The sequence below is a fragment of the Callospermophilus lateralis genome (genome assembly GCF_048772815.1).
Source record: "Callospermophilus lateralis isolate mCalLat2 chromosome 11 unlocalized genomic scaffold, mCalLat2.hap1 SUPER_11_unloc_3, whole genome shotgun sequence".
NCBI classification, from domain to species: Eukaryota; Metazoa; Chordata; class Mammalia; order Rodentia; family Sciuridae; genus Callospermophilus; species Callospermophilus lateralis.
Window position 1 is genome coordinate 2,902,414 of NW_027510155.1, and position 144,179 is coordinate 3,046,592.

At 37.5% G+C, this 144,179-nt stretch overlaps 1 non-coding gene and 1 pseudogene across 1 annotated transcript in view; both read right to left on the reverse strand.

The window, feature by feature from the left end:
* Nucleotides 1–29,998: 29,998 nt before the first annotated feature.
* On the reverse strand, nt 29,999–120,581 carry LOC143385824 (heparan sulfate glucosamine 3-O-sulfotransferase 3A1-like; annotated as a pseudogene).
* Nucleotides 120,582–144,140: 23,559 nt separating this feature from the next.
* Nucleotides 144,141–144,179, reverse strand: part of LOC143385845 (U6 spliceosomal RNA) — a 110-nt gene continuing 71 nt past the window's right edge. The window contains exon 1 of the small nuclear RNA XR_013089526.1: nt 144,141–144,179. This exon is cut by the window's right edge and continues 71 nt beyond it. This is a non-coding gene — a small nuclear RNA (U6 spliceosomal RNA).

The window sequence follows — 144,179 nt, forward strand, 5'->3', positions numbered from 1 at the left end:
AAATGTAAGAGGGCCGGGAATTTAGTTCATTGGTAGAGTGCTTGCTTAGCAAATGTGAGATCATTGGTTCCTTACCCAGCAAAAGAATAATGGCCACAAAATAATGACAATGATGATGATGCAGGAACAATATCAGAATGGATGGGAAATTAAAATCCCTTTTTTGGATATACTGAGATTAAGTTGTCTATTAAGTATTTACAAGGAATTTTAGAGTAGGAAGTCAGATACATGACCCTGGATTTTAGGTAGGGGTGCCAGGCCAAAATATATATATATATTTGAGACTCATCAGTGTAAGGATCATATTTAATGTTGTGGATTAGATGATCTCACAAAAGAAATAATTGAATCCAGACAGAAATACTTTAGTTATTAGTGAGAGAACAGTAAGATGAGGATTGAGAATTACATTTTGAGTTAGGTTTCTAATCTGTTTTCATTGTGGATATAATACAACATATGTGTGATAAGAAGACAAGACAGAATGGGAGAAATTTTAGACAGAAATATAAACAAATCTTAGGAGCTGTTTTACTGTATGTAACAAGGACAAGGCAGAGGCATGAGCTGCAAATAATTTGAGTGTCTTTTTTTTTCTTTTTATAATAAATTCTACCACAGGAGTCTGGTGATAGTCAAGGATTCACATGAAGAGAGGCAATTGCTGAAAGTAAAGAAGAGAAATACAGAGTAAAGCCCTTTCTTAGGAAGAAGAGCACAACACACAGGATTTGAACTTTATCTTGATAAAAGGAAATTACATTTTTTTTAAAAATAACCAGACCAAGAACAAGTTTCATGGATCCAAATGCAGGTAAGTGGTTAGATTTAGAAGTACAACAGTAAAATTCTCTTCTTACTTTTAAAATTTTCTTAGAAGCAAAGACCAGCTAAAGTTAGGAGGGGGATATATTTTGGGTCAATAATAATAAAGGAAAGAGAAACTTGAATGATCTTCTTAGCGAGTGTGTGAGTTAATGATCTATGAAAACAGAATGGAATTTTGTTATATAACTGAAAGCATACTTGAAGTAGTAAGGAATTTAAAGTATGAAAAACATTATGTATTTGTTCATGTTTGAAATCAGAGAATGCAGAAAGTTGAATATATTAAGCTTGGGGCTTTTAACAATTTCACTGGGAGGAAAGGTGAGGAGACCAAGAATTTAATTAAAAATCTGACTTAATAATGAATTCTAAGTCAGATAAAATGACATTTTCATATATGTAGTATAAATTAGACCTCACAAGGTATAGATTTCAGCAGATTTATATTGACCCTTTTTTTTTTTAAATTGAGGGAATCGGGGTTCTAGAAAATTGTACTGAAAAGATAGCAGGTGCTCATGAAAGAAATTACTTGAAATTTTGATTTTGTGAGGTGGTATAGTTATAGTTAACATTTAGGTACAGCTATGACTGTAGGGATGTGGCAGAGGAGACAAGAGAAGAAGCTCTTTGGTCATCAGGAGGTCAAATAACTGAGAAGGTAGAGTGTGTCAGGATTTAAGACAGGAAAGAATGTGATAAATCCAGTTCAAAGTTAAAATTTTTCTCCACTTAAATATATATTTTACAAATAATAAGTGCCATGGATAGAAAATAGTGATTGAGTAAAAATGCTCCCTTGTGATCCCCTAATCTTCAAATAATGGTCTGAAATTAGTAGTTATGATGCCTGACAGTTCAGATGAACTTGGAGCTCTGTCTCTTATACACATATAATGAGGACTAGCCCTGCTAATGCTTGAGAACATTTCTCCACCAAAGAATGATCCCTTAATGCACTCTATATCCAAATACACATGCATGTTTTATGATCACAAATCACTTGTGCATTAGCCTAATGGACTGGATCTGTGTGAACACGGAAACAGAAAAACATGGAGCATTAATTAGGAGAAGAGTATTAGAGAAGTGGTAATTTGGCTGATGACAAAATATTCATTTCTACCAAGGAATTTGAGATGACTGGGGAAGGAGAAGAGATTGAGTCAAATCAGTGTATTTACAGAGTGCTATGGGAATGAGGTAATGATACTGAGAAATAATCTTTAGGGTGAGCCTATGCAATACATCAGGTAATTCCAGGCTAATTTGAAGCCAGGGATAATCAAAGAATAATAAAAGCAAAACCAATTAAAATTCCAACTGAACTCACACTGAAGGCAGGAATGCTGGTTTCCAACATAAAAACTACTCATCCCAAATTCTGCTGCTCTACACATTAGATCTAACAATCAATCAAAACGTATAAGACACACAAAAAATTCAAAAAATATAGCATACTGCCAAAAGACTAATCAATAATATCAAAGTCCAATGTGACTCAAAGGTCAAAACTATAAGAAAGGGATTTTAAAATTACTGACTTATGTTAAATGCTCTAGTTAAAAAAATGGACAACATATGCTAACAGGTAAGGATTTTAGCAGAGATGGAAACTAAAAGAAATTGCTGTATAGAGAATAAAAATGTTCACAGAGATGAAAAATGATTTTGATGGTCTCATCAGTAATCAAAAGCAGCGGATGACTTGAAGAGCAGTCAACAGAAATGACCCAGATCAAAAACAAAAATAGAGGAAAAGCAGAATGTAGCATCCAACACTTCAGAAGGTTTAACCTCTCTCTGAATAAAATCTGAAAAGGGGGAGACAGAGATAGACAGTACAAATATTTGAAGCAGTAATGGCCAAGAATTTTTGAAAAATAAAGCAGACGCCACACAGTGATACAAGAAACTCAGAGAACACTAAGAAGAAACAACACATCCCCCCAGCCTTCCCTGAACCCAATTATTTCAACTAATGAAAACCAAAGATAAACAAAATCTTGAAGGCAGTCAAAGAGGGGGAAAGCATCATAATTAAAGAATCAATTTTAAGAACCATCAATTGTATTTTCTCAGAAATATTTTGAGAGTTCTGAAAAAACAAAACCATAAGTATAATACAGAATTCTATACTGGTGAAATATTTTTAAAAAGTGAAAGAAAAATAAACATTTTTTAAACAATAAATGAGAAGTTTCATTACCAGCAAATATGAACTACAGTGAAATTTCCAGCAAGTTCTTTGAATAGAAAGAATATGATACGAAATAAATATAAATATCAATATGCATACTGATATACCCATAAAATGTTTATCAACAAATATACCCAGACCTACAAAAAGCAATAATATCACCATTAATAATTAAAATGAAGATAAATATAGAACATTTTGGCTTATTTTTTAATATCTCTAATAGAAAATTGAATATAGATTTAAAAAAAAACCGTTGCAATATGTGGGCTTCTAAAATATAAAAATAAAAATGTATTTTAGAAGTAGCCAGAAACATGGAAAGAGGAATTAAGAATATTTGATTGTAAAGTTCTTACAACACATGTGAGACAGTACAATATTTTTGAAGACAGACAATTATTAAAGAATGATGGCACACGCCTGTAATCCCAGCAGTATAGGAGGCTGAGGCAGAAGGATCGAAAGTTCAAAGCCAGCCTCAGCAACTTAGTGAGGCACTTAACAACTCAATGAGACCCTGTCTCTAAGTAAAATATAAACAAGGGCTGGGATGTTGCTCAGTGGTCAAGCCCCCCTGGGTTCAATCCTCAGTACAAAAAACATGTGTGCGTGTGTGTGTGTGCGTGTGTGTGTGTGTGTGTGTGTGTGTGTGTGTGTGTATTATAAGCACTACACAGTTACTGAAAGTATTCATAAAAAGGATAAAAATAACCACTCAATATTAGAGCTATAAAATATTATTAGTCCTTGTGGGAAGAAATTTTTTAAAAATCATAAAAAAACACTAACAAAGCAAATTAAAAAATACCAACAATATAGTAGATTGTGACTCAACCAAACCAGTTAACTATAGTGAATATAAATTAGCTAAATATTTGCATGTAGATAATCAGGTTTGATGAAAAAAGACCAACTATATATATTGTCTTCACGTTGAACATTTAACATACAAAGATACGTAGATTAAAAGATAAAAATGGGAGATGGTATAAATTAAACCTAAAGCAAAGCTAGAGTAATCACATAAACAAAAGGAGACTTCAAAACTTGAAATATTACTCTGGTAAAGAGGATCCTTATGTGGTGATAAAAGAGATAATTCAACAAGAAGAAATCACAATCTTAAAAAGTTTTTTGTCCTAACAACAGAGCTCCAAGTAACATGGATAAAACATTATAGAAAACATGAAGAAGTCGATTAATTTATAATTTTTACTCAATAATTAAGTTTAAGTAAATAGATTAACAAAATAGTAAGAATATAAAATGCTGAAAGGACATTACCAACTATGTCAACCTAATGGATGTTTATAGAACTTTTGAACCAACAAAAAATCAGAATACACACACTTTCCATGCACACATGAAGCATTTGACAAAGTAGGTGGTCTATAAAATAATTCATAAGAACTTTTAAAGGACTGAAGCAATACAAAGCATGTTTCTACTATAATTCTAATATAGAATTATATTATAAATCTATAAAAGAAAGATATTAAAAATGCCTAAACATTCAGACATTAAACATCATACTTCTAAAAATATATGTATCTGAGGAAATCAAAAGAAATTAGAAATTGATTTAAAATAAACTGCCAGGAAGGTAAATTTGTGAGATGTAAATAAATTAGTATTTTGTGGCAAATATATTACTATCAGTGAGAATATTATTTAAAAAGTTCCAAAGTTATCTACACTTTTACAAAAGAAAAATAAAGTAAGTTAAGTCCTTTAAAGCACGCAGAGAGGAGAAAGTTATAAAGATAAAATAAAAATCAATCAAGCAGCAAAGAGATAAACAATAGAGAAAAATCAATGAAACCAGTTCTTATTCTTTGAAAAGATTAATAAGATAGAGTAAGAAATAAATGATAGAAAACAAATAAACAATCTGAGGAGTGAAAAAGGAGCTCACAGGCAATCTGAAAATCACTACAAATAATAATAATAACAATAACAACTTTATGGATCTCATGAACAACTTCATGTTCAACTTTTAATCTTAAATAGATGAATTCCTGGAAAGGCTCAAACAAAGCTCACTCAAAAGCAGTTAGATAACAGTAATAGCTCTTTATCTATTAAAGAAAGTGCATCTGTTGTTTACCATCTCCCAAGCCAAAAATCTTCCAACAACGAAAATCTCCTTGGGTCTCTCTATTCCAGATTCAGTTCACTTTCTGTTTCTGAAATATGGTTAGTATACATCTCCCAACCTCGCTCCTTTGCTTTACTTGTGCCTTTTCCTTGAAATGTCCTTCTTTCAGGTATCTGGCTAATGATTCCTTTCCACCATGTCTTTGCCCAAATTATATCTTCTGAAACAGTAGAGCATGACCACTCAATATAATGTTGCATCTTTCCCCACCTTTTCCTTAATACCCCTAGTTCCCTTTCTTATTCTCTATTTTTTTTTCTATACCACATATAATCTTCTAACATCCTGCAAAATCACATATTAATTGTGTTTGTTCAATGCTTATCTCTCTTGCTCTAGAAAACCTACAATGCAAAGGGGTAATACTGTCCAGGCCTTGTGGCACACAACCATAATCCTAGCAGCTCAGGAGACTGAAATAGGAGGATTGCAAATTTGTGGACAGCCTCAGCAACTTGGTGAGGACCTGTCTCAAAACTAAGAAATTAAAAGTGAGAATGTAGCTCAGCAGAAGAGCACTCCTGTATTTCCTAGTACAACAACAACAAAATAAATTTTTTTAAAGGGACAAATAAAAATAAATGATTCCCTGGCATTATGATTTAGGCTGTTTCTATCTTATCAATTTGTATTGCTTTGATTAAAATAATATAAAATAATTTATATGACCTGAACCACTAAAGAGTCTAATATATTTTGACTGAAATATATTGTTGCTTATATTAGTTTAGTAGTTCAAGTTTCCATTGTCCTTATTCCCTCCATCACAGTTGCAAAATAATGCTTTAAGTAAAAACTGTGAGCTTCTTTTTTTTTTTTTAACTCTAATTGCTTTTTGTCACCTTTAAGCCCACTCGAAGTCATCTGAATGATGAATCACGTGGAAGGAATCTGAATTTATGTGGCAGTGTTTTTGTATACTGGAAGAAAATAAATTCTCCACTACTATTTTATAAATGGCCTGACAACTAAGTGATATATTACCCAAGAAACAAAAAGAATGCAACTAAATTTGCTGTATTTCTATTAATTATTTCATTTTTTTCAAGATATAAACTAATGAAAAGAGAACATTTTATTTTGGATACATACATGATAAAATGATAAGCTAATATTTTGATTCATTTGTGAAATGTAGATAGATTTGTGTTTATGTGAAAGCCCAAGGTAATATTGATCCACATAAACCATTTCTGATCAGTTACATTTTTGAAAGGATAATATTCTTAAATGGAAAACAAGTATTTTCTTCAACCTCTTTTAAAGATCCCTCCAAGGGAATAAGCACATTCTACTAAGGTTACCCAGTGCCTTTACTTCTGAAGTTTTTATTTTTAATGATAATTTATTTTATTGTATAATTTAATTTATTGTATGGAAATACAATTTAATTTAATTTAATTTAATTTAATTTATTGTATGGAAAAGGTAAAATTTTAATAAAAGTAAAATTTTAATAAAAGTAAAATCATCAGACACTTTCATATTGATTTTCAAGTTAGTTACCTCACCTGTTTATGGAAACTGTTATCCAAAATAGACATATACAAAATAGAATAAACAATCTCATAAAATTCTAAGTTTTAAATAAAGGTTTAAGCATTATTCACTGATTTTGACAGCATTTTTATTCCTGTTTTTATTAAACTTGTTTGGAAGAGTAATTATTCATTTTAAAAGGTAACCACAGAATGCAATACAAATATGAAATAGTGGCATGCTCAGGAATATTCCCAACACTCTGTGTGCAATGTCTTTGCTGGTGAGCATGTTTGTTTGTTTGTTTGTTTGTCTATTTGTCTATTTATTTATTTATTAAAAGGGAAAAACAAAGTTTTATTGCTTTGCTACCAAAGAAGAAACACAGGGGACTCCCTCTCCCAGAGTGATTCTCCCCATCAAGGGGAACAGAGGATTTTTAAAGAGTTTATCCAAACATTCCTGTTTCCCATGAGATTAAGAAGGGTAAGTTTATGTAGGAGAGATTAGGGAGAAAAATCAGGGAGGAGAAGACCAGAGAGAAGATCAGGAAGGAAAAATGAAGGATGAGAGGGGGAAAAAAGTCCATTTTACAGCAGCAATGGCTATATTCAAAGCGTAAAGTGGACTGATGTTACAGATCTCCACTGTCAATTTTTACATTATTCCTATAAAATAAAGGAGGGGGATACAACATCTCCCAGCTGCTTCCTGCTGAGAAAGGGCAAAGTTGGGGGGAAGTGACTTGATGCCCTTGTTCTCCATCAGGTGGGGCATGGACAGTTAAGGGTATTCAGCATCATGGAAGTTCCAAGGTATATGGTGGGAATTAGCAGGTGACTGGGCAAGGAATGCACAGGGCAGGGATTGTGCTAGGACAACAGTAAACAAGACTGAAAAGCATTACATTTTTGTAAACTATTAGCCCAAAAGCAATTATTATTTCAAACAGTTTATGATACTCAGGACAAAACTGTGATCCTAGAGATCTTTGTAATAGTTGTTATCAGGCACTTCCACACAAGAATCCTTCCTTTGTAGCCTCCACCTTTCTTTACTGACACAATTGTACATTTTAAGTTGCATTTTTTTAAAATTAACTTTCCATTTAAATGTCTATGAATGACTGTGCTTTGGATATATAATATATGCTTCTATATTTAACTGACATTTGGGGCAAGGGACAAAATGTGGGCTAGTTTCCTTAGATCTTTTACTTTCTTGACTTTTGTCTTTGAGTTTTGGGTTTAAACATGCAGCAGGCCTGTTTAATCAGTCTTAAAGTGGAAGTAATGGGTTATAACTTCAATGTCTATAATTTTATAGTTACCCCTTTCATTTAATTAGGATCACTATTAGTACTGGAAATCAGCATTATATCCTATCTGTCCTGAAGGTCTTAAATTAACTCAACACTGTTCTGTTAGAAGAACTACTTCTTCAAAACACTAACACGCAACATTTATAAAGGTTACAAGGAAAATGCAAAATGAACAGTAATATATCTTTAGTAGCAGTTCAGCCTCTACAAAGACATATTTACCAACTCAATTACATACAGGTTTTACTTTTTAAAAACTCTTTTATAAACCTAAATACCTTTTACAATTTACCTAAACCTTTGCTTAATTTTTGTATTTTTATCTCCTTTTATTTTGAGATCATGGCAATCTTTACAACAACAACAAAATATATCTTTTGAACACAACTTTAAGTAAGCTTAATTATAGCCTATTTTGGAGCAATTCTAACATGGAGAAGAATGGGAGGCAGAGCCTTAACTCAGGTGAGGGTGGCATGTTGAAAATCTTGAATCATTTTATTTCTTGAAGCCGATCTTCGCCTCTTTTCAAAAGTATTTTTTCTGTAAAGTTCTCATGCATTATTCTGTGAGTCTATCTGAATATCAGTTAACACAATACAACATTTAATCCAAAACACAGTCAAATAGAAAAGCTAAAAGAACTCTTAAATTCCTTTTTATGGAAAACATGGCAAAATATTTCAATGGTACACATTGTCAACCTTTGAACAAATCAGACTTTCCTTACTATCTTCTAAAAATTCATTTACATTTCTATCCTACTGAAAAGAGTAATACAAAATTTTATATATAACTTATTGATAACAGGTTAACTTCTTTCCAGTTATAAAACATAAAATGGCATAAATAAACATAAACCCAATTTATTATTTCTAAATAAATCTGAAGGAGACTGTTGCTACAGAAAAGTTTAGTTTGGAGAACATCAATTTGATAATGTTTCCTCCTGAGCTTTACATTTTAAAAGGCTTATGTACTTGACAACCATGAGTACATCCAATGTACAAAGAAGCCAGTAATGTTTAGTATCTCAGTTACACAGATATCCATACATTAACTACTTTTAACTTTCGAAGTAAAATTTAGAATTCATAGTGTATGGTACTATAATCATGTTTGCATATATATGTACTAGCAAAAATCAAAGGATAGCTTTGAATCTCTTATACATTTAAGAAACAATGTTAATGATCAGAAATAGACTTAGTCTGTTGAACCCCAATGCAATGAAAAGACCACCAACTCCAATTTTAAATCAAATTAAAGCAAGCTTGTATTGTGTACACAAAAAAGAGGTGATCAGCAGCTGTCTCTCCCTGTGCAGGCTGGAGGTCAGCCCTAGTTTTCCAGGAACAAGGTTTTATAGCACAAAGGGTTACAAAGGGGAGGGGTGCGTGTCTTGAGAACTTACAGCTAACAGGAGTTTGACAAACATAATACAAAGGCTAATAGTAGGTTAATGATCTATATAGCATGATACTTAAAGGTAGGGGGTAAATGCAGATCCCAACATCAGAATTTATGAAGTACCACTGAGGTTTCAGAGAGGGTTGTTATCTGATCAGGGGGAGCCAGGATTTATTAGGAGCCACTAAGGTTTTAGAAAGAGTTGTTATCTAGTCAGGGAAAGCCAGGTGTGGAATTCCAGGCAGAAATTCCAAACAAGTTCAGAAATCACAGTAATTTATAGTAAAACAGAAATTAACTTTTCATGACTTTGTGATGAGATGGCTCCCAATCTTAAAATGGAATTAGGCTGGGTCCAAGTCAAAACAAACAGATATAAGCCAAGTCTTCAAATAGCTGTTTGGCCCTTCTAAGATACAATGTATTAAAAAGGGCATTTATTGGTTACCTTTTGCATGACAAAGCTCAGACAAATATAGTTCTCAGTTGCATACATCTAGTAACATATATTTAGGGGGTTGACTCGTTGTAATAACCCAAAATAACAGTTCTTAATTTAACCAGTTACAAAGTAATAATTTAAAAGACTTTAAAACACATACAAGGGTAGGGGTTGTAGCTCAGTGGTAGAGTACTGTCTTGAACATATGAGGCGCTGGGTTCAATCCCCAGCATCACATAAAAATAAACAAATAAAACTAAAGATATTAAAAAAACACATGAATTCTAATTCCTTTACATCTTAATTTCTTTAATAAAACCTAACAGATATAAAAGATTATTTTGATAGATAATAGCAGATTAATTTTTTAAGATGTGGATTTGTTTCAGTACATTAAAATCTGACCTTAGAAAAACTCTTATTAAATAATTTTTACTGACTATGCTAATTATAGCCAACTTAATCATATAACCAGACTACTGAGATTTAACTTCCACATTGTGTAACTTACTTAGACATTCTACAACTTGTGTACATCCCTAGCTTTGTCCTTCCTTTCTTAGACTTGAGCACAAGAATATTATTTGACCATATAAAATACTTTCTAATTTGGAAACATTTATTTTTCTTTCTAATTTTGCATAATAAAAATATTTCCATTTTTATAACATTTTTATGTTTCTTTTCTAGTTTCAGACCCTTTCTTAAATTCATATCTAAAACAATCCTTCTGAACATTAACTGTTTAATTTACATGACAAATTTCATCCCAGGAGAGGAATTAGACAATGTGACACATACAAAAAATTGTGCCTCAATCTTTTTTTTTCCAATGTTGCATCCAAAAGGTTAAAACACAGGATATTGTACAGCCTGACCAGTCTCCCTTATCGTGAGTTTCCCACTGTCAATTGTACTCTGAGTCTTTATTCAGGCCTTTTTTTCTTATAGTGGCATTTAATGGAGGAGACTCTTCTCAAGTGTTTCTTTAGGTTTCCTTAAAGATCCTTCTACATGGGAAGATAGCCAAAGGTATCCTGACTTTACTATACTGTTTCATTTTTCTCAAAGCAGAACAATTGATGGAGTAAGGCACACAGTTCAGGCAAAGAAGGCAAGAGTTCCCCAAAGCAAAAAAGAGCTTCCACAGCTACTGGGATGGTCCCTTAGTTCCTCCCTTTATGGGAAACAGCTCCCCTGGTTCATCTCCAGGAAAACTCACCCTATCTCCTAATTCTCCAGCAGTCAGCTCTCAGCAAGCTCACAAGTTCACCTTGACTTTTCTGCATAGAAGGGGGGGGTGGCCTAGAGAACCAGATTTGACCAAGAAAACGAGAGTAGGGGTTGCTCTTGTGTCTCCATTCGGTCACCATCCCCATGCCAATCCAATAATGAAGACAAGGTTTTGAGGAAAAGGAAAAAGAAGTTTTACTGCTTTTCTAGTAAAGGAGAAATACATGGGATACCTGTCCCAGAGTCTGTGATTCATAAGCATGCTTCATTCTTCGTGTTTCAGAAGTATTAATAATTAAAGAGTGCTCGCTACGAGCCTGCATAAATTTCACTGAGCAAGACATCCCAAGCCAATTGTTACTATCTAGGGGTGCTGGTTTCATTGTCTCTACTCATCAAAGAATTGAAGAACAGGACACAAAGATAGTAAGCAAGCAACAGGTTTATTGTAAAAGTGACAGAAACAGACTTCTCTGAAGAGAAGGGGTCCCAAGCTCAGAATCCAGTGGGGAGGTTTGGGCTTGTTCTTTTTATGGTCTCTGGAATTTCCTCTTTCCCTTATCTCCTCGCTGCCTACACGCTCCTCACTATTATTGATTGGTGTCCCCTCTGTTCATGCATCTGTTTTGGTTTTTCTATTGGATCCCTCACTTTGGAGCAGGAATAGGGAAGTGTCTGATTGGGTCTCCTGCTTGTGTCCAAGAGCACTTTTGTCATGCAGGAAGTTGACCCCATCAGAAAACCCTCTCCATGCTCCTTTTTGTGGTCCTGTCCCCAGCCTCCTCACTGGCCATCTTGCCTTGCTTTCCTATGCCCCTATATGACTCCTCACAATCACACATTTATTGGATAGATGTATTACATGTGGAAATGAGGTAGGCACAATGTCTAATCCATTCTGCCGGCTATGATAAAATCTCATCAACTTGGGTAGTGTATAAAAAAATAGCAGAAATTTACTTCTAAGAGTTTTGGAGGCTGGGAGTTTAAGATCTGGGAGCCAGCATGGTTGGTATCTGGTGAGGGTCAACTTTGTAGCTGCAGACCACCAACCTCTTGCTGTGTCCTCATGTAGGAGAAAAGGGGCTTGAGCGAGTTGCAGGGTCTCTTTTATAAGAGGTTAATGCCATTGGCTAACTGCTCCAAAAGGCCTCAATCATACTATTACTTTGGGGCTAGGATTTCAACACATGAATTTAGGGATGAAAATCAAATATTTAGTTCATTGCACACAGTATCTGTAAATTTTAACAACAATGCTTTTAAATTACTGTATCCTGTATTCAAGAATCCAATAGTGGATATAAAGTAAAATAACTATAGGCATATCATATTTAGCTATACTGCTAGAAAAGCTAAACTAATTTTACAGCATTTCTCCTTATGTCCAAATCATAACTAGAATAAAAAAGGAAAAGAGATGGTTGAATACCGTATAGCTATAAAACATACAAAACACATTGGTTTTCAGACTAACATCAGTTTGTTGGCAGTTCTAATAAACATTAAAGTACATTTCATTTTCAGATGCTATGACTCTGAAAAAGAATTCATTCATTGTATTTGGTCAACTATGATTATGAATATTATGATAATTTATAGTCTTTAGATTTATAAAATCCAAATGGAATGAAAACCAACTTGTAAATAATTGACCATAAATTGTACAGATAATGTAACAGAAACTTGAGGCTAAGCAATTCACTGCTCTCTGTAATAACTAAAATCAGTAATTTCTGTTCAATCTGCATATGTTAAGTAAAAGGACATCAATTAATATATTCTAGCCCAGTTACCTAAGATGCTGAAAAATCTGGAGAGCAAACTGTGAGAAAATAAATGGCTAAGGAAAACTTTAAGGCCTTCTAGACTCAGGAAAGGATAAAGTTCTATGGAAAAACAAACTTCACTTTGAATAATTTCTCATATTTGGAAAATGAATTCTATAAGTTCTACATTGTACAGAAGACCCATAAAAACATACTGGTTCAAAGAGGTTTTCCATGATCTACCAAACAATTCTTAATTTTGTATCCTGAAAATTGTTTCTTTTCCTCACAGAGCTTATGATGATTTGTAATTATGTCTTATAAATGGATATGGGAGTTAAAATTCATTTTTTTGACAGGCAGCTCTAATATTAGCTGAGAGAACAGTTTGGCTTGGTTTTGTAAGGTAGGAACAGAGATCTAAGCCATTAATGGATGATTCTTAGGGTCTTCCTGGAAGAAATCTTTAATGATGACTGACATGCCATTCTTAATTAGTCAAGGGAAGATTTTTTTGGCAACTAAGAGAGAGATGATGAGCAAAATGATTAAGATGATCGAAAGATGACGGTGATAGGGTATGACCTGTGGTATGAAGGGTCAGTCAGAAAAACATGTAACAGTAGTCAAAATAATTTGAAGATGCTAAATTTTGAATTTTATTGCTTAAAAAATTTTGAGCCATATAGTGAGAGTAACCTAGCACAGAATACATTAATACAAATTAATCATTAATATAATTTTTTAAAATTTATTTTTAAAAGCATGGCTGAGATGACAGCAAAGCCAAAGAAATTATACAGAGTTTTGATAAGACCAGATAGCAAAAATTGGTGAAGGTAAATTAGAGGTAAAGATTCTCTCTGGTATTATATACCATTATGTGGTCCCAAGAGGGGGCTAAGGATTAAAGACCATCAGAGTAGGATACCAAGGGCCTCAGTTGGCTGTGAGAATGGGCAAAATTCTCTCAATAAATACAAACATTTCAGGAGCTGAAACAGGCAAAACAGAAACATAAACAACCATCCTGATTATAAGACAATGTTTTACCTTTCATCTTAGTGAAGTAAAACAACATAAAACAAAAATGTCTTCCATGGATCCTTAGCTATAAGTTAACAGTTTAGGCTAAGGGTATGAATTTATATTACCTGTGTATTCCAAGTAAACTTAAACAAAAATTTAGTTAAATTTTCCTAGACTGGGGGTTGGGGATATAGCTCCATGGTGAGTATTCACCTAGCACTTGCAAGGCCCTAAGTTAGGCTCTGCTTTGGCCAGTTTTCTACTATTGTGACTAAATGATATGATAAGAACAATTTTAGAAGAGTAAAGCTTATTTAGAGCTCACGGTTTCAGATGTCTCAGTCCATACAGGGCAGGCTCCATACTTGGGGATTAAGGTGAAGCAGAACATCATGGCGGAAGGGCATGGTGAAGAAAAGCAGCTCACATGATGATCTAGAAGCAGAGAGAGAGAGAGAGAGAGAGAGAGAGAGAGAGAGAGAGAGAGAGAGAGAGAAAGAGACTCTATTCACTAGATACAAAATATACACTCCAAAGGCATGTCCCCAATGCCCACCTCCTCCAGCCATACCCTACATGCCTTTAGTTATCACTCAGTCAATCTCAATCAAGGGATTGATTTGATTTACTCATTGGCTCGCTGAAGCCAATCATTTCACCTATGAATTTTCTTGTATTTCTCACACACAAGCCTTTGGGAGATACCACATATCTAAACCACAACAGATTCCCCTCACTACTAAAAAAAAAAAATCAGAGAATGATCATATCCTTTATAAAGGTTTCAAAACACAAGAACACAAGAAAAAACTATACTTGCCTTCTGATAATGGCTTAGTGCCTAGACATGTGACTAAATCAGTCAAGGTCACTCCAGGAAAACTGGGCTGGCATGAAATACTGACACACAGACAAATGCCTTTTTCTTTGGGTTCAGTGATGTGACCTCTGACCCAGATCCCACAAAGGGGTCAAGGCAGGCAAGAAAGAGAGGGAGTCTGCCTCAAACCCACGTTTTATTGGGGAAGGCTGTTTGAAAGAACATTTCATCCATATAAGGCAGAGGAGTAATATTACAAGGGGCAGCCCACTCCCACTGGGTAATGCCCACTCACAAAGCTGGGCTCCTCTGCTGAGCAGAGATGGGGATCCACCTGCCTCCTACTCAGCAGAGCCAGTCTCCACATTCCCATTATTCAAAACTAGGGGCACTCAGCCCCTATGTGGCAGCTCCAGACAGCCTAGCATAAAAGGTGTAAAGCAAATATTGATAGAAACACAAGGAGGAATTTATAGAATCATTATTTTTAAATAAAATTTTGATACTTTATTATTCCACAAATTTGTATATAAAAAGATATCTTCTTTGTATGTACATTATTTTGAATCACATTTCAATGATAAATAACAAAAAAGCCTATAAAGTTTAGACCAGGTCACACAGAACACACACACTGCAGAGCCAGGGTGGCTTCAATAACCCCCAGTTCCACCATACTTATCTCTGAAACTTTTGAATCTTAAAACTTCATGAGATAAATCTCTGAATCATCTTTGCTTTGAAGCATACTTCAAAGGGTAGTGGGACATTCTTCCTTTGCCTTTTCTTGAATGTTTTCTTCAGAATCTTTCTCAAATACAGAGGTATTTTTTCATATATTTTCTGTTTCCCCTTATAAATTAACTAAGGGAATGTATTGTCCCTCTGTGTTATTTACTGCAGAAGAGAATAGATAGAAAGCCAGGCACAGTGGTGCACGCCATAATTCCAGTGACTAGGGAAGCTGAGGCAGGAAGATTGCAAGTTCAAGGCCACCCTTAGCAATTTAGTGAGACCCTAAGCAACTTAGTGAGCTATTCCCTCAAAATTAAAACTAAAGAGAGCTGAGGATGTGGCTCACTGGTAAAGCATACCTGGGTTTAATCTTCAGTAGCTCCCCTCCAAAAAAAATACCCCCAGAGAAAGTAGGAGCTCAATTTAGGGGGTAATCAATGCCACAAAGTTTTCAACAATGTATAACCATGTAGGAGAAAATTATGGACACATCACTGTGTGGCACAGAATGAATTCAATCTCAGCTATCTCAGAAGACATGCAGACGCCAGTCAACATTCACGGCTACCGTTATTTCTCTGACTGCTCTATTTAGGACCTTATTCTTCTTTTAAATTTTAACCACTTAGAAAGCAGTAACTATGTTGAATTTGTTCACACCAGCAACACAGTATTTTACCGTCTTCAAAGAATTTGGGATGCTTAATAAAATGTCGAAGACCAGTAGGTAGAAGAAGATAAAGGAAGACAATTTCTAGCATTTAGAACCTGCTTAAAAATATAGCAAGCAACTTATTAGGATTCCTGAGAAAAACTTGTATAAATATTTATCAGGAATATGACAATAGGAGTTATTGAATATATACAATAGAGATTGATTCTTGTTCTTTTCAAATAAACATTATAAGAAAGAGCCTTATAAGAAATTATATAAGAAAATCTTTAAGAGCTAGAAACTTTTCTGAATGATCTACCTTGCATTTCTGGCTAAGGGAGAAGAAGCAGTCAGTAGAAAACTGCCATAAAAGGAGGCACATTTGTGGGGAGCAGGTTGCAAAGGGAACAGCATCAGAGACAGAGGGAGAGATTAGACAAGCATGATTGCCAGGTCAGGAGTTCTCTTGAGAAAAAATGCCTTAAAACTCCCACCAACATCCCAATTCTGACTACAACAAGAAATCTTTTTTTTTTTTTAATATAAGGAAGTAATATTTATTTTTTTCATCATGGATCTGTTTTCTCAATTCATCTTACCTTAAAAAAATCCACTTTAGAAGGAAGGTGAGGAACCCTGACTAAAAATAACAGAAACTATTCTAATCATTTATTTTTTTCACTACTCAACAGGGGTCTCTATCACAAACACCACCAAAGATTGGCTGCCTGGTTTTATGTTTAAAAGTGTTTTAGTAGAGATGTTTTGAGTTGAGCAGTCAATCATAAATATTGCTTCCATAAGTAGCTCCTATTTCTTATCGGATTTTCATGCTCTACCCATATCTGCCATTTCTCTCTCCATTTCTGCATCTCTGGGGACTTCATTATATGGGCTGTATTGATGACCCTTTCCCCTGCCTTGCCTCTGAGTCCACTCCAGGCGTTTCTAGGTATATTCCTTTATATTATATTTTGTTTGAAATTACCAAGGTCACGTCTTTGATAACAGTCGCCTCAGACTTCAGTGCTTTGCCCTTTCTGATGCTGTTTGGGGCCTTTGCTCCTTCATCACATTTAACCTTGCTCGCCCAAGCTAGTAACCCTCCGTCTTTTGCTTCTGTTCTCCCTCCTTGATTTATTTTCCATTTCTTGACATTTCAGAACGTGCACTTTTGCTTTTACAACAATAGGAGCTGATGACATATGATGCAAATGTAGTTTCTTTTCATCACTTATAAGGGCATTTCTCTTTTCTTTTTTTTCCCTGGTTTCTGGATTTCCCCAATATATTTCAGTATAACACTCCTGCGTGCAAAAGTCTTTTCTTCTACCATGCAATAAAGTTAAAACTACTATCACATTAAAAGTAGATTTTATAGATTCATTAAGATAGTTCTAGATTTTCTTTAGTTACCCATTAAAAAAATCAAAATACCATTTTATACTACTCAATTCTTAGAAAAATTTTACTTCTCATGTTTTATTTGGTGATTTGGAAGTAAAAACATTTTTAATGAATTAATACTACCATATCTGCCTTTATTACATGCATAGATACACATATGTTTATGTGTGTGTTTATGTATATGTATAATGTTTATGGATAATCATACATATAATCATAAAGAAGCCTTGGGAGACAATTCTAACAATATTTTTTAAAAATATTAAAATAAAGAACACTCAATTAGAGAGATGATTGTGTAACATCTTAATCAACCTTTCTAAGCAGAATAACAAATCAACTTTTAAGAATTTGCCATGGTTTTATACGGAGACTTGTACATTAATTACAAAATAATTTTCCAGTTATTATAAATTGAAATATGACAAAACATGAGTTAAATTCAGGGGACAATATTGCTAAACTTAACACCTGTTCTTTAACAGATTTTACTGTAATGATGATTATGGGAATAGGAATGATATAAAATTTACAACTATTAACAACTTATGTAAATTTTCCTCTAATAAGATTCAATTCATTCTCAAGTCAACTAAAGGCAATGAGCAAAAGTTATTATCATCACAAATATATTTCACTATAATTCACAAATGTAAAAATGATAGTCAATATTCATAATTTTGAAAATAAAAGCACAATATAAATATTAATTAGGTTAACACATTTTAGATTTTAGATGTAAAATACAAATTTAAATAATATATACCTAAGCAGTCTGCACAGCATCTGAATTTCAACAGTTGAAGTATAATGATATGATTTTTGTAATTAAAATAATAGTCCATTAATGAATGGTTTATATCCAAATACCATTTACATGCTTTTTCATCTATTAGTACTATAAAAACATATGGGTATTACTTTGCATAAAGACTAAGCACACACTGGATGTGGTGGCACACGCTTGTACTCCCAACAGCTTGGGAGGCTGAGGCAGGAGTATTGTGAGTTCAAAGCCAGCCTCAGCAACAACAAGGCACTAAGTAACTTAGTGAGACCCTGTCTATAAATAAAATACAAAAAAGGGCCAGGGATGTGGCTCCATGATCAAGTGCCCTGAGTTCAATCCCTAGTGCCCCCCAACCAAAAAAAAAGAAGTAAACTGAAATAAAATGAATAAATCTTGTATTAAAATGTATAGAATTGAGATTACAGCATTTTATCTTTATATTTTCTTGTCAAAATCCATGTAGTACAGTAGAATACACTGATATAGTAAGTACAAGATTCCTCTTTAGTATAAATAGAAAACCTTTACCTATTTGAATTTTAAACATTTAATTGCTTTTCAATTACTTTTAAAACTAGACATTTTAATAAAAGTCATGAATAATGTACCAGATCTTGTATTCTAGATTAAGATAGGTTTTTAAATGATGTCCTAAAAGGTAACACAAAGTTGAATTCTGCATAGGCAGTCTAACTTCACATCCAAGGACAGAAAGGACACATAATTCTTTGCAGTGAACTCTGTACACCCTGGTAACAATCTATTACTGTCAATATGAGGTTGAGTGAATGTCAGACAATGTTAGTGAAAACTGCATCTTTCACTTCTAAAGCTATCCTTCTGTTGATTTGAGCTGCATCAAAGATTACAATAGGAATTGAAGCACTCATAAGTAATTCCTCTCTAGACAGGAATATGTGAACTGTCCTTCTGGGAATATTTAATGTCAAATATAATACAATGATTCTCCCCTGTGCTTTCACGATGACTAAGCCTACACTGCTTAGTGGACTGACCACTTGTTATTATACCTGCTTTAAAATATAGCTCATTCATTAAAATAAAAGAAAAGAAAAGATAAGAAAAAAAAACAAGCCACAGAAAATAAGTGATTTAAAAATTCTCTTAGTAGTTAAATTCATTTCAAGGTTAAAGGTTTTATTTTAAAAAGAGAGTTGTGACCTCACTGCTATAGGGTGAGGCAGGCAAATGTTAAGATAAACACAATTGGCAGTTTTGATAGGAAGCGTATTTTCATATCTCTTCCAAAACACTTGTGAACCAAGAAAAAACAAAACAAAAACTACTTTCGGAAATCATTAACTGCCACAGACAATAAGAGATAAATAAAATAAAGTGATCCTATCTTCTCGTCTGTGAAGACACTATCTTCTAGTGTATTGTGTTCTTGGCACCAGCCCAGATCTTTAAGAACAGATTTTTTTTAAAGAGAGAGAGAAAGAGAAGAGAGAGAAAGAATTTTTTAATATTTATTTTTCAGTTTTCAGTGGACACAACATCATTATTTTATCTGTATGTGGTGCTGAGGATCGAACCCAGCGCCCTACGCATGCCAGACGAGTGTATTACCACTTGAGACACATCCCCAGCCCAAGAACAGATTTTAAAAGTCACAGATACCAAGGATTATTCATAATTGAGCCTAGGAAAAAAGTAGGAAACAAACTATTTCCCATAGAAGCAGCAGTTGGGGTATATGTGTGCCAGGAGTACCTATAATAAAAGCTAATTATTCACCTATTTCTCAAATCCACTGTATCATGAAGACTTCAGCAATGACAAGATCAGAGTTTTTCATGGTTTCATTATTTAAATATATAATATAAAGCTTAAGAAGTCAAAGAAAACAGAATGAGTTTTTTTTTTATATTTTAGACATGAAGGTAGAAATATTATTTTACAAGTTTAGATTTAGTCTTTTGTGAGACTGTATTAGTGTCAGTTTCTGACATTGTATTAGTAGTAGTATTAGTGAGGCTTGGTAGCATTCTTAGTAAAACTTATTCTAACTCTCCCACTTACAGGTGTGTGTGACACTGAAAAATACTGTGTGTGCTTAATTATTTTCTAGTTAAAAGAAAACTCAGGGTTGCAATGTATAATCTACATAGTTTCCTTCCTGGATAAGAATATATAATTTTGTATCCATTTGGAGTTATCCTAAATGCCAAAAGAAGAGAAGCTACCATATGAGAGGACAAGCACTAGTGAGAATGTGGTGCAAAGACAACTTCTGCATATAGTTGGTGGGAATGTAAATTAGTACAGTCATTATGGAAAAGAATATGGAGGTTTCTGAAAACATTAAAAAATAGTACTACCCTAAGATCCACAGATCCCACTACTGGGTAGACAGTCAAATAGCTGCATGACCATGTTCATTGCTGCTCTTTTTACAACACCCAAGAAATGGAAACACTCTCAGTGTCCATCAACTAATGAATGCATAAAGAAAATATGGTGCAAATAAACAGTGTTCTCCATAACATGGATAGAACATTAGATCATTAAGTTAAGTGACCTAAGTCAAACATATAAAGGTAAGTACCACTTTTATGTATATCCATCCAGAAGGCACTAATTAATATATATATTTTTTCTAATATCTATATATCTATCTATATACTTATATATATTACATATATATACCACATTTATGATGTATATCCTTCTAGAAGGCACTAATTTTATATATATATATATACACACACACACAAAGATCAGTAGAGTAGAGGAAAAAGAAACAGTGGGGGGAAGAAGGGAGAGAAAGGGGGAAGTTCTGGAAACTGAATTAGACCAAATTATATTGCATGCTTGCATAATTTTGTCAAAATGAATCTTAATGTTAGGTATAACTAAAATGAACTATTAAAACAAAAGAAAAAAAGTTAATCTCGTAGAAGTGGTGAATAGAATGGTGATTGCTAGAGACTTGGGAGACTAGAGGGGAAACATTGAACAATAGGCGCTAAGTTACAGTATATAGAAGCAATCAGTTCTGCTCTGTTGTTTTACAGTAGAATGACTATGAATTATAATAACATAACTGTACATTTCAAAAACCTGGAAGAAATTCCTTTTAATTTTTTTCTTATAAAGAGACAATAGATTAGTTAGAGGTGTTTGACTTGACTTAAACACTTTACAATATCTAAATGTATTGAAACATCACATGTTACCCCCTTTAACCTGTACAAGTCTTATATATTTATACATCAGTTAATAGGTAGGGGGTTACAGGGAGGTAATGGGGAGTAAAATTGATCAAATTATGTTTTATGCATATATGAATTTTCCACAATGAAACCTACTATGCTGTAATATTAATATGTACCAAGACAAATAAATAAATTTAATTTTTAAAAAGGAGGCCTTTACCTTTTTTCAGATATTAGAGTTCCTTGTTCCAGTTTTCTATAATCCTGGATTATAGAGCTGAGAGAGCAAATACACACCTTTCCAGACCTACTTGTCAGTACGGCTCAATCTGTGATGCAAGTTCCACAAACAGGAACTTTAGTCTTAAAGTAAGGCTCCCATAAATGTAGGAGGAATGTGAGGCAGTAACTGAGAGATGGAAGTCTGATCCTTCTGAAAGCATGATGGTAAAAACATTTGCATCTTCTAAAACCACTATGATTGAGCTACTCCCACCAGTTTTCAAGTACTACTGAGGATGCTTGGTAAATTTTCACCACAATGGGTCCTTAGTATAGTGGGTAATCTTCCTGGGTAAATATCCTCAACCATTCTCCGCTCCTGAAGGCTATTCCTGACACCTTTTTATACTCAGTCTTTCTGTTGAAACCATGGTTTCTGCTGTCTTTAGCAAATGACCTCAACAAAATTCTGAAAGATAAGAGGTTGTTCACTTCCTCACTGTATAGTAGATATGATGCATTATGTTTGCTTCCAAATAAGTTTTTCTCTCCATGGGCTTTTGATTTTCCTATTTGTTGCTATGCCTGGTTTTATGTGGAGGTCCATAGAGATTAAAATCTCCCTGTGGCTGTCAGTCTCCCATAATTCCCAAGAGTTATTTAAAGTTATAACAAGACATAACATGATATTGTAGCTGGGAAAGATAAACAGAAAAAAGCATGGATGTATTAGTAAGCCCAGGAACTGATGCATATCTACATGCATCATTGATATATGACAGTTGCAGAAATTGCTACTTGCCTTACACCTCGCAACAAGTAAAAATCTTGCATTCTTCAATAATTCATTTTTTATATAGCTTATAGAAAATCTGCAAAATTTGGACATAGAACTTCCATATAACATTAACTCAAGCTTGCAAGTGTGTTAATGTTTTACACATTCATTCTCTTCCTCTTTTTCCCTATTACTTCCCATTTCCTCTCCCTTCATTTTTAAATGTATATATACACGCACACATACATGTTCATATGGATATGTGTGTTTATGTGTGTTATATGGCTCTTTGTGATCTTTGAAATGTTGATATTAAGCTGAAATGCGATATCCTATTACTCTTAAACGATTTAGTGATGGCTTAAAAGTACCCCCCCACACACACACACACACACTCTGGTCCAGGATCTGGTTTAGGTTCACTGCTACACTTGCATGCTATTTTTGTTTAATCCGCTTTAGTCTGAAACACTATTACTGAAATAATGCCTCGGTTTTCTTTCCATTTAAGGATCCTGAATTTATTTTAGGAATATATATCAGTTATTTTATAGTGTGCACTCAATGTGGATTTTTCTGGTGTTTCCTCATAATGATATTCAGGTTATAAATTTTTGGCCACGCTACCACATGAGTGAGGCCCTGGGTTTCTCAATGTGCTGCATCAAGAGGCACATAATGTGCTTATCTCTTGGCTGCTGTTACCTGCCTATCTATCTTTCTTTCTTCCAGAGTGCTGGGGATCAAAATCAGGGCTTCATGTATACTAGGCAAATGCTCTACCACTGAGCTGCACCTGCAGCCTGCTGTTAGTTTTAATCATGTGTTTAAGGTGGTTTCTCACTGAGTTCTCCATTATAAATGCAATGTATCTCCTCTTGTAATTAATAAGTAGTTTGTGGGTGATAATTCCACCCACTAGTATTAACATCCCCTGATGATTCTTACTGATTGTTGCTATGATGGCTATTACCAAATGGTGATTTTCTAATTTCCCCATTCATTTTAATTTGGCATTCCTTGGCATTTCACTGTAAGGAAAAGTGTTTACCCTCTTTTCATTAATTTTCTGTTCATTTATTTGATTAGTGTGTATACATAAACATACGTACCCATATCTATATCAATACATCTGTTAATTTATGTACCTATTCATCTAACTATCTAGGATAGTGTATTTACGTACGAATTTCTAATCCCAATTGTATTTGAGGTTTATTCAAGTCTCTTCCCTTCTTTCGATTATATCTCCTTTCCTTAGCAGTGAGGATCCTTGAAACCATTACCTTCTCTATATATGCTTCATTGCTTCTATTTCCTTATGTAACCAAACAACTGATCACAACAAGCTGCATCCCAAATTCCTAAAACACTGTTGTCCTCCTGTCTGCTGTCTACAGATACCTGAGCCTCCTCACCCCAAGCTCCTCATCAACTTTTGCTCCATCCGTATGATTTTCTGACCTCCTAGGCCTCATCTGCTTTCTTGCTTATGATCACTTGAACCTCCAAGGTCTACAGCTCCTCAGGCTTTGCCTGCCTTTGTGGTCCAAGGGGGGCTTTCTCACCATCTTGACCATATTCCTTGCCCTACCCCATATGTTCTACCAATTTTTTTTTCAAGGGAAAGGAAGGAAGAGTAAAATGAAGAAAAATAAATGAAGGTCTCAGATGTTTAAAGAATCAAATTTACACTCAGATAATATTTATATTTATATACACATTCATAAATACATATATGTGTATGTGTGTGTGTGTGTGTGTGTGTGTGTGTGTGTGTGTCATTTGAATCTTCCTAAAATGTCATTTGGAACTTCCTAAAATGGTGCTATAAAAATACTCAGAATTTCTTCCAATGGCCCATTCCAATCCATTTCTACTTCATCTGTTCTGTGGTCCATTCAGAAAGTGGACTGGTGGACTACCCCAATGGGCTAATTTTCTTTTTTCCTTTTTTTTAGTTTCATTTGATCATAATAAGCCCTGGAATAAGACTACAGAGAATGAGGGCACTGATGCTATTATTTTTATTCTCTCAGCATCTTCTCTATGCCCCAGCCTCTAGTTGGCTGTGCCTCTTAACTGTAGGTCACAGCTCTCCAAGCTTTCTCCATACATCTCTCTCCTCCATTTTGGGAACTTTCCTTTCCATTATTCCTTCAGGCTTAGGCATACTCACTACTTTGTTTTAATCCATTAAGTCTCAAATTTTCAATTCTAAAAGGGCATAAGGGGCTAAATGCCTGGGAATGGTAGACTTTAGTTTGTATTTTACCTAAGCCCTTAGTATACACTCTTTAAAATCCTTTTAATACATCTACTTATAATTGAGCACACCATGTGTTGCTCCTTGGACCCTTTAACTGATACTTTAATTGGTATCAGAGTAACCAGAAGCAGACCATCACAACAGGATTACAGAATTGGGTTTCTTATGTGTTGGAGGAGCACAAGGATAATCTATTTGCTGAGAGAATTCAGCTAATCCATATAATCAGGTAGCATCATATTTTCTGAAATTATCACAAGGTTATACATAGGGTGCAGAACTATTCCATGACTGCTATGCCAGCAATAGTGGTAATAAAGATGATGTAGTCATTTTGTTTCTTTTCAGAGATAGTCTATAAATTAAATTATAAATTAATATATACAAACAAACAATTAAATTAATATATACAAACAAACAATTAATAACATGTGTTTATAATTCAAGGGCACATGATATCTTTGTAGTCACAGGGCAGTTAGGTTAAGGTCCAAGCCTAAGACATGATGGTTTGTTCAATAGTAAAAATATTCCCATTGGATACCTAAATCAGCCTACCATTTAAGCTAAAGTGAATGAAGAAATGAGATTCAAGAATAGGGGATTGTAATATTTGAGTAGACATAGACAATATGCAGAATTTGTTCCTCCAATTTCCTTCAAATTCTTTTGTTAGCACTAACAGCTCTTTTACTCTGCTAGAGTCTGAATCATCATCATTAGCATAAAACATTCTAGTCATGACCCTTTGGATCACTCACCTCAAAAGTCGATCTCATTTCTCCTCAGGTATTATCCTCAACACATCTTATTATTGATTTTCAGGCCCACAATTAAATGTAGACACTAATGGAACCTGGAGATCATGGTTCAGGGTCTTCCTAAACATGAAATTAGATTATATATTTATAGAGTTATGAGATAATATCAATCAACACTCAGTTATGTAGTGAGGAGTATATGTAGGAGTTAAATTTAAGGCTCAGATCAGATAGATTTATCGGCAAGGGTGCATTCACCCAGAGTAAATGATTTACTGTGTTGTGCTCAGTCTTTTAGGAGTAGCATCACAATCTAGTAGTTTGGCTAATTAAATCCTTGACTTAATGATGGATATAATAAATATGGTGAAATTAATGAAGCTTCCTTGGTATTTTATAGAAAAAGGCATGAAGATTCAGGAAGATGAAAATATCAGAAAGTGCCTATTAGTTCAGACTTGCTCACCCATCTAACTAACTGTATTTTAACAGTTTGGGAGATAAGATTTCAGAAGTTTTATAGTGGTAAGGGAGAATATTAGAACCTTTGAAGGGTTTTATAATAGCTCCCCTCGGACGACTTAAAAAGAAAGAAAGGATTTCTGTAATATAAATAGGTTTTCTGATTTCAGTGGAAATAAAGGATGTCCGAATGGTAAAGAACTGGTGGAAAGAGTCAAGGAGAAGCCCCTAGAATTGCTCTGATTTCAGCAAAATAGTATTCCTAAAGAAATATCTCATTTTTCTAGAGAAATGGCCAAAGGAAGTGCCACCATTCAAGGTATGAAAGGTAAATGGACGTGGATTCTTTTTACATCTCCATTTAATGTTCCTGTCTGCCAGGTGCCAAAGGTCATAGATAGAACACAAATTCATAAAATCTTAATTATTAGGTTATAGTAACTTTATTTCCCAAATCAGAGTAAATAATTCCAGCATTGTTACTTTTTTTTGTCTCCACTTACAATTAGAAACAAGACAAAGCCTGATGTGCATCCAACACCAGTGCTAATCAGTTAGCTCACCTCCAACATGACCATGCCAAGCACCTCCAATCAAAACATATCCAATGACTTCCTTTTCTCTTGCTATACAAGGCTTTCTACCCATCCTAGCGGCATAAAATCTTATAATGGCAGCTTACTCTTTTGCTGTAGCAAACTGTTCTTATTGTGACTTCTGAAAGAAACATTAAAATGGCAAATACCAGAATCACTATTAATTAGAAAGTGGCTTTTAGATCTAGTTCGCGTACACACTAGCTGTGCGACTTCCTTGTTTTAAACCAGGAAAACCTCAGCATGACTAGCATTTTGATTGAGATGATTCTCTGTCATGGGGCTTGGTGTGTGCATTAAAGCAGGTTTAGGAGCACTCCTGGCCTCTCTTCCCATGAGATGTCAATAACATCCTATATCCCACTTTTGACACAACCAAAATGTCCCCAGACCTTGCCGTGGGATGCAAAGCTTCTTTTGTTAACCACAGTCTTCAGCCTGACTTTCCCTCTTCTGTAAAGTGACCCTAATGAAAGTGGAGAGAGGCTGTTTTTTAAAGGTGAAATGATGCATCTGTTACATAAATATTAGGTGTTACTGTTTTAGAGGCACATTTGTTTATTCACATTGCCTTTAAGAAATCTTCACTGGTAACAGGTCTCAGATGGCAGAACATGATGAGGGTGTTCAGGAGAAATGTATCCCCTTTTTAACTGCAAAATCAATAGTTAAGAATTTACAGACACATCTATGATTTGAGTGTGAAATGGATATTTGATCCAAATTACCACTGAGGTTTATTCTAGCTTTGCAGATCCTGTGGGAGGGAAATAAAAATAGTGTGGGATTATTCTTTCCAGAATAGTAAATACCCATTCTCTAGAAGCTTATTGATACCCGGTTGTTAGAACAAAATTGACTTGCTTTAAAACTTTGTGCTGTCCATGTCTATACGTGGTCTCACAAGCAATCTGTTCAGCTTGAAGCTGTAGATGTTTTCTGGATATTCTCCTGCAAAGATATTCCACCTTTAAGAAAACTGAAGGAAGTTGGTAGTCATGATTTTGGAGAAGATGACTTGGAGAAAGTATGGCTAAAATGGTCCATTGAAGACCAGACACTTAATTATTTGATGCAGCTAAATAGACCCCCAAAAAATGGAGACCAACTCCATGCACAGCAGGAGTAACAACCATATTGAAGGCAGAAAATGGAACAGTCCTATTGTGGGTAAATCTTAAAGGATAGTGAGTCTGGATCATTTTACATTTTTCTGAGACCTATAACTTCAAACACTCCTCCTGGAAATCTTAAAAGTTTGACAGTTTTCCTGCAGTGTTCTTTTTAAAAATAACAGGAACAAAAACATCTATGGGTAAGAAGAGATGTTAGGCACTCAATTTTTGTTCTTTTATTATTTCTTCCACACAAAAAGAGGAAGGTTACTGAATTCAATTGTTAGATGCAATTGTCTCTTTGTGCAAGTCATTTTTTGCATAAGGTCAAGCAAACAAACACAAAAGATTCAGAAGCACAGACAAAATGAGTTAAAAGATGAGGAGAGTTTAAAATAAATATCTTCTTGTTGCTAGCGACATTCAAGTAGTACACAAACAGGCTTTAAATGTTGGAAAACTGAGGTCCCAGAAGTGAAGGACATCAACTGAGAAAAGGTGACCTGGCTTTGGGGTTTACTTAACTCCCATAAATGAAATATGAACAAATAAACCCACAGATTTGGAGCAATGACAAAATATCTGGAAAATTAAAACATTTTTTTCCCTTCATTTTAATCCTGTGTTAGGTTTCTCAAGAAATATTTACATCCCCGGATATAGCATTTATGATAAATGCACAATTGCACAACATATTTAAAAAGAAAAAAAAAACAACTAAATTTTGTTGTTTTTGATGGACAACATTGGAGAAGAAACAATAGTTTTTCATACTAGAGTATCTGGTCCTTTAAATCTTGGCAGATAAAGGAAACTTCCATGAAAAAGAGACATTTTTCCTCTTGGGTTTAAATATAAAACGTTGCTGACAGGCTAATTATAAATGTCTTATATATTTCATGCATATGTGCCTCCTCTCTAGACCAATTTAATTCCCATTAATGCTAATCTTGTTAATACCACTCAGAGACCAAAGGAATACTCTTAATAAACTCTTGATTTATTTGAGTGATTTTAATGCAGGAAGGTGAAGAACAGACGGGAGAAGAGGAAAGTCACTATTTTACCCAGAACTGCATGTCTTAGAATATTTTCCAAATGTGAATGAGCAGTAGGTGATAATTGGTAGAAAGAGGAAATGGAGAAAGAAAGAATAAAGGGACCAAGTATCAGTCCTCCACCCATGAAAAATAAGAGAATTGTAAATGAGCTGTTAATTGATCATTTCTTTAGTACTAGCTCCAATGTTTAACAGTGTGATATTACAAAGAAAGGTAGATTTTCTTTCTTCAAAGAGAGAGAAGGAAAAGTGAGATTGGTACTTGTAGTTTCTAATTGAAGTAGGTCTCTCTTAAAAAAAAAGGATAGCCAAAAATACAAGAATCCAGTGATTTCTGGCAAACTCAAGTCAAGTATTGGTCAGTTAAATTTTTGTGTCTCAAGGTATTTTGATCAGGCAATAGCTAAGACAGGCTCTCCAAAGAGGTTGTGTCCAGGTCTTAGTGGTTTTCTGGAGTACAAGTATGTAATGATACTGGATGCCATAAGGCTAGCCTGGAACTTAGAAAGCAATAAGAAATCTCTGTCTGTCCCTTTTCAGATCATCCTAAAACTAACTTCTAAACTGGAAAGCTTAGTTCTCATTCTCCCTAGAAAAAAGTGGCATAGAATAGAAAACAAATGGAAGATGGGATTTTGTCCAGGATTCATCATCTGGCCTTACATCATTTAACCTCCCTGAGACTCAGTTTCCCTTATCTGTAAAATCTGAGATTATGATCTCCATGTACTATGTTCTTGTACCAACCACTTAGTTCTATAAGGATCAAAACATGTATCTGAAAGCACTATAAAAACCTTGAAGTGATGCGCAAACATATAGTATTATTAAATGATAAATGACTTATGGGGAAAAATGTGGCAGAAGAAGAAGGGAGAAAAACACAAGGATGGATATTAATTTTATCAGGGTCTTGTATTAAAGAGAGAGAGAAAAGGGATGGTGGTGTGGGGGAGATTACCCTCATGATTTTCTTCAATTTTTTTAATGGAAATTAAAATGCATATACTTGATGATTGGGTATGTAGAACATAAAATAAAATTGAACGTATTTATGTGAGAGAAGGAAGGTTTCCTTTTCTGTTTATCCAAATGCATGACGTCGATTGTACATTAAGATGGGGCGGAGTAAACAATCATTCATTGCAAAAAAAAATACTGAAACAAATATTGTCAGCACAAATATTAAACTGCCTTTTCTCTACCGATTGGTAAAAAAAATATATTATATTTCCATACTTTTTTTTTCTTTTTTTCTTTTTAAATTATTTTTGTTATCCATCCCAGCCAAAGTCGTGCCCGGTCATCTGGTAGAACTTCAAGTTGAAGGGCCGGTAGAACTCGCGCAGCCTCTGCACCACCTCCAGGGCGATCTCAGGGTGGGTCCTGCCCTTGGTCTTGCCCAGGCAGTGGGGTTTGCTGCTGCCCTCGGCCTTCTTCAGGCAGGGGAAGCCCTTGGTCTTGTTGAAGTAGAAGTGCTTGTCCGTGATGATGCGCTTGAGGCCCAGGAAGTCCTGCTCGCGGCCCAGCTCGCCGGCTGGGTCACTGATGAGCCGCTCGCCGCTCACGAAGAGCATCTGGCCGATGGGGAAGTGGCGCAGCCAGTGCTCCAGGTGCTTGGCGTAGATGCCGATCTGGATGGCGCTCCACGAGGAGTCGATGAGGCCCGTGCTCCTGTTTTTGAACGTCAAGCTCTCGAAGGTGGGGATGTCGGGCCGCTTGGAGAGCGTCTGCGTGTAGTCCGAGATGGCCCGGGTCACCGGGTCGCGCACCACCACGATGAGCTTGGTGTCCTTGGACATGGCCGAGATGCGTGCGGGCGCCTCCCGCGTGACAAAGTAGCTGGGCGTCTTCTCCATGGTGATCTGCCCGTCCAGGGTCCTGGGCATCAGGTCCCTGAGGAAAGCAGAGAAGTATCTAAGTTAGTAATGGAAGAGCTTTACCTTTACGTACAGAGGTGGTTCCAAGGACATGCAGCTCCACCTGCAATCTGATCCAGACTTCCTGGGTTCCAACTGCACCTCCCATTTACTAACTGTGGAGAAGTCACCTAATCACTCTGACCTCTAGGTGCCGAATGCATAGAGTGGAGAATAATGTCGCCTTTTTCATGCAGTTGTTGAGATGATTCATTGAGTAAATATACCTCAATAGCTTAGAAACATGCCCCAGGCACAGAATAAGTACTCTGTTAAGGTTTTTATTTTATTTATCTTAATATTTATTTTTTTTTAGTTATAGATGGACACAATATCTTTATTTTATTTTTATGTGGTGCTGAGGATGGAACCCAGTGACTCATGCATGCTAGGCAGCCCTCTACCTCTGAGCCACAGCCTCAGCCCAAGTTTTCATTTTTTATTATGGATCTACAATGCTGGGAGAAAAATAACCTTGGTCAAATTCTTTAGGTGAATCAGAATACTCTGCTATTTAACATGATCATGATGATTTTTGTCTTGTTAATTATTCCTGAAGAATAATATTACCAGTTAGTCATGTTTGAATAGAAATCCCACCAGAGTCTGGATGGAGCAGTAATAAACCCAATTACACTGCTATGAGATGATATTTACTATCCATGCTCTTCCTATCTACATTTTACTCTATTCCTGATAACTGTCCATCTTGCCCTTGACACAAGAACCCAGTAATTTCTCTCAGGGTATTACTATGGACAAAGCCATGATATTTAACATTGTATCATAACAGAGTTGCCCTCCCTTATCCACCATTTTTCTTTCTTTGGTTTCAGTTACCTGCCCTTGACTGTGGTCCAAAAATATTAAGTGGGAAGTTCCAGAACTAAGCAATTAAAAAACTGTAAATCATATGCCATTCAGAGTAGCATGATGAAATCTCACCATGTCCCACTCTGACTTGCCCAGGATATAAATTGTTCCTTGGCCCAGTGTAGCCATGATGTTTGCATTCCTATCCATTAGTCACTTGGTAACAAATTTAGTTAACAACTTGACTGTCACATTTGGCAGTGCTTTTGTTCAAGTAACCCCTATTTTATGAAATAAGAGCCCCAAAGTGCAAGAGCATCAGGTGATACAAATGAAAGTACAGATTAACTCTGGTACTAGTAACAGAGCTGCAGGGCATATAGGGAAAAAAAACATGAGCAGGAGAGAGAAAACCTACTTGCTCTTCCAATTTAAGTATGGTTCCATTAAAAGCATTATTTATTTGAAAAATGTGCTGTGTATTTTTTTCTAACATTAAAGCATTGTCTTTCTAATTCCAAGTTTTCTAAGAAATAGATGTTGCTCCAATCAGTATTAGATAAGATGAATTTGGGAAATTTATTAGAATGACTCAATGTGTTTTGTCCTTTGACCTACTGATAAAAAGAATCCCACTTATAAATATCCTTATATTGCATTTACATTTATTCCTGGAATAAACTCTGTTGTTGATGTGTGTTGTTAGTTGCATATCATTTTGGATTTGACTTGTCATTATTTTGTTTTGAAGTTTTCATCCACATTCATTAATGAAATATTCCTAACATTTTTCTTCTGTTAATAGCTTAATAAATTGTTAGACTATAAATTATTCTACATTATTCTACATATAAAATGGGTTGAAACCATTCCATATTTTTCTTTAAAAAATTTAACAAAATAATTTTCTATAAATATTTCTTGGCAGTCATCTATGAAGCTATTTCATATTCCTATTCTGGGGAATGAAAGTAGCAAAGATAATATGATCTTTAAATATTTTCTCACTTTCTTGTATACGTATTAGCCTTTTGCAATGCTCTGCCTTGTGTTTTGTTGATTTGGGAAATCATTTTTTCTAAAAGTCATTCACTAAGTAGCTAGAGTTATGTCCCCACTCTCAACCATGTTTTTGTATTTTTTTTCCTTTTCTTCTACCTTCTTGGTTCAATTATCTTTTCTAATTCACTGATTTTCATTTTTATTTTTCTAATGTCTCTCTTTAGTTTTTAAAGTTATATTTTTTATGGTTCTTCAAATTTACTTTATGGATACTTACCTCATTGATTCCAATTTATCTTTTGAGTAATAAAAGCATTTTCAGGCTATATTTTTCTCTTTAGGTACAGTCTTGGTCAAAAATCCCCAAAGCTTTGACTTACATTCTTATTATTATGGTAACTAAGTCAATATTTAGTGATTACATTTCACAGTTTTGATTTCCCTCTTGATTCAGGCAAGCATTATCCAGGGGTGTGCTTATTTTTAAATCTGTTGATTCATCATGTTATTAATTTTGTAATCAGTGTCTGCTATGCATTTGCAATGAAAGGACATATATTGTGTTGTGAGTTTGGCTTTGTAACTGCCTCAAATTTTGTCCCACTTACACACTTATGTCCCGTTTACACCCTTTATTGAGCATCCATTGTAGAAAATGTCAAACATAAATGTAGAGAAAATTGTAAACTGAATTACAGGTACCTTACATTCAGCTTCAAAAATTAAAAACTATCCTTCAAAAATTAAAAACTATGGCTTTTTTCATTTATCAATCCCTTCATTTCCATAGCCCCACCATGTCAACTGGATTATGTTGACAACACAGGTTAGCATATCACTTGGTTTGTAAATACTCCATCTGTATGATTATCTGACACAAATCCTGCAACTTTTATGATGACCTGTCACTGATAATCCTTTCCTCTTAATGACACAGTTTTTCTGCTACTTTCATTTTCTTCGGTAATTTTAATGAGGTTAATTTTATCTTTTGGGGGAGAGGGTAGAGAGATAATTAGATATTTGATTTCTCTTGCTTTTTTTAATGGTCAAAATAAATTTGCAATTTCTTTTGTTAACATAACGGTGATGTTCCTCAACTAGCCACATATGAAATATACCTTAAAGTTTGGGTATATTAAACAAAGAACAGGGAGTTTGAGAGGGGACACACATTGTCCTTTGTCACCTATGCATGCCTATTCCCTTGTATGACTCTGGTCCTAGAACTGAGAAGTTGGTCAGAGTAATCTTCTTTGTATTGTAATATCCTTTTTTTTAATTTTTAGATTATCTTCTTATTGCAGTTTGGATTTTAGTATCCAATTTTGTCTCTCACACAAAGACAAAATGCAATTCTAGCCATGCAGAGATGGCTGAAATTCTCTGAAATTTGTCCAAATGCATGGAAAAATTTCAGGCTATAAAAAAAGCAAACATCGAATACATGAAGTGATAAGAAAGAAAATTGTTGATTAAAAAAATATAATAAGTCAGCATTCCTTCTTCTTTCCTATAATCTTTGATTTTGACTACTTTATTTCAAGTCTTGGCCAAAATCTAAAGTCCTGATAGCTGATTTCACTCCGGATCTCCTGGATGGCTTCCCTTGCAGGGTGGAGGGGGAGAAGTACACTTACTACTACTCTCAGAGATTGAAGCTATAGATTATGCTGCCCACCTGCCCCCCCCCCCAAAATACTAAGATCTCTGAAAAAAAAAGCCATACTTTAAATTATTTTAATAGAATAGGGAAAAGAGCTAACCCAAATAGGAGTTTGAAGAGGAAGCAGCTAAAATAGAATTTTAAAAGGAAAACACATGAACTATATACTCTCATCTGCAGGAGAAGGAGAACCAACTGGTTAGCATGGGGTGGGGGGAGAGTTGGGCTGAACTACAAGCTGCCTACAGGTTACTTTTTTCAAAAAGGATAAAGTGATAGTCTAAATAAATCCTAAACAAAGTTTAGATTGTAAAGAAAAGTTGCTTTTTTTTAATGGCCACACTGCAGGATTCTTTACATTGTAATATCCTTTTTCAATTTTTAGATCATTTCCTTATTGCAGTTTGGATTTTAGTATGCCCCCAAAGTACTCATCTTTCACAAAAAGACAAAATGCACGTGTAAATTGCAATACTGCATTTCAGGTGTTTAGGAAAACTTGGAAATTGTCCTTTTTTTTTTAATCTGAGTAAGGCCCATGTTTTGACTTGACTCTGTGTAAGCACATGGCCCAGGATGGGCAATGAAGAGTCTGTTTCAGTAGAGAAAGAGGTTTGAAGAAATATCAGACAGGCTATGGGAGAACAAGGTGTGAGAGAAGACACATAATGTTTTCATGAAGGTAAAGCAGGTGAGAATTAAAAGGTGGGAAGATGAGGCCTGAGGAGGACTTTATTTCCAGACTATATAGTATAGATTATTCCAACTTCAGTTCTAAATTATGAAGAATTCTATAATAGGTATGGGGATGGAGAATTCTATAATAGGTATAGGGATAGAGGAATATTGTACAGAACAAAATTACCAAAAGAAATTAGAAAGGAATAGTTGATTTTCTTAAAGAAGTGAAATGTAAGAAGAGCTTTCACATGCAAATTAAGGATTATTACAAGATGAGTTATATATATTTGTTCTTTGTCTCCAAAGGGCTCAATGAGAATTCACCATAGCCCCAATTGGAAAGCAGGCTAAGGGTCCACCAACAGATGAATCATAGGCAGAAGGTGGTAAATCCATTCAAAATGAAATATTATTCATCCATAAAGAGAAAGGAAATTCTATCATATGCTATAAAATGGATGAACCTTGAGGATATCACACTAAGAGAAATAAGCCAGTCTCAAAAGACCAAATACTGCCTGGTTCCACTTATATGAGGTAGCTAGTCAAAACTATGGAGTCAGAAAGAATGATGGCAACCAGGGGCTGGGAATGGGGAATTGTTTAATGAGTACAAGAGCTTTTAGTTTGTTAAGACCAAAAGTTTCAGAGATTGACTGAGTAACAATGTGCACGTATTTAATGCTACTGAACCTAAAAATAAATTTAGCATAGTGAATTTTATGTTATATATAAATATATAATATAAAATATATATTAATATATAATATTATATATAAATATTTTAAATATATATAAAATATATATAAAATATATATAAAAAAAAATATATATATATATATATATATATATATTTATCTAAAGTTTTGTTAAATAACAAAAAAGAACTCAAGAAAGGAAAAAGGCTTTAATGGCATTATAAGATTTAGTTACACAAAGGGTCATTTGGCCTTCCAGATAATTAAACATGAGAACAAGCACTAGAGGAAGCTGTGGTTTTTTTCTTTCCTCTTCCTAGACCAAAGAAAAATAAAATAATTCATGACATTTTGTGAAGTTGATCTGAAATCAAAAAATGCGGTCTGGGGCCTATCTCTTCCCACTGCTTCTTGGGTGACCACGAGCTAGTAATTTAATGTCACTAAATTCCGTTTATTCTTCTCCGCAAAAAAAACCAAGCCAAATGTCCAGGAAATCAGGATCTTAATGGAGAGCCATACCTGCGTGACCGTGGCTACAGAGAATACACCAAGCATTGTTTTTAAGAAAATGAAGTCCAGTGCTGTGATCTCCCCACTGCGGGGAGAACCCCATTCAGCACAGATAAGAAGGGTCCAGAGGAAGTCAGAGATAGACCTGGGGCATTCACACATCTGCCCATTTGATGTTTAGACAATGAAGCAGTCTGGTTTGAAGGCCATGAGTTGGCCGCTTTCTTTGGAAGGACAGAGACTAGCTTGTTACGGTGTGAGAGACAGGAGCTTAGTTTCTAAGGGGATACTATTTCCTTCCGTACACATCCATCAGATGCAAACGCCGTGCCACCCTGCTATGCTGCAGATTTCATTTTTGATCTGATCCACCACCCTGGGTAATCTCTGTGGGCCTCGAGTTGTTTGTGCAGCTGTCCATCTCTGGTGTGGGAAATGTTAGGACCAAGGAGGAACTATGATAGACAGGCTAAATAGACCATTCTTTTCTATTCAAGCCCTAGACCAAGTCAGTAGTTTAAGGTTGGAGTACTAAAATGAGGCTTTTCCTCTGACATGCTGCTCATAGGATGGACCTGCCTCACTGACGGTCTAAGAGTCCCATCCTTCCTTTGGATAAAATAGCCAATACATTAGTGCTGGCCACACCATGACACTTCTCTGATTAGGAGCACCATCCAGAGGAGCCTTCAGTAGATGCGACAAATATTTGTTATTTATCTAATATGTGCAATAAGTATTAAAAAAGAACCCACCATTGCTTCACCCTTCTTGAAATCCATTTGGGCCATTTCCACTAAATTCTCACTACCCCCATGTTTTCTTCTCCTTTCTCTACCCTCTCTCTAGAATTGCTATTGGACCTTTCTGTAAGTAGCCCCTCCTAAATAAATAAACAAATAAATATTTTTCCCTTATTGCATTTTTTAATAAATAGTGTTCTGTTGATGGGTCCTTCCCAAGGAAGAATAAAGATTGACCTCTGCCTCTTACTATTCATAAAAATCATTTTATATTGTTTGCCTATGTAAATATGAATGATAAATCAATGAAATGTTTGGAAGAAAATCTAGAATAACACGACGATTTTGGAAAAAAGCAGATTTTTAAGTTTTATTAAAGGAGTGACTATAATAAAAGTGACAAATTAGACTAAATTAAAAATAAGGACTTTTGTTTTATCAAATGGTACTACTAACTGACCAATAGGAAAAATTCAGAATGGGTAAAACTATTTAAAATACATTTTTCTGATAAAAGTCATCCATAGTGTGCAGGGATCCTATAAATTAGTCATAGAAATTTAGTCACAGAAACACTAAACAGCACAAGAAAAAAATTGAACAAGAACCTTGAATAACAACTTCATAGAAGGGACAATAATCAAGTGTTCAGTGAGCTCATGAAAAGGTGGGGAGTTACATAGCTGTCCTAGAGATCAGGTAAGTATTATGATCCCCCAATTTTTCTGATGAGGACGCTGAGATTCAGAGCAGCTCAGAGCATGTTGAATTTCTCATAGTCAGAACATGGAAGATGATGGGGATCCTCCTAATGCTGCTACAACATTATTTCTGCTACAGCAGATAAGAGGTAGTCATCAGTCAAAGGGGCTCAGACAAAGAGTAAGCAGACAATGATCAGATGGAATAAATTCAACAGATGGAGAACAAGAGAGTCTGAGTTATCCAGAACATAGCTGAGAAGATCCTGAAAGACCAAAATTCTTAACACAATAAAAATGAGGTGAAGGAATTTACGTGTTTGGACTGGGGAGTCGTATGAAATAAGACTGAAGAAATGATGTATAATTATCGTCAGGGATGCATCAAATCTGAGGCAGGGTTCAAGTTAGAGTGGAGCAGGAAAAGAAGGCAGGTGGCCTTGCTAAATTGCTGAGGCTGGCTTTGAACACTTGATCCTCCTGCCTCAGCCTCCCCAGCCACTGGGATTACAGGTGTGCCAATGTGCCCCACCTAAACCTTGTAATATTGAAGAAGTTACTTTCAGTTTCTTCATAAGCAAAACAAAGCTATTGTCCTCAATGTATCTAGAAGTGTTCAACTCTAAGATCCCACGTGGGGCTTGGGACTTTAATCCATTGTTAATTTCTCAAATTTAAAGTTCTGCACAGCTTTGTAGAGTTTTGTGTTCTCCAGTGCAATTCCACCAATCAAATTAAGAGATTTGTATAAATAATTATGCAGGGCAATTCCACATCGACAGAATTGATTTCAAAAATCAATGAAGCCTGAAAGAATGTAGTTCAGATAATTGATGCCAAGAGAAAAAGCGCTGAGGTTAGTTCAAGTGAAGTCTAACTCGGCACTTCCCACGTGCTTGGGGGCAGGAGAAAAACCAGGAAGTCCATCAGCTTCGTGGTCTTAGTATATCTGATAAGGCAAGTTTGTGACAAAGGAGACCTGTGTCTGTATCATGCTTCCCCCATGCCTGGAACATCAAATAAGATGTCACTCTTGGAAGATGAAGTTCATGGATTGGGCTACAATAAAAATAACAGATGCAAGGCAGCCAGGAATTCAAGTTCAAAGGCTTTAGGAAGACTGTGATAAAGACAACAGCAAATGCATATTTAGTAAGCCTTTACCGTGGACCAAAGACCTGGTGTCATATTCCCTGAGTCTCCCAGCCACAGTGAAAAACTGGAATTATTTTCCTAATTTCACTGATGAGGACCTAGGCTCGGGAAGATAAAATGGCTTGTCCAAAGGTAAGTGGTCATGAATAAGAGAGAGAGAGTGAAAATGTAGGTCTGTTTAGTCTTAAAGTGCATGTTCTTTCAATATCCCCCAAAAGCCAGGCAACATGACCGTGACTCCCACCGACTTTGTCACTGACCGACTTTGACACTCTGAAAGAACACATTTGAGGACTAAGTACATGGCTTTCCTAATCGTTGTAGAATGCAAATCACCCTTCCCTGAATCTCACAAGCAACTAATACACATAACATGTTTTTCAAAAGCTGTCTTCTGTCTGTGAAGAATGTACTGCCAGAGGAACTCCCGAGTTGTAATGCAAAAGCAATTTACCTTGAGGAATAAATAAATCGGGCCCCATGTACACATACTTTTTTTTTCTTTTTTAGTCTGCACAGTTCAACAAGAACTTGTGTCTGTTTTTGTAAGCCTCCAACAGCAGCAAATGCTAGAAAGAGCATGCTCTTTTCATGGCCACTGCATGAATGCAGATCCAGGGGGTCCCTGATGGCATGTGCCTGGGAGGGGAGGAAACTGTTGCAAACACAGGGCTGTCAGCCCACTGTCCCTGGAGCCAAGCCCCACTCACATTCATATTTCTTTTCCTGCTGTTGCTATGTGAGACCTCACTCAAAACGTGACTTGTGAGGCTGGAAAGAAAACTCCCATTAGGTGATGTTTGAGTTGGCTTCTGTAGGAGAGGAAGATTGAGGTTTCTGACCGGCTCCCACACTGGCCAGCCTGGATGTGCAAGTCCAAGAATCAAACTGTCATCAAGCTAAACATCCGATTTAGAGGCTAGACCCTTTGCAGTGCTACGGATAGTAGATTCCTTCCAGAACTCTGAAGGATCGAGTAACGAAAAGAGAGAAAAAAAATGGTTCTGACTCTCACCAGGATTTAAGATATAATATGCCGATTTTAGGAAAGCAATACAACGTTCCTTAAACTCCAGAGGAGGAGAGACAAGCTGAGAATTCTTGATTGCTAATATTGGGAGGTTGCAAAAAAAAAAAAAATAAAGGACAGAGAATGAATACATCTGTGGTCAGCTCAGGTCAAAAAGCTATCTTGAGAGGGAAGGAGTAAGAGTTACCTTGATGATCAGTTCAAGGAAAAAAATCGTTCATGTTGATTTTTGGAGTTTCCCAAGTGAGTCCACTCATTATCTCATTCATTGGGGAGAAATTTTATAAATAGAACCATATCTTACAAAGCTTATTGCTTCACCAGCATCATCTCTTCTATGATTACTTCATTGGAAAATTCATGTATCCCTAAGATTTAAATTATCGTTTATAACATTGTATGCACTGTCCCAAACTTTGTTTCAAGTGTGCTTAGGAACCAATGTGTTCCTTTTAGTCTACAGAGCCTAAGAAGCCCCTTGGAGAAGGGGCCTCTCCATAGTGGGGGCCTGTCTGTCTTAAGACACTAGTTATATTCGGAGCAAAAAGTAATGATTGTTCTTCAACTTACTTGCATTTTCTAAGCAAAGTGCCTTCTTATATTTTTAAAATCTGAGTGTATATCTTGCCTTATCCCTGTCCTGCTCCTGGTATTTTGAAAAATACTAGAATTCTTTTTTTTTCAGAGTTTATGATTAAAGAATTTCTTAAGTACTCATAGACAAATGGAAACAAAGAAACCACAACACAGATAATGACAAATGAAGAGGTTGGGGAGTGTACCTTGAACTTCAGTGGGAGTGCCCAAAGATAGTAAAACTTAAAAGGAGAAAAAGATCTTTATACTCGGCTGAGTGTCATTCATTGGAAGTAATATCAAAACAACATTTTCAGATATGCAAAGATTCAAAAACTTAACACCTGTGTAAACTTTGGAAAAAAACAAATTTACAAGTTCATGTTAACTGAACAGCAGAGGGCTGGGGATGTAGCTCAGGGGTAATGAACTTGCCTAGTCTGCATACAGTCCTTGCTTCAAAAGCAAACAACAAACTGAACAACAAAAAGAGCAAAATTAAAAACCCCAGAATGAGGAAGTTGGAAGTCTGAGTACAAAAAAAAAAAAAAAAAACAAAAAAACAAAATCTAAAAATCATGTAGAATAAAAATAGGCCCTTAGGAATTATTATTAATGCAGCTATAAAAATGAGTACAAATATCAGGAATGAAATAGAACTGTACTAGTTAGATCTAGAATCTAAAGTCTGGTATTAACAAGCCCTTAGAAGAGCGTGTGTGTAAGAGAGAGAGAGACAGAGAGAAATGGGAAGAGGATAAAGAGAGGGATAAATGAAGACATTACAAGCAGAAAGAGAAGAAGAAATCAAGAAGGTGTTTGTGTGTGTGTGTGTGTGTGTGAGAGAGAGAGAGAGAGAGAGAGAGAGAGAGAGAGAGAGAGAGAGAGAGAGAGAGAAATCATCCAGAGACAGGAAAGTTCAAAGCCTGCTGTTTCCTAAAAGGCTCCAATGAACATTAGAACTAGGAGGAGTCTCAGAAATTCCCTAAAATTCAGCTCCTTAATTTCACAGATTTGCAAAGATCTGAGAACTGCCTCTTTTACTTTCTGTAGACAAATGGACTTGAAGCTGGCCTTAGATTCTGTCTCCTGACACTTAGGTCACTGTTCTATCTACATGTTGTCATTCTGCCTTAATTCTGGAAATATAATGTTCCCAGGGCTCCACCACCCTGAAGTTTCAAGTCCCTGAAATATAAAATATTTAATTCATCCACGGAGGTAAAATTCCCTGTCATGTTTTGAACCAGAAAAGTCATATTAAATGTGTGTCCTCACTTTAAAGGGAGAGACGGGTTTTTTTACACTTATCTCGTACTTTTAACCACAATATAAGGTCAACAACTTAGAAGAGGGAAATGGAATTCTAAGGGGAGGCACTCTCTCGAGTCCTTGGTCACTGCCACAGCAAACCCTCCCCACGTAGGCTCATCTTGGCTCCTGACAGGAGTTTTATAAATGATTAGTTCAAGAGCTGCGCTATCTGCTTTTGTGCTACTAGGGACAGCTGCTTCAGAATAGCGTCTTTTCATCAGCCTGGAATTATCAGGTCTCTGCATTTGTGCAGCTGAAGATAAAGGGGGCAAAAAAACGTGCTTTCCTTGTTTGGAAATCAACAATCAAAGGACAGTGGAGAAGCTAAGAGAGGACCATGATAAAGATAAATCTGAAATTTTAAAAAGGATCTTTGTTATATTTTGGCCAAGATGGGTATTTCTTTTTCTTTATTTTTTTCCTTTTTTTTCTGTTTGTTTTATTCTGTTCATTAAGATCTAGACACAACATAGGTGCTAAGTCAGAAGGTCTTTTAACTTTGAAATAGGAAAAAGTATCTTATAGGCATGATTTTAGTAGGGGTGTGGGTGGTGTGGGACTTGGACTACCTGGTTATTCTTTCTAAAATCTGCTGTGAGCACTCTAGTGAATATTTCAGCTTCCTTGAAAAAGAAAAATGATATACTTTGTGTCTAAGATCCAAACAGAACTTCTGGAATAATTTCACTCTTATGATAAAAAAAAAATCTCCAGAATAAAAAAGTCATTCTGAAATGAGGCACACAGGCAAGACAACCTTCAGGAAAGTAACCGATGAGTTGCATCAACACAAAGGGGTAAAGCCACCTAGCCATAAAAAGTCAGACAAGGTGGAGTCTAGTTTAAGTCCACAATTTAGAAAGAACCACAAATCACATACTCACATGCACAAATTCATTACAGGAATCATCACTCAAACATTAGCACCGTGCAACTTGCAGCCCTAAACAACCAATCTTGTGGCTAATACTGATCAGACCCCAGGGAAATGCTTCTCCAAATACCTTGCCTTGTAACCTTCAAACCGAAAGTTCTGAATGCTGAAAATGTGCACAGGTTTTGTTGCTACTAACACTGAAGAGGAACCATGCTTCCAGAATGCACAAGGATGTAAGTAAGGTAAGTGAGTTAAGAAGAAAAACAAATTTAGCAACTTACCAAGTGTTTTACATCAGGTAGCATGAAACCACTTCTCAGTATTCACTTCTCAGTATCATTTCCTAGTATGAATGAGTGTTCACTTCTTTGCTTCACCTCCTATTCTAGTTAATTGTCCTAGAGGAACCCACCCATTACCCCAGTACTCACAACATTTGCACATGGAGGCAGAAGGGCATTTCATATGGTGAAATGAATGGGGCTACCCGGACACTCATACATATCTGGGTCTTGGTGAAACAGGTCAAGCATGACACTAATTCTTTCTATGGGCAGCTAGATGGATTTCAAAACCTGAAACTAAGAACAGTTCTCATTTCACAAAAATAATTAGTAAGAATCACAATTTTTAAAAAATGTCATAAAAAGTCCATTTTAAATATTTGTGTTTCAAAATTTTATACAGATTAATTATACTTTGTATTTAGTCTTTGGATTTTGATAGTTAACTTGGAATGTTTTTGAAAAAAAACAACTTTTGAAGACATGAACAAAATTTCTTTTATTTATTTATCTACTTTCGGTACTAGGGATTAAACTCAGGGGCACTCGGCCAATGAAGCACCTCCCCAGCCCTATTTTATATTTTATTTAGCAATAGGGTCTCACTGAATTGCTTACCACCTCACTTTTGCTGAGGCTGGCTTTGAACTCATGATCCTCCTGCCTCAGCCTCCCAAACTGCTGGGATTACAGGCATGCACTACTGTGCCTGGCAACAAAATTTCTGAAGTTTTACATTTATTTTAATTTAAAATTTTAATCAGAATATATTCCAGTTCATACACTTGCCCTTCAAAAAAAAAATCTTTTTGATCAAGGGTCAATGAGCTATGACCCACAAGCTAAATCTAGATATTTTTTTCTATTATTGGATGACTTCATTTATATGAAACATCAAGATAATTGAGCCCAGAGTGAAAAAAAAAAAGCAGATTAGATGTTGCCAGAGACTGAAGGGAGGAGGTCATGAAGATGTTCTGGAATTAGGTAGTGTTGGTGATCAGCTATTTCCATAAATTATATTGAAACAAAGCCATACCCAATTGCTTATGTATTGTCTAAGGAGTTTTGAACAGGATTGAGTAGTTGTGACAGAGAACATATGGCCTGCAGAGTCTATAATATTTATTGCCTGAACCTTTTCAGAAAACATTTCTCCACCCGTGATTTAGACCATTACCGTCAATAGAATAAAATTAATATAAAAATCATGATTGTAACATAATTAGTATTTTGCCGAAATTGAGGGATGAAAAATAAATCGTGCTGTGTAAGTATATCATAGGTCATGATTTGTGTATGTCTTTATTTTATTACTCACCCAAACATTGCTGGCCATCAATGGAATACCCAAATGAGCAATAATAATTAAATTGAGTCATCTTTGGTATTTTGCCAACTTTCTGACATAAAAAAGAAACAATAGATTGAAGCCTGTTTTTTTTTTCTATTTTGTTGTTATGAAGAAATATTTGTCAAAATAGGAGAATAGACCGTATTTCGTTTAATCGTATATTAGCTTGATTTATGACTTTTTAAATGTTTAGACATATGGTATGTGAGCCTTCATCTACACTTTTGTCCAGGGACTTGAAAATGTTAAGGGTGGGCCTGAAGAAAATCCAACAGGACTCAGAGAAGCCATTATAATGAAAAGCAAGGCAGACAGATAGGGCTTTTGGTTCCAAATAAGCCTGAGGGCTGTCAGCAAATGAACTTCTCAAACAAAGCACTCCACTTACGCTCTGAGGTTCCACCACAGTGGAGATGTCACCCACATCTTACATCTGACTGACTAAACAGGGATCCCCCTCTCAGCACAGGAAAACAAAACACCACAAATTCTAGGATGAGACCAGAGAGAACACAGTTGCCTTCCAAATGAGTTTTCTCTTACTTAATTAAACATTTTTTTTTAAATCACACAAGTGAAAAAGGTCCATTAGAGGAAAAATTTTAGAAAATTCAGAGGGGCACAAAATTGTCCATAATAAAATAACTCACCCATCCATCTGGTGTAGCATTTTAAAATACACCCATCCAAATTTTGATCTATTGTAGATCTTTATAATTTATTTACTAAATAAAATGATATTATCTATATATTTATTCTAAATTGCTTTTGACCTTAGGAATAAATAGAAAACATCACTCCTACTATTAAATACATTTCTACCTCATTTCAAATGATTGTGCAGTATTCTATATACTAAGTGCCAATAAAGTGTTTAATGAATCCTATATTGTTGAATACATAGCTTGTTTTTGAAACCTATATTTTCATTCACATGTTTATTTCCTTGAAGTAGAAATAAAAGCATGCCTATTTTAAAGGCTCTTGAATCATATTGCCATGTAACTTTCTATAAAATTTTGTCTTCTAATGTTCCCATGTTATTTTAAATATTTTAGTTCTGTTTCAGTATATGTGTTTTCTTGTGTACTCATTAATACTGTGTTATATTGCATGATTGCTACCAGTAAAGATAAGGGAAACTTTTTTCAATATTTAATACTTATTTTTAATGCATGAACATTTTCCCAGATTACTTATGAAGAATATGCTTTTTAAGAGCTATTTCCTGGTTATGTTTTGGTTTCGTTCAGCTTAGTGTTTTACCTATTATTTTCCATTGGCATGATTTTTTTCCCCTAGATTTTAAACATTTTCTTTATATTAATGTCATTTACCCCTTATTCTGGTTTCTCATTTCTTATTTCTCTTTTGTTCATGGTGTTTTCAATTTTCTATGAATTGAAATTTATCCATCTTTTTCCTGTGTCTTTTGGTCTACCTCTATTATGTTTTCTGAGTGAGGGCTTCCTTAACTTAATATTAAGTAAATAAATATCTGTGTTTGATTTTATTTTTACTCATTTGGATATTCACTTTAAATTACGGTTGTGGTTGAATTCAAAGTATTTTTTTTTTCTTTTGGAATACAAACCAGGTATGTACCCTTCATCCAGTATGCCACTGTGTCAGAAACTAAATTCTCTTATAACCCTCATTTTGTGCATGAACTTTTTATATTCTGTTCTATGTTCATTTTGGCACTAGTAGAACCCTCATTTAATGCAATTTTATACATCTCAAATCTAACAAGAAATTTTCTATTTATTCTACTTTCGCATGTAATTTACTGGATATATTCTCTTCCAAATGGACTGCAGAATTACAATTTTTTTCCCTTTCTCTTCTTCACTTCCACTGAAATCTGAATTTCATAAAATGTCAGGACTAATTTGGAAAGAAAAGACATTTTTACTATACCAAGCCCCATCAATCTAAGAAAATGATATATTTCATTTATACAAATGTTCAGTTGAACTCTTATTTTAAATTTAAATTAGCATGTAGTAAAACTGACTTTTTTTGGAGTACAACTCTGAAATGCAAAATATGTGTAGATTTGTGTAACTTCTGCTACAATCAGAATATGAGAATTCCATCACTTATATCGTGCAATTGCTTGGTAGTCTTACCCTCCCCTCAACTCTTACCTCTGGCAAATACTGATGTGTTTTCTGTCACTATAGGTTCATCTTTTTGAGAATGTCAAATGAGTGGAATTTAATAACTTTTTGAGATTGGCTTCTTTTACTCAGGATAAAGTTTTGAAAATTTATTCAGGTGGCTGCATGAATCAATAGCTTGTTCTTTTTTTGTGGCTAAGAAGCATTTCATTGTGGAGATGCATTACAATCTGCTTATCTATTTGCTGTTAGAGAAAATTTGGGTTGGTTCCAGTTTCCAACAGTTATGTATAGAATTATTATAAACTTTCAGAACGGATTTTATAAGTAAACAATTTTTTTCTAAAGGCAGAAAAATAGCATAGAAAGGAGTTGTTGGGTCATCTGATAGTTATATGATTAACTTTATAACAAACTGCCAAACTGTTTTAAAGAATGGTTGTACCCTTTAGTATTTCTCAAAGCAATGTATGAGAATTTCATTTTTCCCACATCCTTGTCGGCACTTTACATTGTCAGGTACTTTTTGATTTTTTTTTTTATCTTAGCCACTTAATAGTCATGTAGTGATATCACATCATGGTTTTCATTATAGTTTCCTAATAGCTAATGATACAGAACATTTTTTCATGTGCTTATTTGCCTCTGTTGAATGTTTATACATGACACACACACACATGTGTGACCACTATATATTTCATATATAATTCATATATAATTTAGAAGTATTTTATTTGATAAGGGATTTGGAAATTTTTTTTTTTAGTTTGCAATTTTCTCTTTATTATTTGAACAGAGTCTTTGGGTGAGTAGAATATTTTATTTTAATGAAGTCCAGTGTATCATTTTATTTTGTGGATTATGCTTTAGTACTTATATAAGAGTTCTTTGCTTATGCTCAGGTTTGAAACCTAGGATGGCTCTGTATAAGCAAGTCACCCACCCTCTTATTGTGATTATTCCAAAATATTTTCTATTTTTTGCATCTTTTTTGATTGAGATATTGATGTTTCATTTATCTAGAACCTTAAAAATTACATTTTTTAAAGACAAAGACATTATATTTCCTATCCAGTGATCTTTTTGACACTCTTTGTCTTCCAATAAATCAAAGAGATGTATATATTGACAGAATTATTGTTAGTAATGTCACATGAGCCATGAGACATCTTTGGGGTAAATCTTTCTATCGGTATATAATTCATCATCAGTAGCCTAAACTAACATGTGAATCTTAAAAATGGGATAGGCAAGATATCTAAAATGTAGATGAAGATATGGATATGACACAATCTGTATTTAGGCCACCTGTTATGAAGTAAGAATAAAAGAATGAAAAATCATACTGAGGGTGTCATGACAGATGGTCTAAACTTAGTCCCCCATATCTGTCCTTAGATCTAAGTCTGACACTGGGACAAGTTCCGATCAATTTAAGTTATAAGTTCTTAACTTGAGTGCCAAGAATGAGTATCAAGAATCAGTGACCTTTCTTTCAATAAGTATATTTAAACATGTGACAATGAGCATGTGAGAAATTCCATCAGATCCTCTAAAAAGACCATCACATTTCAATAGAGCACATTTGCATTCTCTCCTCTATCTCCTCTCAAATAAAGATGCTCCTTAACTTATGATAGGAGATGTTCTGATAAGACCGCTGCAAGCTGGCAGGAAATGTCATCATCTGGAAATGTAACACTTAACCTATGCACCACCCTGGTACAGCAACACAGTACCGGTTGTTCACCTTCTCAATCTTGGGGCTGGCTGAGAACTGTGGCTTGCTACAGATGCCCAGCATTATTTAGAGGGTAACCTACTACATACACCTAGACCAGGAGAAGATCAAAATTCAAAATTTGAATTATGGTTTCTACTGAATGTGCATCACTTTTGCACAAAAGTCAAGAAATCATAAATAGAGCCACTGTAAGTTAGGGACCATCTGTATAATTCACTGCTCATGCCCATTAAATATTTATTAAGTGAATGAATAAATAAGTACTTATCAAATTGCTAGTATGTTGCTAATGACAGGCTTGATATTAAGTGCAAGATCTTGATTTAGCAAACATTTACTAAGTGTCTACTTTGGCCATTTATCCCCATAGAAGATGTAAATATATGGGGAAAAGAAATAAAAGACAATGCTCCTACCTTCAAAGAGCTTACACATCTAGTTGGGAGACTGACATAATAACAAATGTACCTCATTGGAGAGCTAATGTAATGGGGATGTTTATTATATTCACAGAAGGAGTACAGAATATGCCTAATGGATTTAGAGAAGGCTTCATGAATAAAGAAGTGTTTGATGCTAACAGATAATGAGAGTGGGCCTGTGAGTGGCCTTCAAAGAATCTGATTGCATAGACCATAAATTTGAGAAAATACAGAGTGAATCAGATATGGAAGATGGGAGCTAATCACCAATCATGATGTATGTAAATTCATCTTATCACAAATTTTCATTACAGTTTCTCAGGGCAACTTGGGACAGGGAAGAGTTTATATTTTGAAGATATAGCAGTGTTAAGGAATTGTGGCATATTCAGGGAACTATAAGTGACTCAGTCTTGCTGGACAGTAAATAATTTATAGAAAAAACAGTGCACGTATTATGTAAAAGACTGTCTGTCCATTGTAGTCCTATTTATAAAGTTCCCAACACAGGAAATATCTTAGTCATTATTCACCTAATCCATCTTTAGAAAAAAAAAGTTAAAAAGAAAAGAAAAACCTTCTGGAATATTCATATAATGTACAATTTTATAGTATTAAAAAGATGGAACTTTGTCTGGTTGTAATGACTTAAAAAGATCTGTAAAATAGTAGTAGGTCACAAAATAAGCCATGGGATAATAGGGTATTATCTTACATTTGTGAAAACAGGCAATAAGGAAACAATGTGTGTTAGAACACGATTCCGTGAGTCCCAAGTCTTCATCCTGCTTTTTATTCTTGCCCTTTCCCATGAACTTTGCAGCTTTTTCAACATGGGGGGATTTTTTTTTCATACCTTGATCTATAATTCATTTGTGTGACTTGCTTTGGCCAATGAAACATTAGTAATTATAATCTAGGATGAGGCTTGGAAAACCTCTTACATAGTCGGCTCTTACCCTTGTGCCTTGCCATCACAGTGAGGATATGTCTGGAACAGACTTCTGGAGGATGAAATACAAAGTTGAGTCACCCCTGTTATCCCAGCAAAAGCCTCCTTAGATCAGCCTTCAGCAGCTGAGTCCCCAGCCATGATCAGCAGAGCCATCTGGTTGACCCATAGCTGACTACATGAGAAACACCAGCTGAGATCCCAAGCGAGCCTGGATCAGCTAAGCCCTGCAGACTTGTACAATAAATAACTCTTGTGTGTCTCTAAGGTTTTGTGGTAATGTTATGGAACATAATTTAGTTATAGATAACTGATCTGCTGTATTTATATACAATGTAAGCTTACCAGAAGCATAGACAGATGCACACCAAGCTACTAACAATGGTTACCTCTAGGGAATGAAACCGTTAACCACTGTTGTGTTTCCAAGCAGTGAATGTATTGATACATCCTCAGACATAGAATTGCTAGTACTTTTGGTTTTATCCATTTTATTTCCTTAACTTATTCTTAAAATGCCAAAAGAAAAAAAAACTAGAAGAGAAAAACAAGTCAATCCTGGTAACTGCCTAGAACCCAAAGATAATGTTTGAGTAGAGGTAGTTTTGAGATTGTTTGTTGAGTGTTTTAGAATACATAGTTTTCATTCTTGTCTATAATACCTATAGTGAAAGTGTCCCTTCATCTCTATATTGCCCATTTTTTCTTTTGCAAAAATGCAAGTCACCCCTCTATTGTGGGCGGGGAGTCACCAAGTTCATGATTATGTCTATTATGACTAGAGAAGGCCCTAGTAAGAGAGTGTTTAAAATACCTGAAATGCTGTGCAAAAGTCTTACAACTGAGAGTGCTTAGGATAGTGATGATGACGATGATGGTGATGATGGCAATTATTATGTTGATGAAGGTAACAATGATTTTAGCCAATGAATAGCAGATCACCATAAGATCTATCAAACTCCTCTAGGTGGTTCTAGTTTGGCCTTCCAGATTATTAAAATAGTTCAGTTACTTTACAAATAACTGAGGTGTATGGTTATTTCTTTCATTCATGCCAACGGTCTGAGAGAAGATATGGTTACTGTTCAAACTTCACCAAGTTCAGGAAAAAAATGTAATTGCAAATTATTATTGATTAAATTGGTTCAGTCACCCTACGTTAAATTTCAACAAATACTTTTAACTGCCTGCAAGGCACTTAAAATAATGGTAGGCATCTAAAATATCAGAGAATTATCTTCTGGCATGAGGCACAGATTTGTTAGAGAGAGTAGAATGGAAAAATTACAAGCAAATCGGTCAGATTTGAAGACCAGGAGGATCTAGTTTCATCTTCTGATAACTGTGTGACCTATAGTGTCTTAATTTCTCCATATCTAACCCTCAAAAGCCATTGAATGGAAATAATGAAGGTACTTTTGCTATAGAAGTCAAGTTTGTTTATTTGCTACCAGCTCCCTATCTTTACCCTGAAATTATTAAAATGCCTGTAAAAGAAACATGGAGACTTAGTAGGCTGGTGGAATTGACACTCTATATTTTTTAACCAGAAAATTTTGACTTACTACTAGCTTTCTTTTCTCCAGTATGTTTTTATTTTCTGTCTGCTTGAGTAATAATATAAACAAGATCAGATATACTTTATTTTGAACCATTCCATTATCAGCCAATCCTCTTAAATTTATGGTATGTTGGAGAGGAAACAGATCTGTAGAAGTTATGTCACACATTCACATATTGGGAGACGCTGGTGAGGAAACATAAAGTAACTTGTCAATGTTATACCGACCAAATAGAAACAAAAATCTTGGACACTAACTTTCAGGCCAGGGCAAGCTCTAAAATATTTCCCATCCATGTATGTCAATCAAATCAATTCATTCTGATTCCAGTTGACAATGCTGATGAATATGCAAATGTTTCCATTGAGAGTTTTTAGAAGATTGCTTACTTATAAGACAACCAGTAACTACATCCCTATGTATCCAGTTTGATTAGCGTTTGCTGTCACGACCTCAAACTTTCCAACCTCAAACACTTCATGTGCATCATTCCAAATTCTTCATCATTCGTGAAGATTCTATTGGGCTTTCCTGGTCCCTCAGTCATCCCTACGTGGTGACAGCTGTCCAAGGTGTTAGACCTCCCGGACTCCTGCTTCTTAATTTTAGCTCAAAACTTGCCTCTTGGCTGAGTGGGTCAAGACTACATTGGAAGTTTCTCCATTTTGTGTTCTGCTTTCAGATGCTTTGCTAATAGCCTCTTTCTTTAGAGGGGCACAAAAACTGCCTGAGATTCTCTGCCCCAGTAAGCAGGATGTTCTCTGCTTTCAGATGTCTCAGCCCTTCCCAAATATAGTCTTGATCTTGGGAAAAGAGGTAATTAGCCTGATGGGGAATAAACAGCCATTTCAGCAGTTTTCTCCCTACTGGGTATTGAAGTAATAAAGGCCCAGGCAGGTCAGAAAGAAGTTGAGTGCTGTTGAGTCTCAATGCCCCACTAAGCTCAAACATCAGCTCCTGGCACCCGAAGCTCATTAGTTCTAACCCAACACAGCTAATCGCCCAGAGTGATGAATCAGCTTTCATGGACACTTTAGTGAGGCATTCATTAATGTTTTAACCTCAAAGTGCTCTGTGTGGCCTTGAAGACCTGAGTTCCACAAGTTGACATAAACTTGAAGAAAGAGTAGGTCATCAAGCATTATAAATAAGGGAAAATGGGGCTCACTTTTTGAGGTCCTCATAAGGATGTAAATTGCTCTTACATATTTCTGTTGGAAGAACTGAGCATTATCATTACAGGTGATGTTTCTCCCTTCTTGGTAACCCCAGAACTGGGAGAAACATTTTGAGATCTGTGCACACCCCTGTCCAGGTTTCTCAACTTTGGTACTGTTGACATTAGTTGTGGGACTGTCTTCGTGCATGGTGGGATTTGAGAACATCCCTGCAAGGAGAATGCCAAAAGCATCCTCCCTTCCCCGACTTCCCTTTCAGAATGTTACAAGAACCAAAAATATCTCCAGATATTGCTAAACATCTCCTGCCCCCTGGTTGAGAACCACTGCTTTAGAAGATTGCAACCAATATTAAAAACAAAAAAAGACGAAGAATAAAATAAGATATAAAATATCAGATAACACACTATAAGAGTAAATATTGTTCCATAAACATGGGTTTTGTATGTATTTGTGTATTCATATAAATAATGTGGATGATGTAAAAAAATCTAACTTAAAGCACTGATAAGAGTATCTTGATTCTCAAAAAAAAAAAAAAAAAAAAAAAACCCAAACTATTATTTACCTATGCTAAGAGATGGATTTTGTTTTCCACTTAGAAACTTTCTTTGTCATCAGTAATATATTGCATGCATTATGTTGTTTTTTTTAAATTTAATATGGATTTCATCTAAGTCTATGAGTAATTATTATTATTATTTTTTACCTTACTGAGACAAGTTTGAAAATAGTTTTTAAGATGTACTGATCTCACTGAACACTATGGCACATATCTGTAATCCCAGTCACACTTGCCCCAGGAAGATTGAAGTGGGAAGATCAAACTTTAAGGCCTGCTTGGGAAATGTAGCAAGACCCTGTCTAAAAATAAAGATGAAAAGGGATGGGACTGTGCTCAATGGTAACTGCCCCTGGGTTCAATCCCCAGTACCACCCTTCCCCAGCAAAAGTATTAATTTTATGAATTTTATTTTTCCTTTATTATTACTTTTTACTTGTGGTCAGAGTTTAAGCTTAATACTATTTGAATTTTCAGGAAAATCTTTTACATTTTCCTGTGACTAAATATATAAGTGTTTTATAAATATTCCACAGACATTTGAAAAGATGGCTAGTTAAAATTGGAAGCTTTCTAATAGCTACTTATTAAAATCTAGTATGTTTTTAGAGTTCCATATGTTTATTCACACTGTTTCAGTTACTCTGGCAAAGATTCAAATGGGTGTATTAGAATTATCCACCAGAACTCTATTTTCAAAAATCTCTGCCTGCTATATGTATTATATGCATATCAGTTTCCTGGTTTTGATGTTTTACTATAGTTACACTAGATGGTGACATTGTGGGAGGCTAGGTGAAAGGCAGACAGGACTATTTTTACATTTATTTGCAATAATGTAAATCTGCAGTTATGTCAAATAAATAAGTAAAAAAAACCCCATAAAATAAAAAACTGCATTTCTGACAGCATCAAAACTTCACATATTTTGAGGTTCAATGATCATATCATCTAGCACATTCAGGTTCATGAATATTAAGCTACAAACTCTGTGCTAGATTGATAAAAACGACTCTATTTCATTTAAAGTATTTTACCTTAAATTAAAAGTAGTCTGATGTTAATTGGACCCATCTTGCTTAATTTTTATTTTCTTTCTTTTATCTATTTGAGTGTGTACGCACACACAAATCTGGTAAGTCAGTTTTAGCCATCCTCACATTTTTAGATTTTACTGTATAGTGTTTTAATATGTCTGATATAAAATAATTCTCACATCTGTTTAATTCCTTTTGTGTTATATAATTTTAGTTCATTCCTCTTTATTTGGATGGCTTCATGTTCTTTACACTAACCATTTGGATAGCTAAAATTGTTAAGCCATAAATATTTTTCCCTTTAAAACTACAAATCTTAGGCTAATGTTTTCGGAAATAATATTTTGGGAGAGGCATCCAGTGCCCATTTCCTGCTTCTTCTTTGAGGCAACCCATTTTTCTCATCTAATTGATCATAAGGGTTTTCCTGTGTGTTTGTTGTCCCCTTTATAACCTTAAATTGCTCTTTTTGGAATCAAGATACTTTGGGGCCATTTTCATTATTTTCATATGGTATTCAGTTAATCTTTCACAATTGCAGGCTGTAAAATTGCTTGAAAGCACAAATTGGCTATTTTCTCAACATTTCTCCCACTTTACAATGAAACTCTATAACACAGAGGAACAGAAAAGACGGACACTCACTCTGCTTCCACCAATTGGTTCTGTTCTTTCAAATGACGGATTCTTATGTTTGATCACGTTTCTCCTCGCCAACCACAAAGGGCACCAGAGGTGAATCTATATTTATACATATTTAGGGCCGAAAGGTACTGTGCTTTTCTGAGTTCCTCGGGAAATCTGTCAGGGGAGAGGGAGGGAGAAGAGAATGGCTACCTTTTGTCTGTGATTTCCGTTGTCCAATTAAAAGTCCAATATCCCAGAAGGAGGAGTTAGAGTGTGAGTGAGAGCAGGACCTAAGGTAGGCTGCACTAAGCATCCAACTGTCCCTGACATGATCTCCCAGGAGGGTCCAAGATCAGTGCTACACCCCCAAACTGGCCATCTATAGGTCTGGGTGATGCTTCTTCATCCTGGACACTTGGTATATTATAGTTCGGTGGAAACTTTAAGAAGTAGGCCCCAGGGGCTCAAGTGGTAGTGCGCTCACCTAGCATGCGTGAGGCATTGGGTTTGATTCTCAGCACCACATAAAAATAAAATAAAGATATTGTGTCCACCTAAAACTAAAAAATAAATATTAAAAAAAAAAGAAGTGGGTCCCAGTGAAAGGTATAGAGATCACGTGGGCTCCATCCTCCTGACTGGATTAGCGTGTGTGAGAGTGGTTGGTTCTTACAGGAGTGAGTTGTTAAAAGCAAGGCCATGCCACACACTTGACTTCTGCAACTTCTGCCTGGGGCTATTTTTCTTTGTGTTTCTCTGCCATGTTGTGAAGCAACCAGAGAGCCCTAGCCAGGATGACAGCCCTGCTATTTGAACCCTCTACCATCAGAATTGTGAGCCAAATCAGCCTCTTTGTTCTGATTCATCCTTGGGTATTTTGTTACAGCCACACAACCAGACTAAGACCGTGCATGACTGATTTTTCGTTTCCTTGAGAAAGAAAAGAAAAACAAAATCTCTGTACCTGAGGGTACCAGACAGATGGATGAAGCAAGTGACAGGTACTTGCGAAGGTTGTTTCCTAGGGTGACTTTCAGGGCTGCTTGCTGCACACTGTGTTTCCGCCTCAGCAGTATTCCAAGGACAGGGGACCTTACTGCCAGAGATCTCCTGCAAAACTGTAGTGCCAATCCCAAATAACCTACCCTGTTTCCACTCCTGCAGCCATAAGAGCTGAGGCTGTTTGATGGTTAAGACGCAGCAAGCCCAGGGCAGAAACCAGATAGGCTGGGTCTGTGCCTACCTTCGGCTCCTCACGTTCATCCTTATAAATTGATTATTTTTTCCTCTCTCCTGTCTGGGCTTTAAAGACCCAGAACAGAGGCTTGCTGCCTCCACAAAAGGATACTTTAGAGAAAGAAGGGGGAGGGAATGGAGTTGAAGTAGAAAAAAAAAAAGAGATAAAATGCTCAAGGGACATAGAGTTGATTCTGTCTAATTATACTTTTTAAATTCCCCTAATTGCTCTGTTTAATTATTGATGTGGAAAGAGTTTCCTTTGAGGGAGGAAGCTAATCAAGAGCCCTCAGGACCCAGCAGACAGACATCACCTGCTTTGGGTTTGGTAATTAAGACATTATCAGTCACTCCCGGGAGTGGGGCAGAGCCCTGGTGAGGAGTGGTGCTCCCCGCTCCAACTGCCACCAGCAAAGAGTCGGCTCACCACACAGTGCCAAAGAGTGCAGGCGGAGTTTTTGAAAATGCATCTAAAATAAGTGTGCAGCCGAGCCGTCTCTATGAAGGGTGACTGACCAGCAGAAATGGAAACAAACTCTGCTGCAATGGATTCCCATTCTGCTCACTGATTTTTCTTCCTTTCATGAACAAAGGTTTGTTCATGAACTCCCCACTCTTCTGTAGCGGATCTGGTTTTGCAGGTTACAGCTCCCTCTCATTATCTGTAATGGTTTGAGAACTTCAAGTCACAAAAGCCTAATGATTTGTGTCAATAAATGCTGTTAAAAAAATGTGTCATTGAACTACAACGCATGGTGCAAATAGCACTAATCATTTTCTCATTTTCTTACCTGACATCTATCAGCACTCCTTCCTCTTGGCCCCCTGGAAAAGGCAGTGCCTCCTGGGGTGACCTGAGAAAAGCAGATACCATGAAGCATGTGATCGGGATAGGACATAGCAATGGGAATGACTAGACTGACTTACTAGATTCTGATGTAGGATTCAGTTCAGTAGGGAATCACACAATCAAGGAAATCATAATCCAACATGAGCAACAAATTGTCTATCTGCAAAATGTGGAGGCGGGATGCATGATGTCCAAAGTCCCTTCTACATCCATATAACAGTCTAGGTTTATAGTCAAGAAATAAAAATTCTGATAGACAATAAAAGATGGGAAATATGGCAGACACAGAGGTGCACCAGCTACTCAGATGCCATCCAACTTTGGAACTAGAGTTAGCTGAAAGGTCTCAGCTCTTACAGCCATTAGGCTCCAACTCAGCACATGCTCTCCTCCAGGTAGATCTTGATCAATGACAGAACAAAGTGGTGGTACCCAGACTTTAGCATAGTACTGGGACTCCTGGCATGAGCCATCTTTACTCCAGAGTGCCTCACCAGGCAGGAAGAGACTGTTAAGAATCCAAGAGTTTTGCCCAAAGCACCATGCTTCCCTTCTCCTTTATAGATGTGCCTCCCCCCAAACACCTTCTGTACCTCTAGCTCCATCTCAGATCTACTTCCCAGAAAACTCAAATAGTGGTATACCGGTGAGTTGCAAACCAAGAGAAATACAACCCAGAAAGGGTGTCCTGAATCTCATACTGGGGGGACTGGAGAATGCAAAGTCATGAAGGGAGTGGCATTTGAATTTACCTTTGAAGAATCAGTGGGAAGTTTAAGAGGTAGAAAAAGAGAAATTGGGGCTTTTCATCAGATGGGTGAACATATGCACCAAGGAACAAAGATATAAAATTGCAGGATGTGAGGCCATGGGTAGAGAATGGAAAAAAGAGTGTGGACATATGCAGTGGTGGGGGTGGAGCAGGGAGTAAAGCTTGGAAATATGGGATCCAATATAAACAGCTGTCATAAATGCCTCATATATATGCTCCTATTGGCTTGTAGACTCTGATAAAGGAAAATGGTAGCCCTGGGAGAATAATGAGCTACCCAAAGCAATAAAATATGGAGAATTCCATAGGATAGTACTTTTGACAGCCCTCAAAAAAAGATATTTTACTTCTATGTAGGTGGTTTCCTTGAACGAATAGCACCTGCTATTTGTTAGGGAAGAGAATGAATTGCTTGTCCCATGGTACAGTAAAATCAATCATATTATAACATCAATCTATCATGTAAAATTCACTCTCCAGGCTCACATTTTCAGGAAAGAAATTCAAAGTCTACTTCTCCAGGACAGAAAAAAGACCCGCTCATGGGGTCCTGGAATAATTTCCTTAACACCAGATCCTAACAATAAGGAAGATTTCTTTTTATAAATAAAGATTTGCATTGATTACAAAAACAAACAAAAAATAATGCCTTCCCCAAACTGTGCCAAGAACAGAGTCCTATGAGGTTTATGTGATAAATGTCACCCAATCGTTTTCATATGGGAAAAACTGTATGACAAATCCCATTTGACTTCTCACTGTGAACCCTGGAAACACCCCTTAAAAGTCAACTTTGTTGAATCAATTTCCCATTCATATTTAATCATGCAATCCTCCTATTTTTGAAACTTCTATGAGCACTATGGAAATAACACATGGAATATCTTTTGTGGGTTGACTTTGAGGAATTCAATGGCCTTTTGTAACAAAATTTGATAGTAGTAAAAACACAAACAAAAAAAATAATTGCCTTCTAGTTTCACAAAGCTTCATCTCTTATTTTTAAACTTCCTACCTCTAGACCCAAGAATAAAGGTAGGACTTTTTTCCCAATCAGGTATTGGGATGGTTCTTCCAAGCGTCAATCAGTGGCGATTCCTGTTAACAGCAGGACCTGAGAGTATTCAATTGGCTGTTTCTGAGAAGAAAAACTCACAATTGGCAACACACTTTTGAATGTATGAATAAGATATTCAGGTCTTAGGGTTTGCTGAACTGCCAAACCATTATCTGTGGAAAGAGCTTCTAGAGTGCAAAATTCAGGCACATTTTATATAAAGTCATCTTCTAGTTTGTGACTACAATGCAATAATATTCATGTGTTCATTTTTAAGTTTTAGTGATGGAATTACAATTGTCCATTACTAAAATGATTACTAAACCATTCAAACCTATTCCACATAGCTAGAGAAAAAAATGCAAGCCAATGAGTTTTGCATTCAAAGTAAACTAAACACAACCCTAGAAGTTCCATGAAAAAGTCTGAGACTCACCTGATGGGGTAAGAGGGTGGTTAAAAAGATGGGTGCTAAATACTTTCCCCATTCAGTCAGTAGTAGTTCTATTATATGTTCAGAGTTGGCCACAGATTGTTCTTTAAAGAATGAGCTCTACAATTGAAACCACAACTGTAATTGACCTAGGGGTCTCTCTATCTAGTTAGGTACACACTACACATACACAGAGAAACAAATCAGCCAAGTCATCAGAAAAAAAAGGGGTATGCCTACAGGCTGGATATCTGCAAGAAATGTTTTATTTTTCATTTATCTGAACAAATACAACAGAGTTCCCCAAATACTCTCCTGCTCAGACATACACAATCCCATCTGAAATCTAGTTCTTATTTTTAGCTTTGAATAAACAGGAAATTGCATGGCTCAGTGCCTCCAATCATTTTTAAATATAAAGGATGTCTATAAATAAGTCCAAAAAAGGCGGCTACATAAGATCATGGGTTGAATGATAAAAAATCACAACAGAAATGACAACAAGGTAGCTCACACACACTACCTCTAATCCTGACAAAAGCTGAATGAGACAGGAATTATTATCTCCACTTTCCAGATGATGAAACTAAAGTAACTTGGGCACAGTTACCCAGATGACAAGGGGAGGTGGCAGAACCTGAAATCAAGACAGGCCGACTTCAAAGACAGCACAGTGACCAAGGCAGAGGATCACACCAAATTTTAAAAATTATGCATAAAAAATCTGTTAGAGATAGGACAAAATAGATTTTTCTCAATGCTTTTCAAGGATAAGCTCCCTTTGTGGGATTTGAGAGAATGTGCTACCATGCAAACTTTAAATTTAATTATATTCCTGAATCAGTCATAGCATTTCTCTGCTTAGTCCTCCCACTGGCCACAGTCAACATGATCCAGTTGGTCAAAGTGTAACAACTCAATCTCTCTGTGTATGTGGCTTTTCATTCTGTTGAGTGTGACACATGAGTACAAGGCAGGCACTGCCCCTCTTCTGTGTAGTGGTTTTAGGTCATTGACTCAATTCCCTTCTCTTTCCTTTTGAGATCATTTCAGGATGCGCCAGGGAGGGTCTTGATTGCTCTGCTATGTCTAAAAACAAACCCAATGGCTTTGACATCCTGATAAACACAATCGAGATGCTCTTGGGTGTTTCCATGTGGTCAGGTTTCCATGTGGTCAAAGAATCCACCTAGTGCAAAAAAATAGCTTACCAAAAAAAAAAAAAAAAAAAGAAAGAAAAAAAGAAAAAGAAAGAAAACGAAAAAGGAAAGAAGAAAATCACAACTTCTCCTACAAGAATTTTAAGCAAAGCATGAATTGAGTGTGTTCAAAGAGTCAGTGACCAGTCATTAGACATGCTCAACAGAGTCAAGCACTTGCTCTTCAAGATCAAGAACCCAGGGTGAGATTTTTCATCAATGTTGCTTGTAGAGACAATTCCTATGTTTATTACCTCCCCTTCCATCCAAACAAAAGTTTGCAAATGGCGGCTATATTTGGGGTGGGAGGGAAGCCTACAGGGTGACGATCCTAATCATATTCCAAATATCTGATGGAGAATAAATAGGTTGTGTCTCCTTTAAAATTGGTTCAGACAGGAAAGACCTCCTTGAACGTTATAAACTTGAATAGGAAAAATGTCCATTCTCCATCCCCACCCCCACCTCGTTCCCAGCATCTTTGTTTGAACTGAGTCTCAAAAAAAAAAAAAAAACATGTAAATCTTGGCCCAGACTTAGCAAATCACCTTAAAAAGGAAGGTTAGAGAACTGTTTATTATTTGAAATGTCTCTCTCCAGACCTTATTTTTGATAAATTGGCTTCAGCTTCACTACTTCATGATATATCTCCCTTGACATTTAATTATACTTACTCCAAACACATTAAGCGAATCAGTCTGAACAGCTTCTTATTAATATGCAAATTTCTCCTTTGAAAACCCATGAATCTGTGAAAAATCTCTTTAGGCTCCCATTAAACCCACTCAGGAAGTTGTATACCTCACACAGACACTTGCTTCATTCATGGACTCAATGATTCAGCATTTACTAATTGTCCGAGTTATCTATTCTGGCCACATCAAGGGGAGGTGGTAGGAAACAGAGGGAGGACAGGGAACCAAATGGGATTCAGAAGCTGAACACTTAAAAGATGAATGACCAGAAGGCCAAGCTTGAATTAGTGGCTGGTAATTAGAGTTGAAAACCAAGCCTCTCTGCAAGCACAATCAGCCAGATGAGTTGAAGCAGCCCACTCGGAGTTGGAAAAGCCACAGACCCCTCACCAGTGATTCCTCCCAGTAATTGCTGTTCAGGATGGAGAGGGGGCCCCCGCTAAACTTGGACATGGGGTCTCCCCGTGCTCATAAAGATCTTCCATGCTCTATGCCCTTGCAAGGGCTGGCTGCACCCAGGTTCCTTTACAATTGCACTTGCAAACAGACTGATGGTCATCGAACAACATGAGAGAACACAAATAGCATTACCTTAGTTAGCAAAGGAACACAGGGAAGACCTGGAGTTAGTCAAGAGGAAGCTCAGAGCTCAATTCCACCAAAAACATTTTTAGGTTGACAAAGAGGGAGAAAGAAGCAAGTTCTAAAGAGGAAGTCAAAGTCACAAAAATCAGAAAAAAAAAAACAGCATTGCAGGAACAAGCTGAAGACCTGGTGACAAGGAGAGGAGTTTTCCAAGAGAATCCAAGGGCTGAAGAAGCCTCAGGATGAAAGTGAAACATGGTAGAAATCAATGCAGCAAAGGAAAGTGGGTATTAGGAATTTACAAGAGAGTGAAGTATTCTTCAGTATCTGTTGACAGGACACAAAAGATGAGGGAAGACAACCATTCTCCATAATCCTATCAGATAGAAGTCTGAAACTGGGGACTTCTGGGCAGAGAAGATAAAAGCATAAAAGCAGCATGTAGGAGTCAGATTTTTTTTCTTAATAATCTCTGTTGAATATTTCTATGAAATATTTGCAACTAAACAAAATGGTATTTCATACACATGACATGCATATGCTAAAATGTAAAGCATATGTGTTACTAGGTCACTGAAAATAACTTGTTATATTTCCACTATTTCCATCAAGACTCATCATTTCCACCTGCTATAGTATAAAGCATATATATATTTTTTTATGTGTGCTCTACATAAAGCATGAGAGAATCCATCTCATACATGCACATGATTTCTTGGTTAATCCTTAAATAGTCTTCTTGCCTTCTCTAGATATCAATTTCATTATTTCATTATTTTACCAAAAGAAAAGAAAGAAAGAAAGAAAAGATAGAAGAAAGAAAGAAAAGATCAATATTGCCTACTCTATACTTTTCATAAGGATTAAATTGAATAGGATGGAGTTTGGTGGGGGTGGGGGTGGGGTCCTTTGTGAACTGTAAAAAGAATTCCATTATTATACAGAGTAACATCTATACAAGTTGGGCTTTCTCATTTACACAGTAGCTTTATAAATTACCCCAAGTGCTGAACAGAAGTTTAACTGCTGAGAAAGGAAGAAAGGAACTAATATTTAACAGGTATATGCTACAATCTAGATAAGGTGAGTTGTGGAAGTTACCTCACTTTATCCTTACAACAACCCTGAAGGAGCAAGAGAATTTAAAAATAAATAAATAAATAAATTTTAAAAGCCACTGTCCTGAGTTCTGTCTGGAAGAAAAATGTCTGGAACACAGATCCTGCTTTAAAATAATCCCCAAACCTTTGAAGTGAAAACAAGAAAAAAATAAATAAAAATTCTAATAAACTGAAAAGCTATTTTTAAGGCATAAATATATATATATATATATATATATATATATATATATATATATATATACACACACACACACACACACACACACACACACATATATAGTATATACATATATGTACATACATACACACAAACATATACTTTGTGTGTGTTTGTATGTGTGTGTGTGTAAGACATTTAATATGAGCTACATCACTGGTAATGAGTTTAAAACACATTATAAATCTAAAAAATATGATAGATGTAAACATAATATAAGAGAAATCTGATTGTATAAGGATAGAAAATTGTTATTTTCATGGAAACAAATTCCTAAAGCTTTGGGTGGGGTGTACATATTGTTCAAATAAATATGAATGAAAATGAATGAAATAGAAGACCAAAGCAAAAACAAACAACCAAAAACACCATAAAGTGACATTTATTATGGTATAGGATCATGCACAAAGTTCTTTTCTTGTTTGCTTAAAACTTCTGCCTTATATTTAATGACATAAATTGGAAAATCATGGACTGAACATATTAAGCAAGGACTGTAAATTCCAGAGCTTCTCTGAAAACATTTTAATGATGTATTGAAGCAAGGAAGAGAAAGAAATTAGGGTGAACTCAAGAAAAGTAGCCAGAAAATATACATTTTAGTAGTTTCTTTTTTTCTCAACTCAATAGATCCTGGAGCCATCACAGTATTAGTTTTTTGTTGTTGTTGTTTTTGTTTTATACAATAGCAACCTGCAAGGTTTCTGTTTCAGGGCTGCACAGACAGAAGAGCACAAGAGAATGGGTGAATGCACAGATGTGGAAAGTCAGTGATTCAAGTTCAAATCCCGTCTGTGTCACTGAGTAGCTGTGCTAACCTGAGTCTTGTTTCTACACATGAAGTTAAAGTTACAGTATTGCTGATAGAATTAGAGTAGATACTACACTTAAAGTGCTTGAAATAAGGACTACAAAATGCCTACTACTGTTATTAAACACTCTTGGAGGATAGGATACCTTGTGTTACACTTTGCAATCCTTGGGTCTTTGAATGGACTCACCCATACAGTCAGTTCTGATTATTCTAAATAGTTATGTGCGTGGACTTTCTCTCATCCAGTAAGGAGGTCCATGGAACAGGGTAGAGGAGACTGTGGCTGCAGGGTCACTAATCACGACCTCTGGAGACCAAGCAGGAAGCAGATCTGATTTTATTGCGCAGCTAACATGTATATATACTCAGGTAGTAACTAAGCAGGTTACAGGCAGCCAGCAATGCAATTTCTGGCCAATTGTCCCTGCAGCGACCAATCCAGGAGTGGGCTGTGGAGCAAGTGCAGAGATTGCAACACGCGGCTGCACACCCAGGACTGTGCCGCTCACATGCCTAGCACAGGGGAGTGGTTTGCCACTCAGACTCCCTTAACAAATGCCATGTATACAGTACTCCATGCACTTGTCCCCACACTTATGTTCTACAAAGCTACTGTGAACAACTAATATTGAACTAAATATTGAACAATTGATCCTAGAGAAAACACAGGCCTAGGTTCTTAAGAGCTTCTACTTTTTTGTCAACTGTTGAATTAATAACCTTCATAACCTTGCTTTATGTGTATATACTAAAAGAAATCTTATTTAGTATACATTATCGATTCATTAACACTGAGCCACTGCCAAAAGCACTACAACACATGCCTTCAGGATGATTATCTAACACACGCATTTTCTCTTCTAGTGTTTAAAGAGATTCAAGGCTGCACTAGAATATTCTGCTTAGGGGTCAGTTTAACCTACTTAGTCTCAAGTTTTCAATTCTGAGGATATTTCAATGAAAAGGACAGAGATACATTAAAATAGATTGTAAATAATAATCTAGAGTTTATTAGGTATATCATTATAATAGATTATAGTATAATTTTCTTCCTACTATCATTTAACTGTTATATAATTATGTCATATATTATAAACACTATTTAAAGTTTTTATAGGTGTTCCTCATCTGGGATAAAAGAACAAAATGGATTAAGCAGGAAAATTACCAACCAAAAGCATAAAAATATGAAAAACATGTCACTAAGTAATTTTTTAAAATAAGAAAAACAATTTATGGCATTAAAGTTGAGCAAAAAAGCAGACTGTCACCTCTCCTGCAAACCTCAAGCAATTTACTTTTTCAACTCCAAGTATATTCTCAAATGACTGTGAAAGTGCTGCAAATATTGATCCTGGAATTGCAAATCTATTTTAATTGAGTAGGCAAATTTGAAAATGCAAATCTGGGAATAATTGAGGATAGACTATGTTTGTTAGGTGGAGGAATAAAAGAAAATGTAAAATTTAAAACTTGAAAATTGACCAAAGTTATTATGGTAGGTTTCTCCTCCCAAATCAGTTTTCCCCTCTTATAAAAATGTGTGTAGGCTATAAACACACTCAATTCAATGACAAATAGCAAGTTGATATCATATGTCTTTTTTTTTTTTTTTTGCTAATGAATGGCTTCTGAACTTTTCCTAACTCACGGGCTACACTTTTGCCATGAAAACAGGAAAAAAGAACAAATCCACACAATTAGACTAGATTCTCTCATTAAGCCCACAAACTGAAATATCAGCAAATTTTTTTGTGTGACTCCAGAACCTTCACAGAATGTTTTAGGGAACCTCAGAGTAATGTATTTTGCAGCTGCTAGGCAGAGAAGGATATTTTTCAGAACTCACAAGTCAAAGTCATACACTTGGATTTGGCGATACTTCTATGGTTCAAGCAAGAAAAGTTATACTTCCAACCATTCTCATTTTTTTTCCCAGAAGTTCAAATTCGGAGCCCAAACTATATAGGAAGATTTTAGGTTTGAATTTCTCTTTTCACATAGATAAACCTGCCAACTTTACCTATAATGTCAGTTCCAAAATAAATAAGCTCATACTACTTTGTAATATTTCCCTTTGGAGACAAAAAGAGGTATATAAGTTGTTTTAAAAGAAAGGCTAGAACTAATTTTTAATGTACTGAAAGAACTTGATTTTCTTTTATACACGGGGAAATACGATTTTTCTTTGTTAATGTAAATCTTTTTTTACGTGTGTGTGCGCGCGCTCCATGAGACCAATGGCCACCAGATTTCTGTACCCTGCCACCTAGGTAACAAAGAGGATGCATGGACCCTCTGCATGATTCTTAAAACAGGAAGAGAAGTCCTTGGAAACTAAAACACATATTCCATAACATAAAGCAGGTCGAACTTGACCAATAACGTTGCTGACTGTCCCCACCAGTGCTCCACACCCCAGAGTAAAAGAACTGGTCACTTGCTATTGGCTTATCTGAATACACAAGAAATTTCTTGTCATACAATCATGAAGCCATGATAGATTTTCAGGGTTTGCAACCTGTGCCATTGTACAGACGCCACACTCAGACAGGCCCCATATTAAAAAGGGCTCTGTCTTTAATTTAATGCTCTGACACTGCATTCTTAAATTTATCAATCTTTTTTTAAAGGAGCCCTACATTCGCATATTGTGCTGGGCCACTCAAATTATTACCTGGGTTCTACAAGGAGCTCATGAATGTCTGAGAAAGAGTTACATGAATTTGTGATCCTATGCTTCACCCACCTGCACTAACTGATCTGATCCCATCTGTGAGGGACAGGACCTCCCCTGGATCCAGGATAGCTCTCATACACAGACATGTGTGCTGTCAATTTTGTGCCTCTGGATCCATCCCTCTGCCCAGGTGGGTTGTGATCCAATCTCTCACGCACTACCAGAATCAAACGCACTGGAATCACAACTTCAGCTCCCCTATGCACAGGCTGAGTTTATCTTTATTTAAAGAATGAGTTAACAGACAGGCAGGTTAGGAATACAACCTTTTCCTGTATAAACAGAGTGGCTTTCGCTCGCTCGAGCCGCATCACGCGGCATATTTTATGCATATGTATTTTTATAAAGCAGCTAGAGAAATAAAGTGATCTTATATCATCTAAGAACAACAATCTAACTCTGTGTTTGGCAGGCTGCCCTGAAATCCTTCCCTTCACAGTTCTTCCATCTATCTCTCTCAGACTCCCGGGGCAGCCTCCTGCCTGTACCCATTACTTTGCACAAAGGTGAATAAATCAATGGGAAGCTCTTATTATCTTATTTTCTCTCTGTTCCTTCCTATTCTGTCCTCCCCATCTCAAATGGTTTGAGAGAAATTAATGTCTTTGTCTCTGGCAAATGTATTGCAACTATAATTCAGATTTAAAACACGCATACTAGCTGTGGCCAAACCTTGGGTAGAAGGTTCATTTTTCACATGAGTAATTGAATCCTTCCATTCAATTTTCTTCCAAGTATTAAAGGCAACTGATGCCTCACTGCAAACTCTTATAAAATTTCTACCAGACACCAATCAACGGAGGATAGAACTACCTCTGATACAGGGGAGGGGACAAGGGAGAACAGATGACAGTGGTAAAGCATTTTTCTATAGTTCACAGGTATGAGATTATTCCAAGGCACTGAATGTAATAAGAATTCTTGATGTCATCAGCCTTTATGTCATCATTATTTCTGTAAATTTAAAATCTGGGATTAGGTGACAACACACTGAATTTAACTGAATACAGAGAACAATATTTAGCAGACTGTTTTATCCTGCCAAGATTTTAGAAGGTGTTTTCTATCAAGAAATCTCTATCTGGTCTACAGTTGTGTATTTTAAAGGGCACATCACATTTATAGTATTTCTTCCATCCAAAAGAAGTAGTTCTTACTATTTAATGGTGATGGTTACATCCTACAACTGTGTTTCAGGGAACAAGGTTTACTGTGGTACTAGAAGGATAAGATACTCTAGGTTTCTACATAGTGATTCAACTTTTTCTTTTTTCCCCAGACAATTTTATTTTACAAATGATTGAAAAGACAGATTACTGTCTGGCTCCAAAATTCATCCAAATTCACTACGGAAGTAGACTCACCATTCTGTAAGTCATTGAAGTTGCCTCTTGTTATTTTATTAATGGTAACATCAGATTTCCCTGGAAGTTCATTCTGCTAACCCTGCTTACTCCTTAATTGTCCCTTTTTCCTATTTCTGGTCTTTATATGCCACCTTGGTAATGGGTCTTGAAAACCAACCACCAGTAAAATAAAATGGAGTGTGAAATTTAAGAAACCAGGATCTACATCAGTGACCACTCCTACAGAGCTAAGCACCACATCAAGGGATTCCAAAAGGCAAACTCCCCCAGCTCCATCATCTGAGCAGAAGGGAAGTTCATCCAAGGTCCACCACTGAGAAAGACCTTGGGGTTTGATTTTGGTTTTCATTTCTTCACAGTGATTCTGGGCAACATCAGAGGATGTCCAAGCAGAAGGCCCTATCTGAAGAGGATCAGGGAAGAGTCTACGAAGCAAAATCTGTCAGCATTCCTGTGGTTGAATGTTAGTTGCAGCTATAGAACAAAGCACCCCAAAACTCCATGCTTAATATATTATGTGACATTTATGTGCTGGTGATTCTGAAGCATAGGAAGGGTTGGCTAAGTGCTGCCCTGCTCCCTGTGATTGACATCACACACAAACACAGATAGGAGAGATTGCTCGTCGACCTGGGGAGACAATCAACCAAAGCAACCCTCAATGTTCTTCTGAACCCAGACTCTAGCACAGATGAGGATACTGAAGGTCACTTGGCAGAGTTAATGGTCGTGATCCATAATTTCACTCCACAGGTAAGAGGCGTTTGCCAGAGAACACCTTTTTCCTTAAACATCACTGTGTCTTTGTTACTATATCCTCATTTCAAATTGATTTGAGTTTCAAGTCTGTGCTATCACCAATCATCAATGTGTGAATCGAACAGTTAAACTTGTATAGGAATCTGATCATATGTAAATCCTCAGCATAGTTAAACAGTCAAGCTGAAAGAGAACAAAATTCCCCTTCATTTATCTTACCTTTCTCAATTCAAAAGAGACCTTGACTTCCAATATCACAGGAAAAGGAACACGTAAGCCAAATTTCCGTGGACAAAATAATATATGATTTTTCACTGAGATTCTAAAAGTCCAAAGGATTCTCAGAATATTATTATTTTGCACAGCCTTTACCTTCTTCCCTGACTTTAAAAACTCACTACCAAACATGTAAGATGAGATTCCACTCTATAAGTTTCCCAACTTGCAATTGTATAATGCTTTGGACCTTACTTAGTAAATAAAGTTAAGGTCTCTCCATAAAACATGGTTTATACTTGCAGGTCTAGACAGATTTATCCTTTGGAGTTCCAATGAAAAGGTTAAGTATAAATGAAACATGTTTTTGTACAAGACAAAGTAAATTATTCCTTTTTAATTTCCAATTGACCTCTGATTATCAGGTTTTTATGACAGATCACAATGTCCTCAAGCAATGATCTATTATGTTCTAGTGTTATATGTGTCAGTAACTAACTGCAGGACATCGGGCAAGATAATTTTCCTTTTTCTGAATTTCCATTAAGGGGTTTAGGGTTGAATGTTAAAGGCACATTATGGCTTTAGTTAAAAGAAGGAGTAGAATATCATCTTCATCAACATTTATTATTGCAAAATATGCTGTAGGTCAAAAGTACTTTCATGTAATTATCTCCCTTGATTTAAATTTATAGGGTCTCCTTACATCTTCAACATTGCAAGCCTTAGCAAATTCAAAATGCATGCTTAATTGATAAAAGATACTTTTTTAAAAAAATAGTTTGCCTTCAACAACGAGTTTTAAAATGCTCCTACAGTGGAGGAAATGTATTTCCTCTAATATCTGCATTATGTAGGAAGACCACACTTCATTTTCAAAATATTTTTCTAAACTTAATAAGTGTGACTTCCTACTGAACAGTCAGCTTTCCTGCACACATTTTTGCAGTTCACTGAGAGAAATTTCAATGTAGAAGAGATCAGATTTCTACACAAAAGGCATTCAATCTTTCTTCTTAGAAGATTATTCAAAAGTATGAAATGGAAAGGGATGGAGGTCTAGGGACCCCTACATTCTTATTGAAGCAGTGCAACTTCTTGTCAGTTTAGTTCATTTTTATTTTAGTGTAAAGTTTCCTTTGAACTTAGAGTTCTAAGGTCATTGAAAGTTTGAAAAACTTCTGCTTCAGGGAGCGCATGTGGATTTGTAAATCCTGCTGTATCTATTTACATATTGCGATCTCCCTCCTGATACTCTATAAAAGAATTTTTTTTTCAAATGAAAACTATGATATAAGCCATCAGATTGACCTCGTCTATCCCCAACGGCCTCCTTTAAGGTTCTACCCTGTGGTTTGAATGAGTTTTGAATGGATGCCAAAGATTTCCTATCTCCTCTGCTAAAGAGGCTAAGAAGCTAAGCCAGGGGGAGGGGAGAAATCCCAGCCATAACGTTTCAAAGGATTCTCAGATGTTAATTCTGACCCAAGTGCCAGAGTGATTCACTGGCGGGTGATGCAGAGTAATCTTACTTTGGACTTCTTAATCCATGTTCTATTAATGGATTTTAGCCACAGCGCCAAAGGTTAGAAATTAAAGACCCCATTTCCACCTCTTTTTATTAAATTATTCGAACCACATCCTGGGTAATTCATCACTGTCTCACTGGCTCTTGGTATGCATGTTGGAGAATGGAAGGACCAGTTTATATAATCACCGTCTCCAACTTCCAAACCTATTCTAAGAAAACAATCCCCCGAGTCCAGTTTCTTTGAGATTTGAAAGGGTGATTCTTCCAAATCTACATCCTGAGCTGCAGGACAGTCAGTTCCAAGACGCTCATGCCCCTTGAGAACTCTCTTTCTTTAGTAGAATCATATTCCTTGCCTTCGCCTTGACAAGTTTCAATGTTGTTTGAGGTTGAGCCTTTGAACATCTTGGCCAGAGGAGCATCTGTTGGCTGTTTACACAGTGTTCATTCAGTGGACACAAATCCTGACTGGCCACTTGAAGTAAGGAAATGGAAGTCAAATAGTTCACACAGACCCAAAACCCTCCTGCACCTGTGAATGGTGTAGGCTTTCTCTGGTTTCTGTATATTTAATAAAGTACACCGAAGAAATGGATGCCTTGACTTCACTGGTAACTGTCATGAACTCAACTGTGTCCACTGAAAATTGACACATCTAGGTCCTAACCCTCAATGTGACTGTATTTCATAGAGGGACTTAAAGGAGATAAGTAGGTTAGATGCAGACATAAAACTGGGGTCCTAATCTATTGGAATTTATGTCCTCATAAGAAAAGGAAGAGACAACAGGAGCATGCCCACATAAGGGAAAGGTCATCTGATGACACAGTAGGAAGATGGCCATCTGCAAATCAAGACAAGAATGCAGGAAAGACCAATCTGCCAATACCTTGACCTTGAACTTCCTGCCTTCAGACCTGTGATAAAATAAATTTCTTTTAAGCCAATCCATCTATGGTACTTGTTATTAAGATACATATTTGGTTTTCCTCCTGTATCACTGCTCCAAAAACCCTTGAATCTCTGAAGTGGTCAGTGTCTTTTGCATGCTAATGAGATAACTCCTGACTGGGATTCCTAGACAGCCTTAGTTTGGAGACTGGTTGACAGGGCAACCAATAAGATCCCAGGGCTGAACCTTTCTACACCCCCAAAACACACTCTCCAGCCCTGAGGGGAGAGGGACTGAAAGTTCAGTTGATCACCACTGGTCAATGATGTGATCAATCATAATGAAGACTATTAGAAAGAAAGAAAGAAAGGAAAAAAGGAAGGAAGGAAGGAAGGAAGGAAGGAAGGAAGGAAGGAAGGAAGGAAGGAAGGAGAAAGGAAGGAAAGAAGGAAGGAAGGAAGGAAGGAAGGAAGGAAGGAAGGAAGAAAGAAAGAAAGAAAGAAAGAAAGAAAGAAAGAAAGAAAGAAAGAAAGAAAGAAAGAAAGAATTGATTCAGGGAGCTTTAGTTAGCTCAAAACATGGAGGTGCTTGGAGAAAGCATGGAAACTTTCTATCCCTGTCATGAACTCAACTGTGTTCCCTGAAAATTGACACATCTAGGTCTGTGAATCTCTTCCATTTAGCTGTTCATTTATATCCTTTGTAACACCTTTTATAATACAGTAAATAATAAGCAAGTGAAATGCTTTTATAAAAAACAAGTAGAATGTTTCCAAGAGACAATGAATTGAATCCCTGAACCTTCATCACAGTTCAGGCCCTGTGCTGCCTGGTACAGCCCAGCCTCTTTGTGTGCTCAGTCTAGTTCACATTACTGTGGAGAAGTGATGTCAGAAGGCTGTGACTCAGGTGAGCCATAAGGAGCAGATGGCACCTCCAAAATAAAGAAGTAGAAAACCTCAATATACAGCCAGCCATTTTTTGGTCAGAAGTAGAGGTAACAACCTACTAATTAAGACTGGAATCTGAATGGGTGACAGTCTTGTGGGACTGAGTTCTTAGCCTGTGGAATCTGATGGTATGAGTATGTACAGGTAGAAGAGTGTAAAACCTGAATAGGGTAGGAGGACACTCAGCTGGGGTCTCCTGGAGGATCTAGTGTTTGGAGTGTTGTGCTGAGTGGACTGCGGGAATAGGAAAAGAACCGTTTTCCTGTCTAACACAGCCCAATAGTGCGTAACTGCACAGCTTAGATACCTGAAATTGCTTGAAAGGGAAGTTTATAGGAGACATTAGGGCTGCTTTTTAAGTATCTGAAGATGGGGGCTCCTATAGGGAGAATCAGATTTGTTCTCTGTGCACCTAAAAAGAAATGCAGAACTGCTTGGAAAATGTAAATAGAAAGAGTCTGGCACAATTATAAAATAAAATTTCCAACTGTTAAAGCTACTCAAAGAAGAAGATGAATGGAGTATATACCCAAAGGAAATAAGAACTCCTCACATAAGTATCGGTTTCTCAGGATTTTGAAGCATCACATAGAATATCAGTCTACAATAGTAGGTGATTTTAAGGTAATAAGAGTAAGAAAACTTCTCATCAAGGACTATCTTTAAGTAGTTCCTGATCTTGGGAAAATTGTATAAAAGTCTCTTAATCTCAGTTTACAAAAAATCTTTTGAAGCCCATGTAATTTTGTGAAAATCAAAAAAAAAGAATGTTTTAGTGAATCACTATGAATAGAAAGCATCATCATCATCATCACTATCACCACAATCACCATCATCACCACCACTATCACCACCACCATCATCATCATCATCACACTGTAATTGGCATCCAATGACAATACCCCCAGAAGTGAAAAAATGATATATTTCCATACATATTAGACCTTACATGCATAAAATAAAAAAATATAGAAGTAATATCTTTTTCTTAGTTTGGGTTTGCTGGAAATATATAAATATGTGACCATTAAAAAGGGAATCATATAGAATCACTAAAAACCCAACTCTGGAAGTTTGTGCTATCTCAGGAGAATAACCAAAAGCCCAAGGAAAATTAGACAGAATTCTCTTTTCCAGAATGGGTGAGATGGCACTCGAACCAGTGGTAAGTGCAGAAAAGCACAGGTAGCACAAATTAGTCCTTCAGTTTTAAAGGTCTGGACACATGACTCCTTTCCTGTGAGTCACCCTTTGAAGAAAGAGCCCTCTTTCCGGGAGCAGTTTTCTCTGTCTCTAATTTCTTTCCTTCATCACGATTCAGGCCCTGTGCTGCCTGGTACAGCCCAGCCTCTTTGTGTGCTCAGTCTAGTTCACATTACTGTGGAGAAGTGATGTCAAAAGGCTGTGACTCAGGTGAGCCATAAGGAGCAGATGGCACCTCCACAAATGCAGTGTCTCTCTCACATCCTGCTCCTCAGCACAAGAGTTAATTATTATAAATGAGATGGATAATAGGATGAGCAGAGATCCAGGTTTTCCAAGGGGATCTGCAAAGCAGCATCCTCCAGAAAGAAATGCATCCACAACTCCAAACAACACAAAGGCACCCTGATTGGTTATTGTTTGTGAACATGGCACTCCCTCCGTGGGTGATTGTCTTAATCTGATTAATGAAACAATGATGCTAACAGGGGTGTTCAGCTTGCTGCATCCTGTGGCTGACCCAAGTGGGACAATTCCCCGTAGAGCATCAATTCTCAGTGCCCTTGTCAGATAATTGGTTATGAAAAGACGGATGCATGTGGCAATCTCGGGTGAAGGAGGCTGATGTATGTGCTGTTAATGATTGAAATAATCAGTTTGGTCATAACTGGTATGTGTGTTTGTCAAGTGGCAAGCTGGAGGAGAGCATTAGCATTCCTCAGGCACTCTGCATTTATCACCAGGCTGGTGTCTGACAACTACCAAAGATCACCCATGAATAAATACAGAGTCTTACCCAGACATAATTAAACTGCCAATGCAGATACACCTAAATAAAATTGATATCTTAATGACACCAGATAGTGCCTGAATAATGAAAGTCGTGCCAGAGGGACTCGGCACAATGAATGGAGAGATCAGCGCTCACTCCACATGGAAGCGCTTCCCTGAACAACTCATGGCAGCATTTGCTGGTTATCAAAGTAGAAAATTTATTTCTGGCTTTTTCTCTTCCCTTAGGATGCCCTCACCATCTGAGAAGCTTCCCCCAGTCCTTCCAAGCTGTACTTGGGAGCTAAGTGTCTCTATGCTTAGGAGAGGAATTTTTGTGAATTGTCACATTGAACTGGGCTCCTGGGTTTGTGGTCCTGTGTGTCCTGTGACCTCCGAAGTAACACAATGGAGCTTGGGATATGAATGAGTATAGGCCTTGAGCCAAGACTGCAATACCTCTTCCAATGCATCCGTGGAAGAAACTGCTGTTGCTCATGTCCCTGTCTAGATAGAGCATCCAGCATAATACTCAAAAACTAGCAGGTGAGTGTGTAACTCCAGTCTCACTGTCGTGGGGACTGCTAGAGGGTGGAAGTACCTATGTGCATTCCTCTGCTTCTTACCACCAGGCATGCCTCTCCACTTTCATATGATTACCAGGCAGATGCTCTCCTCACCAAGATGTTGTGTGTTCTCATTTTCTGGTCCTTTATCTTTATATGTCACCCTTAGAAAAAAACAAATCTGTCTCCTGGACTTCATGACTGTCCGCTCTGATTTCCAAGGTCCTGCTGTAGATTTTCCCTGCTGAATTTTCTATGGAAAGTACACCCCCCCAGTCCTTTTCAACCTTTCACCTGCTCCCTTTACCCAAATCTGATCATTTATAGACTTCAGTTTTTAACACAGACAAGGAGGAACTTGGACAAGGTCACCATTTCTCAAACCATGTTTTCTAGAACACCAGGCTTCCCTCTACAGAGAAAGTAATAGATGCTTAATAAGTATGAAGAAATACATGAGCCATGAGCCTCTGATTTTTTTAATCATCCGTATGAAACCCCAAGACTATATTGTATGCAACAAGAAACAGGCTCATTTAATCATCATTTAACCACGGGATTTGTGTTTTGCATGTTGCCTAGGCACCCCTCTCAAAACACGTATTAGACTTAGTGACTACCACATTTCCTTCTGGTTATTAAGTTTTGTGACCACATCTCTTATACAGACACCAAACTCTCACTCCCATCCATCTCAGGGGAAGAAAAGGAGTCTTCAGCTTGGTCCTTGCCCAACCCTAGCATCGAACACTCTGTCTTTTTAAGTCCTATGACCATAAAAAGTATCTATTTGGTCTTTATAAGACCCTGTTCTTGGCATTCAGTCCCTAGAACCGAGATTTTCTGGAGGGATAAAAGTGCCTTTTGTATGCACTGCTTTGTGGCTAAGTACTCTTGAACAGCTTCAGAGTGGGGTCTGATTGCCAGGAAGACCAACTCATGTATTCTGGTTTGGATATGAAGGATCCCCCAAAGACTTGTGGGTTGAAGGGCTGGTCCCCAGTGCAGCAGTGTTCAGAGGTGAGGGTGTTTGGGAAATGACTGGATTGTGAGTACTCTGACTTCACTAGTGGATTAACCTATTGAAGGCTTTGTAGCAGATGGCATTACTGGGAGGTGGTGGACACCACAGAAAGTGGGACCTCGCTAAAGGATGTGGGTCCTTGGAAGTCTGCCCTTGGAGACTGTATTTTTGTCCTTGGTCTTTTTTCTCCCTCATTTTTTCTTGAAACCAGTCAACCAGGGGCCAAAACCCTGAGCAAAAATAAATCTTTCCTCTTTTAAGTTGTTTAATGCCAGATATTTTGGTCACAGTGATGAAAAGCAGTTTAACACAGCATGATTGGAGAACTGGATTTTTGAGCACCACCTCCAATCCATACAGAGGAGAGAGGGGCTAGAGATTGAGTTAAACATCAAAAGCCAAAGATTCCGTAAATCATTCCTACATAATGAAACCTCCATTTATGAAAACCCTAAGCTAAGGTTCAGAGATCTTCTGTATGGGTGGACATCAAGGTCCACCTTGGAGGATGGTGTACTCCTAGAATTTGTAGAAGCTTCCCTTCCACTAGGCCTTATTCTAAGCATCTCTTCCATTTGGCTGGTTCTGTGTTGTATCCTTTAAAAAAAGCCAGCACTGGGGAGTAACTTGATTTCCTGAATTTTGTGAGTTCTTCTAGTGTACTGTTGAATCTAAGAAGGCAGCCACAGAAACCCCAATTTATAGTGAGTCCGTCAGGAGGCCAGGAGAACTGTGGTTGACATATGAAGAAGAAACATTCTTATAGGACTGAGACTTTAACTCCTGGGATCGAACACGACCCTTAGATAAAAAATGTCAAGATTGAATTCAATTGTCAGACACCCAGCAAGTGTCCAGAGTTGGGGAATTGGTGGGTGGTTAGGAAAAGGTCAACCCCTTTGGGGTCAAATGTAATGTTGATAAACTCATTTCAATATTATACTCTTAAGTTCAAAGTCTCACTTTTCATGCTGTCATATTTCACATTTTCATTGTCTTAAATGACTTTGTAGCTATATTACTTTTACATATTTCAATATATTTTATATTGTTACCATCCAGTTTGGGGTCCTATAACACCATGTCATAGGTTGGATGATTTAAACAACAAATATTTATTTCTCACAATTCAGGAGTCTGGGAGGTACGAGATCAAGGTGTGGCCACATTCACTGTCTCTTTGTGATTTATAGATAGTCATCTCTTAGGGTTTTACTCACATGAATCTCCTCCCTTGCTCTTATTGAGGGCACTAAGGTCACCCTGAGAGCTCTTGCCATCACCTGATTCCAATTACCTCCCAGAGGCCCAACCTCTAAATATGATCATACTAGAGGTCAGTGTTTCAACATAAGAATTAGGGAAAGCCAGGTATGGCAGTGCATGCCTGTAATCCCAGCAGCTTTGGATGCTGAGGCAGGAGGATCACAAGTTCAAAGCCAGCCTCAGCAATTTAGTGAGGCCATAAGCAATTCAGTGAGACCCTGTCTCAAAACAAAATTGTTAAAAAATGGGGGTAGGTGGGGCACTGAGGATGTGGCTCAGTGGTTTAGCACCCCTCAGTTTAATCCCTGGTACAAAAAAAAAATAGAATTAGGGGGCATGCAGACATTTAGCTCACAGCATGTCTCCACTAGGTTTCTCCATACACTGGAGAATGTTCAGATTAAAAAACCAACTAGAATTTTTGATCTCCAGTCTATTTTATTCCTAAACTTCATAGTAGTCCAACTCCTGTAAATAAACAGGTAATGTTACAGGATCCTTTATTCATTTCTTATTGATGACCTCGAAACACCCCGTTCCTCTAAGCCCATCATCTGCCAAAACTCCCACAAGCTATTGATGGATGTTCTATGAAAAGAAGGGTCAGTTTTCATATGTATGTATATATATGTGTGTGTGTAAATATGCGTGTGCATGTGTGTGTGTGTGTGTGTGTGTGTGTGTGTACATGGAACATCAGATTAAATTAAAATAATTGTATTTCATTATTCATTTATTCTCGTGGACACTCAAATTATGTAGAAACTCATTCAGGGCCAGGACCAAGAAAAGAAAAGCGAGTATTTGCCTTGAATATCAAATTTAAGTTTAGGTGGGGGTAGGGGGTGGGAGAGAGGGCACCAAAAAGATTCAGATGTAAAGATAAATAAGAGGCAATATTTAAAAAATTCTAGTCAGTGTGGCAACATCCGTCATGAACAGACTATTAATATTTTAAATACTCCCAAGATGACCATTTATTTGCTATAGCAGCCACCTCTGAACTGACAAGAGCTTTGTAGTCTGCACATAGCAGTAGATGAACTGTCCCTTCATGTGACCATGCTACTGCCCTGTTTCTCAAGAACTCTAACCTGCTCAGCCAGAGTCCTTCACTTTCAAACTCCAAACTCTTTTCCCCAATAAAATGAATTTTGCTCTTTAAAAAGAAAAAAAAAGTGGCATTCTTTATGTTCTTTTAAATAAATTGCTTATGCTTTCATTTTCATGTTTGTGTTTAAACTTCTTCCCACGCCAAGAATTTCATCCTTTATCTTCATCCTCATCTGAAACCCTTATCAATCAAGGTCCAACTACTTCCTCTGTATAACTTTACCATAGGATCTATTCTGTACACACGTAGAATTTCCTGTGAAAGTTCCCTTCCTGTTTTCTATGCTTTTTTTAAATATTATTAAATTCAAGAGTTACTATGTAAGATTTCAGGTCTCAGCCTCCTCTATCCACCAAAGCGGCATGCTTTGCCAATGTGTGGACAATCTTATTTCTCTTTTTTTTCCCCCCTCTATAAAAAAGAGCCAACAGACTAGGCACTTACTGATTTGATTTAGACCTGATGTTATCACTGTCTGATTAGCAATTACTGTACTTGGTTCTTTAACATGTTAATTTCCCTTTGGCTGACCAGGGTACTTACAAGAACCAAGCATGTCAGGGCAAAATATGATTATGGTATTGATTGACACATCTTCCCCATTCTCAAGGGCAGGATGGACGGTGAGTCCAAGGGAGGATCTTTCTGCTTTTCCTTATATGGTTGACTTTGGCTGTATCTTGTCTATATGGAAATGTGTTTTCTCCAGAATTCTGCCTACTGGCCAAAGAGAGAGCGCTGAACCGAAAAATGATCAACTACTACAGGCAGGTCTGGAGAGCTTTTCCAAGTGTGGATAAAGACAGAGAAAAGTACAACTAACACTTCTCCTAATCCAGCATCAGCATCAGCTCACATACTTGTGAAGTGGAAATAGATGACAGTAGAGCGGGGGTGAAAGGCTTAATGCTTTGTACATTTTTCCTTTGCATGGAAATAAATTTGAGCCTCAAGTCAAGGAACCCATCACTCCCAGGGTGCTGACTTTTTTTCCTTCCCCTTGAGCATTGAGGGAAATTGCAATCAATTATCTAGAAAAGTGGCCTGTTAGTGTCATAAGTTCAAGGCTGCTTCCTGGTCTTTCCATGGTCCTATAAATTTAAATTCTCTTTCTTTTTTTTTTTATGAGGCAGAGTCTACACAATAAGTAAGGATTGCTTTGGCCCAAAGACACATAGGAAATGTAGTTAGACAAGGGATTCCAGTGTGTCTTTAAGGTTGAGCATGAAGCTGGGGATGTTCCTCCTTTCGACAATGACAGTGAAGGGCTGGGATGAGGTGAATGAATTTAAGTGTGATGAGAGTCCAGGGCACAGGACACCCACCCGTGTCTCACCAGCGGCAGCCCTAAGAATGGCTGCAAGACTTCCTTGATAGGGCTGATACAAGAGAAGCTGCTTCCAGAGAAAAGTGGATCTCACAGCTGCACCCACTAGCAGTTTAAGCCATTAGAGGTCTCTCTGCTCATCCCAACAGCTTCACAACAGCATCCACAAGGATTCCCTTTGTGATGACATTGCACTTTCGACAATGACAGTGAAATGGATGTAAATACATACACGCAAACTAAGATCTTTTCTAGCCTTGGTTCTTCAAGGTCCTCAAGACCTGTGCACGTTGGAATACATTCCAAATTTAAAAATCCACATTTCCAAAATCTAAATGGAAGTTCAAATCCCCCTCCATTTCTTTAATTTGATTCATCACCAGCCAAATACCTGTGCCCATCACTCTTTAAAGCCTTCTTTTCTGAGATATCCCTGGTCAGATAATTGACTCCTTTCTGATTGCTCCTAGAGTTCTTTCTAGACACATGAAATAATACTGTGGGGTACTGGGGATTGAACTCAGGGGCACTCGACCACTGAGCCACATCCCCAGCTCTATTTTGTATTTTATTTAGAGATAGGGTCTCACTGAGTTCCTTAGCACCTCTCTGTTGCTGAGGCTGGCTTTGAACTTGTGACCCTCCTGTCTCAGCCTCACTAGCCACTGGGATTATAAGTGTGTGCCATCAGGCCTGGCCCAAAATATGTATTTTTTAAGTTCTTCATTCTCTAATTCTCTCACCCATTTCCCCCCTCACATATTTTCTTTAAAAACTATAAGTAGGCTCTTGGCTTAAATATCTAATTCTTTATAATACATCTCCTAAAATGATCCAGAAGAGCATGTCTTCCTTTGATACCCCTTACATAGAGGCGCTGTAGGGCAATGCATGATCTGAGAATATTTCTATCAATTCTCTAGGGAGGGATCTGTAAAGTAAACTAGGCATCCAGGCAAGGGGTGGATTGCAATAGGACATAAGGAGACTAGAAAAAAAATCACATAATGAAAAGGAGAAAGAACATTCTTGGAGACTTTTTGCCCCATAAACAAGATATTGTGGACATTAAACTGAAGGGTTTTGTTTTTCTCAGAGTTTCTACTGAATGGCCAGCCAGCATGCGCTTCAAACAGGACAGAAGCTTACCGATTCTGTCAGTCTAGCTGCAAAGCCCAAGGCCAAAGTCTCATTGGTTTTAGCAGCCCTGAGCCTTCCACCAATTCCAGAAAGGTAGCAGGGAATTTCACAGTGCTCGGGAGGTAATTGCCAGTTACTGCTCTACTGGTTCCAATTTTAGCAGCAAATGAGCAATGTATAATGTATCAAGCTTATTAAAAAATAAAAAATGAAGAATAAAAGTGCTCACAAGGGGGATGAAAAATTTGCGAAGTTTTACAAGATACAGTCGTTACCAGAGCTAACATCTGACAGCCGCCAGGCCCTGCGAGGAGCTGATATCTCTGTGACACTGTCACAGGATGGGAGCTCAGGGGCAGCTCCCTGCAAACCTCTGAATGGTGCAGGGCTGATTACTGCCTTCCTCACTGAGCGGGGGGCTAACTGGAACTGTCAAGTCCCCAAACCTTCCAGGGAAAACTACTTAGAAGCAAGCTCAGCCTTCCTTCAGAAGAGAGATAAGGCCAATGTTTTGTGTTTTCAAGCAGGAAAAGGAAATGCTCATTCAGATTTTTAAGACCTGCTGGGATAGGATAAGATGCCATCCTTGAGATTCTAAGAGATGTCACCTCCCGCCACCATCGCCTCCATCCCCACCACCTCTCCAACTTATTATCTTGAAATTAAACTGTGGCAATATCTTCATACCCCCATTCTACTCCATCCTGCAGGGAAGTGTGCCAAATTGCTATTCCTCAAGCTCTCTGATAACAGTGCTACTTAAACTCCTCCAGAGTCACCTGGCTGATTTGCAAATAATGTACTAACATTTCAATCTGGAACTCCAGTCTGTTTCCAATTGGTCCCACACTACCTACCTCCACAGCATTATCACCCACCTCTCCCCAGCTTATGACCTGCATTTCTGTTGATCCGAAACACCATGGCTCCTGGGCCCAGACTGAAACTTCTTGCCTCCTTACCGGTCCCTGTCTGCCTGGAGCTCATCTGCCCTCCATCCACTCCAGGAACCTTCCCCCCAGTGCTTTTACTACCACATGGTTCACAGTGCAGGGATCAGAACAGGTGCAAGGAAAAACAGAACCTCCCCTTGTTTAAAGGGGGGATGTGTCATATTGAACAGTGAGTCCTGGTGACTTACACAGATTCTTTTCAGCAACTCAGAGACACACACAATGGACATAATGCCAGATCCTTGGACGGATGTTCAATGGGTGCTGGGATTTGCCAGTCTCCTCCCAAGGTTCCACATCCCACAAGGCCCCTTGGAGTGGAAACAGCTTGCCTTATATCTCTCTAGACCTGAATAGAGAGTTTTCTTCAGCTGAATGTCAGACTACCTAAGAACTTGTTGATATGTGGCCAGCCATGGTTCCGATGTGTTCCCCAAAGTTTGTGTGCTGGAAACTCAATCCCCAAATTCATATGTTAAGTGTATTTGAAGGTGGGACCTTGGGGATTAGAGGAAGTCATGACAGTAGAGCCAGGAGGATGACATTAGTGGCTTTATCAGAAGAAGAAGAGAAGCCTGAATTAGCAAGCTTGCTCTTTCTTCATTATGTGATGCTCCATCATCTCATGATGCAGCAGGAGACACTTGCCACATGCCCAGCAGGTGCCAAGGACCATATTTTTGCACTTCCCAAACCCCAGAGTAGTGCGTTGAATAACCCTTTATTCTTTATCAATTGTCCAGTCTGAGGTACTTTGTTGTAACAACAGAACTATGGACCAACACTTGGAGTTTAAGACCTAACTTCCACCAAAGACATCTATTTTATCTCTTACAAAGTAAATGTTTTGTTTCACAAAACAATGAAAACTAGAACAATATTTAACAGATGGCGCTGGGACAATCACCTAACTAAGAAATAAAGTTCCATTGGCACCTTAAACCACATACAAAAGTCAATTCCAGAGGTGTGAAGAGTTAAATGTATAGTTATATTAATTTAAGAATTTGATGAAGAAATATGCACACATTCCTAGAGAGGTGTTTTCTAAGCATAAAAGCCAAGGTTCAAATTATGAAATAAGAGATGCTATTGACTTCTTGATGTTTCCTTCTTCTCAAGTCCCTTCTACAACCCCATGCAAACAAAATGAAAGGAGAATAAAATTCTGGGAAGCCTTCCTTTTAGCACTGAACAGAAGTTAACAGCAACAATCCACATTCTGCTTCCAGATACCTCTGTGGATATAATCTAGATGGAATCAGGTTAAGGGATGGACTTGAGGTCCCTTTGGTAAAACAGTGTTTTGTGGTCAATGGTAAGTAGGGGCTACACCAGAGCGTCAAATTCCCTAGATCTAGGGAGGGTTAGAACATAAGGAAAAGTCATAGGACAAACAGAGAACCGCAGTTCTCAAGGGCAGCAATGCTTCTCCCCAGCAGGAAATCCTCAAAACCTTGGGAATTCTCCCTGAAAGAGCAGAGTATCGGTATTGCCAGTAGGTCAGACCCAGGCAAACAGCATAGCCAGAGAGAGGGAGCAGCTGACCCAAATTGAACACACAAACAATAAACTCCAGAGGAACAAGAGCACACGGAGAAAGCAACCATCCAACCCAGCTGATTAAAAAAAAAAATGAGCAAGACCCAGGGATGTTTCCCCGTGGGTGTGTGCTGAGATCCAGCTTTTCTTCCCCTCCTGGCAGTGGCTGAATCACTTAATTAGAATGGATTTTTTCATTAGCTGAACCTCCTGTTTATCTGAAGTGAATCACACACTCTACTTTTTGAGCAAATTAAAAGCCTGAATAAAACCTTGAACAGTCAAGCATGAGTCAACAGATAACAACCAACCTAAGTTCTAGAAAGAGAAGCCACAAGATTAGAGGAAAGGAAAAAAATCCTAACTAGGAAGAGACGGCCAAGGTATGTTTTAGAGGAAAAATAGAACCAACAGAACCCGAGGTACATTTTTAATAAGACTTGTCCAAAATTCACAAAAATCAAAAAAGGAGCTTTGTCAATACAAAGACAGAACTGGAAATACTAACAGGAAGAATAGCCTAAGAGGTAGATATAAAGGAAAACGGGTCAGGTAAAATCATGAAAAGAAACTAACGATGCAAAAGTAGATGGATTATCAATGTGGAAGGCAAACTTAAAAGCATTTTTCTCCCAGGTTGCAGAGGAAAGCTATCAGGAGATAAAGACAGGAAGAAAGAAGGGCAGATGGATTAGAGAATTCAGCTTCACGATGTAGGTAACTTGAAATTCTGGCAAAAACACTCCAAGCCCTTGCATCTGCAGATAGAAAATGTTCACCATTTACAAAATTACTTGCAAGGATGATTATGCAATGTGTGCCATTAAACATTTTCAATTTCTTTTCTTTCTTTCTTTTTTGGTACTGGGGATTGAACCAGGGGTGCTTAACCACTGAGCCACATCCCCAGACCTTTTTATATTTTATTAGAGACAGGGTTTCGCTGAGTTGCTAAGTACCTCACTAAATTGCTGAGGTTGGCTTTGAACTCACGATCCTCCTGCCTCAGCCTCCCAAGCTGCTGGGACAAAAGGTATGCATCACCATGCCTGGTCACACCCAGCCTTTTTAATATTTGGAGACAGGGTCTCATTAAGTTATTTAGGGCCTTGCTAAATTGTTGAAACTGGCCTTGAACTTGTAATCCTCCTGCCTTAGCCTCCCAAGTAGCTGGGATTACAGGCCTGCACTACTGTGTCTGGCTGTAAATGTTTTAGATTTTAAGAATAAAAGCAGAATTCTACAAGTTAACTAAGAACAAGACAAAAGAAATTGTCTAAAGCCTTTACTTCATACCACCAAATACCATAAGATCAGGAATCAGATAATCAGACTGCAGAATTTTGAAGGAAATTACCTATGAATACGTTTTACAAAATTTCATTTGTAAAGGAAGATTTTTAAAAATTAACTGGATGTATAAAAATCTTTTATCCTTTTTTCTTTCATTTCAGAGTTGTCAAAGAAACTTAGGGCCTCCCACATACTAGGCAAGGGCTCTACTACTCAGCTACAATCTCAGTGCCTCCAAAGAATCTTAATGAAATGCTAAAGATATTACCTAAACTACAATGAATCCATAGAAATCAAAATAAAAATGTATAAAAATTTATGTAAAATTTTAAACAGAAAATAATAGTTAATTTTTTTAAAAATCAAGGAATGCAAATAGATGATTAAAAATAAAAGCAGATTCAGATGATGGTTACCACCAGGGGAACAGGAAAGATGGCAGAATCTAAGAGAGGCACAGAGAGGCTCACCTATAACTCTACCAGTTTACTTCTTTACACAAAATCTCCAACTACAGCTGTGTCTGAAGCCAATATGGCCAAAATATCAAGTCAGATACATGAGAGATTGTTTGAATCATTTGTATGCTTGATGCATTATATATAATTTGTTTTTTTAAAGAACTGAATAATGGGGAGACAGGAGAATAAAAGGCTTAATAATCAAATAAGCTGAATGTGAAAAATCTAAATTTTTTAAAATATCAGTGTGAAAAATTAGCCTACGAAAAAATCCAGTGTTATTTAAAAGTAATAAAAAATGTCTCAGGAGGTATCATCCAATGGCTTAATACTTGAGGAATAATATCAGTCTGTGTTCAGATTGTGCCTCTACCACTTAATGGCTGTGTGGCTTTAGGCAAAGGACAATGCCTTTGTCACTCCCCTTGTAGGAGGACTCATAATGATACATGTCTCATGGAGTGATTGTAACAATTATGCAATTCAATGAATAGGATCAGGAATACAGTTGTGTTAAACAATGAATATGAGTCACATGCACAAAGGAAAATGAAATGAACCCCTAACATCAGTACAGGTATTAAGAAAACAACAAAAGATAAAGAGCAATGTGCAGCTTTGCAGAGACACTTAAATAACAAGTCTGATACATGAGAGATTGCAACAAAGCATCCCTGAACAATTTTGAAAAGTAAAATGAAGAGCAAAGAAGTTAGATAAGCAGAAAAAAATCATAAAGTACAATTGTATAAGGGTAAGAGAGAGAGAGAGAGAGAGAGAGAGAGAGAGAGAAGATCAAGCAGAATTTAAGGTCAAATGCACTAAATGAGAGAGTCAACCATTTTGCTCAAGGCCAATTTAACTCTATTAGTAAATATCATATATAAGTATCACTAAATTATTAAACATTATAATTCTATTTTGTTCAAAGTGCAATTGCATGACAGGTGCCCTATCCAGACTCTGTCTTTGAACTAAAAGTACTTAGTACTTCAGGAAAAACTTTAAACATTTTCTCCTTTTTAAAAGAGAAACGAAAATGTGCGCATTAAAGTGACATTCCTCAAATTCACGCACTGAGGAAGTATTGGTGAAATTCAAACTTCAATCCCAGCCATACCGTTCAGCAAAGTGCAAAACCTTGAAATGTTTAGCCCATGGGCAATGCAGGTATAAAAGACACACTAAGAGACAAGAATCAAATTGCTTCCATATCCCCCGTTTCTGTTTATAACACATCTCAGGCAGAGGAGCACATTCCTTAATGCATAATGGAATCATCTTGGGAGATTTTAGAAGAGGCACTGATGCCTTGGAGCCCACGTTAACCCAATAAAATTCAAGTCTCTGAGGACCAAACTGATACACTGGCATTTACAAGCTTTCCAGGTGATTGAAATGAGCAGCCAGCACAGAGACCCACTGCCCTGGTGCACGGGAAGCTCAAACTTTGGGTGTGGTGTACTTTTCTTCATCACCACCAAGTCGTCTCCCTTCCTAGGAGGTAACAGGAGCCTCCATTTTTTCTTTGCCTCTGCTGCTGATTTTCTTAAAAGCATTCACCCTGAGATACTGCCAGGCCAGAACCATTCCTAAATGCATTGGCAACAACTGTATCAGACATGCCGCCAGGCTGGAGACACGGGAATTCCAACAGGTGACAAAAAAAAAAAAATCATACCAAATGGCAAGCAATTCACTCACACAAGCATCAAAAAGACAGAGCTGTGCATTTTGCCAGTGCCAAAATTCAATCACAAGGGTGCAGAGAGGAGACAACAAGGGGCAGAGAGAGAGGATATGGTGACCCTGATCTGCATCTGAATTTGCATCTCCCAGCCAACTCAGAAGGGCTAAGTGGTGATGGGCTCCCATGGGGCCAGGGAGCTCTGCTGGAAGAGAAACCCACAGTTGATAAAGTCACAGTGGAAATGTCCCTTCTAGACAGTGAGTCCTGCAAGCAAACACTACTGTTTTTACCCTCTCAAAAATACCTAAAAAACGGAAACAAATGACAGATTTGACTGTGCCTGTTCTTTTCCTTCTCTCCACCACCTTTACCACTGTCTTTTGGGGAATAACAGAATAGTAACGTTGGTTGTGTCTCTAGTCAAAAAGGAGCTCCCACAGCCTGCAACAGTTTATTGAGCTCCTTCCATGTGCCAGGAGATGAGTCAGACATGCATAGGTTGGCTGGGACAAGCCAAGCTCTCTCTTATGCCGGGGGCAAACGTGTCTGTTGTGCACAGACACCCTGGTCCATTCTGCAAACATTTAACATCCTGTCACCAGTGTAGCATATATATCATAAATATCATTAACCATGACATGAGGGGCTGCTGATGGAAGCAAAATTGCTTAAATTGTTAATGATATTGCTTAAATTGTTAATGATATATTTAAGCAAAATTGCTTAAATTGTTAATGATATTTATGATATATATATATATATATATATATATATATATATATATATATATATATATATATTTATATACTGAGCTTTCTTCTGCCTGTTCACAGAAACATGCATTTTTACCCCTTGCGTAGAAGATAACAGAACTGAAATAGCTTGAAGCAGTTTGAAGGCAAGTTCTCAAAATGTTCGGGAGCTTTTGGACAGAGATTTCTATTTCCAAGGGCAATTATCCAATCGGATAATACTTAATATTTGATTCTAATTCATTTACATTTATTTTTATGACTTACAGCTTTGGACATGTTCCCTGACCATAGGATATTTGCTTCTTTGTTTCCTCTATTGGTGTAACCAAATTTATTTCAATTTTGTGTTATTCTCCTCTAGTTTAGAAGTTATTTATTTATTTATTTATTTATTTATTGCTATACTAGAGATTGAAGGGGTTGAGGGGCAAGCACCCTACCACTGAGCCACAACCCCAGCCCTTTTTATTTTATCTATCAATCAATCAATCTATCTATCTATCTATCTACCTATTTATTTGAGAGTCTCTCTAAGTTTTTGAGGTTGGTTTTGAACTTGCAATTTTCCTGCTTTGTCCTGCCAAATTGTCAGGGATTACAGGTGTGCACCACCCCAGCAGGCCAAGTTTATTTTATTGTCAAAGTGGTTATATTTAAGAGGTTTTTTGGGGAGGAGAGCGAGAGTATGGTAATTAACTTAAAAAAATCTAATGCAAGTTTACAATCCTTCCATCAATACAAGGGTTTAAAACATTCTGGCTGTGGTCTCTACTCCACCTTGCACTTATTCTAACCTTAGCACTAGTAAAGATGTTATTCATCCAACTCATGTGTTACCTTTTATTAATTTTTTAGCTATTGCACATTTAGATGTATAAGCATGTTTATCAGTTTCTTGGTTCATTGTTACTTTTATCACAACTTGCTTCCCCTCTGGATTCAATTTTTTTTCTTACAGTAGCATGTCATTTAGTAATTGCTTCAGCAAAGGTCTACGTGCAGTTAATTCTCCTTGTTTATGTGAAAGATCTTCATATCCTGCCCTCTGCAAGTCTTATTAAATGAATCTTGGACCTATTCAGTCTAGTCTCTGTGCAAATCACCCTTTTATAGTTCCCATGTCTTTATCTCCTTGGTAAGTTTCTTGAATCTTTCCATTATTAATATTTTCAGGTGTTTTTGTTCTGCTCTTCAGTAAGTTGATCATTTAACTTTTCAATCTTACAAGATTTTTCTGATGCTTTAATCCACAATGTGTCCTAGCCCTTGCGTATTTCATTTCAACCTTCCAGATTTCTCATTTCACATTCTATTCAGTTCATTTTCAGATCTCTTTTTTGCTGATTTTTTTCAGCATGATTTTTGTATTCTAGTTCCTTAGTTCTTTGGACAAGCATGTGAATGTCTTTCTATGGGTTATATTTCTCACATCTGTCTTGGGGTTAGCTGGGTCTACATGGTTATCCTCATGGTCGGTTTCCTTCCTCACATGATTGAAATTTCTAATTGCGTACTCATCCTCGACTGTGGTGGGTCATTCTAGGGAAGTCTCTTGAGAACCAACTTGTGAAAAATCACCCAGAGCAGTTTTTGTCTTTCTTTTGCCGTTCACACCAAGAGTTTTGGTGGCTCTGAGACCAGTTCTTCATTGGTTTCTCATACTTCACAGGAAGCAGGAACCCAGACCACAAGCAAACACAGAGCTTGGATCTGGGGGTTTTAATTCTGTGGGGGGGTGATTTTGGTTTGTTTGTTTTGTCCAAAAGTCTACAGAGAAGGAGCAAGCTTCCTTGCAATTTCTTCTGAACCTGAAAAGGAAAGCTTTCTAATCTATGAAGCCAAGAGGTTTGGAAAGACATTTGGCTTTATGTTGAGAACAGAGTTTTGTCTCCCAGGACAAATGCAGGTTATTGCCAAATCCTACAACATCAGCCTTCAGCCCTAGGTCCTGTCTCCTGCTTCCTGAGCCGTCACTTCCTGTCCCCGCAGATCACCTTTCTTTGAACTTGGGCTAGTGTCCTCCTTTTTCTGATGGTGGTTGTTATATGTTATGAACTAGGTGTTTATTGTCAGCGGGTAGAGGGAGGAGGGAAGCAGATCCCTTCTTTCCCTAGATGAATCCATCTCATTGCTAGAAATGTTTCTGAGAGAATGAAAAGTCTGAATTATGAGGCTGTCTAGGTACCACATCACTCTGGCAGAGCAGGGTAGCACTCACCATCTGTATGCATTACTGTAAGACAGGACCGATACACACCATGGTGTGAAATGGCACAGATACACACCATGGTGTGAAATGGCACAGGATGGTATCAGGTACACAGAACCAGAGTGAATCAGGTGATTCTCTGCTGGGGTCCTCTGGCAGGACCCTGCCAATCCTTCCATTTCAATTTATACAACAAGTAACAATTTTAACAATGTTCATTTTTTTTTTTTTTACAATTATCAACGTCTAAAACTTCAATGCAAGAGACCAAGCCTGGAAGTAAAATTCTGATGTAACCTCAACCCCTGGAGAAAGAATGTGGAGCGAAAAAGAATGGTAAAACAGAAGAGCCCAGCCAAAGAATCTCCAAGCTATGTCCTTCTTGGAGTGGGCTTATCGTTAGCACTGGCTGTAACCTCCCTGTTGGGACATTCTTTGTTCAAATCCATCTAAAGTGGGTCTTTAGCCATTCCACACTCCACCCACCTTCCTGCTCACAGGAGCTTTGTCTTGGATGTGTAGGCTGGCAAGTCTATTTTGGGAGTCACCATTAATCCCACTTGGAAAGCAGCATAATGCAGAAGATAAAGAGTGAGCAGGTTAATAAACAGTTATTCTAACCTCCTCAAATTCTCTTATAGCTCAAAAGTGATAAGATCTTCAAGAATTAGTGACATTCGGATATTCTCCCCACATTTGAGAACCTCCAGCTGTTACCCCAGGGGGGATGCAAAGGAAAAGAATGATCTTAGGACCTGGAAGGTATAAATCAGGGTCGGAGCTACTATTATTCAACACATTGTCTCAGCTCTATGATATTTAAATTTCTCTCCCAAATGGCTGGGTTTTGTTGTTGTTTTTTTCCTGCTGCAGCCAACTGTTCCCAAAATCATTGCTTTTTGTCCGAAAATGATAAGAACAGCCACTGTTTTGTTCTAATACACTCTTTCATGATAAAGATAATATCATATTATAAATGACTTTGGAAACAAGAAAAAGAAATCATCACTCATCTATAATTCTAGCATGCTGGTATTTCTCTGTATTCCTCTTTTTTGTTTTCCTTCTGGCTTTTATTTAAACATAGTTAAAATCATAATGTCTATGTATTTTTCATATTTACCAGGATTTTATGTTCCTAAGAAAACCCAATCTCTCTCTCATCACAACAACTCTCCATTAAGGGCAAGGTAAAAAGTTTAGCCATATTTTACAGAAGAGGAAATAGAGGCACAGGCATTTGACAGTGAATTGCCCAGGATCCCAGAGAGTCTGGGGAAGCTTGTGATTTTAAGCTCTCTCCTTAGATGTCTGCACACTCTAATATTTCATCTTACTCCAGTCAGAATGGCAGCTATTAAGAATACAAACAGGGCTGGGGTTGTGGCTCAGCGGTAGAGCGCTCTCCTCACACATGCGAGACCCTGGGTTCGATCCTCAGCACCACATAAAAATAAATACAATAAAAGTATTGTGTCCAACTACAACTAAAAAATAAATATTTTTTTAAAAGAATACAAACAACAATAAGTGTTGGTGAGGATGTGGGGGAAAAGGTACACTCATACACTGCTGGTGGGACTGCTGGTAGGGAATCCATATGGGCTGCTTTTTCCCACACAAACTTACAGGTGATAAAAACTAGAGGCACAGATGGAATTAATGGGAGAAAAGAGTGGTTTTGAGTAGTAGTGATTATAGGCCCAATCAGTTCGTGGCCTATTCAGAAGCCATAAAGTAAGTTTTTTTTTTGTTTGCTTTTTGTTTTTGTTGGGTGTTTTTGTTTTGTTTTGTTTTGTTTTTTTGTAAGACATACTTCTGAGGGAAAATTCCAGAAGAAAAATAGCCACTCCCCCAAAGTACTATGTGAGATGGGAATAGTGAAATAAATATATAACCTCTGCTGAATACTGCTTTGACGAATATTACTTATTTGGATCTATACATTGTTTTATTTTGTTTTTATAACTCAATTTTCCCCTCTTAGCATTTTACATTGTTCTGTTGATTCTTCTTTTAGCAAATGCACTGCTCTTGAGATTATAGGAAGGAAATCTTGTTCAGAGGGCATCCAAGATGGTGTGGATTACCAATTTGCTAACTCCAGTTTGTCTCCATGGCTAATTGGCAATAATGCCCAGAAGGATCAAAAAAAAAAAAAAACATAAAAAATGGGAATCCCCAACTGGATAGATAAGAGAAAGATATGTGATAAAACCAGTAGAGGAAAATGTTAAGAATAGAATCTGGGCAGTGGGGAGATGGGGAGATGGGTGTTCATGTAAAGTATTTAACTTGCTGTTTATTGGAAAGTTCAATAATCAAGTAGAGAAGATATACAATCAATCAACAAATACATGAAAAAAAATGTTCAGCATCGATAGCAATTAAAGAAATGCAAATCAAAATTACTCTAAGATTTCATCTCACTCCAGTCAGAATGGCAGCTATTAAGAATACAAACAACAATAAGCGTTGGTGAGGATGTGGGGGGAAAGGCACACTCATACATTGCTGGTGGGACTGCAAATTGGTGCAACCAACATGGAAAGCAGTATGGAGATTTCTTGGGAAACTGGGACTGGAACCACCATTTGATCTAGCTATCCCTCTCCTTAGACTATACCCAAAGGATTTAAAAACAGCATACTACAGGGACACAGCCACATCAATGTTTGTAGCAGCACAATTCATAATAGCTAAACTGTGGAACCAACTTAGATGCCCTTCAATAGATAAATGGCTAAAAAAAATGTGGCATATATACACAACGGACTTTTACTCAGCAATAAAAGAGAATAAAATCATGGCATTTGCAGCTAAATGGGTGGAGTGAGAGAAGATAATGCTGAGTGAAGTTAGCCAATCCCCAAAAAACAAATGCCGAATGTTTCCTCTGATATAAGGAGGCTGATTCACAGTATGGTAGGGAGAGGGGAGCATGGGAGGAATAGATGAACTCTAGAGAGGGCAGAGGGGTGGGAAGGGAAGGGAGGAGGCAGATGGTTAGAAATGATGGTAGAAAATGATGGTCATTATTATCCAAAGTACATGAATGAAGACACGAATTGGTGTGAATATATTTTGAATACAATCAAAGACATGAAAAATTGTGCTGTGTAAGAAGAATTGTAATGCATCTGCCGTCATATATAAATAAAAAATTATTTAAAAAAGAGAAGGGACAATAAAAAAATAATAAAGTGGTATTTTTTAAACAATATGAAGACTCCATAGGAAAATGCTTTTCTGAGTAACAAAATGCTGCTAGATAGATCAACCCCCCCCCAATATCTCTTCATCTCACCCCTTGACATATCATTTTCCCCTCTATGCATTGCTTAGGGACATTTTACTATATTTCTGATCGAATAGGATCAGAATGTACTGAGATGAACCCATTTTTGAGAGGACAAAACTGAGTCCTAAAGAAGAGAGATGATGGATCCCAAACAGAGTCATCCTATGGCAAGTTTGCAACAGAAGTTAAGCTTCTCTGTCTCTTATCTCCCAGATGACACTTACTGGAAAGCATAGAGAGCCAATGCATTTGGAAAATGTACATGGATGCTTTGAAAAAGTTAGGGTTAACAGGGATTACCCATGAACAAAGCTAGCAGAGGAGATGTGAGAGCTGCTACAGGGATTGGAGCCCCCGAGGTTGATAACAAAATTGAATTGGCTGCTATCGAACTTCTGGCTTCTGTTCCCAGTATCTGGGATCCCAGAGGAGGGGTTCCTGGCTGTATTTTAATTTGCTAAGGTCATTTTGTCTGCCTAGTCTTCAGACCTGAGCTCTTATTTTACAGGATTAAGGAGATGGGGAATTCGACAGCTATTTTCTGAGTTTCTACCATGTGCCAGGCACCATGCCAGAAACCACAGGAAAATTTTTTTAAAAAATCAAGCAAAACAGACTCAAGGAACAAAACATCCTGTTACACACAAAAAGGAGAATTTAAAATTTTATATGTTGAATCAGACAAAGCAGATGACCCTTTACCACCATTTAGATCCTGCTCATTTAACAGGTTGGTCCCCAATGGGAGCAGAAAGGGTTTTTGTTTGTTTCTTTTCTTTCTTTGGGTATAGGTTGGAGATCAGGAGGTCCAACTGACTCTAGTAAATCTTTTACCTTTATATCTTGACTTTGGTCAAAATATTGAATATGTGTGAGATTGCTGATCCTGACCTCTTAATGGCCAACCATTCAATGTTTAGTTAGTTTGGTTCTACAGAGCCTCCTTCCTGCCCACATTTAAAACGTCCCCTGCCCTCAGTCCCAGGGCATTCTAGAATCCCTCTTTCAGATTCAGTTTCTCTTAGCATTTTAAAACATCTTTGCATAGCCCAATGACCCCACTAAGTTTTCTTCCAAGGCCTCTATCTTTAAACCTCTCCTTCAAAGCAGGTCACTCCAAGTCTGCATTGCAACATTACACCCCTCTCTGATATGGAAGGTTCCAGGTGGAACTTAACCATCCCCCTGGCCTGTTCACTCTGTCCACCTGGAATTGCCACCTCTCCATACACCTGCTTCACCCACTCCCATACTGCCACAGAGAAAGCTCAGAGTCATGCTATTTTCTTATTCCTTTTTATTCTCCCAAACCAATCAGACTCCAAAACTGGATGATCCTTCCTCTCCAGTCTTCCTGGCCCAGGTCTTCATTTACCTGTGAACCATCAAAGGATTACAGTCATCCCTTGATGGAGTGCCCACCTTTGGTACCCTCTTTCCTCACAACCGACATCTACCCAGATGTTATAGATTTAAGGTTTGTATTCCTTTAAAATTCCAGTGTGATGGTATTGGGAGGTCAGACCTTTGGAGGTAATTAGTTTTAGAGGAGGTCACAGAGTGGGGGACAAGATGGGATTAATGCCCTTTAAGTAAGAGTGCTTACTTCTGGTTTATTCTCTCTGCCATATGAGAATATATCAAGACAGTGGTCTGCAAATAAGAAGATTGCCCCTGTTGGACATTAAATTACTTGGTGCTTTGATCTGGGATTTTCCTGTCTCTACATCTATAGGGCATAAATATCTGTTGTTGTAAGCCATTCACTCCACAGTATTTTTTGTTATAGCAGCCCACATAGACTAAGACAGTTTCCATGGTGGAGCTTCTACCTCCAATATTCTGTCCCCTCATTCAACATCTCTCCAAATTACTTCAGTTTGTCCATACTGTTATATAAATCTTCCTAAAACATTTAAGGGTATTCAACAGATGAATGGATTTTAAAAAATGTGATATATACAAACACAATAGAATATTACTCAGCCATAAAAAAGAATGCCTTTATGACTTTTGCCAGTAAATGAATGGAGCTAGAAACTATCATGCTAAGTGAAATTAGCCAATTCCCCAAAACCAAAGTCCAAATATTCTCTCTGATATGCAGATGCTAACACACAATAAGGTGGGGGGGGGAGAATAGAATTTTATTGGGTTAGTCAAAGGAGAATGAAGAGAAGGGAGGGGGATGGAAATAGGAGACAGTAAAATAAATGGGACTTACCTTTCCTATGCTCATATATGAATACACAACCAGTGAAATTCTACATCATGTGCAACCACAAGAATGGGATCCTAATTAAAATAAGTTATACTCCATGTATGTATAATATGCCAAAACTACACTCTACTATCATGTGTATTCATGAAGAACAAATAAAAAATAATTAAAAAGAAATTTAAGGGCAAGTGTCATTACTCTACCCAAAAAAGTTCTCTATATCCATATTAAAAAAAATCTAAAATTATTCCCTTCCCACCCCATTTTGCAACTGATCCTCCTGGAATTTCTTTCCAATGTCTGTTTACCAAATCTTTACCATTAAAAATAAATAAATAAACAATATCATTGGCTTCAAGAAGTTTTTTCCCATATGCCCAGCTCTCTTCCATGCTCTGGATTCTGAAATCCCCTGATACTTGTGACTTGCACCTTTTACCTGGCATTGCATAGGCTGTGCTACCCTGAGATTCTTTGCTGATCTTTGCATAAATTGCAAAGATTTGAGGTGGGGAGTGCTTTTAAGGGGCTCAGGAAAGTTGGATAATGATGCTTGGCGTTAAAAAGGAATGAAATTCTCAGCCTCGATCGTGATTTCATAATTTTTCCAAATTGATAAGACGTTGGAAATGCAACTGCTCTGGTTAGATAAAAGCAGAGACTTTTTTTCTTGGAAGAAGGAGCCACAGAAACTCTGGACTCATAAATTGATATCTAGTTGATTCTTAGTTTCAACTAAGTAGGTTTGCTCTTTCCATCTCTTCCAATTGTAGAGACTTCTGTTGGGGGGTGGGGAACAGAAAGGAAGGAAGGAAGGAAAAATCATTTTAGCTCAGAGTTTTCATACTATAGGTTAATAGATTTTTAACTCCTTCTGCATTCGTCTAAAGGATTTCTTCGTAGCACAAGACCATGCAAAAAGTTCTCAAGGAATCCAACTAACCGAAGTTAAGAAGGGAGGGAAAGTATGAGCCGGCTGCCAATTTAACTATTTCACTTCCTTCCCTTCTAGGCTGAGGAGTAAACACAGACAGACTCCAGGTGGATTGGGAAAGCTGGGAAAATCTCCCAGGAAAGCATAATAGAAAAGCTCTCCCCTGCCGAGGGGAGCCTACTCACAGCAAGCACTCCAGGAAGCAGATAAAGGCCTTCGCCCTCACAGGATGGTGCCTAACTAGCAGCAACAGGATCCCCTGGGAGCTCCTTAGAGATACACATGCTCTGGCCTTACCTTAAGCCACCCTTATCAGCTTCTCTGCGACTAAGGCCCAAGAATTTGTGGTTTAATGAACTCTCCAGGTGATTTAAACACACACTCAGGCTTGAGAAGCAGTGCCTTAGCAAACACGTGCTGGTTGTATTAACCAACAGCTGCATAACAAGGGACTCTAGATCTTAATAACTTAAGCTAGCAAACATTGATTAGCTCACACCACTGTGGAGGATTAAGGATCCTGGAGCAGTTCATGTGTGTAGCTGTGGCTCAGCCTATCCCCCTTGAGATGACAGTTGTCAGCTTGGGCTGCAGTTGCAATGAAGCTAAAAACTAGACTGGAAGATCCATCTCTGGCTCATACACATGGCTCCCAGGAGAAGGTTAGAGTTGCTTGCCACGTGGGCCTCTCCAGAGGGCTGTCCCCAGACATCCCAGCTGATTTTCCCACTCCAAGTAGCCCCAGACAGGAGCACCCCCAAAACCCAAAGCATAGTCTTTTATAAGCCAATCCTAGAAGTAAACATGGCATTAGTTCTGCTCTATTCTATTTGTTTTAAGTGCGTCACTAGCTTCAGTCCACCCTTAGGAAGAGGAGAATTAATCTCCACTTCTTGAAAAAAAAGAGTAACAGATATAAATATGAATATATTTATATTATACATATTTATATATTGCAATATATAAAATAATAAGAACATTAGTGGTATGTAATAGCAAATATAATAATTATATATCAGCATCAGGATCAACTGGGACCTCCAGGTGATACATATTTATAATTATATATACATTATAATATATCACATTATAATAGAAGGGATATGTAGAAAGAGAGAGAGGCATATCATTAAAACCAACTCAACAATGTTAGAGGTGTCCAGCAACCTTAAACTGCACAAGGAATCTAGACTTTTCATTTTAATGTTACTTAAAAGTGATCACCGTGAGAGGCTGGGGGTGTAGCTAATGGTACAGCGCTTGTCTTGCACAGGTTAGGCTTCAACCCACACTTAAGAAGAGGAAGATTAATCTCTGCTTCTTGAAAATGAAGTAACAGATATAAATATGAATATATTTTATTATATATATTTATATATTATGACATATAAAATAATAAGAACACTAATGGTATATAATAGCAAATATAATAATTATATAGCAGCATCAGGATCACTTGGGACTCCAGGTGATATATATTTATAATTATATTTTCATTATATATAATTATATATACAATATAATATATCACATATTATAATAGAAGGGATATGTAGAAAGAGAGAGACATAGCCTTAAAACCAACTCAACAATGTTAGAGGTGTCCAGCAACCTTAAACAGTACAGAGAATCTAGACTTTTCATTTTAATGTTACTTAAAAGCGATCACCATGGGAAGCTGGGGATGTAGCTAATGGTACAGCGCTTGCCTAGCCTGTGCAAGACCCTGGCTTCAATCAGCACCAGCACCAGCATCAAAAAATTGAACTGGTCACTGTGGGTGATCAAGAGACATCCTGAGAATTAGTTCATTGTTCCTAGAGCAAGCAACTACTCTAAAGGAATTTTTTTTTGAGGGGGGGGCAGGAACTTGATTAATGTGATTAATTACAATTTTCGTGTCCAGCACCAATGATGTGGCAGGTATTTTTTTGGTAGGACGAGCTCTCCAGCAGTCTATTAATTCATGCAATTGAGGTTTACATAAATTCTGATTCTGGTCTGCATGAGCTCTTGCAAGTACCTCGTCCTCCAGGCCACTATGGGTTCTCAGTTTCCAATGTGTCTATGGGGTTGTTTCCTAGCCACCTCATTAAAGAAAGGCTGCCTTTCCCTCTGCTTCCACACTACCCACCCTTTAGGTCTGAGGAAACCTGCAAATCTAACTGCCCCTCCTAAGAAAGAAGGAGAGAGTCCCGCTTACATGCTCTCCCCAGTCCATATTCATTCAACATAGTACAGAACATATATAAGAATAGCACAGTTTCAGGCTTGGAGGGAACTGATCGAAATCACTGGATTTGACATTCTTAATTGGAAGTTGGAAAAAACCTCAGTCACAAGGTAATCAAGTGTCTTGTAAAATCTAATTTATGACAAAGCCAGGTCTAGATCTCACTGGAAAACACATTATTACCATAATCAATATGATTGCCATTTGCATCAAATTCAGGTGTGCACCAACTTTTATGTCTAATGACTACCCGAAGAAAGCCAAGAAATTTTGATAAGTTTTTGTTTTATGTCTATAACAAAATGTGTACTTACACAAAATAATATATACAGGTGCTCCTCAACTTTTGATGGGGTTACATTCTGACTCATCATAAGTTGAAAATACCATGTAATACACCTAATCGACAGGACCTCATAGCTGATTTTAAATACTCAAGATAGTTATATTAGCCATGGTTTAGCAAAATCATCTAAAACAAGCCCACTTTATAATGAAGGGTTGGATATCTCATGTACACACAGATGGGCATTTTGTAGGCATGACTGGATCTGAAAACACAAAATCAAATAGCAAAAAAAAAAAAAAATGCTGTAGAGTCTCAATGTTTCCCCATGTGATGGGGGGCAGGGCTGAACTGACAATTCAGGCTCCCTGGCTCCTTAGACCTGCCCAGCATGGTATGAGAGGATGGGATCACAGGGTCACATACTGCAAGCCAGAGAAAATACCCAAATTCACAATTCAAACTATGATTTCTCCTGAATACATACGGCTTTTACACTATAATAAAGTCAAAAAGTTGCAAATCAAAACATCATGATATAGGTACTATCCATATACATGCAGACGTTCTGAGAAATCTTTTAATACCCAACACACACACACACACACACACACACACACACACACGTACACACATATTGGTAAACAAGTTCTCAAAATTGGTATCAATGTAGAAATCAATCAAACATACTTCCACACAATCCAAGTGAGAATTCGACACAACTTTTTCAAAGGGCAAATTTGCAAAATATCTCCATAATCTTTAAAAAAATATAAGTACAGTTTTAGTCAACCACGTTCTTCTGAGAAATTATCCTAAGAAAATATAATCATGGGTGAGCATTAGTGATTTAGTTATAAGGAACACACTGCAGCAGTATTTTTTAGCATGAAATATTGGAATCAAGTTAAACAATGGATGCTTAAGTGACTTATGACACATCCAGATAACAGAATCATGCAACCTTTCGATTTTTCTTTTATAAATGTTTAAAATCTACTTTAAAGACAGGGCTTCTGCGGTTTCATCTTAAGGTTGATTTAACCCAATCTGGAGTCTGGATCCCTTGGCTTCTCTTTCTATTCATGTCACAGTGCTCAGTTCGGGAGAAGGACTTGGTCATACTTAATGAATGAGTATATGAATGCATGATAGCTAGATTCCTAGCATGACACTGGATGCACCCAAATAACAAACTTTTACCCCAGGAATTATAAAGATTATGTCAATATAAACAATTATTTGCAAGTATGGTAATTATCTGAGTTTGAACTACCTCATGTTGTGAAAACAGGCATTGATTCTCCATTATTAGTGATATCCAAATTTTTCATTTGTACAAAATATGCAAGCAACTTGTAGCTGACTGATGTCTAAATGTCTAGAAAAAATATTTTATTATTAGATAAAGTGAACATTTTTGACCATATCATACAGTGTATATTTTAAAATATCTATATGCCTGACATTGAGTGTGTTATGTTTTTTAAAAAATCAAAACATTCATATAATGAACATATTTTACCATTTAAGTGAATGTTTCCATCTTTGCAGCTTCCCCATCATAAAGACAGGCAAACTCTATCATAGTTTTGTCTGTACAATATCGATGGGAATATAAATTTATATAATCATTTTGGAAATCAGTTTATCAGTATGTACCAAACATCCTTAGCCTTTGAACTCATAATTTTATTTCTGGAAATACACTATAAATAACTCCATAGTAAAATAAGCATTACAAAAAATTCCATCAAAGGCACTGTTTCTAATAGCCCTGATTGGAAAGTATCCAAAATGTGAAATAAGTAAAATATGATATCTTCTTAAGAGAGAATTTAAAAGTCATTACAATATTTACAAAAGACTTAACAATAGAGTAAAAGAATGTTCATGCCACATTTCTAAGTCATAATTACAAAAAGTTGTACGTATATTATTATTCTAATTAGGCTAAAAACAATATACACACATCACTAGAGCGAGACAAACTGTGATCCACAGTAAAAATGCCTGGGAGCAAATACATTTAGCTGGTTGTAAAGGTTGTCATTTTTTTGCACTTGCTACGTTTTCTGTAATGGATGAGCAAAGACAGTCATTTGTGTGATAATGCCAATGTATGCACTTCTAGTCACTGGTCCATATAAAATTTTGCAAACTAAAAATCTTAGGGTTCATGGGAAAATACAGGGTTAAGGTATGGTACTTAACAACTCTTTCATTCCCACACTAAAACCAAAAAAAGAAAAGATCTAATAACAATGGGAGCAAAATTTTCACATGGTAAATGGTTAAGCAACCTATAAATACTATAATTACTATGACACTTTGCTCTTGAAAAAGCCCTAAGGTTTTCATGTGGAAGTGGGAACTGCAAAGAATGCAGCTCGTGAGTTACTGTGAAGTGATGGGAGGAGAATTATTTAAAGTTGCACTTTACAAAAATATTTAACATTTAGAAGACATCATACATGGATGGGTATGACTTGTAGCACACACAGTGACCAAGGCATATAGGTGTATGTTTGTGTTTTCCTGCATGTCTGGGTGCAGTTGGATGCAGTTTTCTGCATTCATCCCATGTTTTCTTGTGGACGAACATATGTAAGACACATGCAAAATTCACGTTATGCTCCAATGGTTTCCAAGTTCACAATTTCAAAACTGATATCTTCCTAATAAATAAATTTTAATACAAGCTAATAAAATAAATTTTCAAAGTTTCCCACACTCACTACACTATCCCCCAAACAACCAGTCACATGAAAAAAGAATCTCCTGGGCAAAGAGTAGGCAAAACAAGCAATGGAACAACTAAATATTTGACAATCCAAATAAATTATGTTATATCAATATTTTGAGAACTTATCTTAAAAACATTTTTATGACAGGAATAACTATAGGACTGTTTTAATAAACTTTGTTCTATCATATAAGCACTGAACTAAATGACCCCCAGGTCATTTCCAATGCTAATAATGAGATTTAATGATAGTGCACGTTTCACTTCATAATCAGGCACTTTATTTTTAGATAAGAATAAATAAGTTCAGTTCCCAAAGGATGGAGATTTGGTACAAACTCCTTGATTTTCAAATAAAAATAGAATGAAAGTAAATTCAGTCACACCATTCTGAGACTTCATAATTCTAATTAATAAAAAAATGCTTAAAAAGGCACTTTATTGTAGTTGTCTCAAAACTAAGGTGCTAATATGTGAAATATCTCTCATTTTCACTATTTTTTACAAACACAATGTTATTACACAGTTTAAATTACTCTCTTCTAGTAAGGGAGAACATGTATTTTTTTAACTACTATTTTGGCATTTCTGGGTCAATAAAGTACAACCCACAGACCCACACCTAAATGTTACCTGAGAACAGTGTGAAGTCTTCCTCTCATTTTAAAATTACCTTGAGTTAAATAAACACATACAAGAAAGGTCTTTTCTGAAGAACAGTTTGTCCAACTAAACACTTCCTTTTTTTTTTCCTGATGGATGTTATAAAAGGGGAAACAACTCGTTTGGCAAAGTATAGTACATCATCACTCAAATCTGAGTTCAATAGTTCAAATTTCTAGAGGCCTTGGGGAGGAAGAAAAAGAACTTTCTGTTTTCAAGAAAAATGATTTTGCCTGAGCTTTCAAAACCGAACCAGCTTATTCTACAAAAGTCTGATAACAGACACATATAAAATGTAAGATGTAGAAATCAATAGATTTCAGTTGCTTAAAAATCCGATGGTTAATTTTTTTTTTTTTCACTTTCCTGTTTTGAAGGGCAATGACTTTCTTTAAACCTTTAAGTCCCGGTTTGCATATTATGATAATAAGTCTATGTAATTAAGATGTCTAAATCAATATACTCATAAAGCTGTTTAAATTAACTATTGGTTATTTGCTTTTTTAAGAAATAAATTTTAGGAGGAATAAAACCAAAATACAATCAATCCATTTGTGTAGCTCGCTGAATGACCAAAGGGTTATGCTTAGGGGAAAATATATATATATATATACACACATTTCATATCTGACAGATTTCTAAGCATTTCATAATAATCACATTTTTATATTTGCATAGCACTGCTTTCTCATTGGTTATAATACTTGATTAAGGATTTCCATGCTTCTTCCCACTGACAAATCAGTACTCTATTAGAAGCTGTATTTGAAACACTGTGACCGTCTTTCCAAATGCCATATTTTTAAACTAACACTGTCATCCACAGAGACCCTCAGCATGCACAGGTTCACATGGCTCACGTGTAAGTTTCCTGCACAATTCACGTGTAAGTACCCTGCACAATTTTGTAGAGGTAGATCATTGAAATTCCTGGGACAACAGGACAGCAATTCATTTTCTAGAAATAGGGAGAAATGCTTCTTTGTGAAACACAGACCCAGGGAACCAAATGACAGCGGAAACTGAAACGACTATAAATTGAGGCTACCAGGACATTCACTAAAACCCGGGACCACAGAGAGGCATGAAATTGGGGAGATGCGAGAGAGTCAGGACGCGCATTTCAACACCTGTGAATTTCAGGACTCATGAAACTCTCCAGAGTTATCCCCGTCAAAATATCCAGGTGGACCACGAAAAAAATCCTGGAACTGCTTTTTAAACCGACCTCCTTCCTGGTGGCCCCTTGGTGCTTTTCTGGGTTGGCCTGTGAAGCATTTGATCAGTGGCATGTTTTCTTTTCTGTTCTAATTTCCTACTTTCCCCTCTTCTCCAGTTTTGTGGAGTTTCTGGTCACGCAGTGAAACATTTGAAGTCCTGTCACACGTGTGTAGAGGGTCACCTGGAGGCTGCCTCTATTTTCTATCGGGGTATTAGAGATGGAAATATATATATATTTTTTGCACTTATTTGTGTCAATTTAAGCCAATAGCTTTTTTTCTTTTTCATCTCTCTGGGCCCCTCTTCCCAACTCCCTCATATCCTCCAAATACATCCCCCCTTAATCTGTCAGCTAAAGACTCCCTGGTAGATTTTTGAGCAGACTAGAAGGCCACTGATAGGGAAATGAATGAATTATTCGCAATGTTCCAGTCCCAGTCACTGTCAATTAAATGAGAAATTAAACCCTATCACCAGGTGTGCTTTGGGGGCACAAGCAATAAATCTGTGAGTCAGACAATAGGGAAGTCAATTGGTTTGCTTTGGTTTTTTGCATTCTCAGGGATTTTCTGTTTGTTTTGTTTTTGATGCTTTCTCCTCAATACCAACATTTTCAGAGAAGAGAAAAGAAAGTTTCAGGAGCAGGGACAGAGTGTCTGAACTTTATCCAGGTATTTGATGCTCACGGGGAAGAAATAAGTATCCATGTTCTGATGGACAAACAGCCAACAGGTGAGGCTTCAAAGGCAAATTTCAATTTTGTGTGTGTGTGTGTGTGAAAGAAAACATAAAGTATTTAAATTTCTTCACTGTCTCGTGGAACTTTCAATCAAGTATTTAAAAAAAATAGAGATGCTTAAAGCAAGTTTGATTTTCTTTTCACTCTTGTCCCGGGATTGAGAATAGGCTGGTATAGTACTACTTTGGAAAGGAGCGACTACTCTTTTACGAAAATACTCGAGAAAAATAAACAGGCATATCAGATTCCTGTGTTCAATAACTAATGCAGGAAACCATCAGCATCCGCCCCAAGAGCACAATCAGCAATTAATAGGAGAGAGAGAGAGAGACAGAGACAGAGAAGAGAGAGACTGAGACAGGATCACCAAAGACTTCCTCACTGACAAGGTTAACACTCTCAAATCTCTTTTCAGCTTTTCCTTAGAGCAGTTGATACAACTGAACTTGAAACTATCCTTGCCCCCACCAACAACCTGTGATAATTTTAAATATAGCAAAAAATGGTTTTGATAACTATACAACAAACACCTATCTCCCCATGAACTTAATTCTGAATGTGTATTTTTATTCTTTTATTGACACATCTTTCTCCATCCTTCTATCAAAAATTTCAAGAAATCCATCCATCCATCAATCCACTTTTCAAAAGTAAACCATAGGCATTGGTACAGTAGCTTTAAACACTTCTGAAGACAGGACATAAACTACAGAAACCTATCTCCCTTTGAGGCCAGAATATAAAGTCTTTCCACCGTCCCCATGTTCTGCCACACACCTTTGCTCCTCGGCTTAGCTGACAACTGACACAACCTCAGCAACCATGTCCTGTGATACCTCCTAAGTCTGACCTTATTCACAAACTTGAACATCCCCAGGGCACTTTCCATTTCTACAGTTGTTTAGTTTGTTTGATGCTATTATTCCCCTTTTTGGTTCACTATCAGAGGTATAGTTACTAATAAATATGCCTAAGCTGATAATCATCAAATATTCTCCAGTTTCTCTCCTTTTCCTCATTGCTAGCATTCCATACACAGTTTTATAGTTCCCAATAATAAAACATCCAGCTAATCTTTCCCCACTTCCCATGCTCCCTGAGTTGTGTAAGTCCCTGCCTCCACCATCGATAATATCTTCTAGATTCTTCAACAGCCACCTACCTGACTATGCATTCAGAAGCCACCTTAAGGATTAGGTTCCCTAAGCAGAACCAGGAGGTCTGTGAAACAGTCCTCTGATAAAAGGCTTCAATATTTCCCAATGCTGCCTTTAGAGCTACGTGGAGCCAATATGGTAGCCAATGGCCTCATGGATCTATTGGGCTCTTGAAATGTAGCTAATCCAAATAAAGATGTGATGTAAGTGTGATGTGCACTTTAGATTTTGAAGAATTGGTATGAAAAATGCAAGCTATCTCTTTAATCGTGTTTAATTTGACTACATGTTATAGTAAATTTTAGACATATTCACTTAAATTATATTTTGATCACATATTGAACTATGTTTTGACATTGGCCTAAATTATAATATTGTTAAAAATTAACTTCACCTTTTTATTCTTACCATTTTAAGGTGGCTACAAGAAAGTTTAAACATACAGTTTCCATTACATTTCTTTTTAAAAAAAATATTTTTATTCAATAATAATTGTATATATTTATGGAATGTAGTGTGATAATTTGATACATTATACAAGGTGTAACAATCAGGATAACTATTATTTCCATCTCCCTAAACATTAATCATTTGTGTTAGGAACATTCAAATCTCATTTCTACATTCTGCTGATGGGGTCTAAAGTCCAAGACCCTCAAATATTCCATTTAATAATCCTCAAAACTCTTTCTCCCATCTTGTTTCCCAATTTGATGTACCTAAAGAATGCTGAAGGAAACCACATTTTTGGATTGTTTCTGTATGCAGAGATCAGGGGGAATAAGTGTAATATACTAATCCTTTCAAATGATCCGCATGATGCCCCAGCATCCAAATGAAAAAAAAAAAGAAAAAAGAAAAGGGTGAGTAGAGAAGATCTGTAAATGAAACACTCTCAGGTATAGAGTCATGGACACTCTATGGATTATTCAGCTTAAAAACATAAAACACAATTTCTTTGGTGCTTATGGGCCCATTCCAAAATAGAATGGTTGTAGTTCGAGTCACTCATCACACTGATAGAAAATGACATCATCTCAAACAACTCTGCATATTTCCAAAATTTCCTCCTATGTCTCTGCCCTGCAGTTGCAGGTGGAAAATCCCAATTCACTTCTCCCACACAACAGCAGGGGACTCTCTCATTTCTGAATGGACCTGAAATGGGAGGTTATTTGCTTATGTTGTGTATTCTCTCACTTCCCCTGGATATTTTTTGGGGGTGCTTATCTGAAAGTAAGTGAAATAATACAAAGGAAGAGTGCACGAGCTGTGTGAGGACTTTAGCTTATCCCAGAAGTTGGCAAACAATAGCCAGTGGTCTTGTGGTGTTGGTGAATAAAGTTTTATTGGAACACGGCCACACCCATTCATTCATTCAAAAGCAGAATTGCAAAGCCTAGTATGTTAATTATCCGCCTCTTCCAGAAAAACATTGCTGACTCCTAGCTTAAGGGGTTATTTACAATTTTTTTTTTCATTTAAAAACAGGTAAACCCAATATGTGACAGGTAGGTATAGTTCCAGGTCCCAAGCATGCAAGGTTGACAAAGAACCTAGAATTCATAGCACAGAAAACTCATAGTTTCTAAAGAGTCCTTGAAACACACTGACCTTAGCCTCTTCAAACAGAACTTGTGTTTACACTATTCAGTGTTTTTCAAAAAATTTTTAAGATCCGCAATAACAGGCAGATTATACACCTAACCCTTTCTGTATATGCAAGTAACAAACAGAACTAACATTTTTCAAAGTAACCTTTGCCTTGCTTACTACACAGGATCAACTCTTATATCTCTACAGATTTTACCTTTACAGTAGTACCATTAAATAAAATAAAATAAAATAAAAAGATTGATTTCTTATGCACTGATGTCCTGTGATTCACAGGTTGAAAAAGTCTTGGTGCAGGACAGCTTTCTATGGTCTAACTCTGGTCGTCACCACAAGTCATAATGATAAACTAGTAGCTGTTCAGCTTCAGTTGAGATGGACTCACTCATTCCTTGCAGAATTTTTGTTTTGTTTTAATTCAGGTTTTTAATAGATGCATTATTTTCGAAAATGTTAAAATTTCTGTATTCTGATGTTCTTTTGGAAAAATCAGAGGACATGGAAATCATAAGTCCCCTTTTTTCTACCCAGTAATCATCAGTTGGAGCTGAGGAGAATTTTCTCCAGTGCTTGCTAACTTGCTACCCTTCGCCACAGGGCAAATGCACCTGAAAATCCCAAGAATTTTCATCACAGTACATTAGCTCCCCACGAACCTCCCCCCATACAAATATAAAACAGATCCAATTTGTTTTCTTTCCATCATTAAACCCTCGTAGGGCATTCTAGTAGACCCTCTGGCTTCAGAGAAAGGCTTTTTAACAGATACTGTTGTAATCCCAAGGCCTCCTACACCAAGAAGAAAGAGTAAGGCCCTTTAGAAAGAAAAACAAATGGCCTTTATTTCTAAAAAAAAAAAAAAAACTAAAATAAAATAACCCACAACATTTGATGAAAGAAACTACAAGAATAATTAGAGTCCACCAGGAAATTAAAAGAAAAAGAAAGAAAAAACAGATGCGTATTTTTGTTTACTTAAATAGTTTTGTTTGTGACATAAAATCAGGGCTTTTTGCTGCTGCATTTTCTTCCCTCCCACCAGAACTTTTCAAAACACAAAGTGTGTGCCAACAAGGCTTCAGTTAAGAAAGGTGATGAGGAGAGCCAGCTCTTAGCTCGGGGCAGATTACTTTATGTAGCTTAATCCAGTTCCTTCTGTTAAATACCCGAATTTATCGAGAATCTGCAAGGATTTATGACCGTAACAAACACATCATATTTTTGACTTTGTCATTCAAACCAGCCTGGCAACTTTGATATTTCCTAGTGAAAGAAGAGATCGAATCCAAGTAAGAACTCTGAAAAAGGGAAAAGGAATTTTATTCCCATAATTTGATTGATTACTTCCTACTCTGAACACCCAAGAGAGAAAAAGAAAACTTTTTCCTGTCTGTACTTGGATTTCTCCCACTAATCTTTTACAAGCAGGCAACAACCATAAAACACAAATTACTTACAAGGATCCAAAGGCCAATCATGCTAGCTGGGTTGCAAAATCTATATGCATCAAAATATTGAGGAAAACATCTGAGATGAAAAACAGAAATCTAAAGATGAATAGACCCCTGATATGACTCCATTCAATGCTTTAATTCACCAGTTCTGGGAGAAGAAAAAGATAATGCTGTAACTGATTTCACTCAAGGAATATGTGTATCATTGTTGCAAAGCCTCCAAAACTTTTATATATATATATAAAGTCAGGGCACACAAAGTTTTTTCCCATGTATAGTCTCTTTGGTCTTTTAAGTTTTGCCAAAGCACCCCTGCTTCTTTATATGTAAAAGTTGATCCTTATCACTAAGATACCTACTCTGTCCAACATGCTATGGGTTTGCATTTCTGTCTCACTGGAACTAAAGGATATCAACAGCCATTTCTTCAGGGACAGCCTGGTCACTTTAGTAAGGGCTTGGTGCTAATAATGACCAGCTGTCAGGAAATCATTTAGATAAAAGTTATCAATAACAAAAGCAATGAAGATAGGATAGTTCTTGGGGGCTGTGCCCTGCTTGGAGGGATTAACATATCTAAAGGATAAAAATTGACATTTTTTGTCACTTTAGAGATATATAAAGAATGAGAAAGACAGTACTTAGCCTGGAGAATGTTCACTGGGTTATCCCTGCAAGTGCAGAAGGGACCACAGACCACTTGGTGAGACCAAGCCCATCAATTCACCTTGCCCAGTTACAGGAGCCATAAGCATCCTGCTGATTTTACTTCTTAACAATATTTTGGCTTCTTCCTGAAACAGTTTAGAAGTTGCTCATTTGGTCTACTGAAGAGGTCTCTGTAGCAGTTACTTCAACTTTTAATGAATCAGTAAAACAATTTTGACAACAAAACAAAAATAAGATTTCTCTGGTGGGCCCAACAGGATGAGTTCTGTGATCAGATTAGAGAAAAAAAAATGTTGACAAAAACCAGGTGACTTTGGTTATGCCACATAATAGGCCAATAAACTAATGTGGATCTTTAAACTGTTTTTAAAATTCACCTTTTTAAACTGAATTTTGATGTGTTGCCCAATTTTCTAATGGAAGGTCAAAGATCAGGGTCAAATGTATCCTAATCAACTCTCCAGCATGGGACAGCCTTTCAAAGGCCACTCTGTTTGTGGACGCTGATGGCTTGCTATTTGGGGAGGAACTATATATGGGAAATTCTGTCAAAGAACATCATAGAATATTCCTCTAGGGAAGTACTGCCATTTCCCAAGTGGGTGGCTCTGGATTCAGCACCAATTGTATGAGTTTTTTAATTCTTTGACTTTGGGATTTTACTTCACCATTCTGAGCCTCTGTTTTCTGATATATAAAATGCAGAAAATGATAGAACTCTTTAAAAATATTTAATACGACTAATAATATCATTCAGCAGATCATTCAGCTTCATTGAGTGCTTAGTGAGGGCTCAACATATTTAGTTATTGTCACTTTTCACCTAAAATGATGGATTTTATCAGATATACATTACAGGGTTCAAGTATTTTGCTATTCTAAAACTGATTCAAAGGGTACAAAGAACAGCATATACCCACTAGAATGATGAAAGAAACTATAAGTGGAGAAAAGTATTAAATCACAGAAATTATTTTTTATCTAAATAAGCATTTGTAGCCAATGCCTTGCATAAAAGTGGTTTATAAAATTGATTCAATAAAGATAAGTGAATCATCTAATACAAGAAAATACTGTTAGCTTCCTGGAGTCTCTAGATGGAGCGGGTGTTATTTTGCTTAAGTGAAAATATAATGTGGAGAAAACTATTCTTACAGTTGTTATAAATATTAAAGGGGAAATGTTTGGAGGGAGATTTTCATTTCTCTGCTAACCCAAAAGCCCCACAACACACCCTTGTGTTTAAAAACAGAAGGAGAAATTGCTAGCGTGGCACCTAGAGAGGGGACTTGGAGTCTGGCATAGCTGTAGGATGCTCAAGACCTGGTCCTGCAAGCTCTGGAGTTTGGACTCTCTCTTCTTCCCTCTCTACTGAACACCATAATTGCTCTAGGTCTGTTTTGTTCCTGCATCTGGTCCATAAGCCACAGTACTTAAGTCAAGGGTTTAAAAACCAAGTCTGGGAAGTAGACAGAATGCTTAAGTAGGTTTGGAAAAATCTCGATCATGATGTCACCTTAGCCTTAAGGAACATCCACAGCCCTGGTTCCAGGTTTTCACTGCAAAAACCAGCTTCCCAAATTCATTTTTCCTCTGACCCCTACTTGGGCCCTTTTGGTTCTCAAAGATCTTCCATTTACAGGAAAGGTTTTGCTCTCCATCACTGGAGGGAATCAATCAGAGATGGAGTTCTTTTATACCTTCTTCATTTTACATTTACCAATCATCTCAGAGGAAGAAAGGAAAAAAAAAGCAAATTTCTCTATGCCTGTTTCAAGGATATGAGAATGAATAGGTGGGGAAGCCACCAGCCAGGTTTATTATGCAATTAGCTCTGAGGGAAGAATCAGCATGTCTGGAAGCAACAGGTGCTTCAAGGAGGTAGGCCAGCAGGCCCATCCCAGGAGTCTTCCCAAGGAAAGCAGGAACACAGAATGAAGGAATTTAGCACAGAGTATTTCAGCATGAGCCTGCCTTCTTTGAGGCTGGTTAGGCTCTTCCTTTACTGTTGTTACTTTTGGTTTTAGAATTAATTTACATATTAAAATTGCAAAAAAAAAAAAAAGCACAGAGAATTTCCCTATACCAGTCACCCAGACTCCCTTAAGGTGAGATCATCTTATACTACCTTGGGTACAAATATGATGATCCAAACAAAGACATTTAGCTTAGTACAGTAGGAGGGCATGTTCCAAGGCCCCAGTAAATACCTGAAACTACAGATGTTATTGAGCCCTTATATTTTTTCCTACACATATATACACAAATTTAATGCTGTTCCCATCGTAACTAAGAACTTATCCCACCCTGTAGCTATAACTCGTTTATTTTGAGCAACCGACACACTGATGCAAATTTCCTTTTTCTTCTTCACAATTTCAAAGGTAGAAGCCTCATTCTTGCCATATCACTTAGCAGACTCCATATCTGATATTTCCCCTGTTAAATTGAGAATGTTCACCTTTTCACTTAAAGAAAGCACTTTGTGGCTTCTCTTTAGTACACACATAGCATCACTACTCCTATATGTTGAGAACTTTAGGTACATGAAAGGTTACTTAAACACAAACACTATGAGACCACAACAATGGAGCTAGAAAGTGAGGTAACTAAAAGTAACTAACAGGCAGGTAGTGTATACAGCATGGATATGCTAGACAAGGGACTGAGTCCCAATCTAGTGGGACAGTGTGAGTAGCATCTCAGAAAGGCAGGAAATTTAAAACTTACGAATTGTTTATTGCTGTAATTTTCCACTTAATATTCTCAAGTCTGTGGTTGACCACAGGTAACTGAAACCTCAGAGAGTAAAACCTTGGATAAGAGAGGGGGGGACTACTGTCTAATACTGTTAACTAAACTACACACATCTTTCATATTTTCCCCCCTTTTTCCCCCCACAAATGCCTAAGTTCTTTTTTTTTCATTGTTGTTGTTTAAGAATCCAATCAGGGGTTATCCCTATATTTATTTACTCATATTAATGAGTCACCTTTGTTTCTTCTCATCTGAGAGAGTTTATCAGTTTTAACTTGCTTTGCATGATCATGAAGCTTTTGAAGCGTACTGCTGAGGTACTTTGTAGAATGTTCCTCAATTTGGGTTTGTCCAATGTTTTCCTCATGGTCAGACTGGATTTATGGATGTGGGGGAAGAGTAGTCCACAGAGAGGAAGCATCATTCTCTCTGGATTACACCAGGGAAACATGACCTCAACATAACCAGGGATATTAACCTTGGTCACTTGATTAAGGGGGTGTCTGCCAGGTTTCCCCCAATGTAATGTTTCTATTCATCTCTTTCCTCCTGTCCTCGACTTAACCTAACCATCACCCTGCCTCCCAACCTACTATCCTTAGTCCCGGGACTGCAAGCTTAGAAATTCCCTGCTGTGGAACTGCTAGAGCACTGTCCCCTGAGAAGCTGTCTCCTTGTGCAAAGGGCAGGATTATTCCACAGGGTATCTCAGGTGCATTAAGGGTTAAAAAGGCTTCTGTTTGCTGCCTGTTAGGAAACAGGGGACCCTCCTCCAGAGCCTGTACCACACAGGGGAAGGAATAAGTCTGCATTAGTGATGTTGAAATAAAATCATCTGGAAGTATTTTCATATGAAGCCGGCTATCAGAAACAGAGGCAAAACACACTAACAAAAGTAATCTGGGGCATATGGCATTCCTTTCCGCCAAACATATTTCTAATATAAATCCTCTAATCATTTATATCTTGGTTTTCAGTTTTATTGTCAAGTCAAGTATCTTTTCTTTCTTTCCAAATAATAAACTCCCTTCCTAACGGACATGAACTATCCTTGTGTGAAAGAGGCAAAGTACAAGCTCAGAGTGCTAGGAAAATAGACTTGCTATGGGTACTACCAGAACAGTTTGTTTTGTTTCTTTCTTCTTCTTTTAAATGAGACTGCAAATACACCCTGATGGAGATGAAGTTTTCCAATTTCTCCCTCTGGGGAGTCCGTGTGTGTGTGTGTGTGTGTGTGTGTGTGTGTGTGTGTGTGTGTGTGTGTTTGGGGGGGGTCTTTGATGCTCCCCCTACCACTAGGTGGCACTACACATCACATTCAAATTAAGCTGCTCTCAGTGAACAAGATTTTGTTTATAACCTTGCAAGTTTTTCTCTAATGGCAAGGATTTAATGCATTCTTAATAATCATTTCCCCTTTCCTTTTTCAAATTTACTGTTACCAGACAACTTCTGAAATGAGCCAAATCTGAACTCTGGAATATAGTACTCAAGTGATCTTAGGATCATTGTAAATTTTCACTGAGCATGAATAGTTTTGAGAAATAAAAAAAAAAAATTCAAGGGTCACATCATTACAGGCAAGAATTTGGAGAGATTCTTTGATTTGCTGAACTCAGCATTTGCCTCAAATCTAAATTTTGGCTTCACATAACCTAAATTTTGGCTTCACGTAAGTGTGTTTGTTAACTATCTTCATATACTCCCCAAGAGATTTTAAAACTGTATCAAATTAGCAAAGAATTTAAACTGCTGACAAATATTTCAAGACATTCTTAGAATGACAAAGACTAGGGAGCTAAGATATTACTTTGTGCAGTTTCCTCCAATTACATATAAAAGTCATATATTTAATACAATCTATTTTCGCAATTATGTAAGCAAGAAACAAATTTCTAAAAGCTTAGGGTCTCATGTCATTGGGAAGCATAGATCAAGCCATGGTGCTTTTTTATCAGCCGAGTTATTATTACTTCATGGTGGAAGATTTCCCCCTAAGGAAAAGAACTAAGAATATCAAGTTCCTGAATGGGCCTAACAATTTGACCGATGGTAATTGTAATTTGTGATTGTTCAAATTCATTCCAAATAGATCTATGAGGCCCCTTGTGTGTTTTTTATATCAGGAAGGTTTGTTTGCTCTGAGACTAACACTCTTCTCCTCATTATGTGAGCATCTGGTCTATGTAAGTTTAGTCCCTGTTGTCATTAATTGCACAGGCTTATTTTATTCCCATGACCCCTCCAAAATACAGACTTGGCACTTATTCTTCCTTGGCCAATCAAGATTTATTTATATGAGACAAATATTTTGGCCAGAGTGTTTTCTTTTTGAGGGGAAGGCAGGAGAACACAATGCTATAGTGAGCTTCTACCCAAAGATGCCTATGCTTTCATATAAAGTATATTGGTATACCATAAACCTCATCATAATAAGGGAATGTACACTCACACAAGGTATTCCAATTCTGAGATTCACCAAAAATGTCTTTAAAGCTAGTTCCATATCCATGATGTCTGATATTGCTTAGAAGTTCCCCAACCAATTCATGACTTTACTCTTAAAAATTCCATTACATTTTACCTACCTTCTAGGTATTTTTTTGTTTTGCACACACATGCATGTGCGTGAGGGCATGCGTGTGCACACACATGCATGCACACAGGAACTAGGCTGATTGACTTGCATTCCATCACTACTGGGGATGAGCCCAGAGTTGAGGTGGAAAAAATGACAACATTTTGACACATCAACCTCTTGCTGGGTTGCAAGTGTCTAGTCACTAAGAGATTCTGAGAACTACATGCAAGAAAGAAGTTATACCCTCTTCTTCCATGAGCATGGATGTGAAACTGAGGGTCTAAAGCAATTTCTTCCTACCCTGTTCCCAGCTGTTAGCCTCTCCCAATGTTCTTCCCTTGCTCTAAGGTCAGCGCCTTAGGACTTCAGTCCATATGGCCTTGCATGGGTGGCCAGCCCTGCAGCTCCCTTGGCTCGAATTTCATTTCAAACCCTTCACACAGAAGGGCTCTCGGATCAGGAGGGTGGGAAACTGCACATGGAGGTACTCTGCAGCTGCTCCCAGCTGCTACAAAATGCCGATTTCTCCTTATAGGAATTGAAAGTGCCTCTGCTCAATTTGTCTCTCCAATGGCCTCGAAAAATAAGGCCATGATCACTAGAGACCATAAGATTTCAAATTTTGGTGAAGTCAAGGGAGTACTAACTTCATACTCTAAGCTGAGTAATCTTTGATCTTCCTATACACTGTAAAGTGCTTCTAGTGATATTCTTCTCTGCTGAAATTGTTCAGACTTATCAAAGAAATGAAAATATCTGAAGTAGACATGCCAGAATAAGAAACTCATGAGTACTTCCTATCTTATACCAAAATAAGAGACTAACGGGTCATAAAGTCTACTTATATATGAGCTTATATGTACATAGACACACAGACAGATAGAAAGACAGACTCATAGTAGGATTTTTGCATTTGCAGGTTCCTAATTCACAGATTCATAATTACAGATAAAAAATATTCAGAAACTAAGCCAGGCAGTAGTGGCACATTCCTGTAATCCCAGCTATTCAGAAGGCTGAGGCAGGAGGATCATGAGTCTTAGGCCAGCCTGGGGAACATAGCAAGACCCTACTTCAAAAGACAAAACAGAAAACAAAACAAAGTCTCAGAAAAATATTCTTAACTGTTCCAAACATATACAGATGTTTTTCTTGTCATTATTCCCTAAACAATACAGTATAACAGTTGACTGTTACAACATCTTTACATTGCATTTGATCTTTTAAGTATTCTAGAAATAATTTGAAGTAGCATGTACATAGGTTATAACAAAGTATCATGCCATTTATAAGGTACTTGAAAATCTGAGTTTGGTATACATAGCGGGTCATGGAAAAATCCCCCACAGTGTGCCTATGTGTGTGGGGAGGTATATACACATTTAGATGGATATATATATATATATATATATATATATATATATATATATATATATATATATCTTTTAACTACTTTATAAGTAAAAAGTGTCTATTATCTTAGGATTAAAAAACATACCTTTTAGTTGGTGCAGGTATAAATAAGTAGAGAAGAAATTCTTGTTCTTAAAGTAAGCTCACATGCTCTGGAACTACAGTAGAGGCAATTGGTCTAGACCTCTAGGAAAGATCTTGACATTTTTTAAATGAATTAAATAATTTTCCACTTTCCTTTGTGAACCCACCACACATACAATGGAAATGGAGACTATTCATTGCAATAGGATTGCTTTCCCATGACATGCAAGCCACAGACATTTGTTGTACTGATATCATAGTCTGCTAAATTAAGTAATGAGGAATGTTTTTTAAACCCTATCAGAGTGGAGTTTCATATCCAGTGAACTCCACTGAAGTGTCCTAATTATTATTAACAAAGTCCTACACATATAAAAGTTTGCCAGGAGATTTTTTTAGGATATTAAAACATTTTAAATCAATAAGAATAATTTTTTTCTTTGGAGATCTCACCTAACAGACTCATTTTCTTTGTTTTTAATACAAAACAAAGAGCTGATGACTCGACTCTAGAGATGCAGTTTACAAATAATTTTATTCTCTTCTGAGTGACGGAAATTTATTGGAACATCTCCGTAACAGGCATTTCTAACTTTCAAACTCCTTCTCCAAGAGCTTTTCTTCAAACTTCCTAATAGCAGTGTCTCCTTATGAGAACAGTAGGGGGCGCTGCCACAGCAAACTATTATGGCAACATGAGAGATTCCACTGAGCAAAAAAAAAAAAAAAAAAAAACACACAAGGATTCTCCCAAGTCAGTGAGTGCCTAAAAATATTTTTTTAGATATTTTTCTTTTCCATCATTAACTTTAGGGAGCAATATTGGGATTTTTCTTTCTGTTTGTGTGAATGTGTACATGTGTGGTCTTTAGGGTGAGTAGAAGTCCTATATTGCAAACTTGGGGCAACTCAGGAAGGACTAACTGAATACCCTATTCTGGAATATTAGTTAAATATAAGTGGTGAGAATGCATTTACTAGTTAAGAGACATTCTGTGTGGTACTTTTTTTAAAAAAAATATAGCTAAATCTTCAGTCTTTCTTACAAACATTACACTCCAAGTTCAGAGCCAAGATGAAAGAGAACTATGGGGAAATTTCATTAAATAATCACATAATCCAGGCTCCATAGGTTTTTTTTTTAATAAAAGTTTTCTATGTAATTGAGTTAAGCTTAAATTTATGCATTCAATAAAAAAAGTTGCAAATGGTAAAACAAAGATATTGCTCCAACACTTGGAAAATTAAATTCACCAAACCATGAAGTCTACTGTGCAGTTATTTTTGTAACCACCATAAATTGTTTTATAGAACTCTTCTGCCGGCATAAACAATCCAAGCAGAGATTTTCTTTACAGCATGCATCCAGTTTCCAAAGGAGAGGCCTCAAAGTTTATGACTCTTTTTCTTTTCTTTCTTACTATCTCTTTCTTTCTTTTTTTTTTAATACTTGTGTTTCTAGTTACCTTGAAACCTTCCTGTCTTACATTTGTTCAAAAAGTTCTACAGAAAATAAGATCCAGGTCTGTAGATATACTGTGTCCTCAAATACTCATTGCTGGAGTGAGAAGAAACAATCCTACTTTGTGGAAATAAAGTTTATATGGTAAAACAAAAATAAAGGGGTTTAGTACTAAATATTTCACCATATTTAATAGCACCTCAGAGCCCAATGTTGGATTAGATGGTTCAGACTGTCCGCTTGAAATGTGTTCCCTTCTAGAACTGTACGAACCCAAATTCAATGCACGCTGCTACACATAAGAGTTATTTTTGTAACCACCATAAATTGTTTTATAGAACTCTTCTGCCGGCGTAAACAATCCAAGCAGAGATTTACTTTACAGCATGCATCCAGTTTCCAAAGGAGAGGCCTCAAAGTTTATGACTCTTTTTCTTTTCTTTCTTACTATTTCTTTCTTTCTTTTTTTTAATACTTGTGTTTCTAGTTACCTTGAAACCTTCCTGTCTTACATTTGTTCAAAAAGTTCTACAGAAAATAAGATCCAGGTCTGTAGATATACTGTGTCCTCAAATACTCATTGCTGGAGTGAGAAGAAACAATTCTACTTTGTGGAAATAAAGTTTATATGGTAAAACGAAAATAAAGGGGTTTAGTACTAAATATTTCACCATATTTAATAGCACCTCAGAGCCCAATGTTGGATTAGATGGTTCAGACTGTCGGCTTGAAATGTGTTCCCTTCTAGAACTATAGAAACCCAAATTCAATGCACGCTGCTACAGATAAGAGTTTTAGGGGTCTTTATTCACTCTTTCTTGTGTCCTTGATGAAAAAAACAGAGCTGCCTTTGTGCTAAAAGAAGGACCTGTTGTTTCCAGATTCAACAGGTCATTTTTATAAGAACTTCCCAGAGGATATAACATAAATGACAGAAACACAAGGGGATAGTTTTAAGTGGCCGATGATTTTAAATGATATATATTCTATATTAAGGGAAGGTTGTTTGTTTTTCTTTCCAACAAATGGAAAGTTACTCTTTTAAAAGCATTCAATGTTTGGATATGATTTTTAGGACCAAACCTTTCCTCGTGAGCTGAATTACTATAAATTCGGCTTTTGAAATCAATCTGAGGGTGTGCTTGACCCCTCAAGTAAATAAACTTGTCAAATTATGTCCATTTCTGTTTGGTGAATGAATGGTTAATTGAGCAGACTTTTGGAGTATATGTAAATTGTGTTGTAACTCTTGATAATATTGTTTCAGTTAAAATAACAAGAATGAATATTTTATGAACACAATAAACTTTATAAAGTAAAAGTTGTAGTCCCATAATTTCTCCTTGTACTCGGAGGGAAGAAAAAAAAAGTCAATATTTTATGGCAAACAAAATCCAGGTAACACTACAATTTATGAGTTTGGCCAATTCCTTTATTAAAGGTGGCTGAAATTTGTAGAGTTTGACAAATTGAACATTAATGTCTAAATGAGACTTATTTCCTAAACTGTATTCTCAGAGTTTTCCACAATGTACTTTTTTACTTTTCATACCCTCCCCTACCTTTTAAAATTAGCTACCTTATTTGTAAAAAAGGATTGCTAGAAGCTGCTTAGAAAACTTTTTGCTAGTCCAGAGACAAAAGTTCCTTTTCCCTATAAATATCAAAAGCCCTTTACCGAACTCACTTCCTCGCCCCAAACAAAAGTGATTACCAAGGAAGCTTCTTTAAAACATGGTGACTGGTTGCTGGCACTTGCTGAGACTTAGATTATCCAAACTATGTCCACTCTCTGCCACTTGCACTGTGTTTCTATATGACTTACCACCTAGGATAACTATCTGGCAAAGCGTCAAGGTAAATAAATACCTGATGATAAGGACTGTGTTAGCCAAAGGGAATTGCCCAAAAGATAAAGAAGAAATAAAAACAGATTTCCTTGGGAGAGGTAACTTAGTAATGATGAACAGGTTTCTAACTATGGGGCTTGGGAGGCAGTGGGGGGAGGTTCCCCCACCCCCTTTAGCTAAGTAAGCGCATACTTTCACAGGGAAGGAGAAAGGGATGAGACTGGTTTTGGAGAAAGGGAATCCCAAGTTCCAAAATTATTAAGACAAAAGTTTCCCTCCCACTCGCTCTCTCCTTCAACACCCACCTCCCCGCTCCCCCAGAAGAGAAGGTACTTTGAGGAATGGGTTTCATTTCCTCAACTTAGAGACGGGTTTGCCTTCGGCAAGAAGCGGGGAGGGAAATGTACTAGGTTCCAAAGGCTCTCCGGAGTCTCCACCAGCCCTGCACCCCTGCGCTCTGACTCTCCCAGCCAGGGCCTGCGCCCGCTCACCGATACCAAGCGAGTCTCTTGTGGTAGCTGTGATCGAAGAAGTGGGGTTCCGCGCCCACAGCGCCCACGTCGGGGTGTATGCGCAGGAACTCCAGCAGAGCCCGTGTGCAGCCCTTCTTCACGCCGATGATGATGGCCTGCGGCAGCTGCTTGCTGCCTTAGTCCAAAAGTAGAGCCAAGGTCCCCGGCGGAGCCTCCGCCACGCTGCTTCCCGCCCCTGAACCTCCGGGACTGGCGGCCAGGCCAGGGGTCTCCTCTACCCAGGTTGCCTCATCGTCGCCTTCGTCTCGCGGCAAGGGAGGACGGCGTCTCCGCCACTGCTGCAGTTGCAGGAGACGCTTTCTGTGCGCCACCGCGGGCCACACCGCTAGCTCCCTCGGGCCTCCGGCCAGGACGCCGCGACCTGGGGCCCGCCTCCTCGCCGCCGACCGACAGCCCCACGACCCCCAGGGTCTGGCAGCGCTCGGCCAAGCAGTAAAAGACGTAAAGGGACGTGAGCAGGGAGCAGAGCATCAGTAAGAACTTCCGGAAGATGCTGCGGAAGATGCTGCGGGACAACGGCTCGATGGAGGTGGGGTGGGCGCCGGCTATGCCCGGAGGGGCTATCCTAGCAGGAGGCGACTTGGGGCAGCGCGCGGGCCATGCTAGGCCGGTACTCCGCCAGGTGCCATGACATCCCCTAGGCTGGCAAGCGCTCTGGACCCAGGCCACATAGGCTGTGCGCCCCTGCGGCGGTGCGAGCTACCCTGGGAGGCGGCAGCCGGGCTCCTCCAGGGAACCGAGCGCCACGAGCCCTGAGCGGGATCCCTGCCTCCAGTCGAAGGGGAGAAGAGGGGGGACCGATGCCGTGCTTAAGAAAACATCGTCTTAGGTCTTAAACTCGCTTAAGTCCTGAGGCTTGGGGGCAGCGCTCACGCCCCAGTTCCCTAAGAGTCGCTGGGATAGTGGCGAAGAAGAGCGACTCAGCCCGGATCCTGAGCGTCCTCTCCCGCGGATCTCCCTCAGAGGTCGTGCATTCTGGGTTTGGTCCCCGTAGAAGGGACGCGCGGCTCCAGGGCCCCTGAGCTGCGTGCACTCCAGACAGCGTAGAGCAACAGTGCCCCAGACCCTGCTTCCTCTAGTCTCCTTGCCCGACTGGGCGCGCCCTCTAGGTCTGGGCTCGGATCCTTCTGGTGCGAGGTGCCCCCTAGTCCCTCTGTCCGAGTGTGACCCAGAAGGCCTACGCCCCAAGGCGGTCCACCCAGCTTGGTGCGCTCCAGGAGGCTGCAAACTGTTCTTGGGCCCCACCTGTGAGCCGCGTGGCGCAGGCTGGCTGCGCGGGACCTGTCAGCTGCTGCGGTCCCAGTTCTCGCAGGCGCTTCCCTGCCGCCTCCCAGGCTGCTGCAGCCACACGTGGGGCGCGGAGGGCAGCAAACTTGGCGGTGACGTCAACGGCCCGGGTGGGACCAGCCCCTGGACCAGCGCGCTGGGGCGCAGACCGCGGCGTAGGGCTGGGCCAGTCGGGCGGGCGGGGTGAGATGGAGAAAAGGTGGCGCGGGCTCCACAGCGGCGGCCCAATGGCACTGAAGAGGGTGGGGGCGATAGGGGAGACGCCCCTTCCTCACTGATCCAACTCACTCCCAATTGTCTTGCCCCTTTCCAGACAGCGGAACTGGGGGCTGCCGGGACTCCAGGATTGTCTGACTGACAGCTAGAGCCATTCCTATCCCTAGGGCCTGCCTTCCACCCAGAGAGCCGCTCGCTCGTTTAGGGGTTGCCAAACCTTTCCAACTCTGCTCAGAACTTTGCACCCTTGATCCTTTCCAGATTCCCGGCGTTCTGCCTCCCTCCTGCTTCTGCTTCCACATACATCGGTCAACCCCTTACCCCTTCCCATTGCCTTGATCCTTCTATCTCCTGAACCTTTGGAAGTTTTGTTTCAGTGGTGCCCAGTATCATGCTGCACGCCACGTCCCCATTTGTCTGGGGCAAACTGAATTTATCGCAACCGCTGTCCTTTGCGGACCCTTGAACGAAGTCATTTCTTCTTGCAGAATATATATATATATATTCCCTTGAATTTATTTAGAATGATCCAGGATCCTTCAGAGCCTAGAAAGTGAACCAGTAAATAAATCAAAGACAGAAATTAAAGATTAAAAAAAAAATCAGCTCTGATTCCAAATCCATATGCCTAGTTTTTTTTTTTTTTTTTTTTTATGAAATGTCTTTTAGTTAATGTTGTGTGTATGTGTTTCTGTGTGTGCGCGAGCGCTCGTGTGCTTCAAGGGGTTAAATGCCCTTTCATAAACAGAGATTTCCTCTTTCTCTTGCCTTCCCTGACCCGATATCCTATATTCTCCTCACTCCCCAGAGAGCAGGTCTGAAAAGGATACCTACCGCCTTGCTGTTTAATGGCGGGAGGTGGCGGGTGGAACCCGCATGGGATGGGGTTTTTGTTCCATTCCTATTTGTTCCTTTTTTTCTAAGCTTCCTTGTCTCCCCAGGACACTTCGCAATATGGGTGGTGGCCTGGAAGCTTCATTCCAATCCCTCTAAATTGTGGAGGCAGTTTTCTGTAGAGGCCACAGCTGCAACACTACCCAGGTGTAAGGAAATTCATTAGGAATTCCTGTTGCCCAGTGTTGGGGCTTGATGGCTTTTCCCTCATTTTACTTCCTATATTCTACTTGGCTATGGAAGTGGAAGTCGCCTTTAAAGGGGAAACCTAACTCGGGGCTTGGATGGAAAGGATGTATTTGTTCCCTGCTAGAAAAGTACTCACTGCTGGATATGGTTTTTATGTATAAACTACCATCCCACCATCAATGATTACATTCTGATGTTATAGACCTTTGGACTTTTACGAGAATGAACAGCAAATCCTGCAAACTTTAATATCCTCTTGTGTCCTAAAATTGGATATTGACAAACCAGTTGAGATTTAATACCAGCTTTAAGTTTAATACATTCCCAAACTTTTCTCCAGTTATTTGAGCCTGATTTGCTAAAGGAAGAAAACCAAGACCATCTTAAATTAAAAGCGTGCAATTCCATACATGCTTACAAACATGGCTGGGTTTCCTCATCTGGAAAATGTTGGGCTCAAAGTTTGTTTGTAGCTCCAATGTGATCTGATATGGTGTGTTCCTGCTTTCTCATTGTAAGCGTGAGTATTTCTTTTATGTGGGTATTAAAGACTCATACTGGGCTGGAAATATGATTCTCACCACCCCTCACACATCTAAGGCAGCTCTGTGAATTATAAGTCACAAATATGTGCCATGTAGGTAACTTAAAAATTTTGACTGAATTTTGTAATCTAAAAAGCAAGTAAAAGGGAACAGGTAAAACTACTTCTCATCTCTAAATGTGTGATTTTAACATGTAGTCAGTACAAAAATTATTAGGTCATTTATGTTCTGCTGTGGTTTGAAAGTCCCCTCCAAACCTCATATTAAAATTTAATTACAGGAGCTGGGATTGTAGTTCAGTGGTTGAGCACTTGCCTCTCATGCATGAGGCACTGGATTCGATCCTCAGCGTCACATAAGAATAAAATAAAGATATTGTGTCCACCCAAAACTAAAAAATAAATATTTAAAAAAATGTAATTGCCATCATGACAGTATTAAGAGGTAGGAATCTTAAGAGATGACTAGGTTATGGGGACTCTCCCTTCACAAATGAATTAAGGCTTTACTTGCCATCCCTTCTACCTTTTGCCCTGGCATGATTCAGCATGAATGTTCTTGCCAGATGCCAGCCCTTTGCTCTTGGACTTACAAGCCTCCAGAAGAATGCTCCAAATAAGTTTTCATTATTTATTATTTACCCAATCTGTGATATTCTGTCATAGCAGCAGAAAACAGACTAATACTCATTCATTTTTTTTCCATCATAAGTCTTTGGAATCCAATGTATTTTATATTTCCAGAACATCTTGATTGGATCTGGCCACCACATTTCAAATGTTACATACATACAGGGGGCCAGTGGCTACTCTGGTAGAACACAAAGATGAAGATGTTGTTTTGGTGGCAGGAGTATATGTGTTGGGTTCTCATTAGAAGTCAGACAACACATTTAAATTAAGCTAATTTATGGAGAGTTTATTGACAAAAATAAAAATAAAAATGTTTACAAAGGAGTAGCAAAGACAGAGTCTGACTATAATCCTGGTCTAGAAGCGGGGAGCATGTAAAGGCATAAAGGAAAGGAAAGCTAATTGAAACTAGAAGGCGAAAGTCACATAGAAGCAGCATGCTTCACTGTGAGACAGCTTGCTGAAGTCAGTTTCCTAGGGGGAAGAGTCAGGAAAATAAATGTTCTTGACATGACAGTAGGGGATAGGTGGGTGGTGTTGCATCTGATCATGACAAAACCCAAGACGAGGGATTAAAGACTTTCAATCGCATTATGTATTGTCTTACTCCACAGTCTCTTAGAAAAAATGCTTTCTTTCATGTATTCAGAAGTATTGATTAGAATGGAAGCAAGTCAGAGCTAATAATTATTATGGTTCTTTAAAGGGGGGAAAAAATGTCTACCCAAACACCGGAAAGTACAATAGACTTTACCACCCAGTTTCTTCCTGTTTTTCCTTTTCTCTTTGTAATTCCATCTTAAAGCCTATCTCACTCCTCAAAAAAGCATAAAGCTCTCTCTTGGTTGGCTTCTCCTTGATGAAGTAGGTGAGGTTTATATTCAGGGACTTTCAAATTGCCTCTCTGTCCCCTTCTCTACTCCTTAATGTGATGTCCATTCCTGAGATGTCACTCTAAGTCCTCTAAGGCATCTGAATATCAAATCCTTCCCAGCTTGGATATTATGGATCCATTACGCTGTTGTGAAACAGGTTATTTATCTCTTCTTACATCTTACCACATGGGGTTTACATTCTAAAGTAAGGAATATGTTTTAAAATGACTTCCTCCCACCTGCTAAAGTATCAATAAGGCACTTTCATTTAAAAATGACAATTTAATATGTAATATAAAAATTTACAAAGAAAAAAAAATCACTCCCCAAATTTCACTGATCTAAAAACTCAAGTGATAAGCTTAGTTTCCCTTAAATTTCTCATCCCCCACCCCCAGCTCTCTCTCTCTCTCTCTCTCTCTCTCTCTCTCTCTCTCTCTCTCTCTCTCTCTCTCTCTCTATATATATATATATATATATATATATATATATATATATTGCTTTCCTGGACTTTTTACCTTCCCTTCCCAGGATATGAGCTGATCTAAGAGACACCTGTTATAGCCCTCCAACACCCCATTTCTTTCCTCTTTCTCCCCCAGTTTCATTCCTACCTCCATCTCCTCTCAAGGCATCACACTAGCTAAACTGATTTGGAAGCCAGAATGCTCAGGAGACCATTTATGTCATATATCCAGGTCAATTTCCTAAAGCATGAGGAGAGGGCAATATGGATCTAGGAGCTCTCAATATGTCCTGTCTGTGGGGAAATATGACTTACAAGAGTTTATCATCTTCATGAGCCAAAACATGTACACACTGCTTAGAATGAACTACCAGATATTTTTGCTCCAAATTCAGTTCTTAGATGTGCCTTTTTCCTTCCTGTCTCAAGGCATGTGGAGTTTCTGCCTAGAATGCACCTCTCTCAACCTGTTCTGTGATTATCAGCTCAAAACTCATCTTCAAGGATGTCTTCCCTGTCCATCTCCTGCTCCTAGTTTGATGAAAGCTCCCAGTACAGATTCTCAGAGAGGGTTCATAATTATATAGATGGATAATTATGTCTATGCCTTCCCCTTTGAATACATGTGCCCCATGGGGCCACAACCATGGCTCATTGATATACCTGGAAGATCTAAGATATTACCTGATGCAAGGAGGTACCCCATAAAGATGTGCTGCATCAAAAGAAGAGATGGAGATGGTGCATTTAGTAGCAAAGAGAAACATACAGAAAGACCCAGAAGATGAGAGGAAGTGGTGTATTGTAAGCAGTTTGTGTTTTGGTGGGAATGGATTATGTAATTGGCCTGGGAAAGAAAAGAAACCAGGAGACTTGTATGATGCTCTTGGGAGTCTGTACTTCTGTTGCAAGTATGTGAACAGGGACATGGCTACATTTGCATCGTCAAGACAACACAGTAGAATTCAAGCTGAATAACCAATTCTCACTAGAGGAGAGCATAGGTGGCAGTCAATTACTCGCTGGCAATTGAAAGGGAGGTTTGGTGGAGATGGCAGATTTTAAAATGGTCCTTGAGGGAATTGGGGGATGGATATTACATATTGTGTCAGAAGCAATAAATACCAAGGTGACATTCCAAAGGAGTAGTTGAAAAGTATTTGTTGGATGTTTGACTATGACTAGACCTTCATATTTTTCTTGTTGTATCTTTAAGTGTTTCTCTTATCTATTAAGGAAGAAGCTTCCTGGGAGCAGAAGTTTGATTTTAGCAGTCTTTTGCATTATATTGTAGCTTCTGTTTCCTGTTGCACATATTTCTTGTTATTTTCTCTAGTTTACACCCATTACTGAAAATGAGGTTACCAGATGAGAAGACATATTTCTTTTTTTTTATTCTCACCCATCATTTCTGATTCCATCAGTCTCTGTCTCTGTCTCTGTCTCTGTCTCTCTCTCTCTCTCTCTCTCTCTATCTATCTATCTATCTATCTATCTCAACTTGCATCTTGAGTGACAATCTTGAAGACCATCTTGAGGAACCTCACAAAATTGCCTTGTTTACCTAAAATGTGGGGAGCAAAGGAATACCAAACTTTGTGTCGTAGTTAGGTTGTGTGGGTTTTGCCCACACATTAATCCCAGGGCACATCATTCATGTAGTAGTTGCTTTACTGTGTTTTTGGTTAATATAACTGGATACCCGAGGCTAGGGAATTTACAAAGAAAATACATTTATTTCTTACAGTTCTGGAGACTTAGGAGATCCAAGGTGATGGGAAGATCACCTGGTTAGATAATCTTGCAGGTCAATAGTATCTTGTGGAGTTCTAGGGCAGGTCAACTAGGCATCGCATAGTGAGAAGGGCTCATAAGAAATGGCCAAACTGGTTTTTAAAACAGTCCTCCTCTCATAACCAATGGGCTCCCTTGATAACCTATTAATCCATGAATGGGTTAATACATTCTTGTGGGCCAAACCCTCATGAGCCAATCACCTCCCCAAAGGTCCCAAGTTGAAATGCTATTAACTTGTGACTTTGGTGTTCTATTTCCAACATATGAATTCTGGGGGGAAAACTTCCAAACCATATTATTAGTCATTGCAGATTTGTAATTTATGATGACAATTTTCTGGCAGTAAAATGTTTTGAAGAAGCCGCACCTTAATCTAATTTGTACACTGGTGTCAAGTAGACTCATGTATTATAACACTCTCCCAAATGAGGTTTGTTCCCGACCTGGGGGAGAGGTGCTTTCTACTATATGTACTGGAAGGCAACCTAGAGAGGGGGAGATGAGGGAAAGATTAGCAACTGTAGCTATTACAATGACCATCTCTAATTTTTGTCTTCTCTTTTTCTATTATAAGCACCCACATTTAATTTTTTGGGGGGATGGCGGGTAAATGATTCTCTTACGCATGCTACAAATTCCAGTTTCCCAATAAAGCAAATCTCATCCCTTGGTTTAGGTATCAAAGTAGCCATCTTTATGTCCAGAGGGTTTGATTTAGAAGGTGCAAGAAAATAAAGCCAGGAACAGAGGTTCAGTTGCAAGACTTTTCTGGAATTACTAGAAAAAATGTACCCTTTTCTCTAGAAATGCCAGGCTGAAAGGGTACCAGCAGAGTTGTTACAGGTTGTGCATTCCTCTGATGGAGTCAACACAGGCATGAAGAGGTGAGAGAGAGAGAGAGAGAGAGAGAGAGAGAGAGAGAGAGAGAGAGAGAGAGATTCTAGGAAATGTGGTCTAGGCTGCTGGATTCATATATACTTGGGTGCTTGGAGTTGTATGCATTGATGTTTTGTTAATTGTTGTTTTCAGCATTCATCAGGATGTGAGAGCATCATGTCTGTCTTGATTTTATCAGATTTGGTTCTCTATCCCACCCTACAGGTGTCCTTGCTGGTGGTGGTCTTATAAATGACCTCAGCCAGTATTGCTGTCTGCTCATCAGCTAAGACTCGCCAGGCACCATTTGCTCTCACCTGTCTGACTGTACCTGTTCTCTGGGCACCAGCACACCAGCCTGACCTGGACTGTGGTAACCTAGCCTGACTCCAGAGAGCCTAGCACAAGTGGAGGTAGTTATCCCACCTCTTTATTTACCCTATAATATATTTAACATTCTACTAAATTATTTACTATGAGATCCTTTGCTCTTTGAGATCCAATTCATAATTTGGATTCAAAAATTCATCTGCTTCTTTGGATTATGTGTGTATACCACTCCAATACAGTTTTTAAAACGTTAAGTTATTCATGCATGAAAGCTATTCGCATCTCTGAACTCATTTCAATCACAACAGTGTTAAGATATTAGAAGTCTGAGTCAGTACTTCTTGGAATGTAAAGCTACCTGCTCTCAAAAACTCAGGTGTATTTATAGCTAAACACAAACAGACAAAAAAAATATTAGAGTTCAGGATTTTCAGACCTCAAATACAAGTGCCTAATTTTTATTCTCTGTTCCAGGAATAAAATAAAAAGGGAATGCTTTAGAAAACTTTGAGAACCATATGAGAGATAGATAGGAACAGCTTAAAGTAGACCACCCAGTGCTGAAGCTACAATCCGATGCCAGTCATGAAATCCTACAATCCCAAATGCAATGTTGGCAGAGGGTAAAAAGAGAAAAAGAAAAAAATCTAAATTAACTTACAAAAAAAGAAATGTATAAGTTTGTGATAGATTAGAGCCAACTTTTTCTTCTATCAGATGTAGAGTCTCTGTTTTGATATCAAGCTCCTTGATCCATTTTGAGTTAACTTTTGTGCATTGCGAGAGAAAGGGATTCAGATTCATTTTGTTGCATATGGATTTCCAGTTTTCCCAGCACCATTTGTTGAAGATGCTATCTTTTCTCCATTGCATGTTTTGGCACCTTTGTCTAATATAAGATAGTTGTAATTTTGAGAATTGGTCTCTGTGTCCTCTATTCTGTACCATTCGTCCACCCGCCTGTTTTGGTACCAGTACCATGCTGTTTTTGTTACAATTGCTCTGTAGTATAGTTTAAAGTCCGGTATCGCTATACCACCTGAATCACTCTTCCTGCTTAGAATTGCTTTTGCTGTTTTGGGTCTTTCATTTTTCCAGATGAATTTCATGATTGCTTTATCTATTTCTATAAGAAATGCCTTTGGGATTTTGATTGGCATTGCATTAAACCTATGGAGAACTTTTGGTAATATCGCCATTTTGATGATGTTAGTTCTGCCTATCCATGAACAGGGTATATTTTTCCATCTTCTAAGATCTTCTTCTATTTCTCTCTTTAGGGTTCTGTAGTTTTTCATTGTATAAATCTTTCACCTCTTTTATTAGGTTGATTCCCAAGTATTTTTTTTTTTTTGAGGATATTGTGAATGGGGTGGTTGTCCTCATTTCCATTTCAGAAGATTTGTCTCTGATATACAGGAATGCCTTTGATTTATGTGTGTTGATTTTATATCCTGCCACTTTGCTGAATTCATTTATTAACTCTAGTAATTTCTTTTTAGAACCTTTTGGGTCTGCTAGGTATAGGATCATGTCATCTGCAAATAGTGATAATTTAAGTTCTTATTTTCCTATCTTTATGCTTTTAATTTATTTCATCTGTCAGGACACCCATAGCACAAGAGTTAAAAACAAGAATCAACAAATGGAACTTACTCAAACTAAAAAGTTTTTTCGCAGCAAGAGAAACAATAAGAGAGGTAAACAGGGAGCCTACATCCTGGGAACAAAGTTTGGCTCCTCACACTTCAGATAGAGCCTTAATATCCAGAGTATACAATGAACTCAAAAAATTAAACAATAAGAAAACAAATAACCCAATCAACAAATGGGCCAAGGACCTGAACAGACACTTCTCAGAGGAGGACATACAATCAATCAGCAAGTACACAGAAAAATGCTCATCATCTCTAGCAGTCAGAGAAATGCAAATTAAAACCACCCTAAGATACCATCTCACTCCAGTAAGATTGGCAGCCATTATGAAGTCAAACAATAACAAGTGCTGGCGAGGATGTGGGGAAAAGGATACACTTGTACATTGCTGGTGGGACTGCAAATTGGTACGGCCAATTTGGAAAGCAGAATGGAGATTCCTCGGAAAGCTAGGAATGGAACCACCATTTGACCCAGCTATCCCCCTTCTGGGTCTATTCCCCAATGACCTTAAAAGAGCATATTATAGGGATACAGCTACATTGATGTACATAGCAGCACAATTCACAATAGCTAGACTGTGGAACCAACCTAGATGCCCTTCAATAGATGAATGGATAAAAAAAGAAATGTGGCATTTATACACAATGGAGTATTACTCAGCAATAAAAAATGACAAAATCATGGCATTTGCAGGAAAATGGATGGCATTAGAGCAGATTATGCTAAGTGAAGGCAGCCAATCCCTAAAAAACAAATGCCAAATGTCTTCTTTGATATAAGGAGGGCAACTAAGAACAGAACAGGGAGGAAGAGAATGAGAAGAAGATCACCATTAAACAGGGACAAGAGGTGGTAGGGAAAGGGAGAGAGAAAGGAAATTGCATGGAAATGGAAGGAGACCCTCATTGTTATACAAAATTACATATAAGAGGAAGCGAGGGGAAAGGGGAAAAAAAACAAGGGGGAGAAACGAATTACAGTAGATGTGGTAGAGAGAGAAGATGGGAGGGGAGGGGAGGGGAGTGGGGATAGTAGAGGATAGGAAAGGCAGCAGAATACATCAGACATTAGTATAGCAGTATGTAAAAACGCAGATGTGTAACCGATGTGATTCTGCAATCTGTATACAGGATAAAAATGGGAGTTCATAACCCACTTGAATCAAATGTATGAAATATGATATGTCAAGAGCTTTGTAATGTTTTGAACAGCTAATAATAATAATTTTAAAAAGTTTGTGACAGGGCAAATACAGCTGGTGAACTTTAAGACAGGAGGCAAAAGCCACTTCAAGCACCACCATTGAATCTGTCCTTCTGCAGTGGCCTGGTATGTGTTTGCTAGTTGGCTTTGGCATCTGTCATTGCAGTCGGGCATACTGATGCCCTGCTCTAAATTAACTTGGGGATGTGCCAATAGGACTGGACAGGTGGACTGAGTGGGTGGCAGACAAGTAGCCAAGCAGGGATAAAGGTTATCAGACTTGAGCCCGCAGCCTGGGTTGCCAGTTACTTATCACCCAAGAACACAGTGGGCCTGAAATGGAGTCCACGGTGATCACTTCAACCACTGTCTAAATCATACCCAATTCCTGCTAATCTCATGTTGGGAGCCAAATCACTTTCTCAATCTCTGGTGAGATGATGATTTAAAAAAGAAATGTGTTCATTGCTGGACTGGGAGTTAGAGAGAGTGAGTTCAAATGTAACCCTCATCCTAGGAAAGTTCTGTAAAATATTATTCTGTGATGATATAAATTTGGGAAGACATATCCCCTTCTTCAGCATTCCTATTCATGTGTGAGACAATGCAAGAGTGTTCCAGGGTGAGAAGATGAGACTATGAGAGTTGTAAACTATTCAGTGGATTAATCCATTGATAGAGGTTAACAGGGTATTAACTATAGGCTGGTAAGGTGTGGTCAGAGGAGGGAGTCACTGGGGTTTTGCCTTTGGGGTACATATTTTATGCCTGGTGAGTGGCATTCTCTCTCTCTCTCTCTCTCTCTCTCTCTCTCTCTCTCTCTCTCTCTCTCTCTCTCTCTCTCTCTCTCTCTCTCTCTCTCTCTCTCTCTCTCTCTACGTGAGGTAGCTATGACCTGAGCTGCCTGGGCCCACAGCAATGGAATTGGCCATTATGGACTGAGACCCTTGAAACTGTGACCACTGAATGAATTTTTCTCCTCTATGTTGTTCTTGCCAGGTCTTTTGGTCACAGTGGTAAAAAGCTGGCTAAGAGACTTTCATGATAAACATGCATATTATAATCTCTGAGATGATTTTGCAAAAAGAAACTAGTTAAATTTTGTCTAATACCAATGTTTTCCAGGTCTTTAAGGCGACAGACTTCCTGTATCCATGTCTTACCCAGGAATATCTGAAAGTATGGCATTTGCTGGTAAATGGATGGAACTGAAGTCTATCATGCTAAGTGAAATAAACTAATCCCAAAAAAAACCCAGAAATGTTCTCTCTGACATGCAGATGCTATCTCACATTAATGTGGGGGGTGGGGGCAGAGAAAGACAGAAGTTCACTGCGTTAGACAAAAGGTAATGAAGGGAAGGGAAAGACAGTAGAATGAATCAGCCATAACTTTCCTGTTCCTATATGAATACACAACCAGTGTAACTCCACATTGTGTACAAAAAAAAGGGAAGTTATTCTCCACGTATGTCTAAAATGTCAAAATATATCCTACTGTCATTTATAACTAAAAAGAACAAATAAAAATTAAAACAAAAAAAGAAACAGAACCCTCATCCGTATAAGCCTGCTGTTGACTGGAACTCAAGATGCGCATTCTCTGAACACATTGGGGACTCAGCTGCATACAGTGAGGGATTGGTTTAGTCAGAGACCAGGTGGGGCATATTTTACCAAGTATCTGAGAATTCCATTGTTCTGTTATTTCTCTGGGGTCCCACTCCCCCTAAGGGATGAGGTTTTAACTAAGGTCTTGACAAATGGTAATTTTCATGAATTATTGATTTGGCCAAAAATAATTGTAAAGGTTGATAATTACATTGGGATATCCTCTTGCTTCTATTTTAATTCAAATCTCTTGTATTCTGTGACATATGAAAGCAATGGGTATAGGTTTTGGAAAGATAACCCTATCACAAAATGCATTTATATTGCAATAGAATGAAGAGCCACTTTTTAATAAATCATCCAAGTTTTCAAAATTGGCTGAAATAAACATTAAGCATCAGAAGAAATAAGAACTCTTGGTTGGAAAAAAATGAGATATAGCTAAACATATCCCTTAGTGACAAAAGTTGATTCAGTGAGGATGCTGTGGTCATTTTATTTCTTCTCTCGTCCCAGCTTGTTTTCTGAAAGTCGAGGACACTGGGTCCATAATTGTCTTGGTTTTACTCCAATATTGTCATTTTCTTTTGTTTTAAAGATATCATGTACTTTTCCTAGTAAATAAAATTATCTTTTAGGCAAATCTTAGAAGGCTGTGGGGTATGAATAATACACCTGAAATGTAAGAGAATCTGAATTTCATAGGTTTCTCTCCTCTGCAGGAGATTTAAAAGAAATCCTGTGTTTCAAGACAAGAGGAAAAGAATCAGAATGCTCCCCAGCAGTTCCTGACCAAAACCCCCTTCCTAAACCACAGTCTAGCAAGAGCTGGAGGAAAGAGATGGATCTCTAGATAGGCCCAAGGGACTCTGACTGCAAAGGAGACCTCTACCTATTCTTGACCCTCTGAGAGACTACAGTGAGGGGGAAATCTCAAAGAGATACCCCCACCTCAGGGCAGTTTGGAAGCAGAAAAGGAGAAGAGCCCTGGATTTCCTCATCAGAAAGTGGCCTGCAGCAACTTGAGTAGAGGAGATATCTCATCTTTACAATCCTTATGAACATTTAATATTTAATTGGGGCTTGGACCCAATTCCCTAGGAATTGGGTCCAAGCCCCAATTCCCTAAAATGTCTCTGTGCTCTCTAAGAGTACCCTGAGGATTTGGGGACAGAAACAGAAGAACTGACAAAGGACTTGGTGGGAGAAGAGGTGGGGGGGCATAGATCCTGATATAACCCAGAATGAATTCAGGAAACTCCAGCTGTAGTATGAATGTGGTGTGACCCACGAAAACTCACAGGGAAGCTTCATTCCTCTGAGTAGCTATATGGAAATGGAAGTGGCAGGATCTTTAGAGAGATTCATGTTTTTCTCATGGAAATTGGGACTGGATTACTTACTGTGAGAGCACATCATTCTATTCTAAAGTAAATGCGGCTTTCTTGGTTTTCTCTCTTGCTTCCTTTATTTTTATGATTTATTTATTTTTTAAATGTGATACTTCTTTCTCTCTTTCTCTGTCTCTTCCCCTTTCTTGTGTATACACAAATGCACATCTCCTACCATGTGATACTCTGCACATCCTCCAGATTCTAACAGTAAGAAGACCATGAACAGATGCAGCCACTAGAATTTTGAGCCAAAATAAAGCTCTTTTCTTTATTTTCCTAGCCTGAGGTATAGCATCATTACCAATAGAAAGCAGACTGGCAACCTTAAAAATGGAAATGCAGTTCAGTTTTCCAAAAAGCACATGGACGTTGTCTTTTGCACATGAATTGCCCAGCCTGGGATTCTGTGTCTAAACCTTCACTGATATGGAGATTAAATGAGTTTACTAACACGTAGCACGTAAGTCATACCTTGAAACACCTCTCCATACCATCTTTTTCAACACTTCTTATTTTCTTTAGTTCTGCTTCTTATTTCCTGCCCAACAAAATAGTTGCTTCAGTCATATGAAGCTCTAAAAGTGAAAGATTAATTACTGCTGATCTTTCTGCACATCAACTTGGTCACATCTAAATACGGTTTTAAAAGTTTGAATGGTTTGATCTCCAACAGGGTAAACAAATCTCATTTGGTCCAGTTATTACATGCTCATAAGGTTTGTAAAGATTGACATCCTTTCAAGATGAGATACCTCCTCTCCTCGCTTTGCTAACACAATGTCTTATTTCTTGTTCTCTGGAATACTGAGTGAAGGCAGAAACACATCTCACATCAGCATACAGACACACAGAAACACAAACAGCTTCATATTTATTGCAAGAGATTTGAATTGATTGTCCTCTTAGGACTCATCTCATTTCCCTTCCGGAGACTGAATTTTTTAATCATTAAAAAAAAAATGATGAATGTGCCTGAGCATGAATATTAACTGAAATTAGAAAGATCATTGCAGATGCTCCTTGGGTGATTTAGTATTCCACTTAAGCAGATTCCACCTTGTGTTCGTCGGCTTTCTGTCCCTGCAACAGAAGACCTGAGATAGTCAACTTAAGAAGAGGAAAGATTTATTCCAGCTTATCATTTCAGAGGTTTCAGTCTGTGGTCCCAGCAGGCATGTGGGGGCAGAGGTGGTCAGTTCTCTTTGTGGAAGCAAGAAATCAAAGGGAAAGAGAGAGGAAGGAGCTGGGTTTCCAACCTCTGATTTCTCCTCCCTCTAGGCCCTACTCCTGTTGGTTTTCCCATCTCCCATCAACATCTTAGGTTGAGACCAGTCGTTCAACACAAGGGCCTTTGTGGGACTTCATAGATCCAAACTGTCACACAACTTCAGGCACTAGTTGAGAAAGCGCATAAAGTAGAGATGAAGGTGTGTACTGCATTACCTGCAAAATCACACAGAGAGAAAAAAAAAAGCTTGATGCGTAGTCAGGTAACTAAATGATAACAGGCAGTGGTTGTCTTGAGGACTTGTATCTGTGGTCCTCCACAGACTTCTCTTCCACACAGGGGATCAGGTTCACAGCACTATTGGCCACATTTTCTCTTTCCTCCTCCATTGCACTTTTGCCACCAAAGAGGAAGATCCAAATGATGTCAGGCCCATAGAACGAATACCCACCTCCTCTTTCCTCATCTCTTAGTTCTGTATGAGTTACTCGCAATGGACCTTCCAGGGACAAATGATTGCATTGGTTGGTTTGTTTATCTTTAGGCAACAAAAACATAGAGTACAACAGTATAAAACAATGCCCATTTGTAGTTATAATTTTTACCTTACACTCAATGGTATATATTTTTCCAGGTTTATTATAAAGCAATTAAAAGTGAAAGATTAGATATCACACATTGTATTCATTTCCTAGTGGCTGTGACAAATCACCCTATACTTAAAACAACAGAAATTTGTTTTCACATAATTCTGGAAGTTTAAAGTCTGAAATCAGCATGTTGACAGAGCCACATTGCCCGCCAAGTCTCCAGGGAAGAATTTTTTTTTTTTTTAATTTTTTGGTCTCTTCCAAGTTTCAATAGCTGCTGACACCCTACATTCCTTGGGTTATAGATCCTCACTCTAATCTCTGCCTCCATGTGATATGTCCATTCTCTTTCTGTGTATCTCTTTATATAAGGAGTCCAGATATTGAATTTAGGGTCCACCTGAATCTTGTATCAATTCACTTTAATTTACATCTTAATTAGCAAAAATATCACTTCCAAACAAGGTTGTATTCATGGGTACAAAGGGTTAGCACTTGAACATATCTTTTGAGACGTAATATAGCCCATAATATACATGTATCAATGCAATTAGTTTAGTAATAATAATTAATATTTTTAGACTCTTGCAAATATCGCCTCAATTAATTCTCATAAGGTCCCCTTGAAAGGAGGCTTTACTATCCCATTTGATAGATGGAGAAATTGAGGTTCAACAATGAGTAACCATGTCCGAATAAGTAACAAGAGCAGGCTCTCATGCATTTCTGTCCAAATCCAATGACCTTAATCACTAGGCTGGGCATTTTCCTAGTTAATCAACTTACTCTTCAAAGGTCTTCATTGCCAGGTGTGATGGTGCACGCCTATAATCCCAGCAAGTTGGGAGGCTGAGAGAGGAGGATCTCAACTTTGAAGCCAGTCTCAGCAAGCAAGGCCCTCAGCAAATTAGTGAGAACTTGTTTCAAAATTTAAAAAATCAATAAAAATAAACAAGACTGGGGATTGTCACTCAGTGGTTAAACACCCCCAGTTTCAATCCCTGGTATCAAAAAAAGTTGCACAAATTTTATCACAGACTTCAGTAAAAGCACCTTTTCAAGTCAATCTGCAGCTCTTTGCTATATCTTGGTCACATTTGTAGAACTAAAAGAAATACCCTCATATGTTAAAACTCCATGGTCTATCTTCTCTTAGACATTCTCTCATTTTTATTTTTTTCTATTTCTTAGGAAAAAAACTGTAGATTATTTTCTTATATACTTTGCTGATTTCATAATTCTTGAGAGGAAAGAGAGGGAGAGAGAGAGAGATATTGAGAGAGCTAGTTCAGTTCTCTGAAGGTAACTTTTATTTCGCAATCAAAAAAAAAGTGTTTCATGTATCTGATTGTCTCTGTGCTCTAGCATCTTGCCCTTTAACTGTTAAATAGTATTAGCTGAGGCTTCACAGATAATGCTTAACTTTACTAATTAAACATTGAAAGTCCAAGTTTACCTTTAATCCTTTTACAGTTTGACCTCTGACATAGGACTCACTCTTTTAAAGAACTCTGATAACTTCCAAACTATATAAGAATGTGACATTTTATTATCTGTTTCATAGAAACAAAATAATGTTTTTAGGCAAGGCTACATTGTGACATTAAAAAAAATTCCCTACTCTGCTTGTGTATGTTTAGGACTTTTATTAATAGTGAAATTTAACCTTCTGTATTAAATATCCTAAGAAAGAGAGTAAGACTAGAAGACCAGAAAGAGTTACAGGGAAGAAGATTCAAAGAACGTTTCTTATTTCTTCGTCTGTTCTGTGCTGTTACAGATTACCTGAGACTAGGTATTTATAAAGGAAAAAGGTTTGTTTGGGCTCACTGCTTTGTAAATACAAAAGTATGACACTGACATCTGCCCAGCATTTGATGAGTGCCTCCTGTTGCATCAGTTCATGGTAAAAAGCAGAAAGGCAAGTGGGCAGGTATAATAAAGAGGAGGGGATAGATGCTTCATAACTAACCCGCTCTTGTAGGAAACTACTCTAACTCGTTCATGAGAGCAAAAGTCCCTATGACCCAAACCACTTCTTAAGGTCTCCACCATTATATGATGGAAACACAGCATGAGTTTGGGTGGGGACAAAATATTCAACCCACAGCGCTTTCCTAATCAGGGTCTCTTTTGGTTATAAGGTGACCATATGACTATTCTCACAAATGATTAACTAGTTTTCCTTTCTTTCCCTCATCACTTGAAATGACACATTTATCTTATACTGAACTGGACATATGCCCAGGGACATTTTATTTTCTTCAATTGATCTGTCACTCTCGTCAGTGTCCCATGTTACTATCATAATTAATGCATTGCCTTTTGGCTCCAATCCCTAAAGCAGCTGCTATAGACTGAATTTCTGTGTGTCTCCAGAATTCATATGCTGAAGCTCTGGTATTTGGAGATGAGACCTTTGGGAGATCATGAGGATGGAGACTTCCCTTATGGGAAGAGATATGAGAGAAATGATCTCTCCCCATCATGTGAGGAGTTGGCAAGAAGACCCAGGTATCCCTCTCCTCGGTCTATACCCAGAGGACTTAAAATCTGCATACCACAGCGACAGAACCACATCAATGTTTGTAGCAGCACAATTCACAATAGCTAAACTGTGGAACTAACCCTAGATGCCCTTCAGTAGATGAATGGATAAAAAAAAATGTGGCATATATAAACAATGGAATATTACTCATCCATAAAAGAGAATAAAACCATGGCATTTGCAGGTAAATTGGTGGCGCTGGAGAAGATAATGCTGAGTGAAGTCAGCCAATCCCCAAAAAACAAATGTCAAATGTCTTCTCTGATATGGGAGGCTGATTCATAGTGGGGTAGGGAGGGGGAGCATGGGAGGAATCGATGAACTCTAGGTAGGGAAGAGGGGTGGGAGGGAAGGGAGGGGGCAGGGTTTAGAAATGATGGTGGAATGTGATGGTCATTATTATCCAAAGTACATGTATGAAGACACGAATTGGGGTGAATATACTGTGTATACAATATGAAAAATTGTGCTGTATATGTGCAATAAGAATTTTAATGCATTCCACGGTCATTCATTTTTTTAAAAAAAAAATCAATAACAATAAAAGAAGATTCTTCTTCACACAAGAAATACAGCCCTCACCAGGGTTCATCCAAACATGCTGGCACCCTGACCTTGGACTTCAAGCCTCTGGAACTGGGAGAAATAAGGGTCCATTGTTTAAAACCAAACTATTGAAGACAACGGTATTTAAAAATAATTATTTCTTCAAATTGATTTTCCCAATTTTTGGTATATTATATAAATCGCCCCCCAATTATGCTTTTTATACTTTCATTATTTTTTTTTACCTTTATTGATTGATGGGAGAAGGCTTCACATATTTATAAAATAATATATGATTTCTTCCAACAACATTTGCCTTTTTATCCTCATTCAATGAAACCATTTTATCATACAGAAATTTTTTTTTTATCTTAATAAGATCCCAGTGTGGTCATTACAGTCATTCCTAAATGTCTTGGATATAGGATTCTTTTGTGAATAAATCTTTTCCCCCATATTTTCCATATTTATATTCCATAGCTGCTGTCTTTACCAGTCAGTTCTGCTAGCTTTATGATTTATCAGTAGAAAGATCACCTAATCTGCTGATGATTAAGATTCAAAAATCCTCTTTTCAAAAAGTTGAAATCATTGTCTTTCATGCCACGTTACTTTGGTTAGAATTCTAAGATTGCAAAGTAATCTTTGGTTTATATTATTTGGTTTAGTAATAGTAAAATAATAGATTTTCTTCTACTTAGGTTATCAATGTTGGTGCTTCTGTAGTGTGATCTTTATGACATGTGTTCTTTTTATTCCAATATACAGTCTCTTTCTTAATAAGGAACTAGCCAACCTTATTTCTAATATTAAAAATACAAATTTATTATAAATGGTTGAATTTTGTTTAGTACATTTTACTAATACTGATATATTTCTTTTTTGTGCTTGTTTGTTTTTGGTGATCTCTTACATTTTATCAAGTTTCTAAATCAATTTGTTTTAATGTTGAAGTGTCTTCAATTCACCTACTGGTGTGTGGTTTTATTATTATTTATTTTTTATTATATGCATTTTATAAGATTTTATTTGGGGTGATTATGTCTATAGTCTGACACTTGTCTTTAGTCTCCAAAACCCCAAAAATAAGATTCTCACTACTCAAAAACCCAGCCTTTTGTTGTGTTCAATTTCTGTCATGTTTTTCATTAAGATTAAGCTGGGTTTCTAAAGTGATGTGAAAACTTTCAATTTTTTCTTCTGTTTTTTGTTGTTTATATTTTTTCTGTGCTCTGAAAAAAGTATACATCATATTAAGTATAAGTCAGATTAAGTAAAGTAGATTACACCTTCCATTTCCATGCAATTTCCCTTCTCTCTCCCTTTCATGGAAGGAGACCCTCATTGTTATACAAAATTACATACAAGAGTAAGTGAGGGGAAAGGGAAAAAAAACAAGGGAGAGAAATGAATTACAGTAGATGGGGTAGAGAGAGAAGAGGGGAGGGGAGGGGAGGGGAGGGGAGGGGGGATAGTAGAGGATAGGAAAGGCAGCAGAATACAACAGACACTAGTATAGCAGTAGGTAAAAACGTGGATGTGTAACCGATATGATTCTGCAATCTGTATACAGGGTAAAAATGGGAGTTCATAACTCACTTGAATCAAATGTATGAAATATGATATGTCAAGAACTATGTAATGTTTTGAACAACTAATAATAAAAAAATGAGATGATCTAGGAATCTAGGTAGATGAACGTAACACTAAATGCCAATAGAACCTCTGATGTGGGATTAAACATTCAAACTTTAGAGCTTATAAAAAATTAATCTTTTTATAAAATAAAAAAACAATGAGATTCCTTAAAAAAGTAGATTACACATTTCTTGAGAATAATATGAGAATTATCCATAGAGTACTTCAGATCTGAAGTCTTCATGGGAAAGGCAACTCCTTGTTAATTAAAAAATATTTTTCATAGTATTTATATTGAGATTTTCTGCCATTTTTTTGATCAGTAATTGTTACTTAAAACCATTCATAAGAAGTAAGAACTCAATGGTAAACTAAACACACCCACATTCTCCATCACTCAAAATGAACCCATTAGCTTATGGAGAGAAAAAGGAAAAATAAAAGCATACTAGAACTGTTGCAGACTGCATGAAAGCAAGATGGAAGAATAGGTCATGTGTATGGAGCCAAGAGCTGCCTTGAATACCCAGGAGGAAACCATCTCAGGGATAGGTGTGGCCCCAAGTGGTCCCAATGCCCAAGTGGACAGGGGAGACATGTTGGGAAAGCAAAGGGCAGTTCCTGCAGGTGGCGAAACAGGAACTGATGCTCAACTCTCTTCCCTGAACTCCCCAGTGCAGGCTCCTTGATTGTGTGGCACTGCAGTGGACACTTTCAGGCGTCCCAGCCCACCTGACGTGTGCCTCACTGCAGTGACCAAACTGCATGGAAAAGCAAAGGCATGATTCTCACCACATTTTCCAACTGTTAGGCTGAACCATGTGCAACTTCTGATTTTGTCAATTAAGAAAACAAAACATCAGTCATGACATCTGGTCCCCCCTAATTTGAACCACTGGGAAAAGCCAATATTTGATTGGATGAAAAGAAGAAAGAACACCAGGAGATAAAATAGTGAACAGAAGAAACAACCATAAAAACACTTTTAATAATTAAAATTAGTATTAAAATCAAGAAAATATTGCCTTTCTAAAAAAAAAAAGTCAACTAGACTTCTGCTATAAGGTTGCAATTTTTTCATAGAAAATCTTTTTCCCAGTATGATAAAATGGATAAAAACTAAGAAATGATTGACATCAATTTCAAGCCCAATCTACCAATTATATAAAAGGAGGAGGAGGAGGACAAAGAAGAGGAGAAGAAGGTGGAAAAAGAAAAAAGAAGAAGAAAGGGGAGGTATCAGAGGAGGAGGAGAGGAGGAGGAGGAGGAGGAGGAGGAGGAAGAGGGGAAGAGGAGAGGAGGAGGGGGAGAGGAGGAGGAGAAGGGGAGGAGGACAGGAGGAGGAGGAGAGAAGGAGAAGGAGAAGGAGAGAAGGAGGAGGAGAGAAGGAGAGAAGGAGGAGAGAAGGAGGAGGAGGAGAGAAGGAGGAGAAAAAGGAGAGGAGGAGGAGGAGAGAAGGAGGAGGAGAAGAAGGGGAGGAGGAGAGGAGGAGGAGGAGGAGGGGAGGAGGAGAGGAGGAGGAGAAGGGGAGGAGGAGAGGAGGAGGAGAGAAGGAGAAGGAGAGAAGGAGGAGGAGAGAAGGAGGAGGAGGAGAGAAGGAGGAGGAGGAGAAAAGGAGGAGGAGGACAGGAGGAGGAGGAGAGAAGGAGGAGGAGGAGAGAAGGAGGAGGAGGAGGAGAGAAGGAGGAGAAGGAGGAGAGAAGGAGGAGGAGGAGAGAAGGAGGAGGAGGAGGAGGAGAAGAAGGGGAGGAGGAGAGGAGGAGGAGGAGGAGGAGGAGAGAAGGAGGAGGAAAAGAGTTTTCTAATTCAATTAAAGTAAAGTAGAGGAATAGGGTTGATTCTGCTCTGATACTTGTCTTCAGTCTCCAAAACTCATTCTGGGAAATTTCTGTTTTTTTACTAATGTAACTGAGCATAGAGACAAGAAAGTGAGGGGGTGTCTTTATCCTTTGATCTTCTGACCAATGAGTAGAAGACACTGTTGCTGGGGAGCAGTGTAATGTGTGAAATGAATTAAACAAAAACTGCAGACTGGGGCTGGGGTTGTGGCTCCATGGCAGAGCACTTGCCTTGCACATGTGAGGCACTGGGTTTGATTCTCAGCCCTACATAAAAATAAATCAACAAAATAAAGATTAAAAAACCTGCAGAGTGAAAACACTGGGGATAGAAAATATTTTCAAGAACAAATCAAAACCAGGAAATCTAAAAGAGGGGAAAAGTTATCATATTGACTTTTAGGAAGGCAAGTTGCTACCCTTTATCAAAGTACAAATGATAAGTCCCTCCAGGAATTCATGCTAAAGAAATGCCTGTGCTTGTGCCCCAAGATGGATACACAGAAATGTTCAATTTCCACATAGTTTGCAATGTCCATCAGTAGAGAAGTGGTTTAACAGTTCAAGAGACAACCTTTTGGGGAAATAGACTGAAGCTCTAAAGTTGGATGAGTTAGAACCATATGTCATTACGAGGTTTATCACCAACTTATTTGCTGAAGTTTTAAAAAAAAAGTTTCAGAGCAAAATGGACAAAATGATCTTACAAGTAGATTTTCCCAAGCAACAGACAAGACATAAAAATATGCACACTCAATTGCATCAGTGAGGATAAAAAATGAACATCCATATCTTTGAGAAGAGTACAAAGCAAGGGATATGGAAAAGAGAACATTCTTGATTTGCTCTATACTTAATAGCTTGACTTTCTTCCATAGTCATATATTTATGTTTCGTTGGTTTAACAGTTAATGAACATTCAAAGCTTGTAATGTATGCTATATAATGTACGCAATTTTAATGTATGTAATTTTAGAAGATATTGCATCTGTCTAAATCATAATTCGAATTCTTATTTAATATGCTTTTATGTTCCTTTTTTAAAGCTTGCCAGAGTTATGTCTATTCATTTATTTTGTTCAAAAAGGCAACTAAGAAATATAGCTACTATTTCCTATTTTCCAATTCATTGATTTTTGCTTGTAGCTTTATTTCCTTTCTTCTTTCCTCAGATGTGTTTTGTCATGCAGTTCTAGCATCTTAGGCAAGAACAGAGAACATATGCATCAATTCTTATTTTTTCTCATTCATTGGTGGAAGTGTTGAGAGTTGTAAATTTTATCTGAGGTTGCAAGTTACATCAGTGTAAGACAGTGTTTTCCTTCAAAAGTGTTTCTATGTTCTGTTTGTATCTGACCATAATAGATGAAATGCTGTTTGACAGGCCTTGTGCTCTGAGCCTAATATAAAATGTCCCACTTAGCCATTGTAGCAACCTTAAGAGTAGGAACACTTTTGCTGCATTTTAAGTATAAAGAGATTGAAGCCTCTGTTTGGGAAACCACCACATCTGTTTTTAGTTCCTGTTGTTTGGAACACATGGTTCCAGCCTGACTACAGGGGCCAGTGAACAAATGAGCCAGGAATGACAATTTCTTGGCCACAGAGATTGGTTCAAGAGAAGGCAAGTGACCCAAACCTAGTCAGTTGGAATTCTCCATGATATTGTTGCTGGAATTCCCAGGAAAATATAAAAAGAAGAAAAAAAACTGTATCCCATGAAATCTTTAGTTATAAAACAATATACCCCATTGTTGAAAGAACCATCAAGGCTTGCCATAGGAGAAAATGCCCATTTATTGAGGAATAGCTCTGCATATTTTATAGAGCTGGGGATGGTGTGACAGTTGGCATGGGGTACTTTTTTATTGGTGGGTAAGGATCAGGTAAGCCAACAGGGCTAGTCTGATTGGTGGGTAAGGATCATGTGAGCCAGCAGGGCTCACCATTGGACGGCTCTTCTTGAGGGATGGGGAAGTTAGTCTTTGGAGCCGGGGTGACTCCCAACAATTGTGGATAGGGATTGTCTGATGTTGAAGTCACACACACGTGGATATCTGTGTTGATTTATGGAGAAAATCAGACACATTTTAAGGGTACCTACCATCTGTACCTACCATCTGAATACCAACAAACAAATGTTTGTGAAGCCAAAATTATCCCTTGAATTTCCAGTTTCTATAAGCCAATGAATTCTCTTTTTTGCTTTGGGCAAGTTGAAATAATTTTCTATTATTTAGAATTCAAACAGTCCTTAGAAAATGGATACCCCCAGGTCCTATAACTATTAGTTAGTTGTTCCAAAATGTGTCCATGGGTAATCCAATACTAGCACTTTTACTCATAATCAGTAACATCTTCGGTCTCTATTAATGCATTATCATTCATTCATTCATTTAACACAAATAACACTGGAGAGATATAGGCTAGATCATTTATAGTTTCTTATTTTTTAGGTCTCTCCAGAAATATTTTATTTCTGTATTAAATATGATATATATTAATGTAGAGTTGAAATTCTCTTTATATTTCACTTTGCGAAATAATTATATTTTTTCTTCAAATTTCATATTTTGAATGTTTATATTAGTACATTATAGGTACACATAATGTAATGTGTAACTATAAGTTATAGTTACACATAAGTGGGGTTTGTTTTGACATAATCATACATGCATGGAATACAATTGGCTCCTTTTTAGTCCCTGATACTTCCACTTTAAAAAATATGGTACACCTAGGGGCTGGTGATATCGCTCAGTTGATAGAACGCTTGCTTGTATGCACAAGACCCTGGGTTCGATCCCCAACACCACAAAAACAAAGCAAACCAAAAATAAAAACTTACTTTGAAAAAAAATATGGAACACTTGAGAATTTGTATGCCACAATCA